At 40.4% G+C, this 144,179-nt stretch overlaps 2 protein-coding genes and 1 non-coding gene across 7 annotated transcripts; 1 reads left to right on the top strand and 2 right to left on the bottom strand.

The window, feature by feature from the left end:
- Nucleotides 1–21,595: 21,595 nt before the first annotated feature.
- Nucleotides 21,596–90,168, bottom strand: GOLIM4 (golgi integral membrane protein 4). 3 transcript variants are annotated; one of them, XM_028504638.2, is made up of 16 exons: nucleotides 89,644–90,168; nucleotides 53,995–54,069; nucleotides 52,687–52,736; nucleotides 51,035–51,088; nucleotides 49,596–49,746; nucleotides 44,464–44,546; nucleotides 43,845–43,928; nucleotides 40,477–40,638; nucleotides 37,954–38,307; nucleotides 36,007–36,269; nucleotides 35,473–35,552; nucleotides 33,995–34,104; nucleotides 30,681–30,848; nucleotides 30,291–30,359; nucleotides 23,563–23,643; nucleotides 21,596–23,255 (listed from the first exon to the last, which is right to left on the bottom strand). In XM_028504638.2, the coding sequence occupies exons 1-16, from the start codon at nucleotides 89,828–89,830 to the stop codon at nucleotides 23,112–23,114; spliced, it is 2,115 nt and encodes a 704-aa protein (XP_028360439.1). In that variant the 5' UTR covers nucleotides 89,831–90,168; the 3' UTR covers nucleotides 21,596–23,111. The 3 variants fall into 3 exon arrangements, with proteins under 3 accessions (XP_028360439.1, XP_035873534.1, XP_028360440.1); XM_036017641.1 differs by lacking the exon at nucleotides 23,563–23,643 and having other exon boundaries at nucleotides 89,644–90,160; XM_028504639.2 differs by lacking the exon at nucleotides 43,845–43,928 and having other exon boundaries at nucleotides 89,644–90,151.
- On the bottom strand, nucleotides 47,074–47,204 carry LOC114491227. The gene has a single exon (XR_003684032.1). It is a non-coding gene; the product is annotated as a small nucleolar RNA SNORA31 (small nucleolar RNA).
- On the top strand, nucleotides 89,988–102,884 carry LOC118498801. 3 transcript variants are annotated; one of them, XR_004901265.1, is made up of 3 exons: nucleotides 90,540–90,767; nucleotides 90,924–91,032; nucleotides 102,620–102,884. XR_004901265.1 is itself a non-coding variant. In XM_036017643.1 (2 exons), exon 1 carries the CDS (start codon nucleotides 90,014–90,016, stop codon nucleotides 90,656–90,658), a length of 645 nt encoding a protein of 214 aa, XP_035873536.1. In that variant the 5' UTR covers nucleotides 89,988–90,013; the 3' UTR covers nucleotides 90,659–90,767; nucleotides 102,620–102,884. The 3 variants fall into 3 exon arrangements, 2 of the variants coding, with proteins under 2 accessions (XP_035873536.1, XP_035873535.1); XM_036017643.1 differs by lacking the exon at nucleotides 90,924–91,032 and having other exon boundaries at nucleotides 89,988–90,767; XM_036017642.1 differs by lacking the exon at nucleotides 102,620–102,884 and having other exon boundaries at nucleotides 89,988–90,767; nucleotides 90,924–91,496.
- The last annotated feature ends 41,295 nt before the right edge of the window (nucleotides 102,885–144,179 follow it).

Here is a 144,179-nt window from a genome sequence, read left to right on the forward strand (position 1 = left end):
AAGGAAAATGCCCCCCTATTAATAATACCTTGGTTGCTTTTTGTTCCTCTGCCTCTCCCCCTAGGAATCCCTCTCTTTCTCTGCCTCCCTCCCTCACTTGTCCTCTTCTCTCTTCCTCTCTCCTTCCTTTCTTTATTTTTCAGAGGTATAATTCATTTCAATTTAGTGTTCCATTGGCATTGTAGAGGTTAAAAAGTTCAGAAATAATCTCTCCCCTCAAGGAATTTTCAATGTACTCAAAACGAAATATGCAAAAACTAATTATGACACAATACAGCTTCAGAAAAGCTTAGAAAACTGGAGATTAATCTTCATTTAACACAAATAATGCAGCACGCACATAAAAGCTATCTTAGAGGCACACTAAATAGACTTATAACACATTTTAAAATGTATTTGTTTTGCTAAAAGAGAACCCAAAACACAAAATTAGTTATAATTTGGAAGTTCATCCAGCTTCAAGAAAACAAAGTCCGTTGTTATTGTTAGTTCAAAAACTAATCAGATAAGTTTATATCTAAAAAGTAAAATGACTTTCTTATGTAGTTATGTCAACAAAAATTAGACTAACTTTCATCTATGGTATGAAATTTGTTTCATTTTGGTGTGGGTTGTTTTTGGTTGAGTAGGTAGCAAGCACAACCCAATGGACCCCAAGGGCTCTCTGACACTATTTGTGGGGTAATTGCTGCCTTCTATGGAGGAGCTGCAAAGGGGGCCCTACGGTGAAATGGTGAGAAGCTACGCAGCATCCCCGGCAGTCCAGCCGATGCACGTGATTCTAACAGGCCACAGACTACTTGGGCAGTCATTGTTTCTGCACATTTCCCCTGGCTTGTATCCCCTCCATCTGGAACAGGTGGCTTTAGCATCCCTGGAATCTACGCGCTGGTGGGGACTTCAGTGATGCCTCCTGGCTGCACCTCCACTCCTCATCTGTCCACTGAATCAAGCCACCACTGAGGATTCAGTCTCTTTCCCTGGCACTACTGAAAGGCAACTTTATTCATTTCTCTGTGGGTCTCAAATCAGCTATCTTGTATTTTATTTTATAATCATGACCATCAAAAAAAGGCTCATACACTTGTTAATTAATAGATTAAGAAGAGAATCAATTTATTAATTGACTTGTGTATTGAAGAACTAGAAATAGTTCAGATGACATCGTGTAGTTAACAACACAATTTTACCAATTGGTATTGTGACACTGTTGTTTTTTGTTATCAAGATCAGAATGTGTCTCTAAATTTACTGAAATATATCCAAAGATATATATATATATATATAATAATATAGTTCAAACACACATATTTAAACATGAATAATTATGCACATGTGTCAGTGGAGAGACACGAATCAGAGAAACAGAGAGGCTGTTATTTCATCCTCTGCCCCTTCCTTCACACATGGAAAAACCTTACCATCATATTGCCTTACTTCTTTTTCTTTAGCATAACTTAAAAACAAAAAGCTACATTTAAAAATATCTTGCACACAGTAAAGTAACAATACAAAATTCAGTGAGCAACTGCTCTACCTAAAACGACTTTGGGTAATGACTGTCACCACACTGGTACTATTCACCCATGGTGACAGTCACATGCATATTTACAATGTTCCAATTCATCAGTTTAAAAACCCAGAGAGTGTATGAGTGAAGAGCTCTCCCATTATTAACCACCACCGGCAACATAAATATAACTTCCTCTTTCATCCAAGGTATTCTTAGCAAGATTTGCAATGCATCTTATTATTGTATCCACATAAACTATGCAAAAGGAAATTTAAACTGGAGCACAGAGGTTAGATTTATTTATATTTCTTTTAAACATTTCTTCTCATGTGGCTTTGAAACAGTAAGAACCACTATATTTTAGTCAATAAAGCCAACATCCTGTTCTTTAAAACTGAATTATAAAAAAATTAAGATACTATAATAACAGAATAAAAAATACATTGGCTGATATTTTGTGTATTTTAAAAATTCTGTCAGCAGCATAAATATACTTCAGGGCTATGACACAAGGAGCATTTTATTTGGCTTATGGATGCATTTTTATCTCTACACATACTATTTTGAGGGACAGAACGGTTTGTTTCAGCCCAAAATACATTTTTAAAAAATCAAAGTTCAGGGTTTTTTCTATTTATATATACAAAAATGTTCATTGCAGAAACTTTGTATAATAACTACGGAAAAGTGAGGGGGAAAACATAATCCCACCATTAGTAATATATTTGGTATAATTTCTTTTGGGTTTTTAATGCATAATTTTTGGTTTGGTGTTATATTACTCCATAGTTAGAATAATAAAATTGGTATCTCTTTTTTTTCACTAGCTTTAAGTGTGAGGAAAGGAACATTAGAAAGATATTCAAATTTCCATCTCAGTTCTGCCTCTGACTTGTGTTTTTCACCTTGACAAACTGCTTACTTCTTTCAGCCTTAGGTTCCTCATTTATAAATGGGGATAATACAGATATTTGTCTATTGCAAGCTGACCTTAAGCGAATATGTGTCTTCATAAGTGTCAGATCCTTTCTGGTGAAGATTGGTGTTCTGCAATACAATAATTGAGACACCTTCCAGCTACCTCAATGTCAGGGGATCTATTCAATAAGAACAGGGCTCAGACCGATGTCTGTCAGACATACACTTTCTGGGGCAATCAGGAACACCAGCTCTCTATCTCTTTAAGTAACCTCACAGCAGTCTTCTTGGAAGTTTCACTCCAAGGCAAAGACATTAGCACTATTGTAAGGGGGGTTTGGAAGAAATCTATTCCTATTTTCACAGATGCCTTCAAGAGGTCCAAGACTTCAGTGAAGGAAGTGGTAACTACAGAAATGGTGGAAATAGCCAGAGAACTAGAATTAGAAGTATAGCCCGAAGATGTGACTGAATTGTTGCAGTCTCAGCCTGAGACGTGAGTGAACGAGGAGTTGCTTTACATGGATGAGCAAAGAGGCTGGTTCCTTCAGATGCGATCTGTTCCCAGTGAAGGTTGGTGAAATGACAACAGAGACCTAGAATATTACATAGACTTGTGACTTTAGGTGATAAAGCCGCGGCAGGACTTGAGAAGATTGACTCCAATTTTGAAAGATGTTCTACCATAGGTTAAATGCTGTTGGTCACATGCTACAGAAAAACTGTTGAGGAAAAGTCGATTGACCTGGCACACTTCAGTGTTGTGTTTTAAGAAATTGCCGCCGTCACCAACCTGATCAGCCAGCAGCCATCAACATTGAGGCAAAACCCTCCACCAGCAAAATGACCGAGATTTGCTGAAGCCTCAGATGATGGTTAGCACTATTTTCTTTTTTAGAAATAAAGTGGTTTTAATTAAGGTGTGTCCATTGTTTTCTGGACATAACATTATTATTCCATTACTATTTAGTCTCCTAATATCCCCTCCCCACCACAATGACCACACTGTTGCCCATGTCCATGAGTCCTTTTTCCTTTCTGTTCAGTCCCTCCAGCCCCTAACCTCCCCCCACCCCTTATCTGTCAGTCTGCTCCCTATCTATGAGTCTGTCTCTATTTTGCTTGTCAGTTCAGTTTGTTCATTAGACTCCACATATGAGTGAAATCATATGATATTTGTCTTTCTCTAACTGGCTTATTTCACTTAGCGTAATGTTCTTCAGGTCCATCCATACTGTTGCAAAGGCTAAAATTTTCTTCTTTTTTTATTTTTACAGCCAAGTAGTATAATATTATATAGTTAATAGACTGAAATAGAGTATAAGCATAACTTTTATGTGCACTGGCAAACAAAAAATTTGAGTGATTTACTTTATTGCAATATTCACTTTATGAATATTATGGATATTCATACTCACAATATGGTGGTCTGGAACCCAATCCACAATTACTCTGAGGTATGCCTGTAGTAGCCAGAGCATCAGCATATTTTGTGCTGGTTCACTAAACCCATTTCCCAAAGGGCAATGCAAAGGCAGGGTCAGAGATAACTGAACATGCAGCAAGATGTGTTGTAGGGGGAGAACTCTGAGCTTAGAGAAACTGAAACTTTCATAGTGGCCAATAAGAGGCATTTTCTTGGTGTCAGGGGGAGACATTACCTTTATTATACAGATGGTAAGTATGCCCGCCCTTTGCTCTAGAGGGGAACACTATCTCTTGTCTTCCCAGGATATTTACTAGATAAATAACCTGTGAAGATAGTTGAAACAAAGGACATTTAGCACCTCTCTTCTCAAGATGTGGAGAAACATGAGAAACTCATGCTATATCCCAAATCTGATAATACACATTTAAAAATTTCTAGGTGAGTAGTTTATTAATGAGTGTTTTGTTAATTGAGGTTTTTAACTTTTGGATTAAGTGACTTGATGTTTTAATAATTATAGAGAAATCATTTTCCATGACTTCCCCTAAACTTATGGAATATTCTATTAAATTCAAGATCTCAAAGTTTATAAGGTATATATCATTACTCTATTTAACACTAAGAAAAAAAATTTTAATAACTAGATGCTGCAATGCTTTCTCATCACATCTGCTATAAACTGCTTAATAATTTTAGAGATATTAAATTGTGGAAAATGTATGTGTCTTAGTGTCAGTGAAAGTTATATTTATGTATTGTCTTCCTTTCCCAATTAGAATGAAAACTCAAGAGGAGGTAGAGATTCTGTCGATGTTAATTATCAATATGCGTCCAGTGCCTAGACCAGTGTTTGGCAAATAGTATCCAGTAATATCTGCTGAACTTATCCACATAGGAAAAAATTGTAAGCTTTATCTTCCACCCCCTTCTGTCTCTCCCCACCCCCAACTTTGGCCCACGATAATAGTTCTCAACTCTAGTACATAGAGAGTCATCTAGGGAGCTTTAAAAACATGGTAACTGGGCCTTTCCCAGACTAATTAAACTGGAATTTCTTGGAGCAAGGCGCAGACACAGGTGTGCTGTAAAAGCTGCCCAGGTGAATCTAATGCACACTGAGAAGTTCAAAGCCACTGATCCATGCTACTTTATTAATAATAAATACACATGCAACAACCATGCATCTCTGCATAAAGCTTTCTAAAGGAAATTGTTGCTGTTTCCTCAAACAGTAATAATCCAATATGCTTGGGTAACACAGTCCTATCAACTATCACATTTGCTTGTCAAACAGTCAGGTGAGGAAAGTAAAGTAAATATTATCATTTCTAGAGCTGGAAAGACTCTGAATCTCCATGATTTAATCAAAGAAAAGGGGAAGTATGAACATTTTTTCTTCTATGTTTTATAATCTCCAAAAAATCAGAAAAACTGTATTAAATTATTACTTTATATCTATATTTAAATAGCATCTCCTAATAGATATATTTATTAGCTTTAGAAAAACACTGAGATGATCTGATTACTGTAAGCCATTCATTCATTTAAAAAACATTGAATATTGACCAGTTTCTGAATGCCAATAATGTTCCAACTGTTAAGGCAAGCTGAGCTTTCCTTGTAACTTTTCCTCTGACCAAGCTCTGTTTGACATTACTCCTGCCTCTCCCACACTTTTGCCCTCTTTTGTTTCCTTTTTCCTGCCCTGGTTCAAGCTAGCGCTCTAGCTATAGCAAGAAATGCAAGTTTACTCATACTGTTACATTACTTGAAAAACTGTACATTTCCTTTTGAACTATGATGTCCTAATTTCTTCAGCTTCAAGTCATGATTCTCTGCTCTTTCCTTCTTCTTGCTAGTTTTTCATCAGTGAATCCTAGGACCCTTAAAAACAGATCAAAACATACTGAGAATAACATCCAATTAACCATTGGAGGGTTAAAGCTTGAGAATGGAGGTCAATTTTGTTTTTTGCCTTTCCTGAGAAACCAAAGTCCTTCTACCTCTAATGTTCTAGGAGCCATTTTTCCTTGAGGGTGAAGAGGGCCATGACAGTGTCATTATCATTTTATAAAGTTGGAAATATTCGATGGAATTATAAGAGGGATAGTTGCAGCAACAGGGGAATCAGCACTTAAGTGATCTCATGCTCATAAATGAATGGGACTTAGAGCATTTTCCTAAAACAACCATAAAAGACTCTTAGAATCGAAAGTGACCACGATGAAAATGTAGGGAAAGTAGGCAGACTGTGCTAAATGATCTTTAAGGATAGTGCTAATTTCCTTCTGGGGTATTGTAACATTTATTAAAAAGTTAATGGGATATCAGCCATACTCAGAAACATTTAAGTCCATGGATTTATATTACAGAATTGAAGTGCTCTTTAAAGAATTTAATATCATCCGGCCCTGGCTGGCGTAGCTCAGTGGATCGAGGGTAGGCTGCAAACCAAAGTGTCGCAGGTTTGATTCCCAGCCAGGGCACATGCACGGGTTGCAGGCCATGGCCCCCAGCAACCGCACATTGATGTCTCTCTCCCTCTCTCTCTCTCTCTCTCTCTCTCTCTCTCTCTCTCTCTCTCTCCTTCTTTTTCCTCTCTATAAATAAATTTTAAAAAATCTTTAAAAAAAGAATTTAATATCATCCATAGGCACTTAAATTCATATAGAAATCACTTCCTCCTTTGGTTTTTACTTAGTTTCTTTTAAATTTGAAATTGAAGATGGGAATGCAGAATCCATTTTTTCTAAGCACACATTTAAAACCAACACTTCACAAACACTGTTTCACCTAGACCTTCAACATGTTCAAACATAGTTTTTGGAAATGCCATATACTATTTATTTCCTAAGGAAAATATTGTCACCCAAAAGCTTTTCATTTGACATGTAGTAAGTTGGGTGTATCCATGCTTTTGCCTAGGACAATCCTGGTTTATGTCTTTGTTCTGGCATAATTATCAATAGCACCCTTTTCTCTCTCTAAAGGATCCTAGTTTGGATACTAAATTATGTGGTCATCCCAATAATTTTAGTTTACATTAGTTTAACTGCATGTTTCATATCCTTTCTTAACCATATGAGCCATTTTTTCCGTAACATTAATCAATCTCCCTATAAAATGGTTTTACCTACTTCCTGATTAATACTTAAGATTATATGTGAAAATAGTTTAACCCATGAGAATTTATTCTTGTCCTGTTCTTCATAGCAAACATGAAAAGGCTTCCCTTGCAGGAAGCAGGTGTGGGAGAAGAAAATGAAGACACGAGTAGACACACGTTGTGCAGCTGAGCTTTTTCCTGTTGAGGACTTTGTTCACTGCAGCTGCTCCAGCACCTTCCAGTGAGTGGCGGAACCAGGCCTGTCGCACGTTCCCAACTTAGCTGCACCTTCGTAAGTTCACAGCTGCAATCTATAGCGGCAGGTTTTGCATGGCCCTATCTTAACCACATAAATTTGCTTCCTCTTTCCGCCTGCCACCTATTATTTCCCTTAAATGTTGCTGGTCAACTCTCTCTCTCTACATATATATATATCAACTACCATTTCAAATAATTTGTTTATAACTACCAAGCTGTAGGTTCAACAGAGGCAGTGTTGCCCAGGTGTCTGGTAACTAAGGGAAGCAGTGTTCCCATAACTTTGAATGGGCCTGGTAAGTAGTGTTTCTCATAGCCTTGAGACTGGGTCCGAGGAATGGTTCCCATAACATGAAGTGGGCTCACATGTACAGTTGAAGCTCTGTTGCATAAGATCTGTTGGCACTCTTCCGGCTTTGTCTGTGTTCTAGTAGTTAAGCAGGTAGTGACTCCCCCCTGGGGGCCACGGCATGTGCCACTCAAGGGGACAGGTGACATGACGTGTGCCACGTAGAGACATGCAGAGGGAACTGAGGCTTGCAGGGTGCACAGCTCACCCACCGATGAATAAAGGCATGCCAGACATGCCCATGGCTTTGTGAATCTTCCTCCATCTGCCCAAATACTATGAATCTGACAAGCCTGGAACAGTTGAAACACACAAGTTAACTAGTATTCTCTGGAAACCATTTTCTGGAAAATATTTGGGCCCCAAAAGGCTTTACCATATTGTCCCACATCATTCCTAAATATTTATATGCACCAATTTTTCTTGTAACAACAGTTAACACTTATACAAAGCTTCCTGTGTTCAAGGATGGCTCTAAACTCTCCATGCATCTGTTCACTTAGTCCTTCTAATAATCTTCTGAGATAGATACAGATATGACTGCCTCCTGTTACAGAAGTCTGCTAGCCTGCCTGTTCCTACCTGGCTAGTCAGCAGCAGCCTGCTGTGCCTCACGTATCAAACAGTCCCTCCTGCTTTATGATATAGTATAGCTTTACTCGAAAGCTTTTGAGGAAAAGTACTATGTGTATTTTTTTGGTTAGCTATTTCAAATAACCCCTGCACTTCTTATGTATTGGGAGCAATCAAGAATGGATATAATAAATATTTTAATCAATGGTAATTATGGTTCAGATAAATGAAAGACCAAGAGTCCCCAAAGATATGCCTTGGACATAGTAAAGTTTTAATAAATATTTGGTGATTATTTCTAATTAAGTATATGGAGACTATGCTAACATTTTCTAAAACCAGTGTTACTAAGTTATTTTCTAATTCTTTTCTAATGTGTGTTTTCAAGGAGTTTGTTTTATTGATTGATTTTTAGAGACACAGAAGAAGGGAGGGAGAGACAGAGAAAGAAACATCAATTTGTTGTTCCACTTATTTATGTGTTCATTGGTTGCTTCTTGTATGTGCCCTGACCAGGAACTGAACCTGCAACCTTAGTGTATTGGCATGACATTCTAACCAACTGAGCTACCATTCCAAAGCCATTAACTAATTCTTTAGTTATATAAAAATTCAGTAAAAATGAAACAACATACTTCCCAAATAAAATTGTTTAACTGACAGTTCAAGCATATGAATACCAAAAATGTATTTTGAGCCACTTCTTTAAACTGTTGGTTTTCTCTGTACAATGTTAAGACATGGTGCTGGGTTGCATGTTCTACCCCCAGACTGATATCTGCCCAGACCTCAGGATGCGAGTTATTTTGAAATAAAGTCCTTGAAGATATAATTAGTTAAGATGAAGTTATACGGAATTAACTGGGTCCCACATCTAACAACTGGTGTCCTTAGAAGAAGGTAGTGGGCTGACACAGAGACAGAGACAGAGACAGAGACAGAGACAGAGACAGACACCCGGGAGAGCACCGTGTGGGGGCAGAGGCAGGCACTGGGGTGATGCACCGATAGTCCCTGATTGCCAAGAATTGCCGGGAGCCCCCAGAAGCAGGAGAGACTCGTGGAAGAGCATTTCCCTCAGAACCTTGATTGTGGGCTTCTAGCCTCCAGCACTGTGAGAGAATAAAATTTCTATTGTTTTACATCACTTAATTTGTGGTAATTTGTTATGGCAGCCCTAGGAAAATAATATAGATGCTAAGGTCAAATTTTAATATTTGCTTATTGTTAGAAATTTGCTGATGCCTCAATTGTTTAGACATTAGTAAAAAAACTATTTTATAAATACCACTACTTTTGTTTCTATTAAAAACATATGTGGTCTTAATTTATCTAAAGTGGTCACTTTTCAAAGCAGCTCTACATATCTGATTTAAGCTACTGAGTGAGCTCAATCTCTGCCAGTTAATTATTTGTTGCTATACAGTGATATGAAACCGGTATTATATTTTCTCCATTAACATTACCAGTCACATGTCATTCCACTTCTGCACAACAGGTAGTGCTTTCGGCTGCACGTGGTGCACAAACAACTGGACAGAGCTTGTCGTGAGAGGCAAGCCAGACAGACTCTCACTGCGTTTTCAGAACAATGATCTTTCTTTCTTGGTTGTTCATGAAGATAAGATGATAGCTTTGGAAATAGTTTCAAAGCTATGTGTAACCCATTCATTAATGAAATATTGTTAGTGAATAATGAATCTGGCAATTTTACTTTACTAGGTCAACATAAGAAAAAAATTGATAGTCATTTCTGACTGTATAAAGCCATTTTGTAATTATACAAAAATACTTTAACCATTTGTTTTATTTGCTCAAATAAGTTCCCCCCTTCTTACCCTGGAAATATTTTGTTTGAAATAAAAGAACAAAGAAAATTATTTGTATTGAGATGATACTATTTGGCAACTGCATTAATTTCTGAAAATATAACTCAAAAATAAGAACAATATTTAATGTTGTACCTAGAACAACTAAGTTTTTTCTTATTTTAACAATTTCCTGGCTTTCTAAGAAATATCTTTTAAACAGTTAAGTGCATTTCCAAACAATAAGAAGAAATATATTGTTTTTAATTGGTACAAAGATAATATTTACAGTTGGAATTTCTTTTTCAAATTTGACATTTGGGACTTACAGGTGCATAAATCACTAGAAAATTTAACTTGCTGTTGGCATCGCCTACAGATTTAAAACTATACTGGAACTGTATTGCTGGGCAAATAGAGAAAGATATGAGAAGAGCGTGAGTTGAAGATGCTGACTAGTTTTTTATTCTAGCCATTGAAATATAAATTAATTTTTCAGTTAATTAATGACAATGAATTTTTCTCATGTAAGGTAAGTGCATGATTATGGTTTCTAAGCAGAAAAAGTATTCTAGAGGCAGTATATCAATTGAGTAATTTCCCGTCAGATTGTGGGCTGGGATTATATATATAACCTCTTAATTCATCAGTTCTACATAGAGATGAGGCTGCTGAGTTACCTCATCATTAACACAGGCAATATGCCTAGATCAGTCTCTAAGATACATAAAATTAGTGCTATACTATGCAGTTTTCATGGAATATATTTACTAATATTTGTGGTCATATTAAGGGCTATTGAGAGCTCCACATGATATGGGGAAATTCTTAAGCATATAGATATTATATAAAAATTTTTACTGATATCCAGCCATGGAATGTTTGCTTTTCTAAGCTACTTAAAAACTATATATATATATATATATATATATATATATATATATATATATATATATATAAAACATTAAGATCCTTCCCAGAAGCCAGTTCCTAGCTTAGTGTAAACTTTGTCTTATTTCTTACTCTTATGACATGAATTCTGTTTATGAAAGGTCAGGAAACCATGGGATCCTGGCGAGTGGCCAGCTGATCCTTCACACTGAGTCTTGAAGCAGAGCCTATTGAGTTTACCAGGCTATGAGTGTAAGAAGAATGCATGGTAGGGTGGAGAGAGAGGGGCCACAGCCAAGCTCGCCTACAAACAGGGAGCACGCATTCATTCCAGAGCTGCGAGCAGGCCACAGGGGAACGCCGAAAGAATTAAAGCCCACGTATGCCCCCGCTGTACAGTGTGCATAGGCACTTATTAATTCAAGCCTTCTGTCCTCAAAAAACAAGACTATTTATAGATATAAAGCTGAAGGAGGCAACAGCAGAGGAAAGGATTTAGAGTTGTAGTCTCCGTTCCATGAGCCCTCACACAGCTCTGGGGCAACCAAAGCTGGGGCACTGTGAAGAGGCCCCCCAGGCGTTGTTGAGACCCACTCCCAGACCAGGGTGCAGAATAAGGTCATTAACCCATTTAAAAAATCAAGGTCAGCAATCTATTAGAATAAAAGTAACTACTCCTCAGGTTTGCAAAGGGTCAAGATCTTCGACCTTGAATGCAAAATATTTTTATTACTTCACTCACAGCTAAAGGCAAAGATAGGTAGACTTTCAGTAGATCCGTCTACAGCTCTCCTCCTTTACTCCCCAATCTCAAGGGAGCCAGCATCCTTTGGCTGTTTACCCAACCCCAGCAGCATCCCAACCCCAAATCTCTAGGATTCAGTGATCCACATTTTAGTTGCCTAAGATTCTGTGGAGGAAGATAACCTGCCTCATCCAGAGAAAATCATGTGCCAAATCATTCATTCCTGAGTGAGGACTTCAAGTCTTCAAGTTCTAGTGTTCAGGTAAAGATATTTCAAGTATCAGTGAGCTGCTTAGAAAAAAAAGGGGAAGGGGGTAGAAAAAACAATTGAGAAGGAAGAGGAACAACTGAGGAGTACATGCTATGGTTTACCAAAGTTACAGGAACCCTGTGACATATTCGGTGGACCTTGGAAGACTCAGAGAGGCCAGGAAAAGGTTCCCATGGTGTTCAGATGTAGACATTCCTGCACTGGGCTGTCCTGTGGTGTAACCACCCGGGGGCACACAAACTCAAAACTGTAGAGTGTGTATGCACATTAAATTAAATGCATTGCAAAGTGAGAAGCCAAGATTTCATTTTGCAGTCCCCTGCTGCACAGCCCCAAGCAGATCCAACCTGTCGTTTTCAAGTTCAACACTGTCATTTCTTCCCTTTCTAAATGTGTGTTATAGCTGATTTTTCTCCCAACATGCTTTCATTCTTGTTAAACATGCATTGTGCTCTTTAGTTGTATTTGCAACTTTGTTGCAGGTCAAATAACACATTTCTGCTGTTGTTGGAGGGGGTCATGGAGAGGTGTGAGCTGGACCTGGACAGTCGGAGGTCCCTTCTCCTCCCCCCCTGTCCTTGGAAGGTGTGTTCATCCTGCCATTCCGATAGCTGAAGACTTTTCAAGGATGCAGCTGTGAGAGACCAATGTGTTGTTCAGACCATCTGGACAGTATACTTGACTGAATGCAAGGATTCTATACAAACTTTTAAGACTCTGGCAGGCCAGTACATCCATTGGTCCTATGGCCACCTAAGACAAGCCTCATATGTAAGTAAGTTCCTTGCTTATTAAACCTGCCACCTCCCAAACTGGAGTGATCTGCCTCTTTCCTCTCTCTTTGCCCTCAGTGTACCAGAGCCACTTACGTATTTCATACAGAAAATCCTGAGTTTGCAAACCGGCACTTGATTTTCTTTCAGGATTAGCCTTTTTGATAGCTTTTGCAATCTAAAAGATGGGTTGGAAATTTAAATATCTTGAACTACCCCAACTTAACCACAAACTTGGCAGGGTCGCTATCCTCTGTGTTTTAGGAGAGTTTCTGTTTGGGGCTTGAATAAACATGAGGCAAACAGCACATCTTCTCGAGTTTAAACTGTGGTCCATGTTGTAACCAATAGTGGGACTGGCTGCCATGAGTGACACAACAGCTCTCCCTGCTCCTGCCCCAGCTAACAGAAACCAAAGGCTGACGAAGTTGATGGCTTTGCCTTGAGAATTCACTTCCCAGTGTTCACTTGTGTTCTGCACGATTTATATTTCTGTACATGTGACACATTGTTCCATATCTCCAAAGTTTTAGGAAGTGCCCTAGTGAGTATGCTAACAATCCCTGCCCCATTTGCCAGGCCCTCAGATGCCCTGGGATGGCCTGAAGGTGGGTGCATGGTGGGTAGTTCAACCAGCGGCAAGGAAAGCAACATATGCCTGTTTGCGTGGTCACCCCTGTCCAATGGGACAATTTGTACACTTTTTTTCTGGACTAGGATAATCATAGCATTTTCCCCTCATGTACTACTTACTATTGGGTTTCCATAAAACAAATCTGTAGTGAAATTTATCTGGTTATTATAAAGGAAGGATGTGCATGGGGTGGATCAGCTTGGATCCTAATCTTCTTTGGCCAGAACAACTGCTTAATCATTCTACGGCCTCCAGCCACAATGACCTAAATCATTGGGGATTAAAGAATTTATATTGTTGTTAAGCTCTTTTGACTATTTCATGAATTGAAAGCTCTGATAAGACCTAGCTTCCACGTAACATCGTTTAAAGGAAAAAGACTGTAAACACAGATCTAGTCTTCCGGCTTCCAAGCTGAGAAATAAGCGAGGGCTTCCATGGCCAGTGTCTTTCTCAGTGAGTCTTAATATAAATGCAGAGGAAGGCGAGAAGGACTTAGGAGGTGGGCACATTAGCTGAGGGTGCAGGGAACCCAACCCTAACCTGTAGGCTGCTGCAATTATTCTCATTTACCAGTGAGCCAATGGGGGCTCACAGAGATCAAAAATCTTGTCTGACTTCAGAAAGCTCAAGAATGGTGCAGCCAGGCATCAGATTCCTGTCTGCCCCCTTGCCTGGTGGCAGAAAAAAGCACCAACACTTGGTCGTGTTCTCCCACAGTGTTTTAACTGTGACATTTCTCAACATTAGTGCACTGTGCTATCAAGGCCCTGGGTCACGACCAACACTGCCGTGAAAAAGAGTAAAGTAGGAAGTGGCATGAGTTGTTTCTGAAGACTTTTATTTCCTTTATAAAACACAGACATATTCATGCACAGTTTGGGGATATAAATGTATTTATTTCTTCCTGTAATCCTACTCAGAAATAAAACTAATTAAACTGCCATACTGTTCTCCTTTTGGGATTCTTTGTTATTCTATAAAAACCACAGTTTATGAGTTTGAGAAACATTGTTTTGAGGCAAAGCAATTGCATTATGAGTTTTTTTTTTCTCCAAGAGCAGAGATTAATGGAACTATTGACTCATGCAATTCCCCTCTGCAATATTCTGAAATTCTCCAGTGTGAACCTGGTAAGACAGCTATATCTCACTATTATGGTATTTACAATTTACTGTAAAATACTTTAACATAGCAAATGCGGTGTGCCTACATATGTGGATGTGCATGTGTGTGGCTGGGGGAGGTTTGCTAACTTAGGACGTTAGTGCTGGTGGCACCCAACTATGGAGGCAAGTCCCACAGATGGGCAATCAGCCCCTGTACGAATCGAATCTGGTGCCTCCCAGCCCTGGCTGTGCATTGGAATCACCTGAAGCTTTTAAAAAGAATTTAATAGCTGTAATATTTTAGTTTTTCAATTATCATACAGTAAGACTGGCCTTTTTCCCCCATCATAGTGCAGAGCTATGAGTGTGAATATGTGTACAGATTTATATAACATCCTTACACTCAGAACACGGAAGAGTTTCACCACCTAAACACTCCCTTGTGTGTGCTGCCCACTCAGGGTCACCCCTCCCCAGCACCATGACCCCTGCCAATCATGATTCATTGGGAAGCTTGTAAAAAGTACCAATGTGCAGGTGCTGCCCTCACAGTTCTGGATCTGATTAGACTGGGGTTGGGGCCGGGGTGTCTTTAAAAGCTTCTTCAGGAGCTCTCATGTGCATCCAAGGCTGCAAAACCAGTACTCTCATCACGACCCATACTTCCGAAGGTGCTCTCACAAGATCTGCTTTCTTCAGCACAAATCAGCACTGTTTGGTTAGATAGCACATTGGATATTGAAGACTTGTTTTCATTCTAGAGTTGAATGGAGTTCAAAAAATGTGGGTGAACTGGAGAAATTCTTGTACAGGCACCTCCCTGCTCCCACAAAGAGGTCTGAGCACATGGTGAGGCCGACACCCACTGCAGATGGCCCAGGGCCTCTGAGGGGAAGGCTGCCAGGCATGGGATCTGACCAGAAGGTCAGCTCAATTCTGGTCCTGGAATATCATGGGCTCTGCCCAGAGCAAATCCTTCAGGTCTCGTGCCTGTCTAGAATGCCTCTCCTTTCAGTGACTCATGGAGACTTCAGAAAAGTTTATTATCGGTTTTGGCTCGCCTGTAAATATTTGCTTTGCAAATTTGGTCTGAGGCTGCTTTCATTGTAATTTACCGTCTGGTTGAGAGATGTTGGGGAGGGATCTACTAGCAAAATAGTAGTCCTTGAGCTTAGCTGCACATTAGAATCACCTGGAGGATTTTCAAAATCCTGATTCCCCGATGACGCCCTAGTGTAGTTAATTTAGAGTCTGTGGGATAGGGACCCAGGTATCACCACTTTAGAAATTTTCCAGGTGTGTGAACTACTGCATTACAGGCTACTAATATCTGCCGAAAAGAATCTAATAATTTTGAATTAATAAATTGGCTTAAATTTGTTCAACTCAGTACGTTGAACTCCATCTTCCCTCACTAACACATCCAGGCCCGGCTTCCAGCAGAGCAGCTGCCAGATGCCCGGTTCCACCACCATCATCTCCACCTCTGGCCTCTCCACTTTGAGACACAAACACTCCTTAGAAGATACATTAGTATCTACTGCTGTTTAACCAGTCACTCCAAAACCTAAAAGAATAAACATTTATTCTCTAAAGTTTATGTGAGCCAAGAAGCTGAGTATGACTGGTCTGGGTGGTTCTGGCTCCGGGTCCCAATCAAGTTGTAGTCTGATGCCTTGACTGGGGCTGGAGCATCTGGTCCAAACTCACTCCTGTGGCTGTTGGCAGGAGCCCCCAGTTCCTCACGGTCTGTTGGCCAGAAGCCTTGATTTGTCGCCCCATGGATGTAGTTTCACTGTAAGGCTGTTTGGATATCCTCACGACATGGCAGCTGGCTTCCAAGAGAAAGCACAGAGGAAGCGGTGTTGTCTTTTATCACCTAATCTCAGAGTCACACATTCTCGCTTCCCTTTCATTTCATTTTTTTGGAAGCCAGTAACTAAGTGTAGCTCATGCTCAAGGGAAGGAAACCAGATTCCACCTCTTGAAGAGAAGAGTCTCAAAGGTTCTGTGAACAAATCTTAAAACCACCACAGAGGATAATTGGCCAGAGCTAAGGGACTATAAAAAGTGCTTTAATTATCTTTATGGAAAAAAAAATAATTCCACTAGGATGCATAAACTTAACAGCAATCAGAGACCCACAGAACCCAACAAACTCTGAGTTGAGACAACAAATTTGATTATTGTTAACATATTAATGGGCAAGCATGATTATGTGTTCCTATACCTTATGCCTTAGAAAGAGGACAAACGTACCAGATCAAGAGAAGTCATCTTATCTTGCTCAATCCATGTTCTCCAATGAATCAGTTCTTTAAAAGATAGGTACTTTATGGGGAATGTTGTATATGTGTTAACAGATAAACAGAAATGACATTTAATTTCAAGCATCATTAGTACCATATAGGGAATGGTGAGAACAAGGTCAGCCAAGATGGTAAAGGACGAAAGTATTTCATTTCCAATTACTTAAAACAGTGTATTAATGCAGCATCTAAGATAATGTTGAGTGCTTGCCAACTTAAAGTAGAAAGGTTTATGGGAGAGAGCTAGATAGCCTTTATAGCTGAAGATCTCAAAATGCTCTATTTTCTATTGAAATCAATGCTTTTATAGCAAGCATTTGGATCATATAGAACAGGTGTCTACAGCCTGCAGGCCAAATCTGGCATGCTTTCTCTTTATGTAAATCAACTTTTGTTGGAACACAGCTATGTTCATTCCCGTATGCAGTGTCTCTGGCTACTTTGACAGTAAAACGGACAGAATAAGTATAGTTTCAAAAGAGTCTCTATGGCTCTCAAGGACTAAAAGATTTACTATCTTGACCCTTACAGAAATTAGTTTGCTAATCTTTGGTATAGGCTAAAGAATAGGAATATACAAGTATTTTTAATTTTATTACAATAATCCCTAAGCTTTTAAAAAAGATTTTATTCATTTATTTTTAGAGAAAGGGGAAAGGAGGGATAAAGAGGGCAAGAGAAACACCAATGTGTGATTGTCTCTTGAGTGCCCCCTACTGGGGACCAGATCCACAACCCGGCATGTGCCTTGACTGGGAATTGGACCAGTGACCCTTGGGTTTGTAGGCTGGCACTCAATCCACTGAGCCACACCAGCCTGGGCTAATCCCTAAACTTTTTATCACAGATTATTTGGGCCTTAAAGGCACATAGATCCAAGAGAGAACATGGCAATCAACAGATTGACAAAACAGCATGCCATTATTTATTAAAACTTGCCATAGGACAATATGACTAAAAGTATTTCCTCCCACCCTACTGCTGTTCTGCCCCACAAAGAAAAACACGACTCTAGAGTCAGTCAACATTCTTCAGGTTGTACATAATAGGAAAAAACCTCAAACTTGCTTAGGAAACAAAAGAGGGGAGAAGAAAGAGATTTATTGGCGAACAAAATCAAAGGAAATTAGAACCTGGGAATTTAAACACCATTCTCTTGCTTTATGACTGACTCCCTCCCTGACCCACTTTCCCCCTCCCTCCCCAGACCCCGACTCTATCCTACTTTCTGTGTTGGCTTCATTATTTCCCACTGCAACTGGATTTTCTCCATGTCATGGGGAGAGTGACCCCTGGCAGCTCCAGATGTATGTTCCCTGCCCTCACCAGAGCCAGAGAGCACTTTCCTTATCCAGCCTCAGTATAGAAATCCAAGAAGGGGGAGTACAGTGGTTGGTTTGGGGTTCTCCCCCGTGGTGACGGGTTGGGCCTTCCTCCACATGAAGAGCCGGAGAGGAAATGGTGTATGGACGAGAGGACAACCGGTGGATGAGCATGAAGCTTCACCCTGTGCTCATCCCCGGTTGCAAGTGGCCCTCCCACATGGTCACGCCAGCCAACGAAATTCTAGGGATATTGCATCTAATCCTTATAAGAGGCTTATGCAGACCTCTTGTACATGGTATTTAATACATTCTGATTTTACTCTCTAGATTTTACAACTCCATTCACCTGTTTCTCAAGAACTTATTTATTCCTGATGCTCTAATCAATGCTTCATAGAAAATGAACATACAGTGTTACATCTTCCTCTGATCTCAGATCAAAGAATTCTAATTTCTTGTTTCCTCCTCTAAACCCTATGGCTGAGACTTTACTCTCTTTTTTTCACTCCCATTACATTTGAGTGTTGTTTTTTTTTTCTTTTTTGCAAAATTTAAAACATACCTTCTGAATATATGAAACTCAGAATTTAACACTGGCTAGTGAGCCATATGACTCCTGCTATATTTAGAATTAGCATTGGAATCAGATTCACTTGGGGAGAAATTGTACTCTGCCACTTATTTAAAACTGTATGATCTTGAAATAACCAATATTCTCATTTTACAAATGAGGGCTACAAGCTATTCACTTAGTAAATATCTATTGAAAGTATCCGAGATTGGGATGCAAACATAAACAAGAGAAACAAGGTCTCTACCCTCATAGAACATGTATGTCGAGTGTACAGCCAAGTTAATAGTGGTTTCCATACACTGTGGTAAGTACTGTGACACAAAACACAGGATGCTGTAGGAAGACAGAGAAAAGGTGTGCGAAGTAGACTTGGCGGGGGAGAGGAGGTGGTGGGGAGAGGTAAGACTCTTTCTTCCCTGAGGAACCCATATCTAAGGTAAGACTTAGAGCAATGAGCCAAGCAAATGAGAGAAGAGCACAGGGATTGAACAGCATCTTGGGGGAGAGTAGGAGACAAGTTTACCAAGACATGAGAGGGCATAATGCTTTAAAGGAACTGAATGTTAGTCAACTATTAGTCAGGAATCTTCAGGGGGCAAGCCAACTAGCTCAAATAAAAAACTAGAATTTTTTGGCTCATTAAGCAATTTATGGCTGGACTTGGCTGGCATCAGGGATGGCAAGATACAGGGACTGAAGAAAATACATCTCTGCTTCTCTGTTTGTTTGTCCTTGTGGGTTAGGTCGTCTGTTCTCTAATTCCTAGTCAGGGCGTCCATATGTCCTCTGACCCAGAAGGAGACACAGCTTTAACTTCTGGCTGTTTGTTAGGCAAGTATCCTTTTTGGTGTACACTATATGTTATAGCTATATAAGACTCATAGCAATGTGTAACATAATATTGTTAATAACACATGATGACTAAGGGCTACAATGTTAAAAAAAGTAATGCTTTGCTTTTAAAAAAATATCTCCAGAATCACCTGAGAAAAATGTGAGGAAGGAGGATCAACTTATTGACAGGGTTAAAAAGAGGTATCAAATAATTTAGAAATTGGATGAAATTCAAGCTTGTGAAAGAGAAATTAGAACAATTTTGGTTCATACTGGAATTTTACGTATCACTGACAATAGGATTAAAAGCAGGTATGTGATTTATTTATTTCTGAAGATAGTCCAGGAGAAAAGCTGTCTCGAGATGTGTAGAAACTCCATAATTGCCCCCCAACAACAAAAATTCCCAGGGAAGAAATTCAGTCATGTGCCCATCTTGGATTGAGTATGTTGTCCAAGGAGATGAGTATTATTGGCTTTGCTCAAGTTGACCTCCCTTTGAAGGACAGGGGTCAAGGTTGCTTACTGACATTGAGAGAGAAATGTGCTTGACATAGATGAGTTGCATGTATTATGATTCAGTTTAGAATGTAAATTATAAGGCTGAAGAGGTAAGATGGGGCCAGATTATGAAGAATCATGTAGGTCATACTAGGAGTCCGGAATTTTTCATATGTACAATAGCAGTCTTATTGAATTATTTTATGAAGTGGTAGTGTCAGTGTTAACTTGAGAAAGATCGCACTAGCACAGACTGTAGAGTTTGGGAGATGAGAATAAGTGAGGAGAGAAGTTAGGGGACTGTTACAATTGTCCAGACAAAAAGATAACAGGGGCCTGAACCGGCAAGGGTGGATGGAGAGAAATGCGCAGTTAAGGATAGTTTGGTAGCAACTATAAGGAGAAAAGATAGAATCAAGGACAAAGTTTTTTGTTTGGTTTTAGTAGACTTAGTGAATCGAGATGCAGAACCTAAAAAGATAAGTGGCTTTTTGGTGGGAAATGCAAGCTCAGCTTTGAAAACTAGAAACTTGAGGTAGGACAGGTCATAGAAAGGTAGGCGGAGGAGACGGGCCAGGAAATGCGTCTGAGACGCAGGTGGGAAGAGGGTGAAGCAGAGAGCAGACCTCTAGGTCAAAAGTCAAACAACACAGATATTTAAGGGAAAGACACGGGAAGGGAACTCTGCAAAAAGAATCAAGAAAGAGTAGCCAGAATAGAAAGAAGAAAACTAGGAACAGATAGTACAGTGGAAGCCAAAAGATGATTCAGTAGAAGCTGACCTCATTTAAAAAAATTGCCGTGCAACGTGCCACAGCATACCACAATGTAATGAGAGAACTAAAAATAAAGCACAGAACTCAAAGCAGTGAAACCATGTCAAATAGTCTCGAACAAATTTCCTCAGTCAGGGGACGGGGGAGTGAGGAACTCCAAGTTGAAAGGAGCAGTGTGGGATGAAGTGGGTCCTATTAATGCACCGGCTGTACCATGACATTCAATAAACATCAGTATTTTCCTTGATAAAGTGAGTCACTCTGACTCACATGTGGCTCAGACTCTCACTCCTAGATCTTTTTCAGTCACTCTCTTATAACTATCCAGTTATTGTATTTGTACTAATGCGTTTTTGTCCCTAGTAAATGTTCCTTTTTTCCCTTCTGATTACATCAATAGTGCCAAATCCTTTGACTTATTGGTTGCACCAGAAGCCATAGATTAATTGGCAAGATAAGTACAAGTGACAATTTATTTCTGCTTATCTCATTGATGTAGATAAGCTCTGGCTGATTGGTTTTCCTCCAAACATCAGCTAAAACGGCCATATAACGTACGCCATCCTGAGAGCAGTATGGTTTGTGATTGCTGCTTTTTGCTGTTTGTGTGCATATGACACTCACACATTTCTGTATCTGTTTTTGTTCTTCCCCCAGAACTAGTACGAATGAAATAAAAAATTCTTAGCTCTTTTTTTAGGACAAGGGGAGAAAAAATCGCACATCAATTGAAGTAGAGAGAGGTATAAGTAAAATAACAGGTTGAGAAAGGCATTTTATAATTTATTAATACATATTGGCACCTCTTAAATTTGTTTCCTTTTAAGAAAAAGAATGTTATAAAATCACAAACTATTAAAAATCACATACTTTAAAACTTTTATCACTTCCTTTTTATAGCTTTATTGACTATTACCAAGTTTCAATATTTCAAATAATTAAATACTGCAACTGGGACATTAAAAATACAAACTAATTTACCAAAATAATTGTATTCTGAATATTATGTACAATATTATACATTTTACATTACATAAAGGGTTTTTATACATAAAGGTAAAATTTGCTTTATGATTATTGAAAATCCAAAATACATTTGAAGAAACATTCCTATGCATACATACACAATCACTCAGCAGGGACAACCAAAGCCGTATGTGAGTGTGGTCACTACAAAATACAATTACATCCATCCCACAGCAGTAGCAATGGAAACGTTTTTATTAATTTGAGAGTATTACAAAACCACAAACATGAATTACATAACCTAATTCTATATACCTAAAACTCTTTATGCCTGAGACTGAAATGTCTCTATCCCAAGGGAAATTTTTGATTTTTCACTTAAGTAAGTTTTATAATTCATCATCATTAAAATGTCTATCTGTGGGCATAATGCAAACACAACCCCAGCTGTCAAAAAAGTCACCAAGGTTTATCATACCATTGTACAGTCTTTGAAAAATAATCTTATTCAATTGTATAGCTTGGTATGTCTTCATATTCACACTTGTCATCAAAGTGATTACATATTGAGGCACAGAGCTTGCAGGGGAAATGTATATTACACTTCCTTGTAATGTAGGGAATCAGATAACGAAACAAGGATATCACCAGGTGGCTTTGGAAAAGTCACAAAATGGTGCTCGTGTAGAAAACACTACCCCCACACAGTAAACTAGTTATTAAACTACGTGTCAGTCCTTCAAAAAAGGTTAATGCACTAAGGTGTCATACCTTGTTTGAATATTGAAATATCTAAGTCCAGAATACTGTTACATGAATTTTAGTACTATCTCACTTTTAAATTTAATTCCTTTTAAGAAGAATAGCCATGTTTTGAAGTGAAGTGAAATATTTTTCTAACTGTTCTGACAAGTCTGAAAACAATGTTGGTTTTCAGTGGATCTTACTCTAGAGATACACACACCGGTGAAAATTCTGTCAGAACGATACACAAGAACCTCAAAAAAGGAGCAATTAGTAAACTGGCCATTCTCCTTAAAATCTGCACAGCATTTTTGCACTATTCCTTATTTTGAAGTCCTATATTTTATCAAAGGCAACCAACAGAATACCTAGAAACCAGAAGAGAGAGAAGAAACAAGTTGAAAAATGTACAAAATCGATGTCCTTTCCAACATCACATAATCTTTGAAAAATGAGATTCAGGGCCTAAGGTTTGCTTTATTATTTTTCTTTTTGCTCAGGTTTAGCTTGAATATAAAAGAAGCTCTAACCTAGGTTATCAAAATATATCATATAATTGTATGAGCATTTCTAATACAAAAGTTTAAAAAATCTAAATACATAATTTTAATAATTAAATATCCTAGAGTTCAGTAGGCAGGTTTAGTTTTGAGCAGCTTGTAAGGAATCTGTCGGCTGACTACTGTCTGTGAACTAGGGGTGCCGCTACATTTCAGCTCTTCGCTGTGATTTCTCAGCCGCCCCATCTTCTTCCTCCTCCTCCTCCTCCTCGTAGTGTTCTTCTCGGCCTTTGGGGCGTTTGTCAGCTCGAACTTCTCGTTCCTCTCCATCATTGTTTTTCTCATCAGCCTTCAAGTTAAAAAAAAAAAAGTGTCAGGGCACAGAGTTCGTGAGACAAATAATCCCCTCTTTTAAACAAAGAGGTGAGAAGTCACTCAATTTTGGTGGAAGGAAAGAAGTGACAATTAATGTTCTAGTAGGCAACAGTGCTATAGTCTTTCCTCATCTTCACATTGTCACAACTTCTCCTAAGCCTCGGCTGGCCCGTGAAACTCCGCGGCACCTCAGATGTGCTGACTGGTGTCTGTCCACCACACACACGGATCCCCCACACATGCACAAACAGGCGCGACAGAGACGCACATCCTACACATACATTTTCATCATTTTCACCATAGGTCTCTTCAGCATTATGCTCCAATTCCCTTTTTTTCTCTTCAGTCAAATCTTCCTGAACCTAAAACAAACCAGAGATACTAGGTAATGCTTTCATCATTTAGGCACTTGAAACAACATATTCTGATTTCCAAAAAGTTCCAAGTAGCAGCAACAAAATTAAACTAAAAATAAATTTGAAAAAAAGATAAAAGTCAAACATGTGACTTGTCTCTTAGCTATGAAGAAATGTGTACCACACCTGGTATAAAAAATCTTACTCAACTGTCTGCTGTGTCTAGATGCATACCTGGCACACGGCTTAATCATACTGTAGAATGAATGAATGAATGAATCAATGAATCAATGCAAATAACATCTGCTCTGTAAGGCACAGAAAACAGACCCCATGACCTATACATAAGGTAGGAGAAAACTGAGGAAAAAATGTGTATATACATATGTATAATTAAGAATAAAATTTCTGGCTAAAATATCCAGAACATAGAACACAATCATTTCAATTTCTTCATAGAATAGTTATTAAACTGCCTCAGATCCCTACATCTTTTCAGTGTTCTGACATGACATGTGTTTTAAATAATGTTCTGCAATATACATTATCACTGTATGTCATTGATACCAATTAATTTTCAAAATGCAAATCGAAGAAATCATACAAATACTTTTACTAAAATAATCTCTAATGATCACATTCCACAAAATATATGATTTAGAAAAATGTTAGAAGCTATTTTCTAACTTAACTATTTTGAAAACCATACCATATGCCAAATAGTTTAAGTCATTTGAATACTTTTCAAAAAACTGCTGACTAATGGTTAAGCATAATGTGTTGTTCTGGTACCAGAAGAAAACCTGATCTCTCCAAAGACCATGGTATAGAGGAAGTCTCCTAGAATAATACATAAAATTACCTGATTTTTTGGGGGGGTATGTAAAGAGGGGGGAGGTGTTAAAAATCCCAGAAATGGGCAAGGAAAGGAAGTATGCAGGTGTTCTAATCAAGGACCAAGAAATTAAGGACTGTCTCAAGATGTGTAGCCCAAGTACAACAGAAATGAACCACAACCTACCTGGGCTGTTAGGAGCCTACAAAGATGGCCTTTCAACGATGCCCTGGACAGAGCCCTGCCTTCATGACCCAGCCCAGTGCCAGCTGGACTTACAGCCCCTCAACTACACTGGCACAGAATAAACTCATTCTGGGGACAGAGGTGTAGAGCATCTTTTGTGTTCACATGTCCTGGTGGGGTGGGCTAGAGAGAAGACACACGTCGCACCAGCAGGCTCTACCTGTGTCCATGACATTGTTCTGCCCTTCGCCACAGAACCTCATAACAACATTCCCTGGGACATTGTGATGAAAATGATGAAGCACTTATTTCAAACTATATTAAGTTCTCACTAATTGAAACATCGTTAAATTGCTCAAGTGTCCGGGTCAATTTCAGTGAATGGATATGTCTTCTATAGCTGGTGAACACTACACATGGCTTAGTTGGGGTTGGGAGGAAACTGCCTTGAAACTGCAGAATGGCAGAAAGGATATATCAGTCAGGGTCGGCACACTTTTTCTGTAAAGGGTGCAGAGAGTAAATAATCAGGTTTGCTCGGCCATAAGGTGAAGCAACCACCCAGCTGCGGCACTGCACTGCAGAGGCAGCCTCAGACAATATGCAAATAGAAACACAGGGCTGCATCCCAAGAAGACATCACTCACAAAACACGCCGAGGCCGCTAGTTTGCCAGCCACACACTGACTTCGGGGTCAGACAAACCTGGACTAAAACCTTGGTTCTGCGGCTCTCCTGGCTATATTAACAATGAGGTCATTTGTTTTTATTATAAAAATTTTCAAGCACACACCCAAAAAGAAAACAATTTCATGAATTCCTTATAGTCATCACCTAGGTTCAAAAGTCATCACAAAGTCACACTTGCATCACCTTTTGCTTTTCTTTATTTTGTGATGAATTATTCTTCAAAATTCTACACATTATATAATTTCATCCCTACCCATCTCAGTATGCATCCCTAAAGCAATGAGCTTTTCTTATGTAACCACAGTGCCATTAAAGCACCTGATAAATAATTCCATGCCATCACCTAGTATCCAGTCCATACTTACACTGTCCTGATTGTCTTACAAATGTCTATTGATGGTTGGTTTGTTCTCGTCATCATCCAAACAAAGGCCACTCCTAACTTAGGTTCTCCGCTTTTCTCCTCCATATTACTGATTACTTGCTTCTTTAAGGCATCACTTAATGTATTCCTTCAGCCCCCACATTTCTTACAAAAGTAAGTTAGCTTAAGGCTTGAGTGAATTCACATTTAATTTGCAAAGCAAAGGATTTTTCAGAGGTGAGCTGTCGACTTCATGTTTTCATCACATGAGGAGGTACATAACATTTGTCCCACGCTTGGTGAGGTTAGGATTGTTCAGTGAGCCTGATGGTGACAGCCTGACCCTCCATGGTGAAATTCCCCAACTTCTGTTCAACAGTACTATCATCCACTGATGACTGCTCTTACATCAATTGCTTTAATTAGGGGCTACAGAAACGGTGATGCTCTAATTTTATCATTCCTTCTGCATTTACTAACTTCCAGCAACTGGCCCATATCCACTATTTAGTTACATGCATGAGTGTATGCTGGCTGTACTTTAAAATAAGACCTCGGTGGGCTCTAGTCATGGTTTAACAATAACAAGCTGTGTGACCTTCAGAAATTTAGCCAACTGAAGCTCAAATTTCTTATTTGTAAAATAAAGAGTTGGATGAAAATCAGTGATCATTGGAAGTACTGATTTTCATCACTGCCTGGGGTATGGGGAATCACAGATCTTTTTATGACTTTGGTAAGAAAGTTGTTAGCAAATAGGTATAGATACACATAATTTGCACAGAAGTTTCAGGAGGGTCAGACTTTCCAAGTCCCCACTGCAACCATCTGTCCTAGAGCTGTGTCTGTAAACAGGGTGCTCCTGGAACACCAGCATCAGCCAGGGGCTTGGGTACAACTCTGACTGCAAGGTCCACCACAGACAAGGTCACAATCTCCAAGAGTAAGGTAGACCCAGTCTTTGTATTTTTCACACACCCTCCAAGGTGATTCTTTGTCACAGCAAGCACTGAGAGCCACCTCCTTGAGTGACATGGATATTGGCTAGAGTGATAAATATTATGAGTTCTTTCTTTTCTTACCTTGGAATCTGTTGTACAAAATTCAGGTTGCTTACCATATGTCAATATAATCGGACGTGGGAAGTACTCATTTAAATCACTCTTTAATTTAGGGAACCCACAGATGAAGATCTTATAATTGTTTAGATTTATAAATACACATTATTATTCTAGTAACATATTTTTCATGGCTGGGGCAAAAGTACTGTAATTCAAATTCATCTTAAAGGCATTACTGAAAAGGAAAAAAAATGATATGGAATTTCTAATTTTAAAATATACTTGGACTAATAACCAGAAGCCAACTGTTAGCATTTTTTCATAATGTAGATACAGCAATTGTGCCTTCCACATTTGACCCTCTTTAGTATCCCATTAAAACTGATACAAACATTTTGTTAAAGATTTCCCAACACTGCTCCACATTACTCATTTTTGTTCACTGAACTCTGACGTTATTTAAGCCTTTTAGAAATGGTCCCCATGTGGTGTGGTGAAGTTTAATAAATAAATAGCAAAAACAAAACAGATCCTCTAAAACTGAGGTGGGCTTTGGCCAGCTACCCCTGTCCCTGTTCCTGTAACAATTGATGCCTTTCTTTTAATCCATCGAAGCTGTTATGGGAGGAGTCAAGAACCAGAAGGCTGAACTGTAAGTAGTCAGGAACGCCAGGATCCAAACAGGTGGGTGGAATGTGACCAAGAAAAGGCCTTCAGCTCAGTCGGCAGGGGTGGTGGGCACCCCTGCTGGCTGAGGGATGTTTTGCAGGAGAGTTTTTGCCATCTGGACAGCTCTTGATGTGGCAATGCATAGGCCGGCAGTACCACTACAGGCAGCCAAGTAAATCACCTTGTGCTTGCTCTCTCAAGTGTTCAGATTGATCTGTTTTCAGTTGAATTGGGGAAACTGAGCAATTAGCGCTTTCAAGCAGTCATTCAATCTCTGTATTTTTTGAACATTTAATTTTAAAGCACACAGAGCACTTTTTTGGGCAATGTCATAATTTGCCTTGTTTGCTCATAAGTAGATAACCTGCTAAGTTAGCAACACAATGGGCTCACCATATGAGTGCCTTTCCCTCAAACAATGCCGAACAACCAAACGTGAAGGCTGGTCCACGGCCATCATCTCTCTGTCTTTGAAGGGCGACTAACACTGCACTAAGACAAAAGGTGGGGACAGTGCCCATTTCCTAAAAATCACACTGGTTTGGGGTCCTTTACTCTGGACAGGTGAAGTCCCAAGTCTGAGGTGCTGCACCTCTGAACAGGCATTGATTGCCCTAGCAAGATGCACTTCCTCCCAAGGGGAGGGGCACCAGCAAGAGCAGTGAGGCTCACATCCCAGTGGTTGGTTGGGGCTGCCAGGAGACCCTGAGGATGGATGGAGATAAGAACAATGTACATTACACAGTATTCTATGGTTTTCGGTGTTTCACACACCGTCACTGACAAACAACAAGATGTGGGTTCTCCCACACTGTGACTCCTTTCATGTTTCCCATTTTGCTATACCCTGCTGAGAACTTTGTCTCTAACTGTAACTAGTCCTTGAATGGTATTTGGGAGCCACTCTTCTCCACCCTCCTCATGGGGAGAACTTGGAACAATGGAAAGGGGTGGGGAGATCCAATAACGATCATCTCAGGAACCACCAGAAAAGGACAACACAGCCTGAACGAGGGACGCTCAGGGGGTAGAGAGGACAGTTACCCAGGGAAGAAAGGCACACTGGGCTTCCTCGGAGAGCTCACTGGGCAACAGGCCTGAGTGAGGGGGTGTGGCAACCCAGAGCCTACGGGAGAGGGGTTAGCAAGTGGGCACAGAGATGCTGACATGGGAATTCTGGGCAGGGAACTGGCCAAAGAAAAGCAGGACCAGGGCCTGGTGCAGGGAGAGGGAAAGGCTCCGGGTCAGTTCTGCCCCCTGGAGGGAGGAAGAGGCCCAGCCAGAGGGAGTGGCTGCTGTGGGTAGGACTCTAACCTGCTGCCTGGCTACCATTCACCCCACCCCGCCCCCATCTTTCTTTACTTTTTATCCTCAATCCCTCTTGGATCATGGGATTTATCTTCTTTGCCTTAACTACTATAACACAGGAATACAGAAATCATCAGTAAATACTGATTAAAATTTTATGTTTACCCTTCTGAATTTTTAAAAGGAAGCCAAGGTGAACCTCTTTCCTTTTAATCTCTCAAAAGATTCCTGGCATCTGCCATAATAAAATAAAGTAATATTCGTCTAGACATCCTGTTATAAGAAAAGTCCAGATGAATATCTTTTTCTTGCCAAATGTCTTAATATTCAAGGATGCTAGTTTCTCTAGTGCTCTCTTCTGATAAGACAGCTCAGGCTCTTGATTAGGATGAGAAAAGAGAGGATGGAAAGATCAAGCCCGTCCGAGCGCACGTGCCTGGAGATGCGTGCTGCCCAGGGCTGTGGAGCACGGCATCCTTTCCTATTCCTGGTATAAGCACACGTTTTAGCACTGGCTCTGAAAGAGGACAAATGCAATAAAAACAAGAAAGCAGACCTTGTTGAGGGAACTGTGTGTGTGAGTGCAGCAGCACAAGTATTGTGCACAGGGTCTCAGAAGGTGGGGTGGTCTGTCCAGGCTGCCATTTGTCCATCCTCTCACGTGATGCCCCTTAGGGCCAAAGCCACACACATTAGCAAGATGCCTGACTGAGAGGCAGGAACCTCTAAATTAGGGATTTAATTTGCTGGAGCATTTACTAGTCCAGAGAGAGACTAAACAGGGGGCCCTCGGCCTCATCCATGTCACATCCCCAAGTACTTCAGTCGTCCGTACAGTCAAGTGCGGTGACAAGGCAGCTACAGCCGACAGCACCCCTCAGTCAGTCACCAAACAGGGCACCGCGATGCTCCAAACCTAACTAACGACAACATGCTAAAGTTTACAATAAAAAAGCAAATCAAAACAACAGGGATTAAAATCCCACCAAAATGCATTTCACTCAACTGAGCCCTTACGTATTTTTCCTCTTTTCTATTGTTAAATTTAATTAAGATACCAAATTCTTGGGATGGAAAAGGCTAAAAGCAGAGACCACACATTTTGTTTTCTAAATGTCTGCAGGGTGTGAAGGGTACCTGACAGACACTGTGGGGCAGACACTGGCCACGTCCACAGAGGAAGTCACGGGCCGGGCCGGGCTCCCCCGGTGTGCAGAGCTTTGTTGCTCTCTCTTTTACGAGGGAACATGCGGGAGGAAACAGCCGCACAGAGCTCACACACACCTGGGGGCACTGTTTCTGAGAGGCCAAATGTCTTCTTCGTTCAAACTTCCTACTTAGAACAGGAGAGAGGGGATTCCATCACCCTGCTATTTTGATCTTCTAACCCCTGCCTCATGGCCATGGTCTGTTTCCTCTTGCCTAAGTCTTGTCCTGCCTAAGTCTTTCTGAACATCTCCATAAAAGACATATCAGAGCCGATGCTGCTGAGGTTTGTTTAAGGTTAGTGTGATCAGCCTCCTGCATTCCACCTTCCTACCTCCTCCTCTCCCTCCTCCTGGTACTGCTCATCAACATTATCCTCCTGCTGGTCCGGGTTTCCTGCCATCTGTTGAAACAAGAGGGGAGGCTCTGGTTACTGAACACTGGAGATGTGTTTTATAGTGCTCAAAGAACAAGCATGCCGCCATGAAAAGTGTACTTTCAATGCATCGGTGGCCAGGAAATAATGAGTAATCATTCCCAACACAAAAAGCCCAGGCCGCCCGTCACTCTCTGAGTGCAGACACATCATTTCATATAATGGCTTGAAAACCAGCCAAAGAGGCAGACCGTCTGTCAATGTAGGTTATGACTAATCTTTTGCATAAACCAGGCATTTATTAAAATACCCAGGATAAAGCCGCCTTCCCTAGAGGCCTCTGCTTACCACCAAATGCTCCTCCATTTCCGCATTCCCTTGCTTTTCAGGACTTTGCTTCTGCTCTTCATTTTCATCTGGCAAATTTTCCTCTCTCACTTGCTCAGCTTCCTCAAATTCATCTTCGCCTTGATTATTAGGGTCATCCGCTGGGTTTATATCCTCTACAGCTGCCCTCTGTAAAATTTTAATAAAAAGCAACCACCACTTCGAAATCCGGGATCAAGTTTAATTTCATTTGAAAGGCCACCCACGGGCAGAAGATGAAATCATCCCTCGCCGGATGGTGCAGGGCCATCCTTGCCAAGACGCATGAGTACACATCCCACTGTCAAAAGAGAAAACTCCTGCCTTATTTGTTGGAGGCTGATGAGTCAGAATGAAATATGACTGGCACTTCTTTTCTGTGTTTCCAAATTGGTCCTCAGAACTTCACTATCACAAGTAAGAGAGCATGACTAAATAGGCATGAGAAAAATAGTTAATAAAAACCAAAAGCCCAAGTAGGAGAAATAATTAAAATGGAAGATTCAGATCAGCAAGCAGCAACTTCATGTACTGGTGTGCTGATTTTTATAGGGACAAGCTTTCCTTTCCAAGCCATTTACATGTAAGTGGGTGAAAAAGCAGCTGAAGAGAAATAAGGCCGACACCGGAAAGGACCAAAGAGGGAGGGGCCTGGAAAGGAGACAGGAAGAGGGCTAGTTCAAAAGCAAATGAACGACTTCTAGTACGGATGGATGGATCACATGTCTTTATAACAAGTACTGTCGGGACCCTGGGAGACGCCGCACTGGCCAGGTACAGGAGAACAAGATCCCAGCTAACCCAATCGGCAATTATTATTTTGAAAAATATCTCCTTCAACCCACCCCCTCCTCCCAAGTAGCTCTCAGTTCCTGTGCTCAACGCATTCCCTCCATATTACCTACCAACTTTAGAATTATCTCGATTTTCCACTTAAGCTCCCAAAGCGCCTTTCAAAATGAAACATGACCTCATAAAGATTCAGATAGAGCGCCTGAGCTCAGCAGACACGGCGCTGCTGGTGCGTGCCTCCCCATCACTCCAGCGTCACCAACGGGACACTTAACTGAAGCCGCCAGCGCTTCCCGGGGATGGGGACGCCTCACAGTAAGATTTAGTCCCCTTCGCTGCGTTCTCCAGACTTGATTCTACTTCAGTTCGCTTTGGAGCGCTGGAGAGCTCACTGCACTCTCCGCTGAATCACTCTCTCTGCATCCCTGGCAGCGCACTCCATTCAAGTGCAAATGACACTTCTCTCAGAGTGAGAAACCATGACTTGCACACTAAGCTCCAGTTGCTTCGCCATCTCTTATATGCATTTTTTGTGCATTATCAATAATTCGTGTGGAAATAGAAAAAAAAAAGTCACATATTCTATTCAGGAATACAAGGACCAAAGCTCTTGTGAAACTTAATAAAAAATATATACCCTACCTCCAACTCTGACCAAGTAATAAGTAAGGCTTCACGGGCATGGTGGTTATAGCCCAATAAAATAACTAGATGATCAATTCTACCTCCCTGAGGTTGGAAAATGGTGAAGGGATTCAGAAGTACAAATTGGGACTTAGACAGAATAGTCACGGGGATGTAAAGTACAGCACAGGGAATACAGTCAATGATATTATAATAACTGTGTATGGTGTTAGATGGGTACTAGGTTTATCCGGGTGATCACTTTGTAAGTCATACATAAATGTCTAATCACACGTTGTATGCCTGAAACTAATGTAATATTTTACGTGAAATGTAACTGAAAAATAGAAAAAGTTATTAAAGAAAAAAATAGCCCTGACTGGCATGGCTCAGGGGGTTGGGCATCACCCCACAAACCGAAAGGTTGCTGGTTCAATTCCTGGTCAGGGCACATGCCTCGGTTGCGGGTCAGGTTCCGGAATGGGAGTGTGTGAGGCAACCGACAGATTGTTTCTTTCACACATTGGTGTTTCTTTTCCTCTCTTTCTCTTCCCCTTTCCCTCTCTCTGAAAATAATTAAATAAAATCTTAAAAACATAAGAAAAAAGAAATGAAATGGATAAGACAAAGAGAAGGACAAGCAGGTTAACGATTCCTCATTAAAAGGAGGTATGGCAGGAAGGCCAGCGTTTCCCAGTGTGCTCTCCAGAACGAGTAGAGTGAGGTCTACTCGTACACACGAGTACACAGTCAGGTACACACAGCAGTCCCCCGAGGTCACGGACTAAACACTCACCCTCTCAGCATGCCCCCAGGCTTCTGCACACTCACTTTGTTGCTCTCTCGTGCACACTACCTTGCTCTTTCACAGTCTCTGGCTCTCTCAGACTCTCCTGCTCTCTATAGCTCTTACTCTTTCCTGAAAGCATTTCAGGGCTAGGGTTCCCTGGAGCACACTTTCACAGTGCTAATTCCGGGGCTGGCGGGAGAGTGTGTTGCGCCTTCTCTCCATGTGAGGGAAAGCCGTTTCCATCAAGGTGGCGTTAAGCAGCCATCAGGAAGACTTTCCCAACAGTAATCAAGGAAGGATATGGAGCCCTTTTTCAATCCACCGGGTCAATATAATACGTGCCAGGCCCACAGGACAGCACAGACTAAACTTTATAAACGTGGTGGTTGGTTTACTAGTGAAAGATGACAGGAGAGCTAAAGTAAGTTGTAAAAATCATACACACATAAGCACAAGAACACACCCATGCAACACGGCTTGCCATGCTCAGAGGCAAGGCCAAGGCCCCAGACCACCCAGCCAAACTGGGAGTTGTGGTCCTTTTTTGGTAAACACAACATGGCATCCTGGTACTTGAGCAATTTTTTCCCCTCTCAAACCACACATTCTAATCCATGCATCTACTAAAATGGTCACTGACTGCTGGGAAACTGCAGTCATGAGACATACGTAACGCCCTAGCAGACTGCTCGCCGTGCCCACTAACAGTTAATTTCCTTTCTCTGATTCCCGCTCCAGCTCCCACACTTGCCTCTTTTTCATCCTTCAGAATGACTACCTGTTTCAATGCCTTTCAGTTTTGCTTTTACTTTTTGTAAATTTTAATTCACTAATCTAAAAGTCATCAGAGAAAGAACTCTTGATGTTTTTCCAGAGCAAAGTTTAACCCCTTCTCATCACCCACCCGCCCCCCCCATGTTTTACAGTTAACGATGTTGCTCACATCCTATAGTCGTGCCAGGCGCCTTTCTCTGGGGCTGAGGAAGTAACGGGCCTGTGTGGAGTCAGGGCACGGTGTCAGGCAAACCTTCAAGTTTCCTCTCTGCCTTGTGAATTGCCGAGTGGCATGACCAGAAGAGGGGACACTTACATCTGCCTCGGACTCGGGGTCAGCTTCGGGCAGCCCTTGTTCCTGGGGCACGTGTCCATTCTCCGGGTCTTCTTCGGCCTCATCTTGGTGCTGGTTGTCTCTCTCATAGGCTAGCAAATCGAATAAATCGACATCAGCCCAGAAGAACCAGACGGGATTCTTTCCGTTCCCAAAACCAAAGCTACCACCAGCAGGCTTTTCCAGAGGCCCTTCACTCAGTCTTCCCTCCAGGGAGGTTAACTCAAAATAAGCGCTGTCTCGCTTTTCCGAATAATGCCATGTCCTCTCCCTGAGTGTGTGTGTAAGGAGACGTGAGGGTGAGTAGCAGCATTCTAACTCTCGGAAACAATATTTATAAGACAGACTGCCATTCACTGTGCCCCCACCCCTCTGTGCAAAACAACAATAAAAACTCTCCCAATTAAATCCCAGTCAACTGGATATTGCTAAAATTACCAACTAATTTTGGGTAATATTGGAGGAAATAGCAAGGTACCAAGAGTAGAAATGGACACTGTTTCAGGAAATAAAGGAAAGAACAACCCCACGTGTGGAACAGAAACACAAACAGCGCCCATCCTGTGATCTCTGACTCACAGGGAGGATGAGGGCCACAGCCCAGGTACGTCCACATCATACTCACACAGATACTCACTAGCTGCTTTTAGAAAAAAATTTTTTGATAGAGTGAATTTAGATAAGAGCATATAAGAGAACAAATAACTTTTTTAGTAAGCTATAAGAGGAAAGGTTACATAGATGGAGAAGATTTAACCTGTGGAAAACAAGGACACAGGGTAACTTACCATTAGGTTTCGAGTGCACCAGGGGACTCATTAAGTAAAGAAGTGAACACACCATTCCCTAATCTTTCTGATAACAGAAAAAAAAGCTTCAAGTGCCACGCAGGGAACATTAGGAAAACAATTTCTTGACTCCGAGGGCTATAAAATATCAGAACAGGCTAGAGAGGGAGTTCAGGTAATCCCTCTTCTTTAGACTTGTTGGAAGCATATGCATCTTAGTGTTGTCAGAGAAACAGTTACTGTCCAGTTCTATTATCACAGAAAGAGCCACACTCGATAAATTACATGCCCGATGCACACTACAACGGAAAGTTACTATCGGCTTAAGCTTTGAAAACTTTTAAGGCAATGATCCAAAAGCTTCCAAGGCAAGGAGAAAATGAAGAAATTTCCCAAAGTCTTAACAGTCCTATAATAACATGTCAGAAGTAACTAGTATCCAAAAGTTGAAACTACTATTTCCTTTCCACTCTAAAGTGTTATAGGAAAAACATTTTCTTGGGCTACTGTGTCCACCATCTCACACTGTCTGGGAGAAGGAAGAAACACACAACAACCAAAGACACACGGAACACACGTCTCTCTGCACGGACTCAGGCGTGCGTGGAACCCTGAGTGGGTGCATATTACCAAGCAACTTTATTAAAGCATCCATCACCCAAGGAGCCTTACCTCCTCCTTCTTCCTGCATGGCCTGGTCCTCTGCTCCCTGAACGACATCATTATCCACAGCATCGTAATGAGCTTGCTGCCTGCAAGGGGCACAGACATCATCAACTCAGCAACACAAATTAAGCAGCACAGTTTGACGTACGTCATTTATCTTGAAAGACAGTAATAAACTAATTTTTCAACTTTTTTTTTAAGCCATAAAAATTTATTTCAAAAAAATTAGCCAACTAAGTTTTAATAAAGGCCCTGGATATACTTCAAAAGATCCTTAGAAAAGATAAACTACCTTTCAAATGGTAAAATAAAATAAAGTTAGCACCAAACCTGCTAGGTTATGCTGAGACCTACACTATCACTTTTAAGCACACACAAAAAGGCTGATTATTTTTAAGATGAAATATTTGGAACTTAATTCAGCCTCAGCTACAGGAGCAATTTCAGTTCCTCATGTTCATGTACAATAAATGCACAAAGCTGTCTTCCATCTGCTCATAGAGACCAGAGCAGGGGCCCTCACACCCCGCAGAAGGCTACCGTAGCTGCTCCGGGTGCTGTGCTCTCCCCTCCTCCTGCCGGGCCAGCCTCTGCTGGGCCACCTCCTGCGCCAGAAGCTGCTGTTGCTGCTGCTGCTGCTGCTGCCTCAACAAGTGTTCCTGCAGCCTCTGCTGGTGCAGGGCCTCCTGGTGCTCTCTCAGCCGCTGGGCCTCCTCTGCACGCCTTGCCGCCAGTCTCTGCTGTTCCAGCTGCTCCTCATAGGGCGATTGGAACTTGGTAACCGGCTCAGCTGAAGAACGCACCTGGGGAAAAGTGAGTTGGAGTTGAGCGGAAGCAGTCAGTTCCTCTGAATTCTCCCTCTGTTTCTCATGAGAAACTCAGGAGGCAGGAATGGTGCATGAACACCGGTCTGTATCTGTCAGATGAACTGTGATGAGACACGACATTCAAGGGTTGCCCAGTGCTGGCACTCCTACTTTCCAACTCCCTGTGAGTAGCCCTTGGCTTCTTAGCAACTGACCCTCCCAATTTATTGGCTTTAAGGCCAGTTTTCAATGTGCTCCCTCTTAAAAGGAAGAGGGCAAACAGAAGAAATGAGTTTTGAACCTTAATTAAACTTCTATTCAAAAGGCCCTGCTATAAGTGGGAACTCGGTGACCTTACATTCATCAGGGCAATTTGTGAGCTTTAGGCTAAAAACCTAGGGCACAGGTGGCAAACACAAGGCCCTCGGGCCACCTTGTTTTATCGAGCCCGGCACCTTGTTTCTACCCAGTGGCAGTGCCAAGCTCTTTACCCCTAGTTAAAGGGTAGTCACATTTATACAGCTCTGAAATTACATTCAGCCCTTTGAAGGCAACCGAAAGGGTGATGTGGCCTTCAGTGGAAATGAGTTTGACACCCTGAGTGATTCTAACTAACTCTAGCAACGTCCCAATCTCAGGCGAAACATCGCCGAAAGAGTGAAATTTCAGATTAGGGCGGAAGAGCGGAGAACCAATTTTCTTCCGAGAAACAGAGAAGATAGTGCCTTCTGATCAAAAGAAAGTCTGATGCAGGAATTCCTAAACTCTGCTTCCCACCACTCTCTCCTCCATCCCCCAGCTGATGCAAGCACACCCAGCGAGGAATCACTTTTGAAGAAAGCCACAAAGGCCACAAAACTGGGAGAGGCTTCTTGATGCTAAATTTGCGGCACTGGAGTGCAGCTGCAGAGGGTTTTTCATACCTACTCAGCCTGAATTCTCAAGCAGCTTGAAGCCCTGGAAAGTTCAAGGCCAGTAACAGCTTCAGTTATAAATAAACACAGCTCCAGCATCCATGCAAAGACCAGGTAGCCTATCGTCGAGTATCAGCTTAGAGACAGGGGAAGAAAGGCGCCTCGCTGCCTTCAGTGTTGCTTTAAGTCCTCTGAAAGTACCATTTATAAATATACTAAATGATTTATAGAAACCTTACTTATGTTGGAGGGGCATGCTCAGTCGGGAGAGCCTGAGCAGAGGTTAAACATGCTCAGCTAGTGGAGTGTCCTTAAGCAATAAGATCAGGTTTTTGATAACTTAATAGCCACCTTGAAGGCGAATGGGCAAGAGCCAGCATACACCGGAGAGTGAGTGAGCAGCACGAGACCTTTGATCACAGAAAGTGAGGGGCCCAGACAGGGGTTCCCCTGTGCTACCCTGTGAAAGGGACATGAGCATGGGTCCCCTGCCTGCACTGGGCACTGTGGACCCATGCTGACACACACACACACACACACACACACACACAACCCTTTCTCCTTTCTCCAAAGGTATTGTTTAGGTGTGGAAGTGGCTCTGCTATGACCATCACACGAGAAAACTGAAGTCTGTGCGTGTAACATTCAGTGAAACCACTCGCATTGTTATTTTAGAGACTGTCATATCTAGGGAAGCTTTCCCCTTTAGTATTTGAAAACAAAGCCTCGCATCCTCCCCCAGCAGGCCGGGCCGAAGGGGTGCCCACCTGAAGGGCATGACCGCCTCCCTCGCCCTGAGCACGCCCTTCCACAAGGTTGGCGTCTTCTCTCCGGTCGCGCTCTTCCTTCCACTCCCGGTCCTGCTCCTCGGGGGACGGATCATGTTCCTCCTCGAGGTGCTCAGCCTGTCCAACCTGCTCCATCGCCTCCTCCTCCAGGGCCTTCCTGTGCTCCTCCTCCACCTGGTGCTCCTCTGGCTTTCTGGCTTCCGCTTCTTGCTGGCTCTGCTCTGCTGGAGCCTGAAATTCTGCTTCCCTCCGAGTGGGAGGGGAAGGTTTTGTTTCTTCTGTTCTTCCAGGCCCGGCTTCATGCCTCTGCCACACGTGATCATTTCGAGACACCTAGGCCAAACAGAACCCCGGAAATGACACTCTTCTATTTCATAAGCAGTGACATAATTTACTTATAAACACATCTGTGGGGTTACAACATAAGTGAAATCCTAGAGTCTGGAAATACAGAGTCCTGACTAGAAAGCCTGGCTTCAATGGAGCCATCCAACTCTTCTCACTGTGTAATCCAACCTATCAAGTAGAGACAGCATAAGCAAAGCTTCATCTGGGAGAGGATACAGCCAATGACCTAGAAGTAAAGCCTGCAAGTGACCATGTACATGTCAGCAGGCCTTGCCATCAAAAGCAATCTAGCTCTTCTTTTCCCGCAGAATAAAAAGGGGAAAAAACTTAGTGATGAAACATTTACATATTTTCCTTGAATGTAAATTTTGTCTTAATAATTGGAAAAGGATAAGCTCAAATAGAGGATGAGTCGGGTTTATTTTTTATTAGCTAATAAAAAAATAGAATGCCTTTACTAATGAACATCCACATTAGCTAAAAATAGTGCCCATTAACCAGAGACAATATAACCCCATTCAATGCATTAAAGTAGCAGGTTTTTTGTAAACTGGAGAAAGGCTTTTGTATTTTGTACTATTAATACAGAAAACTTGGAACCTTAACAACAACACAAAATGATGTGTCTAAAGAGCACCCCTTTTCTAAAATTAACTGATTAAATCCACTTTCCCTATAAGTTTCAGAAATTCTTATATGATCTTCATTACTTAGAAAAGAGGAGCAAAACAGAGATTATATAATGTCAGTAGGAGTGCTCCTAACTCCTTTCCCCGCCTCTTTGTTTATCAAAAAAGATCATTTCTTTGGTCAGACTGCTCTCCCATAACTGAAATAAATATGAAGGCCTCTCCTTAAATTCAGAGGAGTGTAATTGAGAAGATGGATGGTATAAACAAATGAATAAACCTACATGAAATGTCCTTTCTTGGACATTTGAGGAAAACTTCTGGAGATGTACATTTTACCAGCATCCTCACATACCTGGCCAGTGTGACATAATACTGTCCTGGGTTGACATGAAATATTTCTCTAAAGAGCACGAAGTGCTCTCAGCTGCCTGCCATTTATCTCCCGGATATCCCTGGGCGAAAGCTTAGAGCAGAAAACAACTATCTCCACCTGGCAGGTGGGAAAACGGAAGCTCTGAATTGCTAAAAGATGAGCCTGGTAGACTGTTAGTCAACTAGGGCAGAGAATAAAACCAGTTCCCCGGCCAGGGCTCTGGCTGTGTTTTCATACATGAGTAGTAACCTGAGACCCAGACGAAGAACAAGGGTCCACGAGGACACAGTCCTGTCTGTGAAAACATGCTCTGTGAGGGCCAAAGACATGCAGGGAGTCCACTCTCATCACTTACTCATCCCCCTAGGATGGGAGCGTGGGGGCAAGTCTGCTCGAATGTTCACTGAACGACTGTGCCAGGGAAAACGTCACCGCACTTGCTATTTTTGTTACACCCGGATTTGCAAAATCAACTTGTAAGAATTAATGATTAGGGTGACACTATTTCTGATGTCCTGTTTATCAGAGACTCTGAAGCAAGGCTTAATTTTTGAGAACAGGAACATAAAAAAGCTGGTCGTGACAGCAGCACTCACAGCCTCGTCAGTTTTATGAAGGCCTTTCATTGCCGGTTCTGGCATGTTCTATGTGGGCTTAGCACTGCATCAAATTCAAATATATCATCCACTTTAATATCTGAGTGGGCTGTGATCTGAGTATCACATCAGATACTCATGATCATTTAACTTCTTACTCTAAAAACAAACAAGCAAACAAAAAAATAAAAAACCCTTTAAAAAATCCCAGGACACCACAACCCCTTTCAAACAAACAAACCCATGTGCATAAAGACACAGCCACTGTGTCTTTCCCAGAAAGTGCTGCAGTCGTTCTCAAAGTACACTCCCCAGACCAGCTGGATCAGACATGCGAATCCTCAGGCCTCACCCCAAATTAGCTGAATCGGAAAACCCTGAGCTGGGGTCCAGCAATCTCTGTTCTGACAGCCCTGCTAGGAGCTCTGATATACGCTGCAATTTAAGAACCGTTGTTCTGCAGGAAAAGCATGTTCTGCAGGAAAAGCAGTTTACCTGATGACAGCTTGACAGGGAGAGTGACCTGACCATACATAGGTCACCAGCCTCTCACCTGCTGTGGCTCTCTGGCTGGGTTCTTCTCCCTTGCTGTGCTGTCACCTTGTGGAGAATGTGCCACCTGAGTAACACTCAGCCGCTCTGCTGGCTCTGCTTTTCGAAAGCTCGGAATCCTGTTCAGAGTATCCTTCAGCTGTTTGTATTCTGCAACTTGAGTCTGCATAGAAATTGCACAATTTGAAGAGGGAAAAAGATATCACTCATGGGTAGGCATTAGGGTTCACTGGAAGAATAAACAAAAATATTATACCTAAATACAAGTTAGAAAAAATAGGAAGACTGCTTTCATGCATTAGCTAGTTTTACTTGAACATGCTTAACCTTTTTTAAGCACATGCAAATTAGAATTTGAATTACAGGAAACAGGAAAAAATATCTAAGGCAGATGTTAGCTTCCCATGCTACATTAAACAAAGTCAGAATTTGTATAAATAACTTCCTAGTATAAATATCACTATTAAAAGACACCTATGCAATTGGTTTTATAGCATCTAAAAATCTATAAAATTTCACATAATTATAAATACAGGTGCAGGCATCTTTTACCAATATGGTCTGAGTAACATTTTTCAGGGGCGAGGAATCATAAGTTGAAGATAAGGAACTGAACACACATACACACAAAACCACACAGGCCACCCTTCTCCCAGTCGACCTGTGCTCCAATGGAATCTCTCCCTCCCCCAAAAATGGGCAGTTTTGTGCTGTGCAGTGTTTGGAAAGCAATAGCATAGACATGAAGTAAGGCTGGGCTTTTACTTCTCAGTTCTGACTGTACTTCCCTCCTAAAGTGATAAAGGCACTCATGTAGGTATTTAAAAAATGTATCTGTGTGTATATGGGGTGGGGTGTGTATGTGTGGAATATTTTTAATACAAGGAGCTAGAAAGGCAGAAAAAAGTCACACCTTAACTAAGAAAATAGACACTGTGTATACTTAGCTCATCATACACCTCAACACTGTTACCCTAAGACAAATGCTGTGTGTGCAGACACACAGTTGCAGAAACACAAAGAACACAGAAATCTCGTTCTGGACAAGCTTCCCAGACGGGCTGCCTCGCTCTGGCGTGAAGAGCAGATGGGCACCGGAAACAGAACCAGCCGGTGCTCATGTTGCCACTGCTCCCTGCACAGCACTCCCCACCCCACGGAAGAGGTGCCTTTTTGCCTTTTTCTAATGCACACAAGGTGAAGAGTCTGCTTGCAGAATCTGTCCCCCGGAGTGCTTCTTTGTAATTTGTACAAAGGTGTGCCACAGGGCTAATGGTGGCCCTTAGCTCAGAAATCTATCAAAACGTTTGTCAACCAACCTTGGAGGTCAAGGAAAAAAACAACTGATGTCCTCAGAGTGATACTTTTAATATTTTAGGATAAATAGGGAAGAATATACAAGCCTTAATACTAGCCTTTCTTCTTTCTTGTCCTTCAAATACGTAATCTTTGAAGGCACTAATGCCGTGGTCCTGAAATGTTAGTGTGTATTAGAAATCACAGAAGGATTGAGTTAAGTGTGTAGGTCCCTGGGCCCCCACTCTAGTAGTCAGGATTCAGTGGGTCTGGGACAAGCCCCTGGTAACTGTGGCGGAGGGCAGTCTGCAAAAACACCAGCTTCAGTTTGACGGTACTCCAACCTCAGGAGGCCCCAGCCTCCCAGCTGGCTTCTGGTGTTGGCTTCTGGTGTTGGGCCGGCTACTTTATCTCCCTTTGACCTCACTATCACTTGGTTGTAAACGAGCACAGTGCTGTGTAACTCAGCAGGTTGTAAATGTCAAAGTCTGTAAGTAAAGTTCTCATGATAATCCCCAATAATTAAAGACTCAAATTCTATTCTGTTCTTGCTTTCTCCTCCCTCAGCTATATTTAAACATGAAATCGTGTCATAAGATGATTTATATAAGAAATGTGGATGTCTAAACACTGTTTTCTAAGAAGAGGCAGAGAAAATGTTAATATGGGGATTAGCGGTGACAATCTAATTAAGCACTATGCCTAGTTCTGGCATAACTATTTTTTCAAAAGGCAGGACAAACCTGGAACTTTTGCCCCAAAGAGCCAAATGATATTTAAAGAAATAGAAAAATATATACAGGTTAAGTTTAAAAATTCTTTTTCTACAAAACAAACCCTGTCAGTAATACTTCCAGTGTGCTTACTACAGAATTTGACTGTGGTCATTAAATGAACTATTTTACTTACATTTATCTGGATTTTCAAATTGTTGCCTTGTCTAATATTTATGGCTATTATAGCACGCAGATTATTCAAATCGGTTTGTCACAGTTTTCAGTATAAAAAAGCAGCCTCACATTAAATAACACACTACTTAGCAAAACATACAATGAAAGTTCTGAATAACATAATCCCTCTGAGGTCAATTTTATTTAGACACGTGTAAAAAAATCACCATGCAGCTCATTTTACAGGGAGATACCCAATGAATGCCATGAAAGGGATCCCGCAAATGCAGATGCTGCAGCCTGGGAGACGGGTCAGGGCCCACCATGTTATACTTCTAATAACTTTATAAAGAGAAGAAAATAATACATGGCCTCCTGATAAACACAGATGGCTGGTTTTCCTTCGCCCTTTCCTCTTCATCCTTCCAGGAGAAGAAAAGTGGAGACCGGGTGATTAGGAAGCCACGGTGACCAGCCAGCCACCCCCACCCCGTGCTTCTGCGGGACAGCCAGGAAACACTTGGCATGTGAACACTCGGCAGGGCATCACCCTCCCCACACTCCCACCTCAGCGCTCACTCCCACCTCAGTGCTCCTTCCCTTGTCCCTTCAGGGAGTCTCTGCTGAGGGCCGGCCCTGTACCAGGCTGCTCTGGGCTTGAACAAATGGAAATTATGACTCTTGTTTTTCCTTCTCTACTGACATGAGACTTCTTTTTTTCTGTAATTTGAGCAACCACATCTAAGCCTAGTCCCAAAAGGAGCGTGTGTCAGCTGGAACGCTGGTGGCAAGGAAGGGAGGGAAGAAAAAGTCTGACAATAATTTATGTAGGTAGCTCGTGTCATGAAACCCTGGAACTCCTAAGGCAAGAGCCGACGCAGGTCAGACAGTGGCAAGAGACCCAATGATTTAAACAAGGACCAGAATGCTGCGTGTGAGGGCAGAGGCAAGGTAGAAACAGTCATATGCACTACACCACCAGAGCAAAAACAAAAAATAATCAAAGGTTTATTTAATATTCTCGTGACTGAATTTTGAAAGCATGCATGATCCTTGGGATCAGGAGAGCTCTGTGCTAAGGAACTCGCTGAAGATTGGCTTTTAAGAGACTACATGCACAAAGGAATTCAGAAATGTTAAGCAGACTTGAAAAAGAACCGGTAGAGGCTGCTACCCTGCTAACCTGTGCAGCCGCTAGTGCACTCTTGTGGTCTTCCAAAGTCACTACAAGATGTTCATGCTCGGAGAGTAAATTCTTATGCTGTTGCTACACAAAAAAGAATTTTGCATATTGAGTTTTAACATTCTGAGACAAATTCTTTTTTGGCTGACAGTGGTATGACCAACCCAAACATTGCTTACTTGCTTATTTATTTCTCTGTTTGCTGTTGCAGCATTTATCAAGTGTAAAAATCATTTACACAGACGACTCTGATTAATGCAGTATTCTAAAATCTACAGGATGTGCTACCCAGAAATCACAATCACTTACAATAAAATCAACACCAAAGGAATGAATATTTCATTATTAATAAACCTTTGTAAATAAAAAGCACCTTAAAGTGCAACCGTCTAGCAAGAGAATCATTTCAGTACTAATGAAAATGTTTGGATTTTCAGACCATCTCTTTTCAGCTTATGATGCAGAAGTGGTAAACGCACTGGGCACACTCTGCTTTACACAAAGCCCAAATTAACAGTGTGGGCTTGCAGGGCGGGTCGTTTAGGGAATGGCTTTTAAAACCGTCACACGAAGGAAACCAGGCGGACAGAGCACTGTGGAACGCAGGGTTTCATTTTACCTTGACGTCTTGAAGCTGTGTGTGTATGTCTTGGTGTGCTTTCCTCAGCTGTCTATTCTCCTCTCTCAAATTGTACGCAGTTTCTATTTTAGAAAAAGAAAAGTCACGCATAAGATCTTAGCATTTTTAGGCTTTTCATATCTAAAGCTTCGCATAGACTTGTTTTAGGACTTGTTTTGAACTTTGACAATATAATATCCCACATCCGCAGAAATGACACCCTTTGGGCATGGATTCAGTTGGACATCCCAGTGCAGTACAATACAAGCTGGTTTGGCAGTTCAAATATGTTTAAACAGCTGATACAGTGTAGGAGAAGTTAAGAAGTTTTAATTACTCAGGAGTTAAAAATGAAATGTTTCTGTTAATAAGCAAACCCTTAGGAATAAAATGTGATGGGAGGGGTGGTCCAAGGCATGACTCTTTACAAGTTAAGGACAGAGTTATCAAAAAGCACAAACCCTATTTCTCAGCGCATGAATAATTTCTACCACCCCCCCGCAAAGGCATTTCAATTATAAAGGCAAATCAAGGAATAAGAAACACCTGTTGAAAAATTCCACCTATACTTTTGTTCTCCTACCACTGAGTTCTTGACAGATCCAAATTCTCTGCCCTGGGGAAGTTCTTTCCTGGGAGCCACGGTGAGGCTAGCCATCACAGTGAAGTCCTGAACCTCCCCAGTCTTGTGCCCTTATGCCCTACTGGTCAGGGTACAGCTGCAGTAACTTAAGGATTCACCTAGACCCACGGCTCTTATCTTCTTGGTAATTTTCTCACATTCCCTGTATCTGGACATTAAATGGTATAAACTGGCAGCCATAAACTTTTTTTTTGCCCCACAACATTGTTCTATATAAGAATCTTCCACATTTGAGTAGTTGTCACCATTTATAAAGACAAGGATCTGGGTCTAATAAAACATGCAACACTGGGCCAATTCTCATGGGCAACCTCAATGGAAGTAGGGAGGTGGGAGGGTGACCATATGCCATTTATTTTCCAAGAGATGCTTTGGAGAGTGAAAGGGGGTGATGTTAATTATTATACGGGAACAGCAGGCATAAACCTAGGCTGTGCTGGGCAAACTGTCCCTACGGGGCAGCCACCCCACTGCCAACAAAACCCTAGCTAACTCTCCAGCATGCTACTCAGCACTGAAGAAAAGTGCCAGTCACCATCGTTCTGCATACTTTCTGTCCACTTTCACTCCCTTGGGGCCCCCGCCTGACTCCTGGGCATCGAATGTGTCGGGTTTGGGGGAGAGACCAACAACAAGGAGGGGAATGTGGCCAGTGACTGGCTTGTCCATCCACATGTGATAATGGATTTTTTCAAAGGTCAAAACAGGACCCCTGGCAATCAAAGAGGACTGTAAATGTGTCGCTGGCTGGACGGGGCTTCGGTGCACACACACAGGAACACACGCTAGAAATACCCAAACTTTGCGAGCTTTGAAAGTACTTAGAGATTATGAACTTAACGGCAGTGGCTCCCATGCCTTTGCTATGTTAACTGAAGTTATTCAACTTTAGGAGACCCAGGTTCTTCACTTATAATCAGGTGGACCACAACACCTGCCTTACAGGTTATGAGAATTAAACAAGATACCTGCGTGACAAGTTTCACCTGGGTCCGGCACACAGTGAACATTTGTCCAGTGTCAGCGGTCATGATGGTCACAATGGAAGGAATGATTACCTAAGCTTACATGCTATCAGCTCCTCTCCCTAGGAATTCTCAATTCCTTCCTGTGTCACACTAAACTGCCAGGTACCACTCGGACTGTCCACCTTAGTTTGCCACTGCGGACCTGAGTCTACAACAGGCTTTAACCTACGATCCTAAGCTTTATCAAGGATCGTGACCGAAAAAGACTGCTGACGCGGCAATTACTTACGAAAGTGTCATCAAGGCATTCTCACACTCTGTTGGTTAAGGTCTCTTTCAGAATCTTTTCCCAAAAATTAATTGGTAACAAAAATAATGTTTCTCGCTCTTTCCCTCTTACTCTCCCTTTGTCTCTCTACCCCCCTACCCCCAAGGTCTGCACTCCCTTCCTGAGAACAAGAGCCTCTGCAACGCACTGCAGCTCCGCTTCCGTCTCGGGTGCCGGGAGTTCAGACCAGGTGACAGGCTCACATCATCTTCATTTGTAGAACTCACATATGCGTCCTCTGTTTTCCATGGTTCTTTCTTACTTCTATATGTATTGTGAAAATTGCACGACACATGGGTTTTGTTTCAAAGAAAGGGGTGAGTATAGAGTAGACATAAGAAAACCTGCACTTTAGGGATCCTGCTAACAATAAATGAACTAATGACATCAAGTATGCCGAGCACAAGGCAGGCACCTATGAAATTTTATTTCCCATTCCCTAATGTACTTATTGTTCATTAGTACAGTTTAATATATTTACCCAGCTTAGCTCAGGTTTGCAAATGCTAAACAGTGTATCCAACGTGCCAGAAGTCTCTTCCCTCACCGCCGGAGGGCCAGCTTTCCAGGGCACGGCAAGGGCTTTCTGACGCTGGAGTTCTCCCTTATACGACCCTTGGGAGGACTTCTGGTGTCGTCTTTCTTGCTTCCTGTTTTGTATGTTTGTTTGTTTTTGTATTCCCCTATTCAATCTCAGCTGCCACAATCAGACAGTCAGAAAGCGCGAGGATCCTTTTCTGTTGCATCTGCACTGGAACCTCAGCAGCAGACAGTGACTGCCCCAGGTCTGTCATAGATGCACCACAGTTTCATTCTCCCCGCCACCTCTCACCACCTGCTGCTGCATCCCCAACAAGCCAAAGCTCCTGCATGTCCACATCTCATGGGTATCCTCTGCTGGCACCCAACTCTATCAAGACCACCTTCACCTTCTGTAAATTGCCTCGGTGGCTACTTAACTCCTCCCACGCGCCTTTTTGTTGTGCCGTATTATTCTGAAATACTTACAGACAAAATGTTGCATGAAAAACACAGAGAAGTCCGAGGTACCCATCACTCAGCTTCTGTGAGGACATCTTATATAAGTGCAGTGCGCTACACCCAAACCAGGAAATTGTCACCGTTACAATTAACTAGACTACAGACCTTACTTAGATTTAAACACTGTTTTTGGAGGAACCACGTATCTTTTTAAACCATTTGTCACACTTTAAACTCATTGTAACAGTGGAAAATTGTGACAGCTGGGGGGGTGGGGATTGTAACTCATCCCACTACTCTTTTGACGTGGTTTCTATAAGTGCTGTCTCTGACTGATATGCAGCTTGTAGATAAACAGCATGTTTGTATAAGAATCCTAGGAACTAACTTCAAAACATACAAACTCCAACCTTGAGGCATCCCAGCTCGGGGACATCTGCTGACCTTCCACCGTGGAGTCAGGGATGGCATGAAGCCAGGATGGCTGAACCAGGATGGTACACGCTGAGCCATCACTTGCCTTGTTGGAATGGACTGTGCTCATCTGCACATAGAGAACTTTGCAACCCCCTCCCTTGATCTCTGTTTTCTCTTCCCTGCTCCCTCCTTGTAAGAAAACCTTGGCCTCCACTGAGACGGGGAGATGGGCTTTGTGATGTGAGTCCTCCATCTTCCAAGAGATGGGCTTTGAGACAGGAGTCCCCCATCTTCCAGACGGCCGGCATTTCCAAGTAAACCACTTTCCTTACATCAGCACCTGCCTCTGGAGTATTGGCTTTCAGTGGCAGGCGGCCAGGCCTGTGTTTGGTTACATTATTTAAATCGTTTATTTAAATTTACTATTATTTAATATTAACTCAATAACTAAATAGGTAATTGTAGAATGTGCTATTTCTCTTTCCAAAACTCACATGTACTTGGAGGAATAATACATTTTGTTCCATATTACTATGAAAATACCTGATGCTGAATTGACAGTGATTTATATTGAAGGTTCACCACATACCAGTAGCTGTTGTAGGTGCTTTACACAAATTAGGTAATCCTCATACTAACCCTATGAGGCTGACACTGTTTATGAATATCCAGTTTTACAGATGAGGGCAAGGAAGCTAGTGGTGATTACACAACCTGCCCATGGGCATATACAAGGGGGGCCCAAAACAGAAGTCATTTATAAAACACTGTGTATTTATTCTTACTGTTTAAACGTCAGTCACCTTTCAAGTGCTCTCCATTTGACGCAATGCACCTATGGGGACATTTTTCCACTGCTCAAAACGGTTTTTAAACTCGTCAATATTGATGCATTTTACTGCTTCTGCCATTTTTTGTTTCACCTCTACCATGTCAGCAAAACATTTCCCTTTGAGGACTGTCTTTATCCGGGGGAACAAAAAAAGTCACTCAGGGTGAGACTGGGTGAATAGGGACAGGAGGGGATGGGGGTCATGCCATTTTTGGTCAAAAACTGCTGAACACTCAGTGGGGTGTGGACAGGTAAGCTCGTAAATCATAAATCATCCATCACCAAAGGGGCAAACATGTTGAAAAGGTCTTCAAAAAAAGCTCAGTGAAGTGGAACACAACCTCTCACAGCAATGCCAGCTGGTACACGGATGGACGTGGGTTCCTAGAACACTCATCTTGCAGCGGGAAAGCCTGTACTACAAGGGGCCCACCCTCCAGAAGATAATTCTGGGATTTTTGGAGTCCCCACTCATAGTGAGTAACTGAAGAGGCTGATTTTCCAGGGCCATTAGACTCTAGGAGCCTGAGGTATTGCAAGCTACTATCAGCCATCAACCAGAACTCTTTCCTCCCCTTGAAAAGTTTCAGAAAGGCTTCACCATCACAATTTTTGATCATCACAATGCCTGGGGAGCACTGATGGATGACAGTTTGTGGGCTGAGGTCAGAGATGCCAAATGTGTCACCATACACACACACACACGCACACACACAGAACTGTCTTGCTCAACAACATGGCCAGTTAGCCTCACTGGAAAACACTAAATATTCTCCACTTCCCCAAGCAAACCAAAGAGATAAGGATAAATGTGAAATGTTACAAAGAAATTACATGGCTAAAAAAGGACCAGTTAATACAGATAAATCAACCACCAGGCAAAAACAAAAGTCTATTGTTCTACTGAAACATTAATACGAGCACTTATTTCCATATAAACTGGCTGATTAGATTTCCAAATACCTTTCAGCTTGGAAAGTTCCTGCTCTTTCTCTTGCTGCAGCTGCAGGTATTTCTGCTTGTGGTCATTAAACGTCCTACTGAAGTCTTCTCCTTGTTTGCGGTGTTCCTCTTCCAAGTCGCTGTGCTGCTTCTTTAGCTCCTCGTGCTGGCTCTGCAAAAACGAGACCTTGAGCAATAACGTACATTCTCTAAATCACCGGTATATCAGAGTCTATTTCTTGGTAGCATAGCCTTTCTCTTGCAAGAAAGTAAGGACGAATAAGGAGTTAAGTTTCATTTTCCTCTGGTTGGTTTTTAATTTGTGCAGCTCACCTCCGTTTCCTTCACATTTCAAATGAAGAGTTTGGGATCATGGCCAAAAATAATTTTCTTCTTAATTTTTAACATGGATGGAAACAACAAGAAGCTAGAAGTTAGCGTGAGAGAGGGAAAAAAACAGGGGCCTGGGGAAGTTCCCGAGCGCTCAAATGACTGTGCACACAAGGTAAAGCTCACGGAGAAATCAGCCCTCTCGGGGTAAGCTGGACTCTTCTCTCACGCTTTTGTTTCCTTGAACTCATTTCTGATTTCCCTCCTTCGACTTTCAGCCTTCCTGGTGACCCAGTTTAAAGAAGGAAAGCAAAGACGCTTCCCTTGGGGGGAAGTAATACATTGACAGCTTATTGAATTATCCTCATTTATCTTACTTCTGATTGTAACACTACGCTGTAATGACAACCTAGATAAATTTGACAGTCTCCAAATTCTTCCTGTGAAAGGACAGTCTGCGTCAGTTCATGAGTTGTTTCCTTGATAACAGAAAAGATTCTGGTTTTGATGACAAGTGCTTGCCCTAATGACAGAGGAGAAAGGATAGCACGAAACAAACGGCCAGGGTGCCAGGTGGAGGTCGGGGTCTGGCCTGCCTGCAGTGCAGGATGGCGCTGCACACACCCTCACCTCCGCCCGCTCAACAGAAGCAATGGATCTCTTTCCCGGTCTGTCTACCTGACACATGAAAATGAATTTTATCCCAGATCTCAGGGAAAGGATCTTTAATTATAAATTGTTCCCCTATTATGGCTAAAAGGACACTTTTTAAATATTAGTAGCACAAAGGGGGCATATTAATAGTTTACCACCTTCATTATGTATAAGGTAAAATATCTAAGGAAAACTACTGTGAGAAATTAAACAAAAAGTCTTAAAGAATAAAAAGAACAGAAAAAAACAGCTGACCAGAAAGTATGAGTTACAAGAAATTGTGTAATAAGCTAAATATGTTCTTTGTAATGAGGTAATAAATATGAAGGGGCATTATAATGCTGTAGCATTTTAGCCAAATGACTTTACTATACAACATGATAACAGAAATCAACTTTCTGTAACTGCCCTTAATCGCTTAGGTTACTTAGTTAATCCTTTCACTCATTCATGAGGAACATCATTACATTACTCACTTTCAACATCTGATGTTGCACATTCAATGCACTGTATCTACTGTTGGAATCTTGCTGTAAATTGAAAAGAAAATAGTTAACAAAAGGTTTTTAAAATCTGGCTCTTTTGCTAAGCATAGCTTAAAATTCTTAATAGAAGAATTTCATTTATTTCACTTGCATAAGCTACAATGAATTCTACACTTGAACCAGGATGTCTGAGGCCATCTCTTTATATAATAGCAGAAATGAAGTTTTAGCATTCCATGCTAAAGTGTGCTAGATTTTAGTAATGAAAAAGAGGGCATGAAACCATAAAATAGCAGCTTGGCAGGGCCCTCGGAGATGTTACCTCCACTTGCACTTTCAGAAGAACTGAGGCTGCAGGTGTAGGAGCTTGTCCTGAGGCCCAGCACAGCATATGGATGCTAATACATTGTAGTGGGCACTCCAAGGAAAAGCAGGGCTAAACCACCAAGCGCCAGACCTCACAAGCTTAGCGTGGCTTAATAGAAGGGAGAGAAAGGGTGCTTTCCTTCCCTGAGCTTCAGTGGGTAAGAAATTCCACATACACTACTTTACCCCAGTGAGATTGCACCTCACAGAGCGAGAACTAGGATAAGGAACAGACCAAGGGCAAACGCTTGCTTCAGCAGCAGAGTCAGGACTGAAGCTTAAGCCTGAGCTCCATGTTGCAGGAGCAGATCACTGGGTCCTGGAGCAGCGTCTGCACAAGAGGACCTCACACATTCCCAGTTCTGGGCAGCCGTGACCAGTCAGTATTCAAGACACCTGAAGGTTTCTCTCCCTCTGCTGTGCTGTTTCATCTTACACACCTTACCCCTTGCTCATCCCGTGGCCAGCACAAGTCCATGCTCCATCATTTATTTCATATTTTTACAGCTTCTAAAATGAACTGCATTTTCGCTTTCTCACTTTATTGCTTTATTTTAATTTGCAAGGAAATCACATTATAAAATGGACTAGAGAATGCACACAGTTTTTTTTTTGGGGGGGGGGGTCAGGGCTTTTAAAAGCAAATGAGAGTGGAAAGCTAATAGCATCCCAGCTACCCAAGGAACTGAATCGTCTCAGTTGTAAGACCCTCAAATACCAATGTTTTATTCAGCTAAAGCTTACATTTTTTAGAGTTAAAAAAGACCAATTGTTCTCCAGTTAATTTGGACTTAAAACTTTTTAATGGTAATATCACGTATTCATTCATTCGCCAGATGTTTTTGGATGAGCTCGGGATGGAGGAGGGAGGAGGGAGGAGAGAAGAGGACCTTGGCTCATGGGAGCCCATGGCACTGTGTTAGACGCTACACAGTAACGTGTGTTTGAGTGGCAGGGACATTGTGCAAAGGCAGACCAAACATTGTATTCTACAGAAAAGAGGCTATAGAGGCTATAAAGAAATGAACACACAAATGAATGAAAACAAATTGCTTGTTATTGTTGAGGATTACCTATTTCCAACTTATTGCTATCATAAATCAGCACAGGTAGGTTTTAAAAGAACACTTTTTAAAGTCTTCCTTTAAAAAATTTTTGATAGCCAAAAAAGGAATGTATTTCAGCCCTACAATCCTAATGATTGACAGAATAAACTATTTTGCAGCAATTCCTTCTCCTCTAAATTTCATGAAAAAACAAAACAAAACAAAACTTACCCTTCCTTTATTTAGTGTTTCTTGTGCTTCTAATTTATAAACAAGAAAATCTGGAAAATTCAAAATGAAAGAAGTAGAGTGTCAGTTAATTCCTTGTGAAATTTTTAAATATCTGAAAGAATAAAGGCAAGCTTTACTCAGACTTACAAAAAGTAGTTCTAGGTTTAAAACAATCTACTTAGTATAGCTTCTTCCTGCTTTAGAAAATGGTGGGGGGAGGAAACGATCATATAATTCTCTTTAACTTAAAAGCTATAAGTCTTACACTAAAAACATCCTCATGATAACCAACCAGTTAAAAGTGCATTTAGAGTGTGCACTCTGCAATTAACTGGCCTTGAAATTAAAGGAGGAAAACAATCATGCAGCACAGCTAAAGACAGAGCTGATTTACTGCAACCCACTAGATGGCGCACTCAAGTCATCCAGGGCCGGAAAAGAGAATTCACGCCACTGAAACCACTGTTAATGCTCTTAAAGCCTATTATCCACTAGATGGCCCCATAAAATCATGCTGCATTTGAAGACAAGGAAAATCCAAATCCTATCAAAGCATTTTAATGATGTTAAACTGCTATTCTTCCCACAGGCTTAATCCAAGGGTCAGTGAAGCATCCTCACCCATTCTGCCCTCCCCTGCTCTCCCTCCGTCAGCCCACCAGGTAAATCAGACAGAACACGTAACTTAAATCTCAAGATTTGTCACAGAACATGAATAAAAATATAAATGCAGATAACTTTAAATCACAAGTTGTATAACGCCTAGGCTTTATACCAAAATTCTGATCAAAATCATGGCACTGCCTAATACCTGTGATAAATGTTAATTTCTCAAACTGAACCAGTTGGCTGTCCAATAAAAGCCCTCACAAGATAAAAGCAGCTGTATTACTTAAAAGATATCATACAATGTGAACAATTTATTATGTTATAAATGTGCATGCATATGCATAAGTATATATAAAATTTGTTATATTCTGGACAATGCACATTGTTACTTTCTGGATATTTGTAAACAAAAGTTCTAGGTATTAGTAACATATGTGTATAATACACAAATGAAAAGCTGTTTCTTTCTAAAATAATATATAACCAATGTAAGAACTACCTCAAGGTGGCACACAGGGAATGAAAGATTCTATATCCAGTCTTGAGTAGGAATTATTTTACTGCCCAATGAACAGCAAATTGCTTGGCATCTGACTTTGAGTTGATTTCATCAATTCCTTAGCAAAAAACAGTAACAAACCAAATATATGATGCCTCAAAGAAGATAAAAACAAAACACAAATTTCATCATTTATTTACCTTCCTTTGCTTTCTTATGTTCAAGTCTTTCTTTTTGCAAGGATTTTTCTAATCTTGATCTGTGTTCATACACAACTGAAAAAAAAGAAGAGTTAAAATTTGTATTCAAATAATTAAAAATTCTACAGTAAAATTAACATCAATGTTTAAAACAGAAGGAAAACATTTGGAGTCATCTCATAATTAAAACAAAAATGTATGTGTTTATAACTTCCACATTCTGGATAAAAAAAATCGATGTTATAACTGACAGAACTCTGGGCCGACTCCTATGCAGTTTGCCCCTTGACTGATGGACACTCTGGAAGAAGCTGCCACCTTCTTTGCCAGCAACTGTTCCTTCTCTTGCTTCTTAAACGAGCATCTCTGTGAGGTTCCATGTCTCGCCCTGGGCAATGTGTCCATTCTCACGGCTTCAACCACCACCTGCCAGCATGCGCCCGCACATCTCTATTTCTAACTCCTGCCTCTCTCGGGGACTTGAAGAGTGTTTCCTAAAAGCCTACAGGGTGTTTCCACCCAGACTGCCAAGTCAACGCCATCTGAACCTACATGAAGGCTGCCGTGTGTCGGTGACAAAACCTGAGCAGCACACCACAGAACGGAAAAGAAGGCATGTGTCCCCACATCAGGGAAAACGTCGGTGAGAAACTACAGCGATGAAGGAAAGCCATGGATGAGCTCTGGATGGGAGCAGGGTGAGGGAGGACTTTTCAGAAGAGGGGACCTCCTGGCTGCTTCAATAGCAAAGAGCAGTTTGGAGACAGGGGCACTGCGGAGGGAGGCCTTCAGGGACATGTCACAGGGACAATGGCCCAGAGGCCTGAAACCAGACCAAAGGTGTTTGCGCGCCAAGAGCTCAGTTGCAAGTCCACTGTTGAGCAATCACATTTGTTCAAACATATGTGCATGTGTGGTATTCAAGTCCCTCGGCCAACTTCTAAAAGCCTATTAACACCAAGCATTTCCTCAGATCGGTGCTAACACCACCATCTTGTATGACATTTGGGGCTAAGCAGGGCAAAAGGAGATTACTGCTATTTTATAACCACACTAAACCCAAGCCCTGAAGTGCAGGCTCACAGTCTTGGGGAATTTCAGTCAGGTTGGGGAAACTTACAGGGAAACGGATACATACAATGCTATCATAATATGACAGAGGCAAGAACAGGATGCTGTAGGAACACCTGAGGTCCCAGCTGGAAGGAAAAACACCCTCAACTCCAACCCACTGGCCAAAGCTCCCACAGTCTGGGTAGAAGATCACAAGAGCATGAACATGCCAGTTAAAAGGGAATCTTGGTGCATTAATTGGACATATTGCAGACAATTTCAACAAGCATGTGCATTATTTTCAAAGAAAGAAATAGGCAAAGTAGTCAAGACCTTGCTCCTCTTTGCTCCAAAGAGGTAGCTGGGGCTCCTGAGAATGTCAGGTCCATTAGGGGTTAACAATTCCAGCCTAGAAGCACCCATAGTTTAAAAACAAAGCAAAACAAACCTGCAGTATAGTCAAGAACATGTGTATGCGGGGACCCCACCACTCATCCGCAGCCACCTCAGACTCTACATAATAAACATTATTGTGGCAGAGCAGGATCGAGGAGGGCAGCTGCGTTCACAACTTCCGACACCATGAACCTCTTCCATACTGGATAAGGGACAGCAGTGATCACTGTGCACTCATTGTTGCAAACTCAGTGCTGCACGGGACTCGGTGATCAGGTAATAATTCTCTTTGGCTCAGGGGACGGAAAACTTATCTGCAGTAAGAGTGGGCCGCCCAGTAGATTACACCAAACAGACGGGGAGTGTGGGGGATGGGGTGAGGGACCGTGGGTGTGGGGCAGTGGGAGGCAGCAATCCATTCGTCATTCTCTCCCCTGCGGTGCAGCCAGGAAGACACTGTGCCAACAGCTGGTCCACAGTGTCCATTTATCATATGGAATCACACAACAGTCTAAGACAGTTTTACACTCAATGGGAATTTACACATTCAACATATTAATAGTCGTGTGTCTTGGGAGCCACGAGACCCTTGGATACAGTTATAAACTTTCATAAATCACCTTAAGAGATGCTATATGATGCCCACAAAGAGGTGAACATGTTTGTGGATTACAGTCTACCTACAAAGGTCTTGGGACATCTGAGGCATATTCATAAATAATCAAATGGCGTCATAACAGAGCTAAGGCAGAAGAATGTGTTTGGCAAATGTAGTGGAAAAAAGGATGTGATAAACAGGAATAGAAGATATATGTAGAAACAATGAGGTAATTGCACTGTTAATGTTTTCTTACTGAGAACTGGTCAAGCCATTAGCACAGCGTCAGCTTCTAGTCCTGATGTAACGTAACTTAATGCAAAAGGGGTGTGCGAGTCGGAGACGACCACCGAGGGCGGGGGTGAAAGAGCAGCAGCAGAGGGGGTGGCAAGTGGAAGTGTGTTCTCATCGGGCTCAGGGGGAAGAAAACAAACAAACAAACAAACACTGAAGAGGAGCCCTGAACTGAGAGCTGAGGAAACCACCTTAAGTAAAGGACAGTGAGGGAAAACTAATCCTCAGAGCTGGACATCTGGAAAGAGGCGAGAGGGAGAGAGGCAGGAGGTAACGCAATAGCTGAGAGCACACAGACTCGGGTGTCCAAGTTCAGATCCCAGACCCATCCTTCGAAGGGCAGGCTGCTGAGCGTCTTTGTCCTTCGGCTTCTGCGTGTGCTGTGTGGTGATAAGAATAGCGGCTATCTCTTCCGGTGGATGTCAGGGTTAAATGAGTTAATATAGGTCAAGTGCTTTGAACACTGCCTGGCACGGAGTAAATGCCAGAAAATACGAAAATATTTTTCATTTGTCAGCTGTGATGACTTAAAGTTGCCGGAGAGAAAGTCAGGTGACACCTCTCAACCCTGAAGTTAAAATCTAATAATAACAAAGTTAAAATATATATTTTTTCAAAAAGGCATGAGATCTTGATTTCCGTTTGCTTTAATTTTTTAAAAGTCACTTAAAAAGACAAAGCAAATAATCATTCCAATAGCTTCATAAGCCCCATAAGCTAATTTTTAAATAAAAATTAAACAGTAAAACAGACCAGATAGAAACTTTGTGTCCTTGCAGCTCTTCTAGAAAATTCCCCCATCAATTAAACTCACACACACACCACCCTTAATTCTTTTAAAATGCATTCTCCAGGCTTTTGAGCTAGTGATTTATCTAGATAGCTTTACTGTTTCGCTTAGAAGGAGGATTGCCAATCAATCCTTGTCACCGATCTCTATTTTCCTACTTACACTGTGAGTCAAGGGCATCAGTCAAGATGAACTAATACTGCTGGAAACTTTGCAACGGAAGTGGTGTACAATGATATCCTCATGGCACCAAACAAGTTTAAGGGAAAAAAAGTACAAAACTGCAACAGTTCAATCTTGGCTTTCGGGATCTTCAATGCAGAGTAACGCTGTAACGGGTATAGGATTTGAATCACAAGAACTCATGAGAAAAAGGAAAATCCATAATCCTTATTATCTGCTTACTGAAAAGGAGTTTAATATTTCCCATTCAGTCGAGAATGGAAATAGGTTTTATCCCATCTTAAAGCCCTCAAGAGCTTAAAAACACATCAACTTCTTCCTACAGCCATTTTCCATTTTAACTTTGACTTCCATCTGAAAGTCACGGGAGAAATTAGCTGTATACATCCACTTATGGGCAAAATACATATCCAAAATATATTTCGGGGCAAACTATTCCAGTTCAGAATTAGAAAGCAGCACTAAAATTAGACAGAAAACACTGCTGAGTGTTTTACTGCCTTCAGCCAAGAGAGGGCGATCTTTCCTTGGCAGAAGCACCAACAGCCCGTGAAATTTTGCTTTCAGTACTGAAAATAACACAAGGTTTTACCTTTATTCTTTTAAAATAAATAAATAAAAACAACTGTGAAGCTTGATATGAAAGTCACACAATTCAACTTGTAAAAGTATTAAGATTTGCAAGTAACATTGTTATTTGACATATAAAAATTAAACAAGTCTGTGCTTTTGGTAATGGTGGGTGAAGATTTTTAAGTAGGATAGTAACGCTATGACAAAAAAGAAAAATAAACTGAAATCAATATAGCACTTTTGAGGTCTTGTTCAGTAGGCCTAAAAGCATAGATCTTTTTTTTTAAAGATTTTATTTATTTATTTTTAGAGAGGGAAGGAAGGGAGAGAAAGAGAGAGGGAGAGAGAGAAGTCAATGTGTGGTTCCTGGGGGTTATGGCCTGCAACCCAGGCAGGTACCCTGGCTGGGAATAGAACCTGTGACACTTTGGTTCACAGCCCACACTCAATCCACTGAGCTACGCCAGCCAGGGCAGCATAGATCTTTATTGTAGTCTTTGAAAACAGTTGTGGTTCTAAGCCCCAGAAGTGGTGTGAAGGCCAGCCACTCACCCACCCCTGCTCTGCGGGATGAGTTGCGCATTAACAGGAAGACCACATCATGGATGGAGCTTCCCAACTATCCTTCCTTCCTTCTTTCACACTAACTTCATAAGAAGTCTGAGAAAGAACACAGATCTCCTTAGAAAACAACCCACATCCAATGACTAAAAGAAAAAAGAAGAGAGACGACGAATGCCACTTTGAGGACCTCACTGGACCGTCCCTCAGCCCCTGTGAGTAGGCAAGGGCTTCCCCGAGGCTGTCTTCACTGTCTCCCCAGCCAGACTCTTCTGACAGTTTCCTCGAATTCTGCAACCATCCTCCTAACTTCACACTTAAAGCGCATCCATCTTCATAACCTCTCACTCACAACTCCTATAAACTGCTAAGTCCAGCTTTTACTTCCCATTCAATCCCAGCTCTTCATCTTCCAGTAAATTCCACCTTTCCAGTCTACATGACAATTTACAGCTGAATTTAATGATAATTTAAGCTTTTTTAAGGTTAGCTCCCTTTACTAAATTATATATCCACGTTTTGCCTGGGGGCAAAACCTTCCAGTGGCTTCTCATTAGCGAGTGAGACCCAAAGACCTGACCTGGCTCCACCTGACTGTCCATCCTGCTCCATCCGCAGCAGCCTCCTTGTTACTCTGAGAAGCAGCCAGGCACGCTTTCACCTCAGCTCCTCAGACTGCCTCCTCCTGGTGCTTCCTCCTCCAGGTGCCTGTGTGCCTGGCTTCCTCGCCGTCTTCAGGTCTCTACCCTCTCACCCAGGCCCTTCCTGGACAACCTGTCTTAAATGGCACCCTGCCTCACCACTTCCAGTCTCCAGTGGCTCTATTGGTTGGAACATGGTCCCCTAACCAAAAGGTTGTGGGTTTGATTTCTGATCTGGGCACACACCTAGGTTTCTGATCTGCAACACACCTAGGTTGCAGGTTCAATCCCTGGTTTGGGCACGTATGATCCCCCGGCCAGGTGCATGTGGCAACCTATAGATGTTTCTGTCTGGCATCAATGTTTCTCTCTCCCTTCCTCTCTCTCTGAAGAAAATGAAAAAATGTCCTCGGGTGAGGATTTAAAGAAAAAAAAAAGAACTTCTGGTTTGTTTTATTTTACCATTGTGTCCCCATGAAAATGACGATAAGCATTCAATAGGTAACAAATGAATGAATAAACAAATGGATGAACTCCATGTGCATTTGAAGGATGGGATTGGCTGTCTTCTTTTCCTTTCTCTTCCATATCCCAAGCCCTCACTACCACCTCAGTCCCGACCTCCAGCTCCTACTGTCTAGTGGTATTCAATACTTTTGTTAAATGAATGAGAGCATTTAGAAAATATTTCATTCTTTTCCTCACTTGCCTGCCATCCTTTATGACCCAGCACTTTTAAACTGAACTTCCACATTTGTTGGCTCATTAGTATCACACATCCCAGAGACTGAACAGATGATAGAATAGAGATTGAACATGAATGTGTCTGTTGACGTACAGGCTCATAAGATTAGCAGTAGTTAAATCACAGCCCTGAAATATAGCTTTCAGGATGCTAAGAGACTGAAGAACAGTCTGATTAGGTATTTTCCTACCACATGGCAATTGAAGTATTTTTTACTGCACAATAAAATGTTATTTTTAACATACAATTCATGGAGTCATTTAAATGGAAATTTTAACCATGACTTGAATTGGTGCTTAACTGCCTTTTCTGTTTTGGATAAACCTACACTGAGGCTTGCCTTCGTGACACCATCTAATCGAGATTTGGCTCTTTTGAGCAAGCATTATATTAGCCGACTTAAGCTATACTTCTTCATACGAGTCTTCTTTTTGGCATGCTTTCAAAGTGATGAGCCACTAATAATCATTATTATGAGATGAATCTATTCACTCCCCATGAAAGGATTCTTCTCTTAGCTGCTCAGAGCAATTATATTACAGCTCAGCAGGATTCCAGGCACCACGGAGACACTCAAGTGTGGTCTTTACTCTTATGAAAAGCTTATAATCAATAACTTCCAGTTGTGAGAAGGGGCTAGCACAGGTAAAACAGTCAGAAGACAGTTAGAGATCACCACAGGCTAGGCGAGCTGAGGTGACACAAAGACTAGCGAGTCAGCTGATTTTTAGATGTAATCTCTTTGCAAGCTGAGAGGAAAACGACCCCCGTGTCCCATAGAAGTGCTGCACTCCACAAAGCAAAACTTACATGTAAAAGTATATATGTATACATATTAGAAACTTCAGGAATCACACTGATAGAAGCAAAAGTTATTCTAAAATCAGATATATATAAACAGACCCTGGACAGCACTGGCCTCCTTATCCAGCAGTCGGACCTCACCTGGACAGCATCTCAGTATTTCAGGAAATAATGCACCAGAGAGAAACAGAGAAAGAGGATTGGATTTCTGGTCACCCAAAATTAATAAAACAATGTAAAAGAATGCCCTTGAGATGCGCTAAAACATGTGAAAGAACATGGGTTTTATAACGGGACTATTAATTTATTCATATACTTTTCATAATGTATGTGCTTGAAACAAACATAAAAGATATCTAATTTTCCTAAGTTATCTAGGAACGCCAGCAAAGAGGAAGCAACTTAAAATCTGGTACGTGAGTTATCAACCCTCAGAGGTTTCTACATTGAATAAACCTGAACCCTGAGAATACCCGAGACCTGGGCAGAAGGAGCCGGGCAGCAACAGGCTTCTCCTCCAAAGCAGCACAGTGGTCCCACCTTCATCCCAACTCCCCAAGTCACATTTTCACCTCAAAGCATGAAGACAGGCAACAGATCTTGGATAAGGTTTCATACAAACATGGCTTTTAAAGAGATACTATGTAAGATCTCTATGTATTACATCTGAGCAGTTTGTTCAACAGCTAAAACAACATTCATTGAGCATCTACCATGTGCCAGGCATTGTTCTGATGCATGACAATACGTCGTGAGCACAAAGTAGCAAAATATATACTTCTGGGAGCTCATATTCTGACAGACAGATATACATGATAAAAAACTTAATAGTATATTAGAAATTAGTGAGTGTCTCGGTGTGGGGAGCAAGCTATAAGAAATTGCAGGTGTGGGAAGGATGGGTCAGAATTCATTTTTAAACAGTGTGGTCAAGGTGGAATGCACTGGGAGGGCATTTGATCCAAGATTTGAAAAAAAAGTGAAAGACTTAGTGCTTCAGACATCTGGGGGAATTGGTCTGGCTAGAAGGAATAGGCAAGGCAAAGACCCTGGGGTGCAACCAGACCTGGAGTGCTCTAAGACAAGCAAGAGGCCAGGGATGCTGAGGCAGAGCGAACCTGGAAGATCGAAGGGGGATGGTGGAGAAGGGGTCAGATAGCGATGGGCCTCCCAGGGCCTAGTGAAGACTGGCTGGCTTTTATTCTGAGACAATGGGGAGCCACTGGAGTGTTCCAAGGAGCATGAGAGGTTGGCTTGGAGTTTAAAATAATGCTCACTCTGACAGCACTGGTGCAGGATGCAAGCAGGGAAACTAGTTAGTAGCAGGCTCCTGCAGAAGTCCAGGCCTGAAGTAATGACAGATCAAGGCCGTGTGCAAGCTGTGGCTCATTCTACATTTGCACTGAAGGTAACACCAGTGCATTTTTCAGCTAAGATGGGGAAGGCCTCCGGTGGGGAGGTTTGTGAGGAAGGTCAGGAATAGACATTTGCTGATGGCAGGGTGAAGACAGACTCGCAGAGGTGACATCTGTGTGGATGTTAAAAGATGGCAGCGGAGGAAGGACAGAGAAAAATCCAGATAGCAGAGAGAGAACAGGTAAGAGCCCCGAGGCAGAACAAAAACCACCTGCTGTTTGTGGCATTCCTGAAGAGTGATCTGGAGTGTCTCTTCGCATCGGATTCCTGACTCAACTCAACCAGAATTTCCAGGGAAGGTTTGACTTGATAATCTGAATATTTAGCAAGTGTGACCCACTCGCTGCCCATGAATTTTTATAGGAGAGTTCTGGAAACACTAGGATTAGCTAGGTTGATAGGAAAGTGGGTAATCAGGGTTGGAAGAGAATGAATAAGACCAGACTGCAATGGACTTGATGTACATGGTTATAAAAAATAACTTGATATGTAGAGTAGAAGATAGAGCTGAGAATCTGAGAGTAGAAGTTGAATTAGTCAGGTCAGTGAAATAACATAAGATAGAGCAACATGGAAGTTAAATGTCCATATTGCCCAGATATAATATCAGTTTTGTTAATAAGACAAATTTTTCCAATTGGAATATACTAAATTTTAGGGAAGTGAAAAGACCAAGAAGTGACAAAGAATATGAGTAGGTACCTAAAGACATCCTAATGGAAATTATATATATGAAAAAGTGGTCAAGAAAATTAGTCATCAGGGAAATAAAATTAAAATCATAATGTGATACCAATTCTTCCATCAGTATGGCTAAAATTAAAAAAAAAAAGTACCAGCAGTAGACAAAGATGTGGGGAAAGAACTCTCCTCTTTGCCGATGGATTTGTAAATTGGTACAACCACTTTGGAAAAGCTGTTTGACAGCATCTACCAGGGCAGAGGAAGGCATGCTGTGTGGCCTAGGGACATACCCAACCAAATGCCTGACATTTAGTCACCAGATCACACAGGAAAATCTTAAGAGCAGTACTATTCATAATAGTCCCAGATTGGAAACATGAACATCTAACATAGTAGAATGGATAAGTAGTAGTAGTTCAAAAAATGAAATGCCACTCAACAATAGATGAAACAACATAGGTGAGTTTCACAAATATAATGATAAGGAAAGAAACCATAGAGCAAAGGTAATTACTGAATGATTCTACTTACAAAAAGTTCAAAACAAGTAAAGCTAATATGTGGTGCCACAAGACAGGGTACTGTTCACAGTGCACGTGGCTGTGGGAGGCAGGCAGGCAGGCAGGCAGGCAGGCAAAGCCTGGGAGGAAGCACGAGGGTGCATTTTGGGCACTGGTGACGTTCTCATTCTTGGTCTACACTGTCTGCTTTGTGAAAGTTCACTGAGCTGTATACTTATGATTCATGTACTTTCCTGAATGCACAATTGTTTCATGAGATCATGGTATTTGCTATTTTCAGTTACATAAGTGAAATATAATATAAAACATATTTAGACACATCATTTTTTTTCTCCATCCACATCCCTCCAAACAATTTCATTCAAACGTTTCTTGTGCAGGTCTGACGGCTGTGTGCTCACCACCTCAGGTCAGCACTTCAGTGCTCTGGCGGTCTCCAAGGCACTCCCATCTTCACTAGAGACCCAGCACCTGGGAAATCTCTGCCTGCTACCATCACTGGAATGTCCTCAGCTGCAGATCTTTGGTAAATTATCATAGCTTACTTTTCATTTGCTCTGTAGGTGCATATGCATGCCCTCTATAGCCCCAATTCCTGATTGTGTGGGAGTGTTTTTTGTTGTGACTGTGTGACTGTGTGTATGTGTGTGTGTGTGCACGCGCACACGCTTTGGTACAAAGATTTTTTCATAAAGACATTTTGCATTTGACATTGTAAGGACACATTCCAGGAATCAAATGCCCACACAATTTTAAATGTTACTACATCCTTTAGAAAAAAAGGTTTTGTCAGGAGGCCTCCATAAATATCTAACCACACTAAATGAGGTCACTTTGGCCTCATGTGTCTTCCTCACACAGCGCTCTGCTGTTTAAAATAAAGCAGTCGGGAAAGCACCCAAGTAATAGCAGTGGCTCTGTACTGACTTCAATACAACAAGAGCTCCTCTTATCTGAGGGGCAATTTTGCAGCATGAAGAGAGCCGTGCCTTGTAATATTTAAGCATATGCAGCAATCAATGACAGAGGGGGGAGGAATGCACGGAAGCAAATATATCCAAGGAAATAAAACCAAAATGCCCAAGTGACTGATTCCAAGTGCACTGCAAAAGTGGGTCCAAGGACGGTGCAAGTATTTGAGGCTGAGGCTACTGTGTGAAAGGGGAACCAAGGGGGATGAGGTGGAGGGCACATTATACCTCCCGTGTTGGACATGTTTCAAATTTGATAGAGATACCCAGATAGCACAGAAAAGGGTGACAAGTAATCTAAGAAATGCCCCAGCTGTTGGCAGCTAGAAGGTTACTGCTGGGAAGGTCTATGGTTTATTTCACCATCACCAACAGGTCTAAGACTGAACACAGGGACCCCTCTGAGGCAAATCCCAGCTGACCCTCCACAGTCATTTCTTACTCTTCCTGACATTTTCTGTCCCACGGCCACCGGCTACCACAAACGGACCTGAAAAAGATGGTAGGCTGCAGGGACAAAGCTGGCTCTGGATGTTTAAAACCTTCACCAGTGTGATTGGAATTCTTAGTAATATCCTACATCCTCTTTACATTTTTGGACATTTTAAGCTCTTCTTCACAATAAGAGTATGACGTTCTCTTTTCTTTCCTCATATTCGATATAGAAAACCAACATTTCCGGATGGTTTGTTAAGAACACATGTAGCTCTAAACAGGAACATGTCCTGCTCTGAGCTACTGGGCACGGTGTTTGCAGGGGGCGGGACAATGTAATCTCACAAAATCTGGTGACCTTTCTTTAGCCATTAGCTCATCTTCCATGCACAGTACTTGAAAATGGTGTTATATTTATGATCTATATCTGATGAAAATATACATCTGATAAGACTTCATTATAGAATTACAATAACTTTCACAAGATTTTCCTTAGGAAGTCAGTGATCAGGAATTAATCATTGTAAGATAAAACACATAATCGTTATTCATGGATCCATTTTCCTGTTAGGCTTATATTCCTTAATGTGATGAAAAAAAAAACAACAAAATCAAACCAACAAAAAATCATTGTGATTAAAACTGTTCATTCAACTCCGAGTAAAAAAATAAATAGAAAAAAATTCTTAAAATTTGGTTTCTGAATGGTTCTATTTTTTCAGAGCATTTTTTCCTGAATTCTGAAAACAAGTATGTGACTTACTATTTACATATCAACTTCTTATAGAATAAAAAACCTTTAAAAAGTTGTTATTCTTTCTATATACACAATAAGATACTGCAATGTTGATTAAAAAAAGGACAGATTCTTTTTTAAACCAAAAAAGGAAGGACCATTCCTGGTTTTTTTACTTTTTCATATAATTTCTCTAAAACTTAACATGGAATAGGAATACGTGATGAAAAATACCAACCTAAACAAGTTTACAAATTTTTAAGTAGGTTAAAAAAAACCATATACAGTGTATGGCAAAAGTAGATTTACAGTTGTTCACATGGAAAATACAATAATTAACAAATAATAATCCAAGACTAAACTCTGTGTTGCATGAGCTCACCACTATAAACCTCCCTTCACCCCACTCTGTATTTAGTGGAATCTTCTTCATATCAGATCTCTATTTCCGATACTGGAAGAAAAAGTGATGTTTTCCATGACTGTTCTAACCAGTGAGGTAAAGCAATTAATACAGTTTGGAATGCTTGTCAGTAATATAACTTGAGGCAAAGAGAATTTTAAGAATTTTTTTTTATTTCTCTTCCTTTTTCCAGAAAAATACTTGGCACAGAGCTTTCCACACCAACTCTAATTCAATGGAATGGTTTAACTAGAGACCAGAAACTATATGGGTGGAGAAGATAATAAGTTTTCTATTTAATACTAATAACTAAATTCACCAGGATATTCCATTTCCTGACTATTTCACTTAATTGAGTTTGCAGCTTTGATGTTCAGAGTACCTGAGTGAAGGAAGTAATGACTGAAACAGCAGCCTTTCAAAGATCATTCCAAAATACACCTAGCGAGAGAATGAAAATGCCTATTAAAAATATCATGTCTTTGCTAAACTTTCCTTAATGCAGGTCTTAAAAGGGTATCATTAGAGCTTTGTGTCATCTCTATTTTTATTTTCTAAGTTAGTGTTACGTAAAACTATTATATAATGTAGCTATAATAGTTTGCAACTATGAAGCTTTTGTATAGAACGGTGAAGTTACTAACTCGCTATTAGTACAACTAATACTTTACTTTTCTAGAAGTTATAATTTATTAACTAATTAACACGGTAGGTGGGGATGACTAACTTTTTCAAAATGTCCTCCAGGAACGAGACACAGTATACACACCTTCATCAGACTCATTAAGTCCAGAAAGCAAGTATAATCCTTATGTGAACAGGCAATGAAGCAGGCCAGTGGCTAGGTAACTGGCTCAAGGTCAACCAGGTATTTAATTACAGAGTCCAGATTTAAACCCAGGTCTCCAGTCATTCCAAACTTTAGGAAAGGGCATAGTTTCCTTGCCTTCTGACTTGGGTGTTCACACTGTGGCTTCATTAACATTCATTCTCCAAAGTAATCTTCTACCTCATCAAATATAATTCAAAGTAAACTCTAAATACACATTGTGAAATCCAAAATGAATTATTTGTAATATTCTCTTCCAATAATGCAATTAATCAATAAATGCCTAATTTTCAATTAATAGAAACCACTTTCATTTTCATTAATGTTCTTTAAAAAGATTTTAGAAAAAGAAAAGAATTGTGTGACCTTTCTAGACGGAGGCATATGACTTTATAATTTCAGAGGGAAAGCTCACCCAATGTAACACATTTCTGATTAAATATTAAATCCATATTCTGAATAACTGAAGTCAAGGAGTCACCCCAAATTTGTTACATTTAATAAGCTCAGTCTTCTTAGTGTGTGGAGGTTTTCTACCCTAACTTGCTAAATCAACTTTTAAAGCCAGTCTTTTTTTCTAATTTTTTTTTTCATCAGTGGTGAAGAAGACAGCTGTCTCTCCATCCTACTGGCTAAGCGCTGGCATTACAGACACACACCGGAGCCAGAGCACGGTACCTGGGCACGCGTGCCACACACGGCTTACAGCCGCTGCCCTGGCTGGGGGAGAGGGTGGCCAGAGGCCCAGACTCCACCGCGAGCTGTGGCAGCCTTCCAGCTGACCTCACCAATGCTTCTCAGTATCTCCACACAGCTGGAGAAAGGGAGCAGTGCTGAATTAGAAAGACACCTAAACGTGGAGTTGGCAGATCTGCATCAAACTCCTTCTCTCACTTATTTACCTCTGTTATTCTGGACGCATAATGTTTTTGAGCCTCATGGTTCTTCTAATCCACGATGTAAGTATCAGGGCCTAATTCAGTGCAGGGCACAGGGTAGAGTCTCAGTGAATGTCGGCTGGATTTAAAACAAGGAAATGCAGAATCTTAGCGGTACTCCCAAGGCATGGGTGATCACTGGATGTACATGAAATGCAGCATTCCGAGGAGGGCATCCTGGGGTGAGAGGAGCTGGCCGTGGGGAGAGGTTCCCAGTGGTCGTCAGAAACCAGACCAAGGAGAACACCAGGGAACAGGGCGGCGGGTCCGAGAGCGCCCACACTGACAGGCGGCTCTCAAGGGCCTCCCAGACAATCCCGGAGACCAGGGCGATGACCCAGTTTTGCTTGATGACTAGAAGAGAATGCTGATTTCACGGGTTTTGTTACTGAATGAGTCACAGGGGTGGGTAAGCTGAGAAAGTATGTTAGGGAGGGGAAAAATGTAATTACATGGATGTTGTCAAAGTGCCTCTAATTAAAAAATTCCTTGCTCTGAATGTTTTGTTAACTTTCAGTATCTACAGTAACATCCCCCATCCACTCACCAAACCCCCACCGCCCAATTCTCCTCAAAGGTGCCTCTGATTGAGTTCCACTGTTGCAAATCCTGGGCAGGGAGAGAAATACCACATAGCAGTTACCTGCTTGTGGATATCAAGTCTCACAGTTCTCTACCTAGAAAGCAAGTTTATTTTTATGGATAGTCTTGGACTCAGGATTTTCCTTAGGGCTAAGTTATTGGTGCCAGTCTGCAGAGAAACCCAACTTGGGATGAGAGTCTTAGAAAAGAAAGGTGTCCACAGGACTGGTCTTCCCAGCCCACCACACATCACTGGAGACAAGCCAGGATGATGTCAAAGTTGTAAGAATTACAGATGCTGCTTACCAAGGCATTTGTCCCTAGGCACTAGGTGACAGAGTATGAAGACCATTCAATCTGGTGGGGAAAGTCTGGGGAAGGAGAAAACCAGGAAAGAAAATAGACTGCCAGGTAACAAACATTCTAGGCCCTTAACATACTAATTTACTCTTTATACTAGCTCTGTAAGGACAATTTTTTTAAATAAGGCTTAGAAAGATTTAACAACTTCTTTCAAGGCAGAAAACAAAAAATCGGCAGACCTATGAGTCAGAGTGACTTCAAAGCCAACTATGATGTACTGAACAGAGACCAAAGTTCACTAGAAATCTGAAGTAAAATAACATCCTGTCTGGCTATTAAGAATTGTGGAAATGTAGGTGAGTACCAGAAAGATGCATGAGTAGATCACAAAGAACTGAATTAAAAATAAAATCTCCCTTAACACTTAGTTATTTCGAAAGAAAACTTTATACAGAATAATATTTATTCTTATTATACACAGTTCTATAAAGTTTGGTTTTGGGGCTTTCAAGTCCACATCAAAATTAGATGAAGCAACTTTAATTAATAAGAAGTAGACAGCATGTCTAGCGTAAGAAGTTGGTAACAGCAAAGGATGCTATAAAAACTAATCACTACTCAGAGCACTAACTCCAAAGACTGGCTGACTGAGGGCTCTTTAATGTGTGCACGGACTGCTCCACGTGTGATGACCGCACATAATGAAACACAACTTCATCTATATTTTAGCAAGGTGATCTTTAAAAATATGCAACTAAATAATTTACTATTTCTGCTTATAAAGATAAGATTTCCTGATTTTTTTGTTGTTGTTGTTCAGAATAGGGTCTCTTCCTTCTCCCATTCTGAGCATGCTAAAAGGAATAACATTACAGCACAAAATAGCGGTGCTGACCCTAAGACATCAAGGAGACACTCTGTTTGTGTGGTCTGCTCCTCCAGTTCTCACCTTGCCTCTAACCTTGTAATTTTGAATTTAAATAAAGAAAAGGGTTTTATTATATGTGTTCTCATATGGTCCATACCATCGCCTACTCTTCCTTACTAAAATGACTCCTTGGGGGTAGGAACCATGTCTTATGTGTGTTTATATAACTCCAGAGTATCTAGCACAGTACCTCTATATAAGGTAAACTCAGCAAATATTCCTTAAAGCAATGAAATGTATGTTATGTTCAGTATACTCAATTTTAGAACACTGGGATGCATGTAGAAATACTTCCATAGAAAATGGTTACACTAGAACTTCTAGGGCTTCAAAAGGCAAACCACTGTATTCACCTATCAAATAACTATCTACTATACTGCAGGCATTGTCTTTCTAAGCTCAGAATTAGAATAGTGATCATAAAAAATCAGTTTTCTGAACCTAAGATCTTATAACTCCGTAGAAGAAGAAAGTCAATAGACGAGGAGATACAACATGAGATTTCAGATCATCATCAGTGCAAATCAAACAATAATGAAGGATAATGGAGATAGATAGTACCCTGGATGGATGATCTATTGATGAACTACTATCATTTTTCTGTTTATGTGGATATTCCCTTAAACCAAGAAGACACGTAGTGAGGGAGTGTTCAGAGGTACAAATATGAAAGGTGTAGCCTTTTTGAAAGTAACCAGTGAAACCTCACGGGGGTAGGGATGCTGTTGTACGGAGCCCAGCCTTGCAGACTGTTCCCTACAATCCCCACCTTCTGGCACTCGAGCCCTTGAGCACTCCCCCTGCTACACCATGGATGGCCTTTGTGACTGGTAGCCTCCAGCACAAGTGATCTTACCCACTTCTAAGGTCAGGTTATAAAAGATTGTGGCTTCCACGCTGGGCTCTTCCTCTATTAGATCCTTCATTCTGTGGGAAGCCGATCCATGTCATGAGGACACTAGGGCAATGTGTGGAGGGATGTTTCATAGTGAGAAACTGGGTATCTCGTCAATAGTGAGGAACTGGAGCCTGCCAGCAATGGTGGGAATGAGCTCAGAAGTGAATTCTCCCCTGGCTGAACCTTTCGAGAGGCAGCCTGGTCAACACCTTTGTTACAGTCTCATGAAAGACCCTGAGCCTCACCAATCAGCTAAGCTGCTCCAGGATTCATACCCTCAGGAAACTGTGTGAAACAGTTCATGTTTATATGTTTGCTGCCCGCAAGTTCTAAGTTTGGGGGTCATTTGTTATGCAGCAATAAATAATACAGCTGCCTTTTGAAGTTGAAATCTGAGCTGAGGCTAGAATCAAAGGGAGCCAGCGATGAAGAAATCTCAGGGAAGAACTTTTCAGACAGACAGGGTAGCGGGCATAAAGATTCTGAGAAAGGAGGAAGCTGGGGGTGCCACTGAAACCACTGAAAGGCCCGTGTAGCTGCAATCTTGTTGGTGAATTAAAACAAGTGAGTTAACATCCCCTCCAAAGAGAGGTGGGAAAGCACATCACCTGATTTACACTCTACAAGGAGTAACCTATGTAAACTATTGGACTACGATGTGGGGCGCAAGGGTGAAAGCAAGACAACCAGGCAGAAGCCTATTGCACTTAGTCAAGGTACTGTGGCACGTCAGGCCAGGAGGCTAGAAACAGAAATATTTGTAGACTGGTAGGATTCAGGGTAGACATTTTGAAAGCAGAGTCAACACGACTGTATGAAAAACATCCTACATAGCCTTATACCGTGCCTGTAGGTTCTGGTTTTTCTGCATGACCAGAGTAACACCAGAATAGACCTATATAGAGGGGAAATTAGATATGGTCTACTGAGACACAACTCAACATTCAAAGAAATAATTGTAGGTGTGGTAGTTGAAAATCATAACATCTTGTAGTTAAATACTGGGAGGTCTGGAAAAAAAGACTTTTCCCTTTATAAAAGAATTAAACAATCTGCAGAAATATTCTTTTTGGTGTCTGCTCTGATCAGTGCCAACCAGACTATTTAAAAAAAAAAAGTGTTTAAACACTCAGCTAGCAAAGAAAAAAATTAATAAAATAAAAATTTAAAAATCAAGTAATAAAACAGAGATGATAAAGACCAAAGCTAGATTTTCTTTCCACATCAACATATTATTTCCAAAGGAACAAGTTAATAACAAGTATTTCCTTGAGTTACAGAACAGACATACACTGCTTTCACAGAGCTTCGCTGACTAGGTCTTAACAAGAACCTACATGCTCCTACTCTGAACATTTTCTGAGCAGGTATTGTTCACAAAAAGTACAGAAATGAACTTGGCAGAGAAAAAAAAATGTCTTCTCCTACTGCTTCTTCTATTACATGCACCAAAAGCGTGTCAGCACAACTCACAGGAAATTTCCAATCCCAAATCAAAGCCACACTTGTGTACCTAGGGATCCCTGCAGCTTCCCGCTTTCAGTAGAAATTTCTAATATTCTCATGCTGAGTCATGAAGAATCATACTTTTAGAAGAAAAAAACATGAATAAAATGCTATCAGGGTTATCTTACTGCAGAAGGCCAACACCATAACTGACTAGTCACACACCCACATATATACAATCACACACACACAATCACATATGAAAAGGAAGAAATTAGTAAGTGTACAACTTGAAAAGTAAGGGTGTTTTAAAGAAATGCCTAAAATCGGGTAAGTTTTTAAAAGAGAGAACGATGGAAGGACAGCCAGGGCATCCACCTCTGTGAACTTCCCACGGTTTTTCCCCACGGCCTTGGTTATAAACATACATAGTTGCCATGGTAGGTGCGATAACCCTCAAGTAAATACTAACAGAACTATTTTTTTTCATTTAAATTTTTTTACAAAAGAATCACAGCAAACATGCCACAATTTTCTCTTTAAAAAAGTATTATGAGCCTGGCTGGCGTAGCTCAGTGGGCTCAGTGGGCGCACTCAGCTTGAGTGCGGGCTGCAAACCAAAGTGTCGCAGGTTCGATTCCCCGTCAGGGCACTTGCCTGGGTTGCAGGCCACGGCCCCCAGCAGCCACACATTGATGTTTCTCTCTCTCTCTCTCTCTTTCTCCCTCCCTTCCCTCTCTAAAAATAAAATGAGTAAAATCTTTAAAAAAAAGTATTATGAGAAGTCTACAAAAAAACATAAATGCCTAAAGCTATCCATGGGTCCATGTTCTAAATTGTTTTAGTTGTTTATTTTACCCACATAAGCTAGTGTATAGAAGTAAATCCTATGTTTAGTCATATCTGCTCTTGCTACTAAAATCAGCATCATAAATGTTGAAATACTCTGATAGAGAAGGGCTGCTTATTCAATGTTACTGAGAGAGCAGAATCATAAGAATCCAACAGAAAGGGCTTTAACTTTAACGGATACATTTTTTATACTCTTTCTCTTGATATCAGCACCAGTATAATAAAAATTATAACCCAAGGAAGTCTCTGGACAGTAGGTACTTCAGAAAAAGTTTGTGGAATAAAAGAATATAATTACTTACTGCCTTTTGCTTAGAATTTATGCTAAGTGCTTATTCCTTATAAACTCAACCCTTTGCCAAAACAATATGAATATGACTAAAATCATACTATTTAATGTTAGTCTTTTTAAAAGTCTTTGTCAAATCACCATAAAATAACTCCTCAGATAAAAGCAGCTTTCTTCTGCCCTGGCTGGTGTGGCTCAGTGGACTGAGCACCGGCCTGCAAACCAAAAGGTCACTAGTTAGGTTCCCAGTCAGGGCACATGCCTGGGTTGCGGGCCAGGTCCCCAGTGAGGGGTGTGCGAGAGGCAACCACACGCTGATGTTTGTCCCCCGTTCTTTCTCTTTCCCTTCTCCTCTGGAAATAAGTAAATAAAATCTCTTTAAGAAAAAAGGAAGCTTTCTTCTTTCATCTCACACTATACTAATTTTGAAACTGACTACGATAAATGGGGTCATCCTCCAAATTCTTCAACCTCACTGTTGTAATTACACATCCACACTCTGCCACTCATGCTGCTGTGCTTACTGCTGTGGGCACAGTATTCCTCTGCATCCCAATCCATTTGTGTTGGGACTGGCCACGTGACTTGCAGGGCCAATGGGATGTAGACAAAGCTGACGGTGAGCCAGTGCCAACCCAAGGCTTTAAGAGGCACTGCATGTGAAAACTCGCCCTCTGGTGCTCCTGTGATCCACCCTGAGAAGAGCACCCCCAGGTAGATGAAATCCTTTCAGCACAGGCCACAGAAAGGAGGCATTTGGAGTCTGCCTGAAACTGATCACACACCTGTTGTCAATGCCTAGGTCCAGGCAAGCTGGGCCCAGCCTAGCCCAGTCGATAACGGCCATGCCACAGCCAGACTGCAGACCTGTGAACATGAATACACTTACTATTGTAAAACACTGAGATTTTGAAATATATTGATGCTCTGTACATTTAAAAGGCTACCAACGTAATATTAATTGCATCATGCCACAGCATCTTGATTGACCTATCCCAAACTGATAGTAATTTCTTTGGCTCTCTTCTATTTTAGAAAACAGAACCAGACATCTCCTCCATAAGGGATTTTTTAAGAAAAATATGTCACAGAAAGACAGACATTCATTCTATAACTAAAGTCTAATTTCCAGAAATAAACTATAATGTAGTGAATAAGCCATGTTTAAAGAAACCCAAGTTATAATTGTGTAACCTCAGATATTTCTACAATTTACTAAGCAGTCGTGCAAGTGAACTAAAAGTAAAGCACCTCCTTAAATATCTGATATAATCCAGAACCACTTGTCTGGTTTTTTGCAAAGTTTCTGAATAGCTTCCCTTAAAAGTTCACAGGTGTGACCTAACCAGGGTTGGGAGGAGGAGTCAGTATGAATCATAAAAGTTCTTGACTTGAAGAAGTGTTCAATAAGTATAACTTTTATTTACTTTATTGGGGTTACATTAGTTCATAAAATTATATCATTATGTAGATTTCAGACATACAATTACACAACACATAATCTATACATCCTATTGTGTGTTTACCACCCTGAGCCAAGTCTCCTCCACCACCATTCGTTCCCCTAGAGCCTCTCCTACCTCCCCCACCCCCTTCCCCTCCGGCAATCACCATTCTCCATTCTGTTGTCTGTGTCTGTGAGGGTTTCTTTTCTTTTTGCTTCATCCATTCATCTTTTTACACAGCCCTGCAGCCCTTCTCCCCTCTGACGGCTGGCGGTCTAGTCCCTGTACTGCTTTTTCAGTCCTGACACTTTCGGGGCCTGCCTGGGTCACTGGATAGGAACCATGATTAACTCTTTGGTTAGGAGACTATCTTTCCTTTTCATGTTCCTGAGTATTTAGAAATCTGTTCATTTAAAAAGTGGGATAGATTTTGTTTACCCATATTTTTTATTAATTTTTTTCCTAGCACAATTAACATGAAGACAAAATGTAGCCTAACACAAATTCAATTATCACAGATTATAAACACAATATTAAGGAGATTTTCATGGATCAATTCCAAGAACATTTTGCCCTTTTTACCACTTCTATACAATAAAGCAAAATTACACTGTGAAATCCACTGTGTAGCAACAAATTGCTAAGTATGACTCATTACATGTAATTCTTATTTTCATTATTTTTCACTGAATCTAGCAGCTAAGAATTTAAAAATCACAAAATTATAACTTAGAAAAACTCTTAAGGCTAGTGTAAGCACCCACGAGGTATCTGAGAGACTGCTGTAATATTCCTCTGGAAAGCTCAGTTATGCTCTGGACCCTCCCGGGGCCGGGCAGTGTTCCCAAACCACGGGGGCTGTTAATGTGCTTCAGGAAATAAATTTAGTAAAAGGCAGTAACTGGACCTGTTATAATTTCTACTTTCTGAACTAACTAAATTACTTTGAAAACGACCTGTTTACACAATACAGTGGACAAAGAAAGTACTGGACAAGCATGAATGACGGTGGAGAGAATAGACAAGCCAGCTCATATCCGGGTGTTCCCTTGGGCAGCTTATCACTGGCTGAACAATGATACCAATGCTTGTGTTTTGAACATTAAGTTTTAGTTGCTTTGATTTTGGTCACATTTTTAGATTTATCCAAATAATAGACTAGTGCACACAGACAGGCTGTACAGGTATATTAAATCAGCACTAGCAGAGGGCAATAACAAGGGAATGAATTTGCAAATGCTCTCAAAACAGTCCTTAAATTTCACTATTTTACTCAAAATAGTCATTGAGTACACTACGGAGCTGCTAGTCCTTGGGGAAAAAAAAGACTAAAGAACATATCAGAAGATATGGACATTATCCAAACCATCTGTCAATAGGAGGATGGATAAAGCGATAAATTGTGACAAACTTATATAAGGCATACTAATAAAAATGACTAATCTATAAATGCATCTAACAGCTTGGGTAAATCTCACAATGTTAAGCAAAAGAAGCCAGACACCTGTTTGATGTATATACTATATATATAATGATATGTAAAGTACAAAACTAAGTGCAAAATTAATCATTGGTGATTATCTTTAGGAGTCGGGACAGAGCTATAATGTCAAAAAAAAGGAAATGTTATATTTGATTAGGCTATTCATATGCCCCATGTTTTACTGGTAAAGTATTTCATTCTTTCTTGTCTTGTCAAATACAAGTAATTTTGTCTAGTTTTAAAGCTACAATATGTAACTAATTTTAGACTACATATCCTATACATATGTGGCAAAATCAAATATAGTGTTACTTGGACTGTGTTAAAAATTCAAAATAGCCATATGTATCATGAACATAAGCTTTATTTTTAAAACTACCCTTATTACCTAATAGATGATAATACACAAAGCTTAATTTCCTTTTACATGAAATCACTTCTGTATTATGTATCTCATAAAATTGAGGAAAAAAGAACTCCTATAGGAGTGTGTGAGATTGTATGTCATAGTGAAAAGGTTTTGAGGATTATAAGAACAGTTGGGTACCACTTTAGTCATGGAGAAGAAATATGGGTAGAACTGTGAGTATCTGCTAGCTAATCACACGGCCTTCAGCAAGCTATGTGTACTCTGTAAAACCAGCACTGTCCAATGGAAATACACTGCGAATCACATTTCTAATTTCTAAATTTCTAGCAGCCACAAATAAAAGAAAATAGAAAGCATATGTACACTGTAATCCACCCATGATATCTAACTCAATACAACAGTTAACTGAAATGTAGTGTAACCAAAAGAATAACATTTTGTTGGACAGAAAAATAGTTCACAACCCTTTAGTTTTAACGTTTAAATTTAAATTAGCTAAAATTTAAAATTCAGTTCTTCACTCCCACTAGCTGCACTTAAGTGTGTTTGCCACACACGGCCAGTGACTACCACACTGGACAGCACAGACGATGAGTCATTTGATCTGAGGTACACTTTCTTCACTGAGAAACTGAAGAAGTTAATCAAGTTAAACAATTCCCAGTGAGAACTGTTGCCAACTGAAGCCCACCTGCTCCCTTCAAAATGTGAGCCTTTCACCATGCAGGAATGCAGCCCAGTGTCCAGGGGTCTTATGACTTTCAAAGTCAGAAATCCGGATGTTTACATAAAATATCTTTCTTTTTTTCCTTGTAGACAACTACTGTGAAATTTTTCAGAGCTCTGTGTGGGCCAAGCCAAAACACATCCATATGCTGCTCTTTACATCCTGGGTTCTGCAAACATTCTTTCCTGCTCTACCAATCTATGATTTATTCAGGAGTGATTTGACTTCTACATATGGAAACCAAAAAACACAGCTGGAGACTCAGTTGAGTGCTGAGCTTCAAAGCCCCCTCTAAAATCAAGACGAAACTACAGATGCTATCAGGGGGAGACAGCTTGTGGTGAAAGGAGCAGGGTCCTAAGTGTGCCCTTTAGCCCTGTCTACACCCCAGAGTGCAGAAGAGTCTAAAAGAGAGCCAGTCATCCGAAGGTAAGGGACAACTCAAGCCCCTAACTTTGGATCAGGGACAGTGTGCCAGAGAGATAAACGGGAAGGGTGGTGAAGCCAAGTTCACCACGGAGACTACTGCTCTTAATACAGTGAGACCCAGTCTCCGCGGAGTCTGCCTGGATCCTCCAGGGCATGTGAGATCCAAAAAGGGAACAAAGTAAACACGCCACTGACAGTGGAAAGCTACAGAGGTGAAGCAGGAACGAGGAGCTTGAGCGGCCATCAGCACCTTCCTTGGGCAGAGATGGGAAGAGGTGGGGCTGGCAGGCAGACTCCAAGGAGACTGGTTCTCTGATCCAGGTGAGTCACCATCTGGGAATATTAACTGTTTGACAGGATCTGAAAGGACAGAGTTCCCTCCAAGATGCAAAGTCAGAAAGGAAACTCTGTTTTGTGAACACTGTTAAAACCTCATTATAGTGCCAGGGCAAGGGAGCCTGGGAAACTGAGGCTGAGTCAGGGCCCTGAGTTAGGACTCAAGCAGTTTGAACATTCATCTGACGCATGTCACTGGCCTGTTATGTGCCTTCTGTCTCCCCAAATTTAAACTGGCCATAATACAGCACATTTTGCTTTACTCTATATCATAGGGTTGTCTTCAGGACTAAATGATATCATGAATATAAAGCAAATTGAAAAGTATCAATTTCTCACATAATTGCAAGGCACTTTGTATTATTTATGAAGCAATTACTAATGGATGCTAGGAATGCAACTATTAAATGCCATTTAGGTCCCTAATCAGGATTCCTCTTAAATTTGAGGGGAAGGAGTGGGTTAGAGCTTTAGGGTAATAGTGCTGACCATTACCTCCCCATTACAAAACCCAACCACTTTCTAAAGGGCTCATTGGAGGGGATCAGGAGAGGTCAAATTCCAAGGTGGACTTAAAAGTACCTCAGAAAGAGGAATTTGCCCTAAAGCAGTGGTTCTTAACCTTTTTCAGGTCACTGATGCTTTGAGAATCTGATAAAAGCTATGATTTCTGTCTTGGAAAATGGCACATATACAGAAGTGGCATATATTTTCAGTTAATTCATGGACCCCCCCCAGGGATCCCAAATTGAAAATGCCACCCTTAAGGAAGAAGGGGTCACAGACAAGACCCACTATGTGGTGTCAGGAATGAGTCCTTGCTGGGTAGGAGGCAGTTAAAGAACAGCTGGAGGCCAACAATAAAAACAAAGCAGTCTTTCTTTGAAGGCACAGCCTCTATGCAAAGAGCTGCTACCATGGGATCCTCAGATGAAGTTTCTTATGGTGTCTAGCTAACTCTTGGCTGCTGCTTCCCTGGACAGTTTTAACAGAAAAGAGCATCCTTTAGATTGGTCCATATGGACCATGATCAACCCAGGGAGTGAAAGGTATGTGAAAAAAAAAATGCAATCTGTAAATCTCCCTGAGAACCACACAGCACATGCTGTTAGCACTTCCTTGTGCAATGCATAGGGAGTTTTTGCCATTTAGGTTTTGGGGACAGAGAACAGAAACCACATGTCACAGGAGAATTACGATACCTGCATGAGCATCACCAAGAGAAGTCCACAGTGACATAAAGTAACAATGAGCATCGTGGCAGCAGCTGGCACCCACACAGATAAGAGTGGGGCAGGAAGATGATCACTGATTCTACAGAAATTCAGCAGTAACTTCTCACTGACAGAGACAGAACTCTCCGTAATTCTTGAATGGAATATGGCCCCAAACATGTTGACAAAATATTCTTTGTCCTCTTCCCAATCCAATCTCTCATAGAAATATGTTCAGAAGAGTCAAAAGGAAAATAGAAATATTTATCACACACATTTCTAATTACTAAAATATATTTAGAAAAGAGAGGCCATACTATGAATTTGGAATTACACTTGTTCAGAAAACATGTAATGACTGTTTCATAATATGCTTTTATGCTGTTTTTTTATTTTATTAATATCACAAGGCATATTCATAGATTACAATATTTTAAACTTGACTTTTAAAGTAGGATGAATAACCAAGTTGAAATAACTGGTCCTGCAATTAGTGCTCTCTTTAAATGAAAGATTTTTAGCTGAGACCAGTAAAACTCTATAAAAAGTATCTTCTGACTACTGAACACCAAGGTCTTCACCAAGGGCTGCAGCCTCTAAAGCCAGAAGGAACGCTCAGAGGCACGTGGAAATGCTGTGTGAATGGACACCCTGCACTGCATTCCTAGCTACTTGCCTTGCATGAGTGGGAAATTGTCACATTCTGTCAATGGATTTTGAAACTACCCAAGGACACGATGCCTTCCACTTTGGGATTTCTCTTGACAGCATACTCATTGGGGTTATACTTCAGAAAGTTACCTGGAACTCTCCTTTATTTTTAATTTTTCAAAGTCAGTTTAGATACCAGATCATTTCCTTCTGAAGACCATGATTTCAAATGCCACTTCTTGCTAACACACTTCAAGTTAAATGGTAATGAATTCTGATATGTAGCAAAACATTTTTTTCAAAAGCATTATGTTGCATAATCCAAGAAAACAATTTAGAACAGTGCCTGGCACACAGCAGGTGCCCAATAAATGTTAGCTTATGAGGAATTTGGTAATGATATGCCAACAGTGAAAGTAATGACATTCTCACTTTGTGGTAGGCAGCTACCAAGGCGACCCCCAAAGATCCCCATCTTCTGTCATTGATATCTTCACTAAACTCCTTTTCTTGAGTGTTGGCTGACTTCGTGATTCAAGAGTAATTAGCAGAATATGGCAGAAGCGATGTTTTGCCACTTTCAAGATGATTAGGTTATTAGAATACTTTTACTTTCATCCTGGGCGCTCCCTCTCCCTCGGATCTCTTGCCCCGAGGGAAGGCAGCTATTGTATTTTAAGCTCCCTGTAGGCACGATGGAAAGTCCTATCAAAAGACCCGGAAGAGTGGGATCGAAAGCAGACTTTCCAAGCCCTGCCAACAACCATACTGTGAATTCTGAAGCTGGTTCTCATATCCCAGCTGATTTTTGAGAAGACTTCCACCCTCGTCAGCAGCTCCATCATGCAGCATTCATGATGGATCTTGGGAGGATACCCGGCTAAGCCCAGTTACCTTGCCCACAGAAACTATAAAATAGTATCTGTTGTTCTAAGGCAATTCAGTTTGTGGATACTTTGTTGTGCAACAGGGTAGCTAACACAGACTTTGGAAGTGAAGTGCTACCATAACACAAATCTAAAAGGTGGGAAAGGCTTTGGAACTGTGTAGCAGAACTTAAGAGGTGTGTGAGTGAGAGGATAAGGTGCTTGAACACAGGTCCACAGAATTCTGGACTCTGAAGAGATTGCTAGTAAAGGCATAAGTGAAAGTAAAGACAATTTTATTGGAAACTGGAAATTATGTAGTGGCAGAAGGTTTAACGATACCCACACTCAGGTGTAGTTGCGTGGCCCACAGTTGCTGGCAGTTATATGAAAAGTGAAAAATGAACTGGCCAGTACAGCTAAGATTTTCCAGCAAAATGTTAAAGATGCAACCTGGTTTTTTCCTGTCACTTACTGTAGACTGTAAGAGGGTACAGTGAGGGAAGGACTACTAAACAGAATGGAGGCAGGACTAGATGGTTTTGGGCACTCTCAGCTTCTCTAGGCAGCAAACAATGCTAAAATGGAGAAATGGCTTCCCAAGGTCGATACCAGGGAACTGTCAGAAAAAAAACGTGATGAGACCAAAGGTATGGCTTTTCAAATCCTGGTTAAGACCTTGGAAACGTGGTGTCTCAGAGTGCTATTCAGTCAGATCCTAGGAAAAGTTTAAGAGTATGACTTGCAAGACCTTTCCACAGGCCTTTGGGAAGTTAAGGGGCATTGTCTCTCCTTTGTCTCAGCAGAAGGCAGAGAAGGAGTTATCTCCAAGAAATATGTGGGTGTGGTTTTTGTCCAACAGAGTAAACCCCAACAAGAGAATTTCATCAACAGAAATTGCCGGTTTGGACTGAAAGGGACAGAGACAGTACTATGTGCAAAAAGGCCATAGACCTCAAAAGTTCCATGGGCAGGAAGCAGGTTGAAAAAACTCAGCTGCAGGCACATACTATCTGCCATGAAAAGGAAGGATGGCTCAGAGAGTAGCACCAATAGCCAAAATGGTAGAATCAAGAGCCATGGAGAATTATTCCCAGGTCTGAAGACCTAGTCAAGGACCATCTGCCGGGCTTGATTTCAAAACTGCTGTGCACCAGGGACTCCTACATACAAGCCCGTAGACTTTCTGCTTTGTAGAACTAGAATATGGAAGTGTCTTGGGCCTGCCCCACTGTTATGTGTCAGTTGTGTTGAGATCAGAAGACTTGACCCTTCAGGTTCACGGACCTACAGATGAAGAGGACCTGTACTTGAGAAGCCATGCCCAAGGAGCTTGCCCCTCTCCCAGATCACACTCAGATGGCTTCTGGATTTTGAGCTGATGCTCACCTATATAGTAAAGAGAATTTATTTTCATCTTCCAATAAAAGTGATGTCTGACATCAGTACCATTTAATGTGTTTTACAGCATCAAACCTTTAACAAGGCCATAAAGTCCTTTAAAAATTCCCTTGAAATGTTTGTTAATGGGTTAAAAGATTGATAGAAGAGAAATTATAGATTCATAATATTAAATCTTATCAATGTAAAACTTGATAAACTATTGTACATTAACCAACCTAAATAATCAAGTAATTATCAGCTGCCCAATTTTAATCTATGTTTAGGACATTTATTTTATAGCATCAAGATATTGTTGAGAGCATACAAGCAAGGTCAACGCTCTCTTAAATACCTTGATTTGTAGATCTTTTTTGTTTGTAGCAAAAATCCCACCTATTTAACAAAAACCCCTATTTAAAGGGGTTTAAATAGGATGTGAAATGGGAAATGAAATGTTTAGCTCTCCTAAAATAATCATAGATTTTCCTTAAATTCACTTACCCTAAAAGGCAAGGAAATGGTGCAGTTCAAAATGTTCTATAATGCCTCATCCTTCAGAATGACAGTATGTATTTTACTTTTGTATTCACTATCTAACATATTGTGGCATTTTCTATATGAAAAATTGTTAAAGCAATACTTTTTAAATGTCATACTGTTATAAAGGGCAATTTATTTCATGCCCATGTCCCTCCAGGCTATGAGGCTATTTAAGGAGGCTTATTAGTGAAGGGCAATGACTGGCGTTTCCCCTGGATAAGCAATCACCAGCCAGTAAAAACAAAGAACACAAATGTGCTATTCAGAAATCCATAGCATTGTTAAAAACAGCAATGCCCATTTCTGTCCTAATGGAGAAGAGGGTGCTGTCAGTCCCCACAGAAAGCAGAGCACAGGGCAGGAAAGCTACACTGCACTGGGACTCAAGGGGTGTGGCTCTGTGCTGAGCTCCAGACACGTGGGAAGTGATTCATCAGCTTCCGGATTGGTTTCTTCCCTGCAAAATACAGTGTTCACATCAGATTTGAACAGTTCATGCACTCCTGAACTTCAGATACGCAGGTACTCCAAACATGAGCTCTTACTTTATGCACACAAAACATGTACGGGTACTATGAGTTGCCAAATATTCACTTGTTTCACTAAAATAAACTCCACAAAGGAAACTTTATGCTAATACATTGTAAATGAATAAAAAATCTGACTTACATGGCATTAATGGATGGTAACTATAAAATTTAAATGCAATAAAACAATGAAACAATTATTAATTTCTGGCTTTCAGGCTGTTGGCTATCTGAAATCTGCTCCGAGAAAAATAAATGAGCAAATCTACCTAGGACAGAGGTTCTTGCATCAGATTGAGAGTTCCTACTTGACTTGTCAAGAACATACTGAAAAGGGATTCAAAAGGACATTTTCTTTTACTATGTGATTTGATGTTATTTTATGTGTCATCTGCATACCACCTAAAATCAACTCAGTATCAACCAAAAAGGTCCTTCCTAACAGGAGCAAATGCCCTACCCTTTGAAAATCAAATAATTGCACCTGACTTTTTATTCTAAATTTTACCTTGAACCCTCATACAACCCACCTAACCTACTTTCTCAAAACCAGTAACATTGTCACAGGACACTAAAGTAATTTTGAGGGCAATGGAGTACTGTGGAATGAACACAAGCTAGGAAGTCACATTAGGGTTTAAAGTTCAGTTTCACTAGATTCAACCTTGACCCTGGCAAGCTAATTAACCCCTCTGAGCCTCAGATCGTTCACTCACATGAAAATGCTCGTGCCCTGTTCAATGCCAAGACGCATGTCATGTGCTTGGCACAGTACCTGAACATGGTAGACACTAGATAAGTGTTACATATTTAAAATAATTTAATCCCTTCAAATGAATTTTCAAAATTCTATCACAGTAAGTTCACTTCAAATAACAGTAGCTTGAGAGGAAAATACAGCTTGCCTTTTTTCTTTTATAATATAGTTATATTACATAGGAAACTGTCACTTCCAAACAAAGGTCCAGAACACAAACCACTGACTGGTAAAAGAAGCAAAAATATGTTGTCTTCAATGATAAAATAATGACACTCAGTTGCAACCATGTAGTGTTTTCTGGTCTTAACCCCACAAAAGCCTCAAAACAATAGAAAAGTCAGAGTGAGTGTATCTTAAATCAAAGAGAAGTTTCAACTGAATTGGGCACATGGACCCGAAAAGAGTCATATCTAGGACACTACTAATAACCCTACTACCTCCTCGATGTAGCAAACGGTGGCCAGATAAACAGCCTGACGCTAATCCAGCAGCAGTAGTCCTGCTCACCTAATAAATCAGGATTCATATTGTTCAATTTAAGTGCATTGTTTCTAATCCATACAAGTAGCAAGAGGGTCACTGTGATCCCAAGTTCAGAGAGGTTACTTGCCTGGTCAAGGTCATTCTACTGGTCAACATCAGAATTGCTTTCAAACTGTATCTGATGTCAAGTCTGCTCTCCTTGCATTAGTCCCTGTTTTTTGTTTTTTGTTTTCTTTTCAGGACATAAAGATGTGAGCAAGAATCTTTCTCAATGCTCAGAAAAGTCATAGGCTGATATTAGTCCCCTTTTCTCTCTCTCCCTTCTTCTGGTTTCTCTCAAACCTTTGCATTTTGGTCCATGCCAGCTTCAGTCATCATTTGCCAACTCCAGTGCATTCATTCCTAAAGTCACTGAGACCTGGTCTTGTGTCCCAGCCCTAAAAGAAACTATACTTGGAAAGGCAGGAGAGAATAAAAAAATTCAAGGTAAGGTTTTCAACCCACCTGGTACTTAAAATAAAGGTTCACAGACAATGAGCAATTTTCTTGCATGGTCAACCAGTATCGGCATGTTCCCATTTACAAGGACAACTGAGGCAGACACAATGTGTGGAATCAAAATTTTTGCAAATCATATATACTCAAGAGTACTTAATTGGGAAAATTTTCAAACGTATCTAGAAGTTTTTATCTTTTATTTAGGGAATGGGTTTTAAAATAGAATTTTACATACAAATAAAAACCACTAAACCTAGAAACTATTTCTGTTCCATTTTTTAAACACAAATGAAACAAAAACAGCTTAATAAATATTTTCCTTTAACTACAAGATGTACTTCAGTGAAAATGTTTATTTACTAGTTCATATCTAATCGATGTTTATAAGCCCTAACTTTGCGCTTCAAAATGAGTATACCAATAATGCACGGCCCACACCTGTTAGTCTAAACTACTGAGGTCTGTGAATTACTCTGTGGTACATGAGATTCCATGACAGTCCAGAATGCAAGCTACAGCCTTCGAAGCTAACACTTCTGACCCTCATGGCAACTTAGTATAAGCACCATTGTCGTAATTACTACATACGATTAAAATGAGTCATGGAGAAGTTAGGTAACTTGCCCATGATCACACAACTAAAAAGAAAAAAGAAAAAAGATGAAAACAAATCCAGATACTCTGACTCCAGCTCTTATCCACTACACTCCACTGTCCACCACATATAAGCCCATTCATAGGCAAAGACAAAATTCCACAAAGGCAAAGACCTAATATTTATTGAGCACCTACTATATGCCAGGCACCAGGCACTGAAGGTGAAAGGATTTAAAAAAAAAAAGCCTGGCTCTGAACTGAAGGAGAATCTTTTTTTTTCTTTCCTTCCTTTCTTCCCTCCTTCCTTCCAGCAAATTCAGTGGAGGTGGAAAACAAAGTAACAAGTTACAGTAAAATGTGTTCATGTTCTGGCTAGGAGACCATCCTGCTTGTTAGGGGAACATGATGCAAAGGACAACCACTTAAATTACATTATGACCCTTAGAAACACCAAACTTCTTTACAAGCTTTAAATCATTAGCTCTGGCTGGTGTGGCTCAGTGGATGGAGTGCTGGCCTGCAAACCAAAGGGTCGCTGGTTCAATCCCCAGTCAGGGCATATGCCTGGGTTGCCAGCCAAGTCCCTGGTGGGGGCGTGCATGAGAGGCAACTGCACACTGATGTTTTTCTCCCTGTATACCTCCTTTCCCCTCTCTCTAAAAATAAAATAAGTAAATAAAATCTTTTTTAAAAATTCAAAATCATTGTAATACATTTATCTGGAACAGAAGCATAGAAAATATTATATAAACCTTTCCCTATATGGTTTCCAGTCATCACTGGGAAGACAAGGGCACTGTAACAATGTCATGAAGTGTTTTAAGAATGAGGAACACATTGTCCCTGCCTTTTAAAAATGTAAAGTCATATCTCTCCCCCAGATCTTACTGCACAAGGCTATTGCCTATCTCTAGCAGCTATACCCTCTCCTAACCTGATGATATACAAGCGAGTTAATCAGTAACCATACTGAGTTGCAATTGTCAGGGAAGGTCCCTGGTCCAGAGTAAAGTACTCGGATTTGTAACAGTTCACCTATTTTCTTTGAGTTTCTTTCATTTAAGTACAATAGAAGGGGGTGGATAATTATAAAAACAAATTTTATCAATTCAAAATTTTACCCATGACAAAACTGGGAAGAGGGACCATGACAACAGTAACAACTAATCCTTGATGAGCAGTACCTACTATGTGCCAGGTGTGCTAGCAGGTTACTAGGAATTAACTATTTTATCCTCACAATACCCCGATGAAATAGGTCATTCTAATCTCCAGTATATAAATTTTAAAACGTGAGGCCCAAGTTCACATAAGAAGTTGTAGGACTAGAATCTGAATCGCATGTCAAGGAAAAGAAACCTTAAATGGCTTTGCAGCTAAGCTGGTAGATTAACTCTGTGAAGTGGTTCAGCGTTGAGATCACAGAGCTGTGGCTCTCAACCGTGGCTGCCCATTGTAGTGGGAAGATTGTTAGGTGAGCTCCACCCCCCTAGATTGTGATTTAATTGGCCTGGAAGCAGCCCAGGTAATTCTAATGGCCAGTCAAAGCTGAGAACCAGTATGTGTGTACATGCAGACAATGGTGCACAGCCTACTTGAAAGGAGTTTTAAAAAATTTAAAAGGTTAAGGAAACATTGTGCTGGTCAAAGGTTCTTAGCACTGCCTCTGCACCAACAGGGAACACCCGGCCCACTCCTCTGAATAAACACAGTGCAGTAGGGATGGCAGACGTGGGCAGGCCGACAGAAATAGATATTTGTTCTTAGAGGAGGGGGGTGCCTGTCTTGGAACTTTCCCTGTGTCACCTCCACCATCTCCTATTCTGGAACTGTTCTACTACAAAATGCACTTGGAATTAGAGGTAACCTACTCTCCTAGGAAGCTCTAGAGTGCAACTCATTCTTAAAATGAAGATGACCTAAATATGCTCACTTAACAAATGCATACCATCAAGTTACAGAGCAAAGCTATTTAAACATTTCAAGAATCATATTTTTTAAAGAAGGCCACTCATAATTAGCTCTGATCTTTCTCCAAGCCAGGTCAAGAGATCTCACAAAACTAAACAAGTCTGAAGTATAGAGTCTAATGCCCTAAGAACAAGTGCAGGTGGTATATAACGTAGCTGAGTAAAACGTCATTTGTCATCAGAAAAGTCTGCACAATGTCAGAAAATCTTATTGAATGGCCTGAAGATGTGAAATCCAAAATAAATGCTGCAGAAGTCTATAGAGAATCCATTTTAAAAGGAAGAAACTGCAGCCTGCTTGTGAACCAATCCTTTGAGCTTAATTAATTATAATTATTGCAACACCACAACTCAAGAGGAAGTGGCAAAAGAGTAAATTAAGAATGGACTTTAGGGCAACTCAGTCGAACCAGCCACAACATTTCTTCTGCTGCTGCAAAGCTACATTGTGTATTTTATGGTATTGTGTTACCACTTATGACCACTTTCTCTTATTACCACCGAAAGAAGGCAAACAAAATGAGAAAAGAAATTGAGAGTGATTTTCAAAAGAGAATGCTGCAAATAAAGCATGACTCAGAAAATCAGGGTCTTGGTCAATGAGTTTCAGCATTAGCAGTTTGGGCAAAGCCACTACTTGGGTAAAACATTTCATTGTTACTTTGTTTGGCTTTTCGCAAAGCAGAGACAGGGAAGTGAAGTCTGAGAAAGCAGACAAAAGTGCATGAGATTAATTTTCTCACCATGGTTTAGGGTAATTTTGCTTGTTGACTGAATAAATATATGTCCACCACCTCCTGAATGTCAGGCCCTGGGCAGTGCTGAGGATGCACCAGCGAACACGGCAGGGCCTGCTCTCACGGGACTCCAAAACCAAGAGACCAAGGGACCAACCCCCTAGAACCTACCCGACAAGCCCCTTCCAGCCATGAGTGTGAAAATCCAGCCCTGCCATTGTACTATTAGACAGCGAATTTTTTCCTTGGTCTGACTGCACTGAACTTCCCAGGGAAGGTGCTGATATCATCTAAATAAATAAATACATAAATATAGATCCACACTTTGAATACCAACAATGTAATTCATGGGTAAACGTCCACGAGTTTAAGGGGGCAAAAATTTCGAAGCTACGACTATCAAAACAGGTTTTCCATCTGAACTAAGACCAGCTACCATATTTTCACTGCCTGTGGCTATGCAGCTTCAGGAAGCTAAAAATACTTTTCTTTCTGCTAAGTTGGGAAGAACAAATAAGACCAAGCAGTCAGCTGTGCATCATTTTCTCTTGTCTTAATTTTTTTTACTAGAAAACACTCAAAACAGCTGAAGCAACAAAAAGGCATCTGTTTTATATTTGTAAACATATACACTGACAGATACATCTATTCAGCTTGTATCCTCCTAGTAATATGAAATAAGCCATATTTGCATTATCAGCAAAAAGTGTCAACCTTTCACTGCTCACAGCTCTTTATTATTGTTTTTTGGTTGGAGAGAGGGCTGCCTAAGTGTTGAAAACTAACCACAAGTACACCTAAAAGCTTTCTATATATATATATATATGTGTGTGTGTGTGTGTGTGTGTGTATTTATATATATATGATGACTGTCTTCTTAACAAGAGAGCATGGTGCTTACACTGCAGTCATGCATCATTTATGTTTCTGAAATTCACATGAAATGAGATTCTAAAATAGAAGGACAGGAGCTTTGAGTCCTTCTGCAGGTCTTGCTCAAGTGATATTTGTCCTGTCCGGCAAAGTGAAAAACTGTGTTTCTCTTCTAGGACTTCTCAGGGCTAATTGTAAACACACACACACTTATCTCCGTGATAAACTAAATGTTACTCAAGAAGACAAACTTTTTTTAAAAAAACATCCTTACAGGATGGTAAACAGTGGTGCTGTGGACTTTTGCAACACATCCGACATCTCTTAAGTCACCCTGCTAAGTAGTTAACAGAAACCAGCAGGTTTAGTATCCATTCGACTAGGCCATTCGGTTGGGCAGCTCGGCCATGGCTTAATTTCTCCGGAGAGAAAAACAGCACAGCTGGAGAAATCTCTGCCAAGCCCCCCATTTCTTAGGCTACTGACAAAGTCAAATGGGAAGCAAATACCTAGGAACCAGGAAACCACCCCTCCGGAATGGGCTGCGAGAAGCGGAGCGAGGGCTCGAGGTTTGCCTGCCCGGACTGCAGCTGGGCCTTTGACAAGTGCTAGAGTAAAACACTCGGTGTGCACCTCCCATCCAAGGCCCAACAGGACCAGGGACTGGTGGTACCCGTTTCAAAGGTACCCGCCTTTGGAACCTGGAAGATGGGGATGTCACCTCCCCTGACACTCCAGAGGGCCCGGGGACCCTGCAGGGTTCGCCTCCGATGTCTCTGAAGGTCAGAGGTAGCACCCGCAGTGCCAACTGCTCACCAAAGCCACTTTTCCTGCGGGGGCGGAGGCGTGGGACAAAGTTGGCCATTGGCCTGGTGCGTCCATTAACCGTACCTTGTAACTGGGCGGAAAGGGACTCCTGGTGCTGCTGGTACTTGAGCGCCACCGCCTCAGCTTTCCGCAGCTGCGTCTGCAGCTCGTAGTAGAGCATCGCGCCGTAGAGAAAGCCAAACACCACTGTCAGCAGCAGCAGCGTCTGGAAGATCCGCTTCTGCTTTCGGGAGCACATCCCGTTTCCCATAGTCCCCGCCGGACCGCGCGCTGTGGCGGTCCCTTCTTCCCCTCCGCCCGAGCGAGCGCCTCAGCAGCGGCCACCGCAGGAGGTGGCCGGAGGCAGCATGAGAAGACGCGAGACAGACACAAAAGCGGGGCCCAGGGGGAAGTGGCGCCCGCTTAGCCCCCGCGCGCCGTGGGGCGCAAAGCCATGGACGCCGCCGGGGCAGCCGCCGCCAAACTTTTGCGAGGCTGGCTATCTGCGAGTGCCGGGGCCTGGGAGGGGGCCCTCCGCATACTTCTGAGCGTGGTGTCCGCGCCGAGGTCCCCGGACGCCTCCTGCCTTTATTTCTCCTCCCCACTTTTTGGCCCGGCAGTGCCCGGCGGCGCTCGGAGTCCCGCCCTGGCCGCTCCCCGCCCCCTCGCGGCCGTTCCCACTGCGCGACTCCTTTGCCACCAAAAGGAGGGGGTGCGCGCCCAACAAAGGGACCCCGGCTCCAGGCGGTGCCACTGCAGGGGGTGGGGTGGGGTGGGTGACCGGTGGGGGCTTGGTGCTCCCCAGGCTTTGGGGGATGGCGGGCCGCTGTCACTGACGGGGCCGCGGAGCCTCGGCCGCCACCGTCTCCCGCCCAACTTACGTGTCACCCACCGCTCCGCTATTCTGGCCAACGGGATTCCCGGAGGAAGTCCCACTCGGGCTCCCCGCTCATTGGGCCGGTCCGAGCTGCACATCCCTCCCTTCGGGGTGGCAATGCCGGGCTCGATTGGACGCTCGCTTTGTCCGTCCGACCCCAGGACCGCGCCTTCCCTCCCACTGCGGGGCGCCCTGGGGCTAGTGGATCGCCCTGGCCCCTGACGCCGGGGTGCGCCCACGTGGAGTAAGGGTGGGTGGGGTGAGGCGGCGGAACTGGCGGCGGAGTGATTGGGGTGCGCCCCGGACGTGTCCCGGCCTGCGGCTGGGCGAGGTACGGTGCGCACGTGTCTGAGTGCTCTAGTGAGTGAGTGTGTGATCCAGCACTTGGAACGCACTTGGGAAGAGGAGTGCATTGTATATAAATGGGAGAGAATGGTTGGGAGCAGCTGCACTCTACCGAGTACCCTTTCTTTCGTTCCCTATCCAGTGGGCAGATGCGATAGACACACGGGATGGTTACATTTTGTCAGTACAGTCTTCGTATTGGAACAGGAGATGCTGTGCCAGTTGACTCTTGCCCCATCCAGTGTACTAGTGTGAATGCGTTACGTGCCCACAGATGGCAGGACGTGAGCCGGGAGACTCAAGCACTCTAGCACGCTAGACTTACTGCTCAGCTGTCCACGTGGGTTGGAGAAATCAGCTTGCCTTTGGCAGAAGGGAAAGAAATGATCTCATATTTTTCCCCCGGCTGCAAATAGAATAATTTAAAAACAAATTTTACAGGCTGAAATGAGTATGCATTCATTTCATCATATGTATTTATTTTATTGGTGGCCAAAGAAATCAGTTACATTGTTAAATTACATTTTAAAGGCCAACAAAGTTTCTTATGTAAAAACAAGAAAACAAACGTAGTAAACAAAAACCTCTTCAAAGAAAATCCGTAGTGCATTTTTTCTTTCGGTGTACTCGAGGGAGGAAGATTGAGTTTATGCATAGTAATTTTGTTTCTGCTCTTGACCTATATTCTGAGAAAGTAAATCATTTCTCAAATGCCTCAGTAGTGTCTTGGAATTTTATTACATACTGCATAATTTTAATATATTCTAACTGGAATTTAGTCATCACTATCAATAATGGCCAGTGAGTGCTCAAAATGAGGGTGGATCTGTTTGGCTAAACACAACAGAAACTCTGGTGTGGAAATTTTTAGGTTGGCTCTGAAGCTATAGGATGCTAAAAACCATAAAATAAACTGAATTTACGACCTAGCTAGCCTGCAACATAAATTTATACTAGCATGAAAACTAAATGTGCTTGGCATGTGCTTTTCCCTAATAAATAACTTACAGCATAATGTTCAAAATGTTTTCATGTACAAATACACTATTTCACTTATCACAGATGTTCCTCAATTTATGATGGGATTATGGCCTAAAAGCCCATCATAAATCAGAAATGAAAAGATGAAAATGGGTTCAATACACCTAACCTACAGAACTTTATAATTTAGCCTTGCCTAACTTAAATGTACTCAGAACATCTAAATGAACCTAAAGATGGCAGACAAAGTGGGCAAAATTGTCTAACACAAAACCTATTTTAAAATGAAGTTTGAGCATCTTATGTAAATTATTATGCATATGGTTTTCATACCATCTTAAAGTCAAAGAATCGTAAGCTGAAAGATTTTAAATTAACACTGTGTACGTCGAGGAGCATTGTCAGTGGAGGACCAAATGTATAAAGACTCATGTTTTGGTAAATAAAGAAACCAAAGTGTGTCAGAGTAACTGGTAGCTCGAGGACCTTCTAGATCATGCAGAAAGTTGGGAGCTCCTCAACTTAGATTCCAGGTCGGAATCCTGTCCTTTCCATCACTTTCTCCCATGGAAGCCAGGTTCTCATTCTTTTTAAACAAGTTATATTAACAAGTGTGTCTGGTCCATTAAAATGAAAACCAAATTTAAAAGAAAAAGATCTAAAGAAGTTTCAGAGTTTGGTTCTGACGTGTAAATATTATATAGCCTTATTATATAGCCTTTCTTGCTATTGAATCTACCGCTTTAAATTTCCCTCTCTCAGTTTGACTCTTAGAAATGGAGACGGGAAAATTCCTGTGACCTTGTTAAATTCCTCCTAACTGAAAATTTCTTGCCTTTGCCACTGTGCACTTTGCTAAACAAACTCTTCCTCCAAAAAAATCTCCCCAAACTCCTTGGGTGGAAATAAAGTTTTATAGCTACAGTCCTGGACCATACTTAAATAGAAAATCATCCTAGTCATAAAAGAAAAAGAAACTGTACAGAGAGTTGGGAAATGATTTCTCATATATTATATAGTATGCAGTATTTAGTTGTGTTTCTGAACCTTTGAACAATTCTTATGCTTCCGGAATACATGATTACTCATTTTAAACCTCTCATTTCTTTGCATCAGGTTCCAGACTCCAAAGGTATTCTTTGCCTAAAGCTGCTGGCTGACTGCACAGAAAATAATAAATGTAGGCCATAAAACACAACTCAATATTTTAGTCATAAAATTTGAAAGAGAACAAAAATTATTACCTGAACTTATCCATTATTTCAAATCCAAGAAGGGTATGTAGAAGTACATAAAATCACTAATGGCAGTGTCTTTATAATATTACTTTTCCAAGGTGAAGTATGTTGCTAGTTTCTTGAAAATAACCAGCAGAGAACTTGTAGGAGGCCAGCACTGGGGAAGCTGTCCAGGGCCTATAAACCGAGTTGACATGACATTGCCTTTGAGCACAGCTTGGAACAGAGGAGCTCTTCGGGCTGACCTTGCTGGGCCTGTCATCGATTCCACTTTATTTTTGTTTCTTTATCACTTTAATAATAGTATCATGTCATTATATTTTTATACACCGTGTATTTACCAATACATATAATATAAAAATTGTAAATCCTGAAGAATGCCCTCAGTTTCATATTTTATTTCTAAGGCAGGCAGAAATTAAGGAGATTCAAGGCCTGACATTTGAGGAGGGCTAAGGTGACATGAGGGAACCTCAGCAAGCATTCTCTTGAACTTCAGCAGGTTTGTCATTTTAGTACAATGTGTTCATTTTTACAATAGAAGAAAGCAAGGAAAATATAGTTGATGGATACAGCCAGAACATAATTTGTAAAAATGGATGGTTTTAAATTAGTGATATTCAGGGTCCTAGAGTAAATAATTCCCATTTTTTGAAATATCTCATTTACCTGTTTATTACAATTAAATTTAATATATATCTTTTAATTTATAAGAGAAGTCATCACCTAAGAAAAGGTGATGAATGTTAATTTCTTTAAAAAATGGTAACTATATGTGTTGATAGATGTTAAGAAGGCTTATTTTGGTGATCATTTTGTGATAAATACACATATTGAATCATTACATTGTATACCTGAAACTAATATAATATTATATGTCAATTATATCTCATAAAAAAATAAATCAATAAAATTTTAAATAGCATTAGACCATTAATAAACCAATTTTAACCTTTTCGTCTGAAAACTGCTGAGATCAGCTCTCTTTTTCTCTTCAGGCAACTTCACGCTGTATCTGCCTGTTTGCCACTTCTTGCTGTCACCTAATTAACACACAAGCTTCTCCTGTTGCCTTTACATGACTTGTTTTGAGGGGTAAAGGAAGCTACATTCAAAGTATTCTCTCTTTGAGGACTCTGTGAAAGATGCCTTGAAACTCCTTTTTCACAAGATTTTGCGAATGATCTGGTGATACTTGTTAGCAGATTAACAAAGTAAAAAGTAGGCCTTTGTCTAAATAAATAACAAAGTAACTGAACGCACTCTCTGTGTCTTGGTACCTTATTTTGGTCTGCCTCTAAGCTGCCATCTTTGTAACTCTGAACAATTAGGCTGCCCAAAAAGTCCCCGTAGTTGGTTTCCATTAAAGAAAAGACACATTCTTCATTTTCACCAATAGCTTTATTGATTGGGATATTTTCGGTGTGTAGCTTATCTCCCACTATCGGCTTGTAGAGGGTAGAGGCCAGAGGTGCTGCTAAACATCTTCTGATGCATAAGACAGGCCCACAGCAAAAAATCATTTGGCCAAAATGTCAGCAGTACCCAGAAACTTCCCAAACCATTTTGACATGTTCGATCAGTCACAGCACTTTCTCCATATACCGCACAGATCTTTGGTGTTTCAGTTAAGTTTCTACCTTTCTTGACATAATAGGGCATAATACACCAAAAATGTTGTGTATCTTCTTCCATCTTCAATATTAAAGTGGCTGCACAAAAATTCACCGATTTTGATGTGTTTTTTTTAAATGCATGCTGATATGACAGTTGTCACAATACAATCTAACAAAATTGTTTCCAATGAAGTTAAAGGCAAGTAAGTACCACTAGAGCCATCATATGAAAAAAATAACCATAACAGACTTTTTGGCTGACCCAATACTTAAGGAGTTAGAGAGTAAAGTTCATGTTTAGCCCTTATTTGTAAAATGCTTGTCAATAAGAAAAACCTTGCCCACAACATCACTAATAAATACCTTTGAGCATGAACTACTTTGATAACAGGGGAAATGGTTTAGAAGGCCCTACTTGCCACAAGATGTATAGCTAGACAAAAGAACCAGGAACTGTCAGTTGTGAAACTTCTGTAACAACCTTCTAAAACAGGCCCATGTAACATACTCTAAAACTCTTCTGAATTCTAAGGTGGTACAAGCAATTATTTTGAATTTGTAGCTTAACCTTTATTATGCTAGCATGCCATGAACTAACTAGCATATTAATTTTAGAAAATAGTTTCCTAGAATGTTAGAATGAATCTTAAAGGGCCATATGTGAGACTCAGATGTGAAATGAATTTCCCAAATCTTCTGTTGGTTCATGCAGGCAGCTTTTTACTAGCTCCCTGCCTTCAGGGGACCAAGAAAAAGATCCGTGGCCAATGAAACATGACATTTTTAAGGTTCCCCTCCAAAATGTATAGTTTACTGGATTCCTTTGTATAAAAGACGTGCTTGGTTTATCCATAACCATTTTATAGAATTGGTATTATAATTTTAATATGTTATATGATAGGTATTTATAGTAATTACTTAATTGTCATGAGGCATGGCTGGTCATATTTATCATACAGCAAATGCTAACTCCTGGGTCAGAATTTCAGCATTCAATTTCAGATCTTTTCCTAAGGGAAATCATAATCTGCTTCATAAACATCCTTTATGCTCTAGTTTTCTGGAACATTTTGAATTAAAACAAAAGGATCACCAATCCTTTTACTTAGAAATAAACTAGAGAAAACTTTCAAATAAAAACTAATAAGAATCAAGTTACCTCACTATTAAATTCAGCTCAAATGAAAATTGTTAAACAGAAACATTTGTTTTGGGTTACTCTGCTCCTTCTCATTCTATTTTCTGGTTCAATGCTTCAACTCCTGGCATCCAATATTCTACTAATGCCCTTTGGATTTCCAGAATCTGCATCTAGTACTATACCCCCACCCCCCCATCAGCCACCTTTAAACATACACACTGGGCTTTCCTTCTTGAAGACAAAGTAGGATAGATGATCTAACATAATGCTACCTCAAAATTCCAATTAATGTCCTTTTCTTCAAGTAACAAATTAGTCAAAGAAAAGCAAATTAGATATATTAATAGTAAGATATTAAAGAGTGAATTATGAACTTACATTCCTTCCAAGAACTTAGTTGGGTAATGTGTTAAATGAAGGAACTGAACTCTAATGGCATAATCCTAGACAGCCTGGTGAGCACATGAGTGATAATTGCGGACAGGCGGGTCTGACTTGTTACTATTTAGTTCCTGATTTCCCTACCCAATTGTGAACGGGCTTACAAACATTTAAAGGGTGACCCAAGCCTTGACTGATGTGGTTCAGTGGGTTGGGCATTGTCCAGCAAACCAAAAGTTCACTGATTTGATTCCCGATGAAGGCATAGACCTGAGTTACATTACAGTCCAGCTCCCTGGTTAGGGGCGCTCGAGAGGCGGCCAGTTGATTTTTTTCTTGCACATCGATATTTCCCTCCCCCTTACCCTCTCTCTAAAAATAAATAAAATGTCAAAAGTAAAATAAAATAAAATGCCACCCAAGGTACCCAGCATCAGGGTACAAATCCCATTGAAGTTATAAACTCTAAGGTCAAGAGTAAGTCAGCAACTGTTAGGGCCGTTACTTCTCTCATCCGTAAATGGAAAAGATAATCACATCTGTCCTGGCTAGCTCAGAGAAAATAAGCCCATAGGATTCTAGAGAGAAGCAAAACTTCAGACTTCATTTAGATAAAGCGCTGAATGTTGTAGGGGTATTGTCATTGTCCACCTAAATTTGCACATTTCTGGAAAACTACAGTTGTTATTTTTTAAAATTTGCTTCAGCTATCCAATTTAAAATGTTAATTTTCCAATCATAATTTTTAATTGAGCTCTTTTAATTGCTGGGAAAGAGTAAGTTATGTCCTCAAAGCAAAGGAATTTTCCTGTACACTTATTCAGGCCAGATTCTTGATTCTTGAGTTGTAATTTATGGACTAATGTTTTCACGATGCTTTAAATCTCACCAGTTTTATTTTTTCTTTTAAGTAGTTACTGTGTGCAAGACACATGCAAAGAGAAAAGTGAAAGTGGGGGAGGTGGTGATAAATGAACCAAGCTCTTTGCAAAGAGCTTGAAGATTTGTACTTATTTGTTTAATAAGTTGGAACTCTGGTTGGAAATTAACTTTCTCAAAGAACGAACAGAGCAAGGAAGGGAGCCTCATGATGCAATCTCGGTATTTCTAGAGAAGGAGGCCTTACAGACAAGGCCACTGGGACAGGTTAATCTATAGGATCAGTTAAGGCTGAGAAAAATAAAAGTGATGCATAGACAGACACCTTAAAACATAAATCTATTTTCTTTGAATTCTCTTTTGGTGTCTGGCCAAGGCCTTTGCTCCTTGTGTGGATCTGCTGCTGGTTGGAGTGCAGCCCTGTCTTGAACACCATGGAGCATTGTTCAGATTCCAGTTTCATCTTGGCTGAGTGGTGCAAGAACTTAAAGACATTTGCTTGATAAGGTAATGCAGTGTAAAAATATGTCTAGATTTGTGGAATTTTTTTTTCTCAGCCTTGTTTTTTACCTAATTTGCCTGCAATTATTTTTTTTTTAAGCTACCAACAAGTGTGGAGGTTTCCCATAGCACTCATCTGAATTTTCACAAAAACAGCTCCTTTTTTCACTCTCATATTTCATTAGTTTACATAATATTTGATAAAGCAAGTACAATGGCAAAACAGTTTTTAGAACAAACCGCCTGTCTCCGCTGAAGCACACAGCTCAGTAGGCATGCACAGGCCAGTTAGAGATTCATTTATGTGCCAGGGGTCTTCAGGGTGAAGTGTGGCGGGAGGAACTGATTTGCTGAGAGGGGAACAGCCTCCCCTAACTAAGTCCACTGAGTTGGTTAACTGGAGTCAAGGGATTCTACCATACATTCAGACAGGTAGAGAGGTAAAAAGAAGAATTGGTGACCAAGGAAAGGTGTGTGAGAGAAGTAACAGGAAACCAAAGGTAGCGGGAAAAGGGTGCTTTGAAGAGAGAGAAGAGTATTATTGATAGAAATACAGAGAGGGCAAATTAAGATAAAGCCTAAAACAAGACTGTGGAATTAACTGACTAGGGGTGACTAGGAAGAATGCGGTAGGCTGGGGAATAAATAGATAATAGGCAAGTAAGGGAAGAAGAGCATGAAAGTGGACTCTGAGTTTGATATATTTGGCTTGAAAAAAGATAGATTGGGTGTAGATTGAGGAAGAAACTAGATCGACAGAAAGATTGGTTTGGGTTTCATTATTATTATTATTATTTCTGTCTTTGGGTTAATACAGACTTAAGAATTTTTTGGAAAGGAGCTAGTAGAGAAGGATAGGTTAATGATGTAAAGTGCCACATTTAAATACAGATTCTAAGAAACCAAGAAGGGTCTGCCTCAGTTACTAGAATGCATGGAACATTATTTTTTAAGGCATGACCCATTGTAGTTCATTTTCCATTTTAGAGGCTCAATAAATTATTGACTGAATGATCTTAAGAGTTATTAAAGAGAAGAGAATTGAAAAGATTGCTAGGGTAATTGAAAAAGAAATTTGTTTGAGGGCCTAAGGTGGTGTGTGCTTGTAATAATTCACTTTGATTAAATGTGTACACTAGAAAAATGGGCATGATTGTATGGTAATAGCCCAAATAGAATATCTGTAAAACAATAGCTATTTAAGAATAAAAACTAACTCTGCTTTGAAAAGAGTAATTGATCCGCTTAAAGTTTTATATGCAATTGTTAGATATGATGCTTACTAATTTATGGCATGCAAATATTTTATAATGTTAAATGGAAAAAGTAGAATGTAAAATCATATAAATTATATGACTGTAACCATGTTAAATACTTATAGAGAAATAATTTGTTATAGCTTATTACTTCAAGTAATTAGATAAAGAGAAACAACCATATTTTAAATAACTCACGAAAATCTGTTTATCCTCTTTAGTATAATGATGCTTTTTATACATTTTCCGCTGTTAACATTGTTGGGCATATTCCTGATCATAAGACCTGTTTTTCTCTGAGCAGTGAGCTGATACCACACTGCGCAGGAGGCGGGGAAAATCCCGAGCACTGAGCTGCTGTTTCGCACATTTCCTTTTCCCCTCTTTCTCCACCTCGTCATCGGAAATCCGTTAAGTGTACTCAGACCTCAAATGTGACTTCAGTATCCCTTCAAATTTGCCTCTGCCAATCATTTCTAGAACCTTACCTGATGCACACTAAACACTGAATGCATTTTTTACTGAGTCAGAGAATAAACTTGGCACAGAAGATGAAATCTGGTTTTGATTTATGCAATATGTCAAAATAAATAACAGAGAAATTCACAAGACAAATGTTAAAGAGATAGAAAAGGAAGAAAAACTTAGAGGAAAATGTATCTGATTGTAAATGTAGTACAACTTTCTAAGTAGGAAAGTGTTAGAAGAAATCAGAAAGGAAAGCAAACAAATAGATTGAATTCCTTGAAAATCAAAATTGTTGCATTTTAGAAAATACTAAAAAAGCAAAAATATATAGAGTAAATTTGCATCAATTAAATAGATGGTATAAATTACACAGATTTAACAAATTTAAGCTATATGGTTGCACCGTAAATTGTCAAAAAACAGAGCAAAAACAAAAGGTCCTTGTGGACATAGACAACCGTGTGTTCATTGCTGGGGTGAGGGGCCTGGGTGGAGGTGGAAGAAGTTATAAGGGGAATAAATGATAATGGAAAAATACAATAAAATACAATTTTAAAAAGTCACAAGGTTCATAAACAGATAATTTACAGAAGGCAATCAGTATAAATGTGAGAAAGCATTCAAGCTCAGTAATCAAAGAAATAAAAACAATGCTAATAATCTTATAACTAATAAAATTAGCAAGATTTTTAGAAGTTTTCATGAAGATTGGCTTAACATGGTAAAACCATTTTTAAAAAGATCTGCTGCAAAAGGCACTAGGAATTGATACATATTTCTGGAAACGAAATTGGCAGTTCCTACCAAGAGTGTAAAACATTCATGCCTTTTGGTTTAGTAATAATTTCCCTTCCAGGAATCTATCCATAGAAAGTCATCTAGAACTCAAGAAAACATTTTGCATCCAAAGATAATCATTACAAAACCCGTTACTGTAGAAAAATGTAAGAGCAACTCAAAAGCTGAACTACTGGGAAACAGTTAAATAAATTATGATATAAATGGTATAAAAGTAGAATACTCTTTTAACAGTCATTAAAACTGGTTGCCCTGGCTAGAAATCTCAAAAAGGGACCTGGAAAAAGGATTTGCGTATAAGAGATTAAGAAGGGTTCTTGTGGAAGATCAGTATGGAAGCAGGGCAGATGGCAAACAAGCCAATTTACACGTTGCAACTTTTGCTCAGTTTCCTGAAAAGCTCTGGAGAAAATGTAGGTAGGTCATCCCTCTGAGTTCCCACCAGGAGCGAGGGAGCTGGTGTGTTTATATATCTGGAGGCACCCATTTTAAGGGCTAGGGTGAGGGAAGTATCCCAGGGGTTTCCCTGCCTTCTGTGTGCCAACAGCAAAGTGGCCTCAGCAGCCCCAGGCCCAGGGGCTGGCTGTGGGAGTGAAAGCACACTGCAAGGCCCTGGGAGAGGCAATGGTAAAGGTGCCCAAGCACCTAGCAGTAGACCACTGGCATATCTGCAGAACTGGTGTTTTCAAAAAAAACTTCATGACACGATGAATGCTAAGTGAGAAAACCACTGAGAAAAAGGCTCAAAATACTATAGAAGGGGACCAGCCTGGAATAACTAAAAAGCCCTACAAAATACTTGAAACAATGGTTCAGACTGAAGACAGCAGGCAAAAGTCACCCTAGAGACGAAAGAAGCAGAAGAGGTAAACCTAATTAGTGATCGCTCTACCTGCCGCCAGAGAGAAGGCTGCAGCACAGGGAAGGAGGACTCCATGGGGCTGGGGCGCTGCCCTCTCCCTGGCAGGGGAGACAATCGGGCGAGGCTGGAGAGACAGTCTGCTTTAGGGGAAGCTGAGGGGAAGGTCTACGAGAACTATCTTTGCAACTTTTGTGTTAGTCTGAAATTACCTCAAAATAAAAAGGTTAAAAATACCAAAAGAAAAAAAAAAAAGAATACCATGAGAGCACTAATTAAAGGAAAGATGGAATGGTTGTATTAACATCCAAGTAGACTTTAGGAAAAGAACATTATCAGGAATAAAGATGGTCATTTCATAGTGATAAAGGTCGATTTATCAAGGACATAATAATACTAAGTGTTTATGCACCAAATAGCAGACCTTCTAAATACATGAAGCAAAAGCTAACTGAACAAGGAGAAGTAGATAAATCCTCAATTATAGCTTGAGCCTTCAACACTCCTCTCAGTATCTGAAAAAAACAAGTAGCCAGAAAATCTGTAAGGATATAAAAGACGCAAATAACACTATCAACCCACATTACCTAATTGATATTTTTAGCAAGTTCCACCCAACAGCAGCAGAATCACATTAAAAAAAAATTACTCATGGACCATTTACCAAGATGCACCATATTCTGAGATATAAATGAATCCAATAAAATTAAACCACACCACATATTTTACGACTGCTATTTGATGATGGGCTGAGCTGACATTTCCAGACTACCTGACCTGTGTAAGCCCCCTCTCTGACTGGTGGACCAGTGTGACAGTGTGGGTCTCCTAAAATTAATGTCGGTTCAGAGCCAATGTCCAGTAGTCCTCAAAAGGTCTGATTATTTTTTTTTCCAAATACACTGATATCCCAGGAAAATGCTGTCGATCCTTTTGGTGAGGGTCGGACAAAGGTTAACAGTTTGCGTTTTGGGCAGTAAAGAAGGTTTCAACCTCAGTGCGTTTCATCATCAGTAGGTCCTAGCCTCCTCTCTATTGATGGGGTTCTCTGTATCTGAAAGTTGATTCAAGTTTGGGAATTGGTTGAAAGGCCATAGCCCTGTTTTTATGATTCAGGCTAGGATTTTGTCCTTAACCTGAAAATTTACTGCTAGTACAAATCATGTAAGATTTTAGTAGGCTTCTCATTATTTCACTTCTTAGCAGCCAGTGCCACAGGTCTGTGCAAGTCAGGCTTGGGCTGCTTGTGAGCAATTGTCTACAATTATGTCTCTACAGGTAGATTGCCTACCTCTACCCCATTTTGCTCTCTTTCCTTTCACCTGCCTTCCTTTGTACCCTCTTCCAACAATTCAAAAACAATTCATCCATCATCAGTTTCACCACCTCCATAAAATCTTCATGTTGCAATGTTTAACACTTGGTTAGTAACATGTCTTATATTCATTCATTTGTTGTACATCAAATTTTATCAACCACCAACTAGACTAGGATTTCTCAGTGATTGATACTTTGGCTTTATGTCATTTGTATTCTTTGAGCACAGTCATATAATATAAGTTTTTGATTTGATATTTTCACTAGAATTCAAAAATGATAAAGGTGACCTATATATTAATCTGTAAGATTCTTTAAAAGTTAACTTGTAATTTATAATGTAATTTTGTTTTTAGTGTACAGCACTCACTCTTTCTTATCACTCACCTTTGACTTTCATTAGAAAACTGTGACTCTACGAAACCCAAACAGAACCAATGGTTGTCTTCCCCAAACGTGTGACGTGAGGCTGCTGGTGCCTTTCTGGACCGCCATGTGAAAAATATCTCCTTGCAGAATGAAGACAAGGAGATGAAGAAAGAGCAGAGAGGTAAAGAGAGGAAACTCTAATGGCATTCTTTGAGCTTCTCAGTCCTTTTATACTTGAGTTCAGCTGCGTCCCTGATTAGACCAATTATATGTCAATAAATTTCCCTTTTAGAAACTAAGCCAGTTTGAACTGGGTTTCTATTATTTTGCTATTGAGAGAAACCTGAATCATGAGGCATGATATGAGGCACATATATGTAATATTGTTTGATTATCTTATATGTTGTATATGCAGGGCACTGAAGCACTGTGTTGGGTATTGTGGGTGATACCCAAAGGAGCAGATAACTCCTAGTCTGCCCTCAAGTTCCATTACAATCTGGTAAGAAAGATAAGATGTATGCAGATAATAATACAACACAATACAGGAAGAATGCCGCATAGGAAGTACAAAGGATTACCGGACTTCAGATAAAGGACCTATCTCTTTTGCCTGGAGGTATCACAGACACTTCAGGGATAAGGAACATTAGAAATGGCCCAAGAACAATGCAAGGCTTTCTCAAGGAATGATAAAATGTCTACTTATATGAAAGTACAGATTTTTGCATAATGAGGATTAGAAACTAAGTTGGAAAGAAAAACTGGAGCTAAAGAGTAGATAAACTTAAAATACTAAAATAATGCATATGAGTTTCATTAGGGATAAGAGAGTCACAGAGGATTTTGAAGAGGATCGAAGTGTTGTTGTATACGCCTAGTGTTTAAGAAAGGGAAATAGAAGCTAGTATGTAATGCAGGAAACTTTAAATCTTTTTTGGTTCATAATATTTTCTCGAATATCATTATCAACATCTGTCAACAAAACATATTCTAGCCAAGAACGTGAAGGGGTTTTAATCGGTATCGCTCTTATTTTAATTGTTTATAATGTGTGCATTCTTCAAATACGAACCCTTTGCACAAATCATAGGACAATCATTACTGTGACCGAGTTTCAATTATTCTTTAGTATTTAACAACATGTTTATAACCTATAATGACCCATTTAATGCAAAGATGGTGATGATTACAGTTACTTGAAATAACCATAGGCTTGAAGGTAGAATGCAATCTTTGGGTTGTATTACTCAAGTTATTGTTAGAGAAGAGATAACCTTATTCTTTGTCCTTTTATCCCGTTACACTTGCACTCAGAAGACTTGCTTTTATATTGCACGCACATGCTTAGGGAAGAACTCAGAGATGTTCCCTCTCACCGACTTGTGGGCAGAAAATGACATGCTATGCAGCACAAGCCAAGTAAAGAAGCAAACTTCCCACAGAATCATAAGACAGCCCCATCTGTAATGCTGGGTGTAGCTATGGTCCTGTGCCAAGTCTTTGCTCTGGAGGAGTTAAATAGGACTCCTTCCCAGAACTTCTGAGAGCAGCCATGTCGGGGCCCAAATGGAAGTTTCTGATGTCAACTACCTGATGACCACTGGCCCAGGCTCAGAGGAGTCCTTTCCACCTAGTAGGTCTAGCTTGCTACAGTTTACTTAGGAGAAGCTTTGTTGCTCTTTGACAAAAAAAAAAAAGTCTCAGTCTGGAAGAGCAGGACCCACTTAGATAATCCAGAAATTAATAGCATTAAATTATGCTTTGTTGACCCTATTGGTAGAGTCATGAAAACGTGTTATGCACTTTAGAAAGATGAAAGGGGTAATTGTCTCATATCTGAGGGGGAAAAATAGCTGGGCTAATTCTTTCTCCTTGGTGATTGACCAGAAGCAAGTCACCAGATGGGCATATTTTGTATTGAATTTGTATTGCAACCCTGAAAAGCTAAGCCAGTTTCACATTTGGTAACCTTCAGGGAACAATTATGTCTGATAGGAGTTCATTAAATAGCAAATCTTATATACTTCTGATTCTAATTGTCCATTGTGACTGACCAGAGACAGGCCACTTGGGAAGGAATAAACAGGGGCTGTGAGAAAAAGCAGTAGAAGGTGTGAAATTGCAGAGACAAGCAGCCTGAGACAGATGTTTTGTAGGGTGGCCCATAAGCGAATACTAACTTTATTGTTGAGAGCATGCCTAAGAGCTTCTTCCCTTTGTTTATTTCTCTTAGTTCCTACGTACTCATCTGTGTGGGTATTAATAAGTTACTCTTTACTTAGCACTCCATGTACAAGCCTGTTTTCCCCATAGCCTGGAACAATGCCACCACAGCCACAAGATGAAACAAGCATGAAAGATTGAGAAGTGCTGTGGTGAAGCAATATTCTGCTTTATCTCCTTTGCTCTTCAGATAATAATGACTCTGGGGAAGGAAGAGAAACTCCAGAACTACTTTGTTCTCTTCAAAGCCCAGCCCTCAGGAGAAAAAGTAATAAGACAAGACACCTCTCAGGCCAAAAGGTCACAAAATGCCCCAGCCCTGTGCCTTTATTTTATTACATCGATGATATTGAGTTCAAAAATTTCTTTTCTTTAAAGAGCTGAAAGTACTGGATGGAAGAAAACCTTAATGATGGCATTTAAATCAGAACCTTAATTTGTTCATGTATACTTTCAGTTACATCTCCCCTCAAAGAATGCAGGAGTTTAATGCACAAGAGAAAAAAAGAATAATGAAAACAAATGGAAAAACTCTGGATTCTCATCATGCAATCACATAAATATAATAAGCGTGTCTTTACGGCTGTTGACTATATGTAGACAAGTAGAGAGTTGCTGGCAATTACTGTTAGTTGATGTGCTGGTTTGCAGAGGCGGCGGGGGTGGGGAAGCAAACAGGCAGTGAGAGCACCGTGAGGAGCACCTAAGCCAGTGGTGCGGTACAGGCTGATGAGTACCTGGGGCACAGAAAGGAGGAAAGAAAAGGGAGGGGGAGGTTTTTCCCCGGGAGCATAATCTTTCCAAGTCAGGTTGCTCTTCTGCAAGCTCACCCACGTGCAGGCTTCTGTCCTATTACGGTCTCTGCCGGTTCTAGCTTGCCCATCTCCAACTCACTCTGCACGCTCTGTGGTCCTGAATAAGCAAATTTGCCTCTCCTGCCCTTGGTTACACACCTGTTGTTATAGAGTGAATGTTTGTGTCCCCAGAAATTCACATGTCAAAGCCCTTGACCTTCCTTCTAACTGTATTTGGAGCTAGTGCGCATGAGGAGGCTCTAATCCAATCATGCTGGTGACCTTGTAGGAGGGGTGGAGACCCCAGACCCCTCTCCCTGTGCCACATGAGGGCACAGTGAGAAGGATGCAGGCTGCAAACCAGATGAACACATTCACACCAGAACTGAATCTGCCTACACCTTGATCTTGAACTTCCCAACCTCTGTGACTATGAAAAACGTCCGTTGTTTAAGCAACTACCCAGCTTATGACAGTTTATCATATCAGCCCAAGAAATGACTTAGATGATTGCAGAGTAAGACAAATGATGCCCTTTTCAACACTAACATTTTATCATTGAAGTTGGGGGTTTGAAACAAATAATTAAATAACATATCTACATCTCTTCTTAACTGAATGAATATATGCGTGTGCATGCGAATATGCATATGTGTCCAGTTTCTTCCAGATCCTGTTGTGATTTTCATGATCTCTCCAAATGTTCATATACTCTTACAATATATTTGTCATCTCAAAATAAAATATAATAGCCCTCAGATTGTCTCTTGTTGTTCAGTCACATTCAGCACATCAACCCACTTCAGTTTTAGCTGGGCAAGTCCCCCCTAGGAGAACTGCCATGCAGTGTTAAAGACAAGGAAATACACATCAGGATATGGTAGCAGAAAAGCTTCAGAAAGATGGGCGGTTTTAAGATTATTAATGAATATAATTGAGATGGTGTTAGATAGGTATAATCATAACTCAACCACTATTCATACCACTATATTTTCCTGACAATTTTTTTGATGCTCATTAAACACGTGAGGCTTGTTGGCCAGAATTCCCTCAGAGTCCATGAGACAAACGCCCTCTTGTTGATTAGCTTGTTTCAAGTGATTGTTGGCAAGGTTTGGAGTGATGAATACTTTTCTTTGAAACTTGAATGGATAAAAGAAATCCAATTTGAGTTTTTTTTAAAAAATAAAATTCATACCATGAAAAAATGTTAGTGGTGACATAAAAACCTTAAGATGTGATATTAAAAACTTAATACACTTAATAAAAACTCATAAAATATTGAGAACTTAATATTAGTCCTATAATAACAGAATGTCTGTCTTTTTTTTACAAATAATATTTCTAAAAGTAGCCCCCCAAACATTTTTGTAATAGGCAGAAATATATACTTTTGTGCATTTATTTACACAAATGCGCATCATCATTATTTCAGTATTTACTCTTGTGTCACTTGCTTTGTATATTGGGAAGAAACACTGAGGGGGTGAGCTACGGACCCCCAACACTGGGAAGCATGCAAGTTGGGCAGCAGATGGAGCTGTTCAGGTAGTTCAGAGTTCCATTTCTAGCATAATCTTTGCGTTGGGGCAAATCTTTGCATTGGAAGTTTTAGTGTAGAGTAATTGCGTGGCTGGTTTCTGAAAGAAGAAGAGGACTCCATGTCCCTTTATGAAATTTTAATAGGACAGTACTTGTCCTTGCATGAAAAACTCTCAGCTGCTTACTTTATGAGTGGGAAGGTCAAGTCTTCTGAATGCCCAGGAAGGGGTCTTTCAAATGGCTGTGTGGTGCCCATAGAAATCAGATGATGACCCCTGACAGATTTACTGAAGAGGGTTTTTTGCACCTTTGTCATGCAGGTACCAGTGACTTAAACTTTCGAGTCCTGAAGTCTGCCTGACTTCAGAGGTACTTGATATAATTCATTCTCTTCTGTTCTACTACACATCTTGCCAGTGCAACACGAAGAGCTACTTTGCCTTCCTGTTATTGATATTCTGACATTATTTCCTATAGGTATCACTTAATGAGTCAACGTTAACATCCATTTTGCATCTCCTTTTGGAGGGGAAAATTATCAACCATCTCACTTAATTACAATACCTGACAGGGAGGCTTTGGCTAAGCTCTGTGAAGAGCATGATCAAATCTACTTTGCTGAGTTCTCACGAATCAGTTCACAAACCTCTCATACTTTTCTATTCCCTCTTATGATTCTCCAACAGTTTTTCCTGCCAGTCTTCTGAAAACTCACCAACAGTTTTTGTTTGTTTGTTTGTTTACCTAAAAATTGCCAGTTTGACCAGAGGGAAGAGAGACATGTACTCTCATTGATCCTTCTGATCCTATTTCTAATAATACCTTTGTTTGTATTTGGAGGTACAGATTACAAAGTACCTTCACATTCTGCTCATTTAATTCTCACTACCGTCTCCGAGAGTAGTTTACGGGGTCAGGTTACAGGGTCAGATGCCCTCTCTTAGCACCTGCTTTTCCTTTGCAGGACTTAATAACTGCTTAGTTATCATTAATAACTGCTTAGTGAATAATGATCTGTGTGCCCTGCAAACTGCTTGGCATACAGTCACTGTTCAAACAGTACTTGTTCAAGGAATGGAATGATTGATGAGTGAAGAAAAGTTTCTATCCTTATTTTATAATTGAGAAGATTGGGACTTAGAACATGTGAATAATTTGCCTAGATTCAAAGAGTTAAAAATAGGCTGTCAGGGCTCAAACTCTCTTGGACTTCAAACCCCTCCTTTCCTTTCCCACAGCTGCTAGACTGGAGAGAAAGTGCCAAGAAAAATTTTAGAACAAATAGAATTGATAAAAGCCCAGTAGGAGTATGGTGGTGTATTAGTTTTCTAGGGCGGCAGTAACAAAATACCACAAGCTAAATGACTTAAATGGCAGACGCCATTCCCACACAGTTTCGGAGTCCATGGTCCAAATGCAAGGTGACAGCAGGCTGGTGCTTTCTTGGTGCTCAGAGGGAGAATCTGTTCTTAGCTTTTTCTCAGCTTCTGGGTGGCAGCTAGTAATCCTTGGCATCCGTTAGCATGTGGCTGGGTGCCCCAACCTCTACCCGGGTCCTCACATGGCCTCCTGCTCTGCTTTGTTCTGCTTATGGGGGACCACCAGTGAACTGAATTTAGAGCCCACACCCTAATTCAGTATGACTTCATCTTAACTTATATATGCAAGGACCTTACTTCCAAAAGAGGTCACAAACACAGGTACAAGGGGTTAGGACATCAATGTATCTTTAGGAGAGATGCTGTTCGACTCACAACAGATGCTTTTAAAAAGGGGGCAGGGAGGGGACTAATAGTGAATAATTTAAATATGGAACCTCTCAAGAATTCTTCTTCTCACTTTTTTCTCTTCTATTTTTATTTTTATTTTTTTATTGTTGTTCAAGTACAGTTGTCTCCGTTTCCCCCATCACACCCCCACCCCAGCCATCGCCACCTCTCATTCTTGATCCTACCCCCACTTTGATTTTGTCCATGTGTCCTGAATTATTTCCACAGACAACACATTAAATTCCTCAGTACACCATTTCTTCAAGTGTTTTTTTTCTTTAACACTAATCTGCAGAATATTAAGAGATACTGCCTGTGAAGAAAAGGTTTTATTATCAAATAGTTTTAAGAAATATGGGTTAAAGAATATTAGACATAAATATAAACAAATTTTATTTTTTAAACTTATTGGGGTAGCATTGGCTAATAAGGAATATCAATGATTTTAATGGGAGAAAACTACTTGGTTTCTAAAACTCTCCTTTTATAACTTCTAATATCAGATTGTCTTTTAAGGAAAACAAAGTTGGATAAGACAGTTTCTACAGAATAAATCCTAATTTATCTCTATTGAATAAAATGGCAGCCTAGCTTCTTTTACTCTAACACCCAAAATTGAACAGTTATTTTAAGTGAGTCATGTTTTTAAAAATTCATTGAGAATTTACAACTACCACAAAGTTCCCTTTCTCAATAACTTCTTTTACCAACTGCGGTATCTGACTTCGGGTCGCAGGATAAGGGCTCAGAGTTTAGCTGCTACTTGAATGATATACGCAAACAGCAGCACCGTGAATTGTGCCATTTACAGAGGTGCTGGGATGTAAAATAAAGCAGTAAAATCATGGCATTTTTAAGACAAATAATTTTTTAAAAAGTTATATAGCCTTTTTCTGTTACAGAACTCTTCAGAGCCTTTAGTGCACCAGCACACCCTGTGAAGCTCTAGTAAGCAAGCTTCCCAAAGTGTGATGCCAGACCACTTTTTACCCTGAGGGCTATCCCAGGGTGTCCTTGTGAAATCTGAACTTGGCAGATAAAATTACATGGTAGCTGTTTACAAATGTGCCTCATTAGGTCATAAATTCCTGAAAAGGAGAATCCATAGGTCACTAATTTTTTGAATCCCCAGAATTCTCTTAGCATCCCACAGCGACAGGGCCACACGGTTTACAGGATGCAAGTAGGCAACATCCCCCCAGACGCGTGCAGCCTAGTGCACTGGGCACGTAGGGTGGGTGTTTCAGCAATTAAGATCCCCTGCAGCCAGGGGCCGCAAAACTGGCACACTCTTTTTTGAACATAAAGGGATTTCTTTTTTTTTTTTTTTCAGATTATAAGCAATCTGAGAGGAAGAAGTCCAGAACTGATGCACATCTGCTGGAAAGGAATCATCGAGAATACAGATTATTTTGTTTCTTGCTCCCCCCTTGCAGTAGGAGGTTTCCAGCTCAATGCTGCAGACTGGATGCTTCACAGCCAGCCACCACTTCTGAGCCCCAGGCAGGAAGGGAAAATTTTTTCTTTCTTTTTTTTTTTCCTTCTTCCTTTTTACTTCCCTCCCTTCTCCCCCATCCCCCTCTCTCTCTCTTACACATACTCAGGAAAACAATAGCTTTCCCAGAAAACACGTCAAGAATTTCACCTTATATTTTTAACTGTCCAGAATTGGGTCACACGGTTCCCCCCTGATGCAAGAAAGTCTAACAAGGTCTGTACTTTTAGGCTTACTGTCAAGTTAAAAAAAAAAAGTTCTTGTTGGTAAGAAAGAATGAGAGAAAGACTTTGGAGTAGCCGAGTCTGGAATTGCACACTATTTTCATTGTTAACTGTACTGGACTTACAGCTAATGTTGGTTTATGGTCCTTGAGGAAAAAAATATATACTTTTTTTAATGTAAATATTGTTAGAATTTAAATTCCATGGAGAAGAAACTTGGTTTTGTTTCTATTATCATTTAAGCTGTTAGGTTATATAACCTGTTAGTAATAAACTATCTTGATGGGGAAAAAAAATGTGTTGGAGAGTGTCCCAGGAGTTCTGGACCCAGAATAGCAGGCTAATCGAGTGATTGTGCAACCACTGGACAAACTCACAATACAACCGAACAAAGAATAAAATATTTAACTTTAAAATATTCCATTGACTCATTGCCTCGGGAAACTAGTATTAACTTACTGCGTTCTATTGATTCAGCATGATAAATAGAGCATTTTAATGGGGACTTTGATTCCATAATGATTCAGTTTCCAACATCTGTAGCAATCTTAAATAGGCCGAAAAAAACACCCAGCCAGTCTTGAGACAGACTGGGATGATATTTGCTTTACAAAGTTGGTGCCCTTCCCCCCTTAGATACGGCCAGACTGGATTAAAATCATGCAATGTTGGCTAAGTAACAGGGCAGCAACCAACATTTCAATTGTAGAGAAAAAAAATCCCAGAGTGTGTTTGAATAGCAGAAAACAGGGACTCGAAAATAGAAACTGCTCTGGGCTGTGATCAGAGCTGTGCAGCCGTCGGAGGCTTTGCCCGTTGATTTTGTGAGTGTAGGAGAGGCAGAATCCAAAGTAAGTAATCGTAGCAGCATTGCCATGACTTTTTGTGTCTCATTTAATTAGAAGTTTGGAAAATTCATTGAACTATCTTTCGCTCTATTCTTAGGCTTACTGGTCATGTTAGTAGGCGGATCTGAGAGAAAGGACTAGCTCTTCCTCAGTCTTCTTTTTAATCTTAATATCAAGATAACGAATCCAGAAACTTTAGGAATAAACATTGTGCCAGAGCACCACTCACTTCTCAGGCATGAATCAAGTGGGCCGACCTCACTTTTCCTCAGATGTCAGCTCATAAAACCCTATTTTTAGGGAGAAAATGCAGAAGTTTTAGTTCTGTCCTATCTCCCAAAGATTATGATATTGGAAAGAATATACCACCTCTTAAAAACTCATTAAGACAAAACCAACTGCTTTGTCAAACCCCAGTCCCTAACTCTGTGGCCTGCTAGGAATTCCCTGACTGGCACAAGGTATATTTTCACCTCCTTCAGGTTGTAACTGAAAATACCCTGTGCGTAGTGGGCCAGGGCCAGGGCCAGGGCCAGGCGCTGGCCTTGGGCTCCTTGGGAACCTCTCAGGAACTCTTTTCATTTTCCTCCTTTATTTTTATCTTTTTATTGTTGTTCAAGTACTGTTGTCTCCATTTCCCCCCTACCAATCCCCACACCCCAGCCATCCTCACCTCCCACCCTCTGTCCTACCCCCTTTTGGTTTTGTCCATGTGTCCTTTATAGATGTTCCTGAAAACCCTCCTCCCTTAGCCCCCCATTATCCCCTCCCACCTCCCCTCTGGTTACTGTCAGTTTGTACTTAATTTCAATGTCTCTGGTTACATTTTGTTGGCCTGTTTGTTTTGTTGATTAGGTTCCACTTATAGGTGAGAATGGCTGTCATAAACAAATCAAGAAACAACAAGTGCTGGAAAGGATGTGGAGAAAAGAGAACCCTAGTGCACTGTTGGTGGGAAGGCAGACTGGTGCAGCCACTGTGGAAAACAGTATGGAATTTCCTCAGAAAACTAAAAATGGCACTGCCTCTTGACCTGGTAATTCCACTGCTAGGACTATACTCTAAGGATCCTGAAACACAAATTCAAAAGAACGTATGCACCCCAGTGTTCATAGTAGCACAATTCACAATAGCCAAGTGCTGGAAACAGCCTAAGTGCCCACCAGTAAATGAGTGGATCAGAAACTCTTCTGGACCCTTTCCTACCTGAGGGCCTTTGCACAGACTGTTTATTTTGCCCTGATTATTCTTCTCTCCCCTATTTCCTTTTGTCTCATTCCTTTTGTCTACATTCCCTTCAGGTCTCATTAATTTGATTTGCATACTAGATGAGTTTTTTCCAAGTTATGAGTTCCCTAATACTCTTCTCTTTTGCTTACCCTATTTATAATTTTTGATAATTTTAAAGTTATTTGGATAGTACCTTACATTTTCCTTGGGTGTAACCTAATGAGGGCAGGTTTGAGAGGTATGTGAACCCAGGGGCAGGTTTGAGGAGGGAGATAGAAAACTGTGGGAGCCACCCCAGTGCCGTGCTTCCATTTCCATTTTAACCCTCGTAACATTGTATTTTCATAACCTCTCTACAGGAGGCTTATTTCCTATTGGGTTGATTGTGTCCCAGAACTGAGTACTTAATCGTCCCACCCAAGCTCCTCTGGCCCAGGCCTTTCCCATGATTTGAGGTACATGCAGGACATTCAAATGGAGATTCTGCAGGGGCAGTTGGATGAAGGTCAACAGAAGAATAGGAGAGAGAAATTGTGGAAGCAAAGCATCTACACAGAAAAATATAGTAAAAGATGATGGGTAACAGTGAAAGAGAAGTTCCAGTGAGTAGCAGAGGGTCTTAAAGAGGGGAAAGAATGACGGAAGCAGAGAGGGAATGAGGACTAAACGGGGATCAAAAAGACAGCCAAGACGAGGCAGTGTCACAGAAGCCAGGGCAGGGAGCCTTTGAGTGACACTCGACCCCGAGATGAACTCCAAGGCGTGGCCATCACTCTAGAGAGTTCATTTTCAACAAAGCAGAGCAGCCATATCTGGGGGGAAATTCTGATGATATTCTGCAAAGATATCTAATTTTTTCATTAAATCACTATAAATATATCATCCATGACTTCATCCAATTCTTTCATAATCCTATATTCTTATTTCTTCCCACAAAGATATGAGAGAACCTCCTATTCATAACTTGAATATATACCATCTTTGCAGGACATTCAAAGGAAATGAGCAAAAAGGAAAAATCTGAAAACAAAATGAGAGCAGGATTGGGGATTAGGAGATTTGTTTCTAGTCTCGGATCTGTAATTAATTAGCTAATGTAACTTCAGCAACTTGCTTCATTTCTCTGGGCCTAAAGTTCCTCCTCTACCACGGTGGGGAGGGGTTTGGACTACGTGCTAGATTTAGCATTTTACAAATTTGTTTTTTCATAGTACGATTTTTACTTATAAAATTTTAAAGGTAAACTTTTTGTTATAAGAATTTTTTCATTGGGCACATTTCTTAATACTATCACACCTTTCTCAGTAAACCTTACCTACACGATTTACATTGCATTCCTTGTTCACATTCCTCATATGAGCTATAGAAGCAACATATTTTAGTAGTCATTTTGGTGTCTACAAGGAGTAACATATTAGAATACAGAGATGGTATAAGATCATACGTAAAAATTTAAATGCTACACAGTTTATAAAGAATGTCATAATGAAATTCTGTACATTAGTACAGCAATGCCTCACAGTAATGAGGATACAATACACAATTAAAACTGGAGTGCTGAAATCTTGTAGTGGGACATGGAAGGGAAGTGAGATATGACATTAATGGGAGTTTACTACTTTCAGGCCTTTGTCGCCTAACCATGTCTCTCACAACATATAGAAGTTTGTGAAATATTATTAGCTCCTGAATTTTGTACTAAGCGAATGAATTACCTATTCAAAAATAAAGCTAAGATGCAAATTAAAACCACAATGAGATACCACTTTACACCAGTCAGAATGCCATCATAAACAAGCAACACGTGTTGGAGAGGTTGTAGTGAAAGGGGACCCTAGTACACTGTTGGTGGGATTGCAGACTGGTACAACCACTATGGAAAACAGTATGGAATTTTCTCAGAAAACTAAAAATGGATCTGCCTTTTGACCCAGCAATTCCATTGCTAGGATTATATCCTAAGACCCCTAAAACACCAGTCCAAAGAACCTATGCATCCCAATTAGCAGCACAATTTACAATAGCAAAAGTGCTGGAAGCAACCTAAGTGCCCACCAGTAAATGAATGGATCAAAAAACTATGGTACATTTACGCAATGGAATTCTAGCAGCAGAAAGAAAGAAGGAGCTCCTACCCTTTGCAACAGCATGGATGCAACTGGAAAGTATTATGGTAAGTGAAATAAGCCAGGCGTTGAAAGACAATACCATATGATCTCCCTTTGACAGGAACCTAAACAACAAAACAAAGAAACAAGCAAAACATAACCAAAGACACGAAATAAGACAGACTGACAGAGTTCAGAGGGGAGAGACAAGGAATTTCAGGGGAATTTCAGGGGAAAAGGGAAGGGTTTACAGGAACCAGTATAAGGACACATGGATAAAAACTAGGGGCGGGTGGAAATGGGAGGGAGGAGGGGAGGGTTGGGTGGGTGGGTTGGGATGGGAGTAAAGGATAGAAAGTTGTACTGCAACAACAATTTAAATGAAATTTAAAAAATAAATAAAACTAAGAACAGGAAATGAAATGAGAGAGGGTAATATTAATATATTTTATTTTTAACTTTTGATTAATTACTACATCTTTTCAAATTGATCACATTACTATACTCTTAGAAGATGATTTTTAAAGTTATAAAGATGCTTTGTAAGAGACAGACTTTGAAGGTGGGCTTTGGGAAACTAAGGTGAAAATGTGTTGTGTATGTGGCAATGGGGTAACAATGGGGTGGCAATGGGGTGATGGAATCATAACCAGGACACCTACACAGTGTGAAGCTCTTGCGGGCAGCCAGCACACTTACAGAACCACTTCTCAGGTAACTGGTCTCAGGAAGTTCTTCCATGATTCCATGCCAGTTCTGATTTTTGCCACCATCATTCTATTACTAAGGAGCTGTGGTTTCTCAAAAACTTTTCCCTTTATCCATCTGATGTGCAGAATGTCCATATTGTTCTCTACCCTCCAATCAGCTTCCCACTCAGTTATTGTTTATTACAAAGGAATTTACATTTTAGAAATCTCTCTGTAACTAAAATGTTAAGAATATGTCTGATTTTATTGTAAACATAATGGATGCACATGTTCTATTTCATATTTCTTTTCAGGTCTGGTGGGTGTTTAATGCATCCAGTGAATGCTACCGATTGAGTTAGTGCATTCCATTACAGAATACCTCACTTTATAGTCAATATATCAATATTACTTACTGGATAAATCCTCCAAATTCTTCAAATGAGAAAGTTAAGTTTCCTTTTTAATATTGCAAAAGCACATTTCTCTGAAGACTCATAATGACTTCAAACAGTCTTGAAACTATGTCCGAGTTTTGATTCCAGTTTAGATAGAAAAATTGGTTAGTTCCTTAGAAACTGTAAGTTGAATGGGAAGTTTCCTTGGCTTAAACACATTGAAAATTGACTTATGAGGAACATTAATGCCTAGATTGGCTTTTGTGTATTTGAAATGTGCCTTTTAACTTCTTTGGCACTTAGTGTCACCAGGGGTTTCGGTGAGGAATATGTCTGTCACACTAACCCCCACTCCTGTAATGGCAGCACGCAGGGAGCGGGAAATCACATGCAGGTGCATTTTGATCAGCTGTAGGGTGTGGAGATTCATGACCGCTAAAACAGTTGCTTCTCAATATTGTATTTTAAATGAAAATGCAAAAAGGACATGTTTTTCAAAGTAGTATGTGTTACCATGAAAGATGGTTTAGTGGCCATTTTATGAACCTGGCATTTCTCTTAAAAATGACATTTGTGCAAATTATAGTCCACATGGGCCAACTCTAGCCTACTTACTACCTGTTTTCATAAATAAAGTTTTATTGGAAAACATTCACACACAAATTAAAAACATGTGTTTTGGCAGTAACGGTTAAATTATATTAATTGCTGTTTATTATGCTGACTTTGAAAATGTATTGGACTTTAAAAATAACTTTTGAATTACCAAAGAAAGATTATAATGTCCAAGTCACCTCAGTATTCAGAAAATATTTAACCTATACACAGTACAGACAATAATACTCTATTGACAGGCTGTGAGATAACCTAGAATTTGAAGTCATTTTCTATTCCAAGTATTTCAGTACTTCTTTATGGCAATTAGTACATTTCTGACATAATTATTATAGGCTGTGATGAACTTTCACTTTCCATTTATTCCTACATTCGGAGGAAAACAAAGTTAAATAAAAAGACTTGGATAGTTTTCGGTTTAGGAAAAACCAAACTGGTGAAACATGGCCAAGTTATTTTACTTTAACAGTGTCATTATTAGTGATTTTCTTTCTTCTGTCACAGGAAATTATATTGAATAAGAAATAATTGGATTTCTCTGAGTATGAAAAATAGACTCCCTAAATATTTCAAACAGGGGTAAGGGTTGTTTTTGTTTTTGTTTGTTTGTTTGTTTGTTTGTTTCATTGTAGTTAAACCAAGTGGAACATACTAGGTTCATCACTAAAAGAAGGTAATGTAGTCAATGAATGCAAAGAAATCAGGATATGAAAAGAATCTCGCAGCATAATGAGGTATTGATTAAACCAATAGGCCAGGTTGTCTAGCTGTTTTTGCTTACAAATGAGTAGGTAAGTAGGTCGGCCTTTGGATAAACTAAACTGTGGGTGTGAAACCATTTTTCAAGCCCCTTGAATTCATGTTTCCCTGTGGGTTAGCCTCCTTCCCTTAACAAGGGCTCAGAGGCCCGATGGAATTCACACTAAAACAGAGATGGCAACTCAAACAGCCTCAGCTTCAACACAAGAAGCCAGGGGCAGAATTCAAGCTACTGGTGAATTTTACACTTTACGCCACCCAGCAGGGCAGACCTTCTTAAAAAATACCTTAAAGCAAAAAAAGGGCCAGCCAGTTAAACTGTATTGCACCTGGCCAGAGTCCAGGGGAGCTGTAAACCAAGCCTACAGAACTAGTAACAGTCCTGACTAACTTGTTTGGGTCCCAGGATTTACTCTTTCAGTGAAAACTATTAAAAGGCAGAGAGTAGCTTTGGCACAATTTCAGCTGTTTTATGTATTCATTTCTACTTCACTTTGTCCTGGATTGTATTTGTTATATGACCTAAAGTCGATTTAAATTTGAGAAGGCTCAGATCTGGAGGTTCTTTCCCAGTGTATTTTAGGAGATGGGATTGACTGGGGTAATAGAGTCTCCAACGGTAGTAGATTCCAATCCCAGCTCTGTCCGATCTAAGTCTGGCAAGTAGAACCAACCCTCCTGCTCTCAGGTTCCTCATCCATAAAATGAGGTTCCTCACGCCTTCCCCAGAGAGTGTTACTGGATGTTCAGAACTCGGATACACTTGAAGCACTCAGCACATAATAAGGACTCAATGATTGTTCTGAGCCTCTTTTTTGTTCTTTTCTCTTTCTCCTTAAAGTAACACAAGGTTCCAGATAATGTTAGATTTCCTGTTTTTGTTTGTTTCTTCTTTTGCTCTTTGATTCTAATGTTTTCCTCCTTGTCTGGAACTAAGCCCTATGCTTGCTATTTAATTATTTTAGGTTGGTGCAATCCTTCTTGCATTTGACGACTTTCTAAGAGTTTGATACTCTTATTGAAAAGCAATTGGCTTGCTAAAGAACTGATATATTAGTGTTAGGAAACGAGCTTTGCATCTTATTATTAAAAGAAAAATTTTGTGCTGATATTTATGTTGTGCTGAGTGTCTGTTTGTAGGCTCTGGCCAGAGTTGCTTTTGTTGTTGTTGTTGTTGTTGTTGTTGTTGTTGTTAATGGATTTTAGTCCTGCATCTTACCTTTTTTGAAAATGGTAACAAAGTTTTGCAGAGGGGGCGGTGGGGGGTGGGGTGGAAAGTCAGAGGAACGTTGTTAGTGGAGAATAAGTAAAATTTTTTTTCTCTCTTCTGAGCCTTTCTTGGTCTAAGTATCCAGTATTTGCTTTCTTAATGTAAAAAAGGAGAACAGTCTGCTTTCTACTAATTTCAAGATTTAAAAAAAAATCAAGGCTCTTGCATATATAGAACTAATCACTGCTAAGCAAGCAGTTGGAAAATGAGTATATTTATGGTTTATATTTATTGTCCTCATTATATGTGAAGCACAATTCATGAAAGGATTATATACGAATTAACTTGTTCATCTCATAAAAACCTTACTATTATGCCTCTGTTACAGATGCGGAAGTTGAGGCACAAATATGTTAAGTGACTTGGCTCTCAGGAGTGTCAGGGCCAGAGTCTGAACCCAGGCAGCCTGGTGCTAAGGACTTCCCTTCTCACAACGTACGGCGTGAACTCAGAGAGGGCTAGGATCAGTCTCCTGACACTGTGCTTCTCAAAGCACAATTGGTCATGCTTGACCAGACACACCAACGTGACCTGGGAGCCTATTAAAAATACAGAGTCTGAGGCCTCACTCCAGACCTCCCAAATTATCACCTGTATTTTAATAAGACTCCCCAGGTAAGTAGTGTGCATATTAAAGTTTAGGAAGCACAAACCTAAAGCATTTTATCCAGAATCATATACATACTTTTTGTGTGACACAGGGAGAAAAAAAAATCACAGAATTTTAGATGTCAAAGGGATTAAGATTTAGAGACAATATAAAAAATACAGTTCAATCTCTTCCTTGTATAAATGTTAAAAACAAGTTATATCATGGTTAAATATGTATTTAAGAATAAATAAATATTTATTCAATTCTTAAAGGTTCAATAAACATTTATGGAGGAGCCGTCACCTGCCAGGCTATATGCCAAGTGGGATGGGAACATAAAGACATAAATCCTGCCCTCCGGAAGCTCAGTGGAAAAGACAAATAAGTACATGGAATTTACGTGTGCCATGGCAAAACCGTATTTACACAGTGTATAATAGAGCACACAGAAAGAAAGAGGAAGGGGTGGGGAGGAGGAAAAACACCCTTTCGGTCTTAATATTGGAGCTGGAAGAGCAATAGGTATTGACTAAAAGTAGTAGAATGTGAGCCTTTTCATTTGCGACTGGACCAATGAACACCCTCAGTCAAGGCAATAAGCTATTCAGAGAAAGAAGGTATTTAGAGGAGTGGATGCCAGCTTTGGTTTCACATAGAATCACTTGAAGAACTTTCAGAAACCCTGTGCTTGGGTCCGCCTCCAGAGTTCATCTGGGATGAGACCTAGGTATTCGGGGTTTTGCTCTTTCATATTTGGCCAGTGGTCCTTGGGCTCATCCAAGGCCATTATCACTGTCTTATACCGGGTTTCCTCCTTAAATGTTTGTATCTTCTGACCTTTCATTTGGTTCCTGACCCAGCTTTCTTCCCAGGACTTGAGAGTCACTCTTGTCCTGAATTACTACTTGTTCCTTCTTGGATCCTGACCCAAGTCCGACTGTGAATACCATGTTCTGGTAACCCCTGCTAGAGCTCGAAGGACTTTTCCTCCAAATCCCCGCAGCCCAGGGCCAGAGACATCAGGGATGTCAGCTTTAGAGCATCCTGAGGGCAGGATCTCCTGATCTTTAACTGGTCTACAGCCCTACCCTCAGTATAAGAAGCCATCATTTTCTCCCCCAATGTAAATCAAACATCAGAAGATTTTCCTTTACTATCTGATGATCCTGATTTCCAAACTAATTATGACCCCTGGATTCAGTGAAGGAGTCAAAACCTTTGTAGATGAGGGAAATGTCAAACACGTTTTACTGATACACAATACTGTGAACCTAGTACAAAAGGGAGAGTGCGCATTTCCCAAAGTGTGCTCATGGGCCGAGCACATCACAGCTACCTGGGGAAGCTAAAGACAGTCAGGGTCTGCCTCCTTCTCTAATCCTACTGAATAAAAATTTCTAGAGACAGACCTCAGAAGGCAAATGTTTAATGCTGACCAGGTATGATTCTTATTGACATTAGGTGAGAGGATGACTAAAAAATACATATATTTTATCAGAAATTACTTTATTAATTTCACAAGTTTATGTTTTTTCACTGATTCTTATTTCAATTATAACCAAAAGGAAGTGTTGTAAACAGTCAATAGAACATTATAAATAACCTTAAAACAAGAAGTACATTTCAAATATTTTTCAAGTACATTTCAACAATTTAAAAATACACGGTGAGACCTCTGAAGAGTTAAGGAATATTTCTATTTAATGCCTAGAGCATGTCTTTACTGATGTACTTTTGATTTAAGGCAGTGATTTTGTTGACCAAGAGAGTACCCAACAGAATTTGCAGCCAGGAGGGAGCATGGCACCGCGCTCAGGGTTCATTACCATTCAAAGGCTCCGTGGGCGCTGCAGTGGGCAGTACTGCTGATATGTTCTGCCTTAAATGCTCAGATTTGTAGGGAACATGAAAACAGTGTCCTACTCTGTGAGCTCGCTGGGTTAGAGAGCAGCTAGTAAAATTAGACAACCTAATTGAAGTCAGGCAAACAGGGGAAAAGGTCTCCTACCACCCTTCCGTTTTCTATTTTGTAGCTCCTTCCTTCCTTTCGCTGATCTTTTCACCACTTCCCTTTATTTCTGCTGCCTCAACTTGGAACTCTATCACAGAGTCTACTCTGGATTATCGCCAAAGCCTCCTAACCAGTCTCCTCATTTTCATTCTCTCTCTCTCCTACCTGCTGCCAGAATCCCCTTCCTAAAACTAAATCTGTTTCACTTTTGAACTTAAAACCTTTCGATTAAGGGGTTCTCATTACCTACAAAGTCCAAATTCCTCACCAGCTTGCCCTGGCTGGTGTGGCTCAGTTGGTTGGAGCATCATCCCGTGCACCCAAGGCTGCAGGTTGGATGTCTGGTCGGGGCTCATATGGGAGGCAAGCGATTGATGCTCTCTCACACATCTGTGTGTCCTTCTCTCCTTCCTCTCTCTTTTTCTCCCTATCTCTCTATTTCAAAACAATGAAAAAATGTCTTCGTGCGAGGAAAAAGAACTCTCACCATCCCAGGGAAGTCATCCTGACTCCTGCCAACCTTTCCCCTCCTTGACTTCGGTCACTCCCTCACTCACATGCAGGTCCCAGCCCTGTTCCACCACACCGACTGCAGTTTAATGAGTCATTCATGAATGCTCGTCTTCCTTTATTTCTCCCTCAGAGACCAGAGATAAGGAAGGCAAGGAATCAAACCTCTTGAAGGTATACATTTCTGGACAAGGGCTTTAAGGTTAAAAATGTCATACTTCCTCTTCCATCATCAGCTCAGGAGCCTCCATATTATATGACCGCTTTTTGGAAAGAGCTCACATTATCTTGATGCCACAGCTTTTCACCTCAGCCTCTCAAATTTGTCCTGGGCAGCCTCTCTGGCCTTGATATGAACGGGTGGCATTTACGACTGTCCTTTTAGCCACAGGGAGTTTTCCTGGACCTCTTGGCATTGAAATCCCTTCCCCATGTCCAGCCTTACCTGATGGGGCCATTACCCAGGATATTCTTAGGTCCCCCGTAACAGCTGGGAAAAAGGTGAAGCACCTGAGACAAAGGGAAGGTGCCTGCACACGGTGTCAGTTCTAGAAAAGAAAATAAGAAGAAAAGACTTTAATGTTTAATCTTGTCACTCCAGGCTTCTGATTTTGCCTAAAGTGGGAGTCTAGGATAGTTAGAATATTCAATGAGAAGAGGGGGAAACTTTAATATCCTCTCTCCTGTTTGCTCAAGGTATACTTAGGGTTAAATATTAATGAGACACAATGTTAATAATTCTTTTCAATTCCTAACATTTCTCCTTTTCTTCAACAAGATCCCCAGCAGTCTGCTGATGCTTAGATGCTCCCTCTCTGAAGGATTCTTAAGTGCTTTAGGTTAGATACTCTGTCTCTCAAAAAAATTATTTTATTAGGTTACTTGATTAAATATATATATATATATATATATATATATATATATATATATAGTAAGCTTTCAGGGCTGCACATGTTTATAAGACAAAGAGAGAGACTGGCCAATGGCAAAATATGATTTGAAAAAGATTGTAGAATAATGCCATTAAGAACAGCCCTTCCTTCCTCCTTCCTTCTCTCTTTTCATTTTCTTTCTTCCCATTTCTCTTTGTTCTCTCTTTTTTCTTTTCTTTATTTCTTTTTTCTGTTTCCTTTTCTTTTTCTCTTTCTCATTCATCTTTCCATTTTTTAAAAGTTTTTTGCTCCCATCCATTTATTGAATAATATAATAGTCCAAGCACTATACTAAGCATTAGAGATAAAGATATAAGAAAGAAAATCCACTACTACCATCAGGGATCACACAGCCTAGTGCTGGGAGAAGCATACAGGTATCCCTCATGGGAGAAACGCCATGAGGTCTGGAGTTAACCTGATGTTTTTTTAAGGAAATGAAGGCTTTGCTATCTCCTGTTTATTCACTTATGTATTGTTTCATGGTAGCAGAATATTCTGAGAATGATAACTCTGAGGCTGTAGTATGAGGGCTGCTGGAGAGTGTGATAAAGAGGCTGGGAAGAGCAGATAATGATGTGCTATCATTCATGATAAGGAATTAGGCATTTGTCTTGAAGTCTGTGAGAAGTCACAGTCACTGTTCAAAGACTTTAAGCAAGGAACTGAGATGAGCACGTCATTAACAAAAAAGTGATCTGGTAACAGTGAGGAGAATAGACAGGTAGTAGGGGGCGGGTGGGGCATTAGACAGAGGTAAGGGTACCTTTCAGGAAGGCCATCGTCATCTGCACAATGATAAAGGCCTAAATTACATCAGGGAAGTTGGGTCTAGGGAGAATATGAGGCTCTAAGCTACAGAGCTGCAGGGGAGTAGTGGAGAGGGAGAAATTCTAGACAGCACCCAGGGCTGTGAACATAGTATCATTAACAGAGGTACAGATTCTGGAGGCAGAGAAGGCCTAGGGTTGGGGTGGAGGGAACATAATTTGGGTTAAACTTTGAACATGTTGAATTTGAAGTCTCTAGATATTCAACCTATATTTAGAGGGAAAACGGGTTGGGAGCTCAGAGGAAGCTTTGGAAGTGAGCAGTCTACGAATGCTGGCTGAGACCATGGGAGTGAGTACAATCATTCAAGGAGGGAGGGAAGAGAACAGGGTGAAGGAAGAAGACCAGAATCTTGGAGAACACTATGCTTAAGGAAATAAGTGACAGTTAAGGAGACTGAGATGAAATGCCTTGGGAAGTAGAAAGAGGGCCTAAAGCAAATGATTTCACATGAGCCAAGAAAGAAAATGTTCAAGAAAACATAGATAAAAACCAGTAAAGAATATTGTGGAGAATTCAAGCAATAAAAGGCCTGGAGGATGGTCAATGAATTTAGCAACAAGGTGGACATGGGGGACCTCAGTGAGAGAGGTTTCCATAGATCAGGGAAAAGGGTGCAGCATAAAATTGGTTGAGGAGAGATGGGTGGGGGCATCGGGAAACTGGACGCAGGTTAATGAGGAACACAGTATGGTAACAATGGGAAAAAGAAGCTGATGGCAGCGAGGCTGGAAATCAGGGGGCTCATCTGGAGAATGAGTGAGGTCTGGGCGTTGTAATTGAAGAGAACAAGGATGTGTCGAGGCCGAGCCACCACAGGGACAGACAGAAGTGGCGGCCCAGCCTTGGTGGCTTGGAGCCCGCCTGGGCCTGCTGCAGTCCCAGAGCCCTTGGGTTCAGGAAACGGACCTGACATCGTTTCTTTTGTAATTCAAGCCCAGTGCTGTAAAAGCAGGGAGAGAAGGAGGAAACCCCACCCTTGGCATCTATCTCGGTTCACTTCACTGTATTCCTCACATCCTTCAACACCCGCTCCAGTCCCACCCCCAAAAGACTTGCGACTTTGCCAATTCCAATTCCAATACTCAAAAGAGAAAGAAAGATGTGAGCTCATTTACGGAGGAGGCTTCACATTAGGTTCTTCTCTGGGGCCCAGTTTTATTAGTTTATGGCACTGGGTCAAAATATTTTTTAATTTCTTATTTTTTATTTCTTAGAGGGGTTATTGAGACTGGAGTGTGTATACAGGGGGGAAAAAAGGAAAACAAGAAAAAAGAAAAAGCCCCTAAAGAAAGATGATGAGGATTCTGTACAGAAACAAGCTCTGAAGGGGTGAGAGGGGCCAGACACAGAACAGCGGTGAAGATGGGGAGAGGGTGTTTTGAGGAGTTGAAAGCTGGGAAGAGGTTCTGAGATGCTAAGTCAGGAATTTGTCTCCCTGTTCACTGGCCCCTAGTTTTCCGGGTGGAGAGACTTGTCTTGGGCCTGGGTTGTGTTCACAGCAGGGCTGAAGTATGTTTAGGCATGAGGGGCAAATTGGAGAAACAGACCCTTTGGAACAGTTAGCTCTATAAGATGACGTCCCAGAAAGCTTTATGGTTTGACGAAATTATAAAGAAGAACGCTTGGTTGCCTGCGGTGGGTGTAGAGTGGTGAGCAGTGAAGGTGGGGACGACGAAAAAGAAGAGGCATTCACTCTCAGTCCCACTGAAAGGAGGCCATCAGAAAAGGCTGCAGGAGCTGTTTTGCTTGCGATATGGAGGTGCCAGCTGACACCAGGTAACAGCGTTGTTGGAACACAGCTCTACCTGGCAGTTACAGGACCCCCGTGCTTTGGTTCCTTGTTCTGCAAGGACCGAGGCCTTGGGACCAAAGGGATTCGAGCAGACCATGGAAGTCCTCAGAGGATGTCCAGCTGGAGATGATTGTTGGCCTCCACTGGTCTCAGTGTCTTGGTTTGGGGAGGACCCATGGCGGTGTTTAGAAAATCACGGGCTGAGGTCTTGAGGGAGCAGATAAAGACAATGGCCATGCTAATGCAGCTTACATTTCCATGAAGAAAGAGGGGAGGTTACCCACAAGAAGAAAGGAGGCATGGGTCTTGAGGAGAAAAGGGAAAACCAGTGGGAAAGAGGTCGGAGCCCCGCTGAGGGGTCATGAAAGGTTGCTGACCAGTGTGGAGGCCCAGCTGCGGATGGGGATGGTGCGTTAGTAGTGTTATCATTTACTTGATTTTCTTCAGTTTTTAGTAGTTTGAATGTGAGACTGAGAAAGCAAACATCTAGTTTAGTCCATGGTTGAGATAATTTTCAAAAAGAAAGAGAGAAACAAGCTCACAATAAGACTCCAAAGGATTCCCAGAAAGAGTTGGTGACGGGGAGGGTGTCTAAAATTCTCAGGGCTGAACAGGAGAACACAGGTGGTTGTAGACACAGAGAAACTCTGTTTTGTAAAAGGTTATTGTGGCTGGTGTGGCCTGAGGGAAATCTTTGTTACACTTCTAATAAGGCAGCCTACAATCGCATTAGCATTTTTGGCAACCACATCATACCGTTGGCTTACACTGAGCTTACAATCAACCAAAATCCCTAAATCTTTCACACGCACTGCTCTTAAGCCATGTTTCTACCAACTTGTACTTGTGAAATTAATTGCTGTTTTGGGCCTAAAAGTAGGGCTTTGCGTTTGTGGCTATTAAATTTCCTCTTGTTAGATTTGAGCTGTTGTGCCAGCTTTCGAAGAATATCTTACATATTGATTCAGGTTTTCACACACTCTTCCCCGTAGCTTGCAATACTACAGAACCCAGAGGAATTCCTTATGCACATTCAATAATGAGAGATTTAACCTAATGTCCTGTTTTTCAGTTCACACTGTCGTGTTGTCTGAAAGGGACCTTATCATATTTCTTCCTAACATCTCGGTTCACAAAACTGCATTGGTTAGGATGTTATTGCATGCAAGATGGAACTCTAAATCACCCTGGGATAAGCACTAAGGATGGTTTTTATTGTGTAGAGGTAGGCAGGGGCCCAGCATGGGTTAAGACTCTGTTCTGCTGTTCGCAGTGCTGTCCTCAGGCAGCTTTCTTTGTGGTTGGGAGTTGGCAGCCAACAGCAGTGGGGATAACATGCTCCGTTATCTGTGCCCAAAGGGAGGATGGGAAGGAGAGAAAGTGTGAAGAGAAGACGATTCTTCGGTTCGACTAGAACAGCCTCCCAGGTCCCCTTTGGAGCGACCAACGATCTCAATTTGCTTGGGAGTGAGGGCTGTCCTGTGATGTGGGTTTTCAGTGATGAAACCAAGAAAGCCCTGGGCAAACAGGCGTGGTTGGTCACCTATCACTCACATCTAGACCGGTACTATTACCAGGGGAAAACCAGAAGTAAGTATGGCTTTAGCCTACTTATTTCAGATTCTTCTGGGGACAGATGCCGGGGCCCCTGGTCCTCCTGATTCAGAATCTCTGGGCATGGAAAGAAGAAATTAATTTTCATCGAGCATTGCAGATGGTAGTACAACATACCAGTGCTTGTAGAAACACTGGTTTAGACCTAACGGCACTCACCCTGATAAGATCAACAACCAAAATGACATGGTGGCCAACCAGTGGTACATCCAGGTACCCTGTACAAGGCTGGAGTACTCATCCTGCAATTATTTTTTTCTTCTTTCTTTTTATCGTTCAAGTCCAGTTGTCTCCATTTACTCTCCACCACTCCCCCCAACCCCAGCCATGCCCACCTCCCATCCTCGATCCTACCCCTTTTGGCTTTGCCCATGTGTCCTTTATACATGTTCCTTGACAACCCTTTCCCCTACCCTGCCCCCTGCTCCATTATCTCCTCCCACCTCCCTGTTACTGCAGTCTGGTTACTGCCAGTTTGTTCTTTATTTCAGTGTCTCTGGTTATATTTTGCTTGCTTGTTTGTTTTATTGATTAGGTTCCATACAGAGACATATGAAAGGATGCTCAGCATCACTAGCCATCAGAGAGATGCAAATTAAAAACGCAATGAGATACCACTTCACACTGGTCAAAGAGCATTTTTTCATAAGTGAAATCAATGTGTTTACTGTTACTGCTCTGGTATTTAAATAAGCTGAAGCTCCATTCTTCAGCCTTTTCCCTCGGCAGTTATAGGAACAGCCTGTGAAAGACTAGATGGGGAAAATTCCAGTAGTTTTGTATAAGAAGAAAACATGGAAGATTCTAGTGAAATAGTCAAAAAGACCTCTGCCAAATGCAAACAAGAAACCCTGGGCAGCTGGGGAGAAAAATGCTTCAGCAATCTAGGAAGTAAAAAACATCAGATGATGGTCGCCACCTAGTGGAAAACTGGAGGATTTTGAATGAATGACAGGGTTTCAGAATTTAAAGATAGCTTAAAATATTATTATGAGGTTTATGCACTCTTTCCATAAACATTCATCGAAGACCTGCTATATACCAGGCACATTAACAAGTTCTAGCCTTTATTTGTTAATAGTTTGCAGCTGAGTCCATAAAGCCAGATGTCCAGGAATTCTAACTTTATTTTTCAATGACAGAACATTCATTTCATTTGGTGATTAAAACTTAATCTCAGTTACTTTAATGCGTGTATACCCTGTACCCAAGCTAGGTCTGAATTCATGGGTTTCTATGGGGTGAAGCACCTGTGGCTAGCCCTCTGAGTTGCTGTTTATACCTAGTCTTCTGCTGAGATGTGACTGTTCCTCTCTGCCCTTTGCATATCGGCCTTCACAGGTCACTGCTGGATCTGCTCTTTTTTTCTGTGTGCTGGGTTTTCCTGAATCTGCCTTCCTCTCAGCTCTGTCCAATACCTTCTTGGGCTTCCTGCTGCTCCTGTAAAGCTGTCTACTGCCCCAACTCTTAGACACACAGAACATGCATTTTTAAGCTGACGTCTTCATGCTTCTCCTTGGCTTTACCTAGCAGCTGGATCCCAGGTCTCTTTGACCTCAGATCCTCCACATCTCTCTCAGGTTTCTTTTGTTCCATTTTCTAGAAGCATGGAAAAGCTTGTGTTGAAATAGCCCTCATGGCTGGATCACATGCTTTGCTGCATGTTGTATAGCAAAAGTAGATGTAGCCAGTAGAGTAAATGGGAGCTCTGTAGGTTTTGTACATCATTGTAAAGAATTTAGTATGTATGCACTGCAATTAGAAGGCAATTTTAGTGGTTTGGGTGAGGGATGAAATAATACTGATTCGGACATTGGAGAAGAATTGGTCTGTTTAAAAGACAATGGGTGGTGAAAAGACAATGGGTGGACAATGTGGGCTGTAGCCCACATAGCAGCTTTGTTCACATTAGGAAAAAAAGCTATCCCTACGGGAAGAGGCAATCCATGGGCACACAGCTGGTGGAATAATGTGTGGTCTAGATTTGTTCCCTCTCCCCTTGGCTGGATGCCTTTGTGCAGTGAGCAATCTTGCCCAAACTAATGCGGTGACCCTGAATTCGGATGTGGGAAGTGGGAGGAATGACTCAGTGTCCTTAAAAATATGCCTGGAAATTAATGTCTATTCACTAGATCTTACCCCTAAGTGTTCGAGAGAACAGCTATGTAGGGTGGCAAGCTGAAGTCTAATGTGCCACGAGTTTATTGGCTCAGTTTTTACCCCATCAGAGTTATGACACAGTCAACCAAGATGAAACTACCTGTTCTAGGTGATTTTCAAGAGAAACATTAACTCATGATGAAAATTTCTAAAAATGTTTCCCTGGGAAAGTGTGAAAAACTGTCACAGCTAAGAATAGCCTGTAGAGACATGACAAGTTGTTGGGGTCTGCCCTGCCTGGTCTTAGGAAACTGTAACTGCCTGTGGCTAAGGCTGAGTAAGAGACCTCCGAACCAGGAGACACTAAGGAGACAAAACTTATTTCCCTGGCATGAGCGCTGACTGTTCTGTGCCGGCCCCCAATGCTTGATCAGTTAGCCAATGATGGGTAAGATTTCCCATGGGGGGGAATAACCTAAGACAGGCATGATCACGTGAAGGCCTCAGGGAAGGACTTGAGGGGCTGTGGAAATGAAGGGGTGATCGACATCGACCCCTGCCCCCTTGGCTTTGTCAAAGCCTGAATCATTGAGAAATCTAAGTCTCCCGGCTGCCTTTGTCTCCTCTGCCTGCCTCAGGCCTGCAGAAATAACAGGGATGCTGCAGTCCAGACAAGAGTCGGCAGACCCCTGGGATAATCAGACCTGGGACATAGAATATGCAAGATCCTGTGAGATCTGCTTGCTGGAGGATGCTCTTGAGTTAGAATATGAAGGCATGGGCAGGAAATGAAACTAGCCTTTTAGGTCCTGTAGCTTTTTAAATGATAAAATCCCAAAATCTCAGGATCCCAGTGGGATATCTGCCACTCCCTTTCAAAGCTAACTACTTGTTTTATCTTCCTTAACTGTATCGTATGTTTAATAAAAGTCTGCTTGGGTGGAAGAACAAGGCACTCTTCACTAGGGAGGGTGGCCAAGGCATTCTCCACTGGAGAGAGTGGCCATTTCATTCCCATTTCCCCACAGGACTCGGTTGTCTGTGTGTATGTTTTTCTCGTGTTTTGACAAGCATCTGCAGTGATGGATACTGCTGGCCAGTAGCCGTCACAACAAGTAAATGCAACGTGGTACCCTATATGGAATCTTGGAACAGTGAAAGGATATAAAGTAAAAACTAAATAAATCTGAAAAATCATGCAAATATATTATACTAATGAAAAATGTTAATGGGGGAAATCGGGTACCATTATACTGGACTACCTATATTCTCTTCGCAATTTTTCTATGACTCTAAAACTCCTACAAGATAAAGTATACCTTTAAGAAATGACTGGAAAATGAAAATATGGAAAGGCACAATCTGGTCACTCAAAACAAACAAAAAGTATTTGTTTGATTTAGAGTAAACAGATGAATTCACTCTGCCAGGCATTATGGGATATAGTGGCCCTACAATCTAATTGGGGAGATATGCCATATACGTGTGTATTATATTAAATTCTGAATGAGTAAGGCACAGTACAATATCTTGGAAATCAAAGGATCAAGGAATATCTTTGATGGAAAGGAAGAGGGTTGGTTAGTGGTAGGGGAAGAAATTAGTATGTTCCATGTAAAAGGTGGGAATTCAATAGGACTTGAAGTAAGAGTGGGTGGGGCTTGGATCACTTTAGTTTAATTTCCCAAATATCAAATGAGCATCAATTATATGCAAACCACTGTACTCTGGGCTGATTGCTGAGTTTCTTACTTCGATTACAAAAATAAGTAGATATTGGAGCTCAAGACACCCCACTCAAGAATCACTCTGAGATCTTGTTCGACTGGTATTTTGCCTTAATCTCCCTTTCTTATTGAGATGTACTTTTCCTGAGGATGAAGTGGAGTTCACTCTTCAGCAGTCTTTTTAATGTGAAGACTATAACTGATGGCATTGTATGCAACACAAATATTACTTCCTCTGAGTACCTTATTTGTATTGTTTTGACAGAATTTTCATTCCCTTTGGGTAATGAAAAGAATCTCACCTTGAAGTGAAATTTCTGGGTCATGTTAAAAGTGTGTGTTTCATTTGATTGAAAATTGATGACCTGCTTTCCAAAGTGGTTGCTCAATTTTGCATTCCCACCAGAAATGTATGAGAGTTTCAGTTGCTCCACGTCTTTGTTAATACAATATTGCCAACCATTTTTCCTTTAGCTATTACACTGGCTATATATAATGCCTCCTCATTGTGGTTTTACTTTGCATTTCCATGATGACCAATGATGTTAAACATTGCTTCATGTGCTTATTGGCACTGTGTTATCTTCTTTGGTTAAGAGTTTGTTCATGCTCTTTGTCTACTTTTAAATGAAATTGGTTGCCAAGCTCTGGGAGGAGGATAGAATGAAGAGTTATTGTTTAATGGTTATAGAGTTTCAGTTTTGCAAGAAGAAAGAATTCTGGAGATTAATGATAGTGATGGTTGCAGGACAACACAAATATACAAATGCCAGTGAATTGTACATATAAAAATGAATGACATGGTAAATTTCATATTATATGTATTTTCCACATTTTTTAATTGGGAAAAAAAAACCCTACTACTAACATCACACTTATGCCCATGTGATTGAGAACAAAGAAAGGATATCTGTTCTCCCACCAACACTGTACTAGGGTTCCCTTTTCTCCACACCCTGGCCAGTACTTGTTTGTTGATTTGTTTATGGTGGCCATTCTGACTGGTGTGAGGTGGTATCTCATTGTGGTTTTAATTTGCATCTCTCTGATGGCTGGTGATGTTGGACTTCCTTCCATGTGTCTCTGGGCCCTCTGAATGTCCTCCTTGGAAAAGTGCCTGCCCATGTCCTTTGCACATTTTTTAAATTGGAGTGATTGTCTTCTTGGTGTGGAATCATGTGAGTTCTTTATATATTTTGAGATCAAACCCTTGACCGAGGTGTCATGGGCAAATATATTTTCCCATACAGTTGGTTCCCATTTTCATTTTGCTAATGTTTTCTTTAGCCATGCAGAAGCTTTTCAATTTGATGTAGTCCCATTTGTTTATTCTTTCCTTTATATCCCTTGCTCTAGGGGACATATCAGTGAAAATATTGTTGCATGGTATATCTGAATCATTCTTGCCTATGTTCTCCTCTAGGACTTTTGTGGTAAAACACCAATTCAAGAGAGCCAATGCACCCCAATGTTCATAGCAACATTATTGACAATAGCCAAGTTCTGAGAACAGCCTAAACATTTAACAGTGAACATTTAACAGCCCAGCAGTAAATGAGTGGATCAAATAACTGTGGTACATTTACACAATGGAATACTACACAGCAGAAAGAGAGAAGGAGCTCCTACCCTTCATGACAACATGGATGGAACTGGAAAGCATTATGTTAAGTGAAATAAGCCAAGCAGTGAAAGACAAATACCATATGATCTCACCTATAAGTGGAACCTAATCAACAAAACAAACAAGCAAGCAAAATATAACCAGAGATATTTAAATAAAGAACAAACTGACAGTGATCAGAGAAGAGAGGGAGGGAGATAATGGGAAAGAAGGGGAAAGGTCAAGTCAAGGAACATGCATAAGGTCCCATGGACAAGGACAATCAGGGGGGAGAATTGGATGTGGGAGAAGAGGGGCAGGGAAGGGGAGAGTAATGGGGGGCAAAAGAGGGCAATTGTAATTGAACACTAAAATAAATTTTTAAAAATAATTGGTTATCTTCTATTATTAAATAACATTTTGTGTATTTTTGATATATATCTTATCAGATATGTGTTTTGCAAATAAATTCTCACTCTCTGAGGCTTGTTTCTCCATTTTTTAACCTGAAAAGAAATGACTTTATTCAAATACAACTTAAAATTGTTCTTTTTCTTTCCTTCTTCCCATTTTTCCCAGTATATGGTTCTGTTTGTGTGCATGTGTATGTGTTCATGACTTAGTTTTGTAAGATTTTACCGTATGCTAGGTTTACTTTTTTCCCACCACAGTCAAGATGAGAGCACTTGTCTGCACTAGGGCTCCTACTGTGCTCTTTTATAACCACTCCCACTTGACTCTTCCTGTCCTCACTCTTATCCCATGACAACCACTAAAATGTTATATAAGTGGAACCACACAATATGTAACCTTTTGAGAATATTTTTTGCTCAGCACGATTCTCTAAAATTGTGTATATCAGCAGTGTGTTCCTTTTAAATGCTGAGTAGTATTCCATAATATAGATGTACCACAATTTGTTTAACCATTCACCCATTCAAGCATGGTTTCCAGTTTTTTGACTATTAGCACTAAAGCTGATATGAACATTCACACACAGATTTTTGCATGAATATGTTTTGATTTCCTTAGAATAAATGCCAAGAGTATAATTGCTAGATCATATGGCAATATTGCATGGGTAGCCTTATAAGAAACTGCCGAACTAATTTCCAAAATGATTGTACCATTTTACATTTCTACCAGCAATGATGAGGGATATGGTTCTCTGTGTCCTGGCCAGTGCTTGTCATCATACTGTTTTTCATTTTAGCTCATCTTAGAGGTATGTAGTGCTGTCTCATCGCAGTTTTAATTTGCACTTCCTTGATAGTTAATGATGTTGAACACCTTTTCGTGTGTTTGTCATCTGTATGTTCCCTTTAGTGAAATGTCTGTTCATGTTGTTTGCTCATTTTCTACTGAGATTATTGATTCACAGTTTTGCAGTATATATATATATATATATATATATATATATATATATATATATATACACACACACACACACACATATATATATTCTATATACTAATTCTAGGATATGTGGTTGGCATTTTTTTTCTCATTCTGCAGCTTGTCTTTTCATTCTTTTCACATGATCTTTCTCAGAACAAAAGCTTTTAATAGTGTTGAGGTTGAATTGATGGATTTTTCCTTTTATGGACTGTGATTTTGTTCTCAGGTCTAAAGACACTGCTTTATGCTAAGACACCAAAGGTTCTCCTCTATTTATTTTCTAAAAGTTGTAAAGGTTTACGTTGTTTTGAGTTTATTTGAATAATCCATGTGGTTTTGTTTGAAATTATTATTTTTGCTTATAGATGTCCAATTGTTGAAAAGGCTATCCTTTTCCCATTTAATTGCTTTTGTGCCTTTGTCAAAAATCAGTTAAATGTATTTCTGTGGGTCCATTTGGGGGTTTTCTTTTGCAGGGGTCTCCAACCCCTGGACTATGGATTGGTACTGTTCTGTGGCCTGTTAGGAACTGGGCTGTACACACCCCCAAACCCGTCTGTGGAAAAATTGTCTTCCACAAAACCGGTCCCTGGTGCCAGAAAGGTTGGGGACCTCTACTGTGTTCCATTGATCTATGTGTCTGTCCCTCCACCAGTACCTCCTTGTGCTGATTACTGTAGCTGTATAGTAAACCTTAATAGTGTATGAAGTGATTCCGCACTTTATTCTTCTTTGTTAGGATAGCAATTCTAGGGCTTATGCCTTTCTATATAAATTGTAGAATAAGCTTATCTATGTCTACAAAAAATGTGCTAGAATGTTAATTGGAATTACATTCGGTCTATATATATCAGTTTGAGGAGAAATGACATCTATATGATATTGAATCTTCCAGTTCTTGAATACAGTGCCATTGATGCAGGCCTTTGGTTTCTATCATCAACATTTTGTAATTTTCAGTATACAAATTCTGTATATATTTTAAATATTTATTTAAAATTAAGATTTTTATTTTCATTGGAGCAATTATAAGTGGTATTCTATTTTTAATTTTTTTTGCATGTTCATTGTTAGATGATTAGATTATTCAATAATTGACTTTTTGTTTATCTTTTATCCTACGATTTTGCTAAACTCATTAGTTCTAGACAACCATATTATCTGCAAGTAGAGATAATTTGATTTCTTCCCTTTTAATCTATTTGTCTCTTATTTCTTCTTCTTGTCTTCTTTCAGTGACTAGAACTTCAGTAGTATGTTGAATGAAAGTTATAAAGTCGATATCTTCACCTTGTCTGCAGGCATCCAGTCTTTTACCACTAAGATGTTGCCTGTAGATTTTTTTTGGTAGATGCTCATAATCAAATCAAGGCAATTCTCCTTTGTGTCTAACTTAATGAGAGTTTTTATTATTTTATGTTGGATATTATCAAATGTTTTCTTTAAATTGATTGATGTGACTATATATATTTTTTCTATTGGTATAGTGGATTACATTAATTGATTTTCAAATATTGAAGCAGGCTTGAATACTTGAAATAAATTTCATTTGGTTATCATATATGATTCTTTTAATATATTGTTGTATTCTGTTTGTTAATATTCTAGTGAGGATATTTTCATCTGAGTTCATAGTACTTAACTTTTTGCACTGTCTTTGTCTAGTTTTGGTATCAGTAATATTGGGCCAATGAATAGGCTGGAAAATGTTTCCTCTATTTCTCTTCTCTGGAAAAAAATTGTGTAAAGTTGGTGTTAATTCTTGAAATTATTAGAGCCATCTGGACCTGGAGATTTCTTTTTTGGGGAGTCTTTTAATTATTACTTAGATTCATTTAATGATTAAAGGACAAATTAAGTTATTTCATCGATGCTGATGTCTGATAGTTTGTCATTTTGGGTAAATTGGCACATTTCTTCTAACTTTTTAAATACACAAGGCAGGACAAAAGTAGATTTACAGTTGTTGATATGGAAAATAGTACAATAATTAATAAATAACAATACAAGAATAAACTGTGTTTCTCGTGTTTACAACTGTAAACCTGATTTTGCCCCATCTGTATGGGTGTAAAGTTGTTTGTACTGTTTCCTTATTATGCTTTTCAATAAGCACAGGGCCTGGAGTACTATCCCTCACTTTATTCCTGAGACTGGTGATTTGTGTTTCCTTTTTTTATTATTGTCAGTCTTGCTAGAGCTTTATCAATTTTATTAATTTTTTACCCAGCTTTCGTTTCATTAAGTTCTGCTCATATCATTAATATTCCCACCCTTTCGGCTTGAGGTTTAATTTGCTCTTATTTTTCTAGTTTCTTTAGGTAGGTTTCATCAAACTTGGATGATTGATTTGAGACCTTTCCCTGTTTCTAATGTAAACATTTAGGGAAATAAACTTTTCTCAGCACTGCTTTAGCTGCATTCCACAAGTTTTGATATGTTTTATTTTCATTCAGTTCTCTGTATTTTTAAAATTTCCTCTGAACTTTTTAGTTTGCTAGGCAGTCCTCCTGTTTAACTTCAACATGCAGGTCCTGGCCTGTTTTTGTGGGCTGTGGTTCCAGTGCCAGTTCAGTTTTCAGGGACTCTGTGATGTTGTTTGGTTCTTCCTGGTTTATCTGGGGCTCCCACTGGCCTCCAGGTTGCTGAGAGGTTGAAAGTATTTCCCTGGGCTGTTCAACCTGGTGTCTCAGGTCTGCAGGACAAAGAGGCTTCCAGGACTGGGCGACTTGTTTTGGCAATGTCCTTCTTGCTGGTTCCCCTGCCACTCTGGTACAGCTCGCTGTGGAAGGGAAGCCTCAGGCCTAGAGGGGAAAGAGAGGGCTTCCCTGCCCAATTACTGTGAACAGGGCTCTGAGGTCCATTCTGCTCCCTGTGGGGCCAGGTTCATCTGGACTCCCTTTTGATCTTTGGATGGAATGGGCCTACCTGGACTGCCTTCTCTTACTAGTCTGGGGACTGGGAAACACCAGATCTGGGTTGCCTTCTTCTATTGGGTGGAGAGAAAGGTAAGATGCCCATCCCCTGTGCCTTTCCTTCCATCTTGGGACCCCCAACTAGCTCATCTTACTGCCTTCTGGATCTCTCCTTTGGTTGCTTCTTGTGGTTCGTTCAGTGTTTGTAGTGGGGAGGGGCAGGGAGAAATGACCCTTTGTCATCTGGTCTAGACAAGCAACTTACCAGTATATATACAGTGTCTGGTAGAAGTAACGCTTACTTGGGTGTGGTTGATAGGGTAATAATATGGGTGTAATAATCTATAGTTGTAATTTGGACATTTCACCTAAAATGTCATATGGTGTGCTTGAGTGTGACATTGTTATGTTACAGAATCGCATGCTTATGATTGTGTAATAAAGATTTTGTAATAAAAGGGGGCATTATTTGTGTGTATACATATTATTAAGGGGAAAGAGAGGGCTTCCTTATATACTCGTTTAATCCTTACTCAAGTATATGTGTATTGATTTTTTGGGGGGGAGGGGAGAGAGAAACATCAATGTGAGAAAGAAACATGGATCAGTTGCCGTCCACACGTGCCCCGATCAAGGATGGAACCTGCAATATTTTTGTGTGTGGGATGAGGCACCAACCAACTGAGCCACCCAGCTAGAGTTTACCAGTATATTTTAAAAAGCAAAAGTTTAAAAAGTTTAATAAAGTTGAAATTATTGATTTCATCTTATCTGTTATGATTTGTACTTTTTGAGTTTTAAGTAGGAAGTCTTTGCTTAAAGCGATGCTACAGAATTGTTCTCTTATGTTCTCTTTTATACATTTGATAGTTTTAGTGCTGTGTTTAAGTTTATGATACATTCCACAATATTATTTGTCTATGCTGTGAAGTAGCAACCAAGGCTTTTTTTTTTGGCATATAGCTACCAAGTTGTTCTGGCACCATTTGTTGAAAATTTTATTTTTTTATTGAGTTACCTTCAAATATTTGTCAAAAATTAATTGTGTATGTGTGGGTCAATTTGTAGAATCTATGTTTTATTTCTCTGAATTTCTATATTTACCAATGAAAGTCCTCTAACTTTGTTCTTTCTTTATTTCCGCATTAGTTATAAAAACAGCTTACCATTTTGACAACTAAGAACATACTAGGATTTTGTTTGAGATTGTAGAAAATCTACAAATTAATTTAGGGGAAATAAATACTTTAACAAAAACAAACTTTCTAATATAGTATATCATCCTATTTATTTATGGATTACCTAATTTCTATTAGCAATGTTTTATAATTTTCGGTGTACATGTCTTTCCCATCATTGTTAAATATACCCCTAAATATTTCATGGTTTTTGATGTTATTGTAATTTTTTAAAATTTTTATTTTGAAATTGTTCTTTGCTGGAATATGGATTATAATTAATTCCTTTATTGACCTTGTGTCCTGAAACCTTGATAAATTCATGTATTAGTTCCGGAAGCTTTTTTATAGATGACTTAAGATTTTCCAGACAATCATAGTACCTGTGAGTAATGACAGTTTTATTCCTTTCTTTCCAACTTATAGGCAATTTAGTTCTTTTTCTTGCATAATTGCATTGCCTAGGACTTTGAGTACAGTGTTAAATATAAGGGGTCAGGTGAATATCTTTGCCTTGTTCCTAGTTTTAGGAGGAAAATACTCAATCATTCACCACTGAGTATTATGTTGGATTAAGAAAGTTCCCTTTGATTCTTCACTTGGTGAGAATATTAAACAAGGAATAGGTTTATATATTGTGAAGTATTTTTTTTATTACATTTGTTGAGATGACCATTTGGTTTTTCTTTTTTGTTTTTTTTTAAGATTGTAAATTCCTGGGATAGATGCCAGTTTTTAAGTTATATTATCTTTTCATATATTGCTGAGTTTTATTTGCTAATATTTTATTAGAGATTTTTAGATCTCTTTTTTATGAAAGATATTAGTGTGTAATATTTTTTTCTTATTATACAGTTTGGTTTTATGATTAGGATAAAGCTGGCCATATAAAATGAGTTGTGAATAGTTCTTTTTTGTATTCTGAGAATTTGTAATATCTATTCCTTAATATTAGGTAGAATTCATCTGTGAAGGAATCTGAGCCTGAGGGGTTTTGGGGAAGGAGGTGGGGGAAAGAGATAGGAGAAGTAAGGCAAATTCTTTTTAATTGTTACTTTAACATTTCTTATTACATATCTGTAGCAACTGTTGATATTAACATTTTGAGGCTCATTAAAGTCTTTTAAGTTGAGGTCCTTACAGTGGTACAGTGTGTGTAGATTTGTCAAAACAATTCATTTAAATCGGTGCAGTTTTCCTGTGGCTGAGAAATCGGTAAGAACCAAGAAATTCCCCTTAACAATGGACTTTTCTCTCTATGACAATGTCAAAAACTTGGTTTCATCATCTTTCATTCCACCCAACAAGCAGTTGAAGTGTTTTATTGTAGCAACATAGTAAGAGCTTATGAGACTCATCTATTTTGGAAAATTAATTTACTTTCTTGGTCAGCTTAAGTTCTGCAAAATTTCTTTCCCACTGTTTCTCTTCACTGTTTCAACTTTTATCCTCTCTTTCACCATTTTGCTTTTTCTGCCTTTTTCCTTTTAAGTAAAGAATGGGACATTCGCCCTTGCTGTTGTAGCTCGGTGGATTGAGCACGGGCTGCGAACCAAGGAGTTGCCAATTTGATTCCCAGTCAAGGCACATGCTTGGGTTGCAGGCCAGGTTCCCCAGCAGGGGCCACGTGAGAGGCAACCACACATTGATGTTTCTGTTTCTCCCTCTCCCTTCCTTCCCCTCTGTCTAAATAAATAAATAAATAAATGAAATCTTTAAAAAAAAAGAATAATGGGACAGTGATCTGTTTCAAGATTTAACCAACTTGGATATGAATGTATTTAAAAAAATAAGTTCCTTTGAATCACCAAAACCTCCTTTCTCCACACTGACCTTGAGACTAGCTTCTTTACACACTTTTAACCACTGCCTCTTTTTCTCTTCATCTCTCATATTTATAAACACCCAAACAACTCTACACACAGCTGGAAGCTACAGGACTAATGCCTGTGACAGGGGTGACTCAAAGTGACACACAATCATTTGTTTAAAAGTGAAATTAAACTTAAACAAATAGAAATAAAATTAAAACCTTAAACATTTCTGGAGGTTCATAGTAAAATGTTTATGTAAAACAATCTGCCAACTCATAATCTTTTAGTTAAACCTATCATTTCCAGCTACAAGCAAACAAGACACATAAAGCCTTTATTATTAAAATGTATAAAATTTAATATAGTATTTAAAATATATTCTGTTTTATTACATGTGTTGCAATAGCATTTTTCTCCTCTAATTTTAATCATAAATGATCAGTTTCTGCATTTCATTAGACTAAATAAGTGCTTTAGGCTGACCTAGGATATTAACTTCTAATGTAGCATTTTTTCTAAGAGAAATCATATTTGAAATAATAATCTCTCTTCATTCAAAACCAGATTTTTAAAAGATCTAGCCTATATTTATGACCACTAGTAACTCACTTTCCATTCTCTCCTCAATCCATTGCAGTCTAATTTCCACAACAACCCTATAGAATCTACTGTTGCTGACGGTACCAAGGACTTTCTGTTTATCAAAGCTAGTAACTTCTTTTCAATCTTCTTCCTCCATGACTTTTTTTTGCTCTTAGTGATAGTGTGGACTATCTATTACTCTTAAAAGTTTTCTTTTGAAATTTATGCTATTATTTCCTTTAGCTCTATTAATACTCTGACCATTTTCTATTTGTGTTTCTCATTACCCTTTTCCCTTTTCTGCCTCTTCAGGCCTAGATAATAGGTCATCTTATCCCTGAGTGTAGCCTTGCCTCACATGTATACCATATATTGGGCAGTCTTATTCACTCTTACAAATTCAGCTATCTAAAATTCCAACCCTCACCATTCTACTGAGTTCAACTCTCACATTTCCAACTCTGAAGTTCAGACTTTCCTTCCTGTTTTCTCTCTGTCTGGGTCAGTGGCATCATTCAACAGTAATCCAGCCTCTCTTAGTTACTTAAGTATTAGCTAGGGCCATTCAAAATTGGACTTAAAAGTGACTATGATCAGTTCTGGCGCTGCTGGAAGTTAGCACAATGCCATTTTGCAAATTAGATAAAGTCACTCTGTTCCATGAGAAATTCTACATCCTAAAGCAATGTATAACACTCACCATGTAATGATTTATTTATTAGAAGCATTTTATAAAAATATATAGTAACTAGGATGTAAATAGCACTCCCTTAGATTTTGTGCTTTCTTCTGTCAAGTAGCACACAACTGTTCCCAGTAGAATAATATTTTGTACGTCTGTAGATAGGAAAGGAAAGGTCACCGTGGCAGTCATCATTACTATGGACTCTATCAAAATTTAAAAGATGCCCTGAAGAATCTTAATGATTTCTGCTCCCTTCCAGTGGTTCATAGATCAAATAACTAATGTGAATTATTGGGAAGAAGATCTAAATAATGATATAATGATATTCGCACTATCTTGCAGGCATGTGAATAAATGCCTTGATGATATAACCTTAACATCGTTCCTTGACTGGTGCCTTAAAATGTGTGAGATGCTGTGTCCAGTCAGGTGGTAAGCACAAATCCTAAAAAAATAGATTATAAAGTGTTTAGCATGACCTATACTAAATGTGTGAGAGTTAAAAAACACTTTTGGGCCCTGGCTGGTGTAGCTCAGTAAATTGAGCATGGGCCTGTGAACCAAAGGGTCATTGGTTCTATTCCCAGTCAGGGCATGTGCCTGGGTACCTAGTCCCCAATTGGGGGCATGTGAAAGGTAACCACACATTGATGTTTCTCTCCCTCTCTTTTTCCCTCCCTTCCCCTCTCTCTAAAAACAAGTAAATAAAATCTTTAGGAAACGTTTTTGGGATTCAGTGATTTGCTAAGCTTTTCAATAGCTTGCACTATAAGTTCCAGACAATCAACAAACCATCAGGAAAATAATCCATGAAAACAGACAACTAGACCATTTTAGGGAAGGCAGAAGTTATTACCTATTGAGGCTACTGTGAGCTTGTAGACTTGCATTCATTTTTTTGAATACTGTTTGGTCACTTGGAAATAGTGTCTGATGAAAGGCAGTGGTGGCAGCTCCTGGCAGAAGACTGCAATGTTCAGTAAGGCAGGCTCAGGGAAAAATGGTGAGGGCGTGCATACTGGTGCTTAAAATAACACATTCATGTACACTGCCAGACCCTTTCAGAAATACTTGGGGATCATTTTGCAGGGGAGTGGATAAAAAAGATATGTATTTCATAAATACTTGAATTTCTTGAATATATAAAAGTACTGGAGTAAGTACCTGAATGAGTCAATAGGATCAAATATGTTAGAGATAAATATACATTTATATACCTAGATAAAAAATGTCAACATAATTGCCTGTCAGCTTGTTTTAATGATAAAAACAACACGATTAATTTAGTTAAGTGTAAGATCAGTAGTATTATGTGTCTATCAGAAAAAAGTAAATATGACCTATGGATGCATTAGTAGGAGTATAGTGTTTAGAATGAGGGAGGTGATAGTCTTGACCTATGCAGTACTGATCACACAGCGCCTTGAGCATTGTGTTTGGTTCTCAACACAAGATTTTAAGGAAGCCATGGTCTAGGCTTGGGTTTAAACTCTTTTTAAAATTTTATTTGTTTAGATTATTGGGATTTTTCTCTCCCAATAAAATTATTCTGAGGAAAGAATTAACAGTAAATATGTTTCATATGGAAGAGGAAAGCTTGGGGAGATGTAGTAACTATTATTTGAAAAAATTCTATCTGGATAAATTATAGTTCCTTTGGATACAAGCAGTAGAAATTAGGAAAAGATGGAGAACTTCACAGGGTCTAGAGATGATCTGGACAGCCAGGCCTCAGTGAAGCAGGAACCGAGGCAGCTCCTGTGTTTCATTCAGCAGCAGGACCTGAGGCTTCTTTCTCTGGGTGCCACTGTTCTCGTGCCTCAGTGCCAACATCCCAGTCTCTGCCAGGTCTGTGGAGAGAGGACCTGACCCAGCAGTTATGGCCAGGTAGTAAAGTGGGCTTCAAGTTTAGGCTGCTAGAAGTGAAAACTTAGAGTGGACTCTTCACATATTCACAGTTAGGTCTGCCTCCCTTTATTTTCTTTCTTCCCCTGCCTCCTCTGAAGTTCAAGCAATGGAAAGATTTTTAAAGAAGTTTTATTGACATTCTCATCTTTTCCTTTCAGTGTATTTCTTTCAGCCCTAAATCCATTTTATGACAGTTGCTGCTGATCTGTACTAAGACTGAGCAGAAGGAAATAACCTTTACTGAGAGATGGCTTTTCCTTTGCAATTATTGACTAATCTGATGTACCTTAAAAGGCAGAAAACTGTATCTAAACATTGTATGTAAAGAATAACGGATGATAATGCATTGTTTTAGAGCTGGCCTTATATATGCAGTCCCTTTTTAGACTAATATTTTAGGGAGATATAGGATATATGCTATTTTATTTATACAGGAGATCAGCTTTGACTGACTGAAATTTACAATGTAATTTACTCTGCTAATCCATGAGTATGGAAATCCAAACATAAAGTTTAAAGCAAAAATACCCTACCAATATCGGCAAATATTTAAATCAAAATCAATAGCTTTTAAAACTAAAAAAAAAAAAAGTCAAGCCAATGAATTTTTTTAAGATCTTTTAGGTCCTGTGATGTTGCCACTCAAGGGTTTGGCAAACTTTCTGTAAAGGGCCAGAGGGCAAACACTTTCATCTTTGGAGGCCACCAGGTCTCTGCTGCGACAACTTGGTTCTGCCGCTGTAACAGAGCAGCAGCTGTAGACAGTAAAGAAGCACGTGAGCACGGCTGTGCTCCCGTGAAACTTTATTGATGAAACCAGGTGGCATATGAAACTTGGCCTAAGGGCTGTAGTGTGCCACCCGCAGTAACTAATTGCGTTTGCCTTGGTTTTGGCTGTTGGGAAGCTCATACCGAACTTTGTAGTGCGTTTCTAGCCACACAGCCTGCAGGTTGAATGTTGCTTTTTTCATGGTGTCTTTCCTCTATGCCAACATCGTCAACCACTTTATGAAATTTTGTTTTATTGTATGGGTCTCAAATCATCACATGAGTTCATCTTTGAAATAATATTAACATGATTAAATGAAACATGTTCATTGGGAGGTAATTTTGTATGTTGTAGATCAAGCAAATACCAAAGTTTTGGTATTTTACAAGGTAGTGACTTTTGTTATACCTTTTTCTAGCTAATATACAAAGCTCTCACAGTGGGACCGATGTTTTCTGATCCTGTGTGTTATTCATTTCCATCCTGGGACTTGGGGAGGTAGTATCTTTTCCCATTTATTACCTGTTAGACTATATTTATATTTATAGGAATTAAATTAAAAACACACAAAGGTAAAAATTAAAATTCACCCCCCCAAAACCCCGCTGGCTTTGATGGAGTCTCAGCATGTCGACTCACGTGCCCATGCCTCTCAGGACGAGG

The sequence above is a fragment of the Phyllostomus discolor genome, chromosome 2, assembly GCF_004126475.2.
Source record: "Phyllostomus discolor isolate MPI-MPIP mPhyDis1 chromosome 2, mPhyDis1.pri.v3, whole genome shotgun sequence".
In the NCBI taxonomy this organism is placed as follows: domain Eukaryota; kingdom Metazoa; phylum Chordata; class Mammalia; order Chiroptera; family Phyllostomidae; genus Phyllostomus; species Phyllostomus discolor.

Excerpts from the sequence above, each read along its gene's own strand:
- GOLIM4 (XM_028504638.2), bottom strand. The coding sequence starts at position 89,830 with ATGGGAAACGGGATGTGCTCCCGAAAGCAGAAGCGGATCTTCCAGACG. Across the intron at positions 54,070-89,643 it reads CCTTTCCGCCCAGTTACAAG|TTGTGTATGAACACAGATCA; the intron begins GTACGGTTAATG and ends CTTTTTTTTCAG. Across the intron at positions 23,644-30,290 it reads AGGAGGAGGGAGAGGAGGAG|GTTCAGGAAGATTTGACTGA; the intron begins GTAGGAAGGTGG and ends GGTTTGTTTTAG.
- LOC118498801 (XM_036017643.1), top strand. The coding sequence starts at position 90,014 with ATGGACGCCGCCGGGGCAGCCGCCGCCAAACTTTTGCGAGGCTGGCTA.